The sequence below is a fragment of the Elephas maximus genome, chromosome 15 (genome assembly GCF_024166365.1).
Source record: "Elephas maximus indicus isolate mEleMax1 chromosome 15, mEleMax1 primary haplotype, whole genome shotgun sequence".
Lineage (NCBI taxonomy): Eukaryota > Metazoa > Chordata > Mammalia > Proboscidea > Elephantidae > Elephas > Elephas maximus.
Window position 1 is genome coordinate 78,602,364 of NC_064833.1, and position 144,179 is coordinate 78,746,542.

Here is a 144,179-nt window from a genome sequence, read left to right on the forward strand (position 1 = left end):
ACCTCAGTGAAGGTGAGTGAAGAAGTGAGCAGAGGTACCTCTTTGGAGGCTCTGCAGAAGAGTTTTGGATCTGCAAAATCGGGGCTCCCTGGTGCATAGGGTTGCCATGTTCTGACAAATGAAGCTAATGGTGAGGCTATTCCAGGAGCCTTTTATCCTCCGAAGAGGTAGCCAAAGACTTTTCAACACCAAAGTATTCCTTCAACTTCCTTACCATAGCGTCTTTCTTATTCTTCCCAACATTCTACGAAATAGAGACTTGTCTTTGTTAATAAGCCTCTTTTATTACACAGATAATCCAAAAGGCATCTCAAACTTACTATGTGCAAAAGAGAGCTCTTGATTTTCTACCCTTCCTCAAACCTGCTCCTCCCTGGCTTCTTCATCTTAGTAAATGACATACCCAGTTACTTCAGATGTCTTCTTGATTCCTCTTTCCGTCTCACTTCTGTTAATCCATCTGCAAGTCCTATCAGCTCTGTCTTCAAAATATTTCCTAAGTCTGATCCTACTCCATCTTTACCACTATCATTTTGGACCAAATCACCATCATTTCTCTTTCGGTCTACTTCAGTAGACTTCATACTGGTCTCTATTTCTATTCGTGACTACCTCCAACCCATCCATAGCCTATCCTGCATAGAGCTACAGAGCCACCAAAGTGAGCTATTAGAATGTAAATCAAATCACATCACTTCACTGCTCAAATCCACACAAAGTTTTCTATCACACTCAATAAAATCCAGAGTCCTTGCAATGGCCCACAGAGCCCTATATGATCTACCTACCACCTTGTTGTTGTTGCTGTTGAGTTGGCTCTGACCCATGGTGACCTTATGTATAAAAGAGCAAAACTTTGCCCAGTCCAGCGCCATCTTCACAGTTGTTTGTATGTTTGAGCCATGGTTGCAACTATAGTGTCAGTCTACTTCACGGAGTCTTTCCCTCATTTTTGTTGACCCTCTACTTTACCAAGCATGATGTCATTTTCTAGCAGCTGGACTTTGCTGATGACTTGTCCAAAGTACACAAGCCAAGGTCTCACCATCTTCACTTCTAAGGAGCATTCTGGCTGTATTTCCTCCAAAATAGATTTGTTTGGTCTTCTGATACTCTGCAGTATATTTTTTGCTATTCCTTGCCAACACCACAGTTCAAATGTCAATTCTTATTCAGTCTTAGTTTTTCATTGTCCAGCTTTCACATGCATATGAGGTGATTTAAAAGGCATTGGATTGGGTCAGAGGCACCTTAGTCTTCAAAGGATATCTTTTTTTTTTTCTCCAAACACTTTAAAGGGGTCTTTTGCAGTAGATTTTTCCAATGCAGTATGTCTTTTGATTTCTTCCCTGCTGTTTCTATGGGCATTGATTGTTGATTCAAGTAGAATGACATCATTAACAACTTCATTTTTTTCTCCGTTTAATTCGTTTTCTTCTTTTTTCTTTCCACTCATTCCTATCCAACCACTCTGGCCTTCTTATTGTTCCTTCAGTGTAGCTTATTTTTAACTCATGGATCTTGTATATTATGAAGCAATCAGAGTTTCTGTCTTTTAACTGATTCCTAAGAAGTTTAAAGCTAAGTTTATGGTCTATCTCTAGTAGGATGGTAACAATGCATTTTTTATTACCAATCTAACTTCTGACCCAGCCCTATTTTCCTTTTCTCTTACCTTTATTCATTAAAAATTAAGACATAACTTTTACTGTCTTATTGTAAAATCAATATACATATTTATGACAGGAAAATCAGAAAATACAATCAAAAAGTAAAGCAATAGTCTTACCACATTGCTGTCCACACTGATTATGCAATGATTCCCATTACTTCCATTATAAAGTTTAAAGCTTTAATGTGAATTAAAACTCCTGGTTTCTGCTTACCTCCAGCTTCTTCTTTCAATCTTTTTCCTCTTCACTTGGCTATCTTCTGTTCAATCTTCAGGTTTCAGGGAAAGCTTTAGGAGTCTTTCCCAGATATCTTGTCTGTGAGCCCTCTGTTCTCAATGGATCTTAGCACTGTATAATAAGGTAATGTTTTTCCCTTATCTGAGGGGAAGGAAAGTGTCTTTCTTACTCTTCATTATACCCACAGCTTTAGCTTAGTATCTGGCCCTTAGAAAGCTCCTAATGAATACTGATGAATAAATGAATGAATGAGAATCTCTTGCCAGGGAGTGTCATTAACAGTATCTGTTCAATGTTTACTTTGTACAACAAATATATTATCAGAGGTGGGAAGGTGGTAGGTGTGAATCATAACACACATTTAACATGTACACTTTAGCAGGTAATATTGTTGAAATCCTTTCCTTGGAGTACACCCAATAGGACTCAAGAGTACCAAAGCCCTTCCTTCTATAGGGGATCTCTGCAGATGTCTTCCTTTTAGTGTTACTTGTGGGAACTATTGCATTTGAGTGCTTTAATGTGGTAGAATCAAGCAAAAAGTTGGAGAACCAGAATGTGACCTTTGTCATCATTCTAATTTTATTGACTTGCAGGATTCATTTTATTGATTCACAAAATCGATGGTTCTTTCTTTGTGTCCATAAGCTGGGTAGCAAGTCCTGTGAGCATGCAGTAGATTTGTGACTATCTTTGCAGGCTCAGTCCCTCACAGGATGGCAGAGATTTGGCTCAAAAGTAATCTATTTTGTGAATTAATAAAATAGCTTTCATTTTGCCCTACTATCTTTATGGAGCAGGTAAATCTTTGCTGTAGGCAGAAGTGACAGCAACACTACTATTTACAGACCCATAGCAATGTGCAAAAGTGGCAAATGCAGATACTTCCAGTAAATAGTTCCTTCCAGACTTCCTGGTCTTTCATGTAATGGTCCAACTTATTTCTCAGTCTCTCTTCACGTGCAGAGAACTTTTTTTTTAATGAAAATAAATAAGGGCAGATTGAATATTTAGTCATGTATTGTACAGAGTATTGGATTTGGAGGCCAATACAATGAAACTGCTTTTAAATTATTGTCATTTTTTTTCAGCTGGACTTCCTATGGACACTTCTTATATCCCCACACAGGTAGTAGATTTGCTTTCTTTATCTTCACCATAAATAAAAACAAAAATCCAAACCCATTGCTGTCAAGTTGATTCGGACTCATAATGACCCTATAGGACAGAGTAGAACTGCCCCGTAGGGTTTCCAAGGAAAGACTGGTGGATTTGAACTGCTGACTTTTTAGTTAGCAGCCCTATCTCTTAACCGCTGTGCCACCAGGGCTCCTCACCATAAATAAAAAGGTACCACTTATTGAGCGCTTACCAAGTGCTGTTTAATCTTGAACTTTCAAAACAATGCAGCAGTTGGGTGTTTTTACTCCCAATTTATTGAGTAAATGAAGGTGCAGCAACAGTAAGTAGATCAAAAAGCTGAAATTCTATCAGATTGACCCCAAAGTCCTTGATCCTACCAAGACAAGGGCTGGGAAGTCATGGAGATGCCAATGTAGGATCTAAAGCATTTTTTTCTAACATGTAAATTTGTGCCATAAGTGCATGAGTGAGGCTATTGTGAAGACAGGAGAAAGTTCTTTGGGAGGTGAAGGCAGGGCTGTGAAGAAAGGATAAGGTGGGGCAGAATTACACAATGCTCCTTGACTTTTAGAGGTGAAAAAAGTTTTTAAGAAAAATAAAAACAGGATATAAAAGGGAAGAATTAAGAGTGGGCCACAGAGTCCTTGAGTCTTGGAATTGTTTAAGGAGACAGGAGAAGGCAGGCAGCAAAAGGAGAGTATCTTAGAGGACAGATCCTAAAAGTAGACTTGGGAAGGAGACACTGCTGAAGCAGCCAAAAGAAATAAGGCAGAGGGACAATAGGGTGCACAGGATGTTTTAATGGGGGATGATGGTCCAGGTCAGGGAGAACACATGCAAATCACTATTCTTGGGAAGAAGAGATCAAGGGCAGCGCTTAACAGGCAGTTATAGATTCTGCTCCATAACCAGAAGCAAGAAGACATTTTCTTCTGTAAGAAAAAGGGAATGGAGACTGACTATAACGGGAAGAATAAAGGCAATAAATACTGAAGCTTGATCTAGGGTGGCTTAGCAGAAGTAAGGTGGACTAGGCAAAGGCCAGGGGTTTATCGACAGGCTTTCCAACCTAAGGGCAGTGACAGCATTTAGTCTCTTGGAAGGTGGCTGACCAAATGGCAGACTTCAAGATGAATTAGCTACAATCCTTGTCTTTTTCTCAAGATCACATTGTGGGAGGATATGAGAAAGGGAGAGGAAGAGACAGATGTGTAAGCAGATTTCTTGCACACAGTACAGTGAGTTATATAATATGTACATATACAGAGACAGCTCTTTGGAAGTGGAGAAGCAGTTGCAACCAACTGTTTGAATAGAAACCTACAGAAACCATTATGTAAAATCTTAAATGTTTCTAGTAACATGAACAAAGTGCTATATATTAGCACGGTTGTGGAAGAATTAATTTTTCATTGTGGCTTTAAGGAAAATGTCATTGAAGAGGGGACATTTGAGAGACCTTGAAGGATGAGAATTTCTCCAGGTAGAAAATGATAAAAATCGCTGCCAAGAACAAGCTGTCCTTTCACAGAAGAGTTCTAGGAATAGAACTATAACCTACTCAATTAACCAGGATAAGACACTCCAACTGTAGACTAAACTATATCCTTCCCTTTCAGTTATCATTAAAACTATCCAATGTAAACGGTTGTCCAGCTCCTGTGACAGTTAAGCTTATAATGATGGGTTTCTTTGTTGTGGAAGCGTGTTGTGTTGTGTCTATGCTAACAGATAAAGCGTAGCAGAAAACTCTTGGAGCTCTAAGTGTTGGTGAGAATTCTGTGTGTCTCTTGTAGATGAGAGGGTCAAACTTGATGTGTGTGTGTGAATGTGTGTCTGTCTAAGGTGGGGAGTGAATATGGGAGGCAGAGTCAGAGCAACTCCAGGACCCTGGATAGAGGCCGTGACTCCTTCTCCTCCCCTTTCGGCTTCTTTGCTTCCTTCTGTCTGGGTCTCTCTAGGAAGACTGTGGGAGCAGTGGTGGCTCAGTGGTAGAATTCATGCCTTCCACGTAGGAGAGGTAGGTTCAATCCCAGGCAAATGTATCTCGTGTGCAGCCACCGCCTGTCTATCTGTGGAGGCTTGCATGTTGCTATTGATGCTAAATTGGTTTCAGCAGATCTTCTAGGCCAAGATGGACTAAGAAGGAAGGCCTGGTGATCTTGTTCCAAAATACAGGCAATGAAAACCCCATGGATCACAATAGTCAGATCTGCAAACAATTATAGAGATGACACAGAACCAGGCAGTAGTTTTGTTCTGTTGTGCATGGGGTCACCTGATTCTGGGCCAAGTCAATGGCAGGTAACAACAGCAACAAGGAAGACTGTGCTGTCCTGGTATTTAGCTCATGACTTTTGCAGGGATCTGACTTCAGCCAGGTCCACCTCTCATCAACAAAAGACCTCATTGTATGTGAAGATATGCTGGATCCTATACAGAAAGAATTAAATGAGACAGTTTCTTCCAAAATGGAGGTTTATTATTCAAATAATTTTTTTTTTTTTCTGATCTAAAATATACTGTCGAACATGTCTAGGTGGTTTACCATTCCTTTTCAACAGCTGGGCCAATTTGGTGGGCAAACTCAGACACAGTATGTACCCAAAACTATAGACATATCAATATGTGCTAGGCTGATATATTAATTCCAATAGTGATGATTCAGAAGTACATATTGCATATATACCATATGGTCCTTAAGTATTTATGAAACTTAAAATTTTAAAAATAACTCTTTAAGGTAAAAGTTAAAAATCAGTTATTGTAATTTTTCACAAACTAAGTTTTACGCATTTAATTTTTTAATTTATAGATTACTCTATTACTGAAAGGTACTTAAGATAAAAATCAATTCTTACTGGTTACCTACTCTGTGAAAAATATTATGGTGGACACTATGAACACATTAAAAGACACCCAGAATTTGTCAGATTCTTAACTTGTTTTTCCTACTTCCTATTTTACCACCCATTGATTGCTAATTTTTTATTATAGAATAAGAACTGAAGGGGATAATAGGTAAATCTCAAATCAGCCCATTCTTTATCTTTTCTAAATGAGGTGATATATAGGGAAAATCAGAGCTTGGGAGGAGATTGTAGATCAGGAATTATAAATAAGGTGTCTTGTGGTTGTTAGTTGTCATCAGGTTGGCTCTGACTCGTGGCAGCCTTATGTATATTTAACAAAATGACACGTTGTCTGGTCCTGCGTCACATTTATGATCACTGGTACGTTTGAGCCCATTGTTGCGGCAATTATGTCCGTCCATCTTATTGAAGGTTTACCTTGTTTTCGTTGGTTGCCTATTTTACCATACATGATTGATATTTCCTTATGACGTGTCCAAAGTAAGTGAGCCAAAATCTCGCCATCCACTCGTCTGCTGGTTTGTCATACTATGGTGGCTTGCCTGTTGCTGTGATGCTGGCAGCTATGCCACTGGTATTTCAAACATCAGCAGGGTCACCTATGGTGGACAGGTTTCAGCAGAGCTTCCAGACTAAGACAGACTAGGAAGAAAGTTCTGCTTCCAAAAATTAGCCAATGAAAACCTTAAGGATCACGAAAGAAAGTGTATTAGAATAGGGAAAACAAGACTTTTTTTTTTTTTTTAAATTTAGCACGCCCTCAAAATTTGACATGCTAGAGTGATATGGCACAGTTTAGTCTAAAAGCCCTGGACTAGTAACCCAGAAACCTGGCTTCTGTGGCTCTGACACTAATTAATTAGACCTTAGCTTGCTAATTTAGAAAATGAGAGTCTGATTAATTTACTCTTAAATTGATGTTATAAAGTTCTAGCCCTTTACACACTTACAATGAAGATTATAGGCCACTGAGAACTAGAGTTGTATCTGTTTGATCACCATTGTATACCTTGTTCCTAGTGCAGTTCCTGGCGTATGTGTTCAAGGAATGTATTTATTGAAAGAATGAAGGAGTAAGATGACACAAAAGGGTTATTGAAGCTGCCTTTATTGTGCTCTGAGAGCCTGGTACAATTACATTATGGATCTGAGAAGTCATGAAAGACCCTGTACATTTTCTTGAGTGGACCCATCTCTATCCCCTTGCCTTAATCAAAAACTGATTTTCTCCTGACACCATTGTATCCCTTTTCTAGGGGATGTTGCCTCTACCTGTCTTGCTTACTTATTGGAATAGAAAGTGATGTTGTATTGAAACATGCCTTGCCACATGATTTTTATACAAATAACCCATTGCCATATTTTGAATACCTTTTATCCATTTTCATATCTTCTTTTTATCTTCAGTGTGATTTATCAACCAATTTCTATGACACACTTTAACCCATCTTGATAATTTTAGCATTTGGCTTGTAGTTTACCTTTGTACTTTAATGACTGTGAACGTCCTTATAAATTTAGACTTCATTTTGGATACTTTTTTTTTTTTTCCCTAAATTTCCCCATTCTCCAGCTTCACTTTACCAGTATGATTAATCCTTGGGATCTCATCCTCACCTAAAATGGTTTATCTCTAACATCTTATGATCAGTAATAATAATTATGACTATTATCACTAGTATTATTTACAGTGTTTTCTCATTAATCTCTATCAGTTCCATCTTCAATATTGACTCATATCAAAGAACCTGATATTTACTTTCTGTATTGAAACTTCCTTTTTCTTAAGACCATCAATCTACTTTTGAATTCTCTTGAACTCTTAGCTACTCTTAAAACCTAGACATTCTAAGGGTGCTAAAACCTTGCATCTTTTGATCTTGGGGTGGATCAGGTGTGCCAATCCCAGGTCTTAATGCAGCCCGGCCATCTGCGTTCTCAGGTCTTGTCCTGCCATTTGTAAAACCAGTCGCCATGGAGTCAACTGGGATCCATAGGGTTTTCAGTGGCTGATCCTTCAGAAGTAGATTGCCAGACCTTTCTTCCCAAGTCCGTCTGAGAAGACTAGAACCTCCAACATTTTGATTAGCAGCTAAGCACAGTAACCATTCGTGCAACTCAGGAACTGCTGCCAGTTCTAGAAGGTTATAAAAGCATACTAATTGGGTCTTATGGAAATTTATGTAATCTGTCTTCAAACAGACCTTTTCTGTTCTCTGTGACTTTACATCACATTTGGGTTTAGCAGTTCTAATCCATGTATCTACTCTTTATGTTCTCAGTTTCAATTTCACTTCTTTTTACTCTTAACAGATAAGCTTTCTGGATTTACTGAGAACATTGAAGACAGCTGTGGCAATCATTCAGTCAACTTCTTTCTCTTCAGTTCAGACAATCTCTTTCACCTCCACGCATCATCACTCTCACTGGCTTCCCTTTTTCCCATGGTAACTGCTGTACCTTGTACTTGACCTTATTGCCACCTGACTCCTCAGGAAAATGTCTACTTTTGGAACATTTAAATTCCCAGACATACCATTTATCTCTTGTGTGACTTTTGAGTAGCTTATTTAACTTCACAGCTCAGTTTTCTCATCTGTGAAATAGGAAAACAACACCCATCTCATTGGATTGCTGGAGAATCAAATGAGATAATGGATATGTGTGGTTCCAACTGCTTCTTTGTGGTGATATAGCCTCAGTGACTTGAGCAAAATTGTTACATTTCCTCTCCCAAATTGTTAACCTTTGCTCTAACGGGGACCAGAATCACAGCAGGCAGCATATGCTAATTGCAGAATGTGTGAACATATTTGTGACGAAAAAAAAGAAAAACTCAGGCTAGAACTGGAGATAGGTTGCTACCCCAAGGGAATTTCTTCCCTAGAACTGTGGAGCCTCGATTGTTAAGAAAAATGACAGTAGTCAATTTTGAAAATAAAAGTAAGAGCCAACTTGGGTATTAACATGACTTTTAAGAGCTCAGCTGTTTTACCTGCAAAATAATGGGGTTCGACGGGCTGATCTGATCTCTAAGATCCCGTGCAGCTTCAGGAATCTATAGGGTTATGGCGTGACTCTGAGCTGCTCTTTGTGTGAAATTCATAGACTGAGACACTGTGTCTCCTGAAATATGAGGCAGCAGCTCAGGGATGGTACTATTTCATCAGAGAAAGAAGAATTTCGTGTTGCAAATGATTGTACTATTAGTTTTTGAGAGAAAACCCAATGATCTGCCTAGTGTACAAGGCGCAGTATTGAGTGTTTCCTAGCAGATGGATAGCTGGCAGGCTTAAAACGAGTATTGATGTGTTTATGTGGAGATAAGGATACACGTTAGCTTTTCTCAGAATTTCATTTTCAATTACTCTTGAACTAGTTTGAAAATTCATCGTCTTCACGCCAAATATATTTTAGTGCGCCACGTATGCTGAGTAGCAGACCCTGACATCTCAACAGGGCTCCTGTAAGTATCCTCAGGCAAAAATTAAATGGAACCAGGAGTGCAGATTTCTCTTACTGCTCTGGTAGTCAGGAAGCAGGAATTGTTGCCAATTAGGCGATTCCCCTATCAGTGTCTTTGCATTTTTGCTTTGCTTCTTTTTCCACCCTTCTTCCCTCCCTCTTGCCCTTCCTCCCTTTCTCCCTTCTGTTTGTCTTTCTTTTAGGTAAAATTCATTGCCTTTTAGAAAAGAATGTGCAAATACATGAATACAGGTCTCTCTAGGACAGGCTGCTCTCGTTTGTTAAAAATGGAGAACATCATAGAGACCTAGAGCTGGGGGAAGGGGAGAACGGGGAGTTTTTTAGGTTTTGGGTCTTGACACTGTGCTTATGGCGCTTCTCTAACTTTGGACCACCCCACAACTATTCACAGATGACCTTTCCAGATGAGAAAATTCCATCACCTTTCTTGGTCTCTCTTCCAATATTGACCAGCTTTCGCTGTCAGAAATGCTGCAGTATTGAACCTGCTGCTAAATTGTCTTTAATGCTGGCAGCAGCAAATGTGGTGACAAGTTAGGAAAAAAAAGAGACTAGGAGCTATTGAGACATGGCCTTAGAAAGGTGTGCTGTTTCTAAATGTGATGCTTTATAGGATGGCTGTAGGTGTATGTGGCCTAGGGTTGGACTGATCCTCTTGAAATGTAATAAGCCTCTAATTCTCAGCTAGTTTAAATCCTGTCTTGGTCCCATATGTGGCCACAGCTGTGAGGTCCTCAGTCTGGTTATTTTAAATAAAACAAACTGCTGGTCTAAAGATAGATAACTTATTTAATAATGTTAGTAAAATGTGTGAGGCATGTTTTTACAAAATGAAATTTTACTTATTTCGTAGAATTTTGGGGATTGTCGAATTGGAAAGGGAAACTTGGTCCTTTATAAAATGCTTGAGTCCCCTTCATAACATCCAAGTGGCCATGCACCCGCTGTCTGAATATCCCTTGGGGATAGACTACACTTATGAAGACACTCCCATCTTTAGAGCACTCACGGTATTGAACGGTTCTGCCTTGCATGAGACAGTTCAGGGATAAGCAGCCAATCTTCTTTCGTCTAGGATTTATAGCTGGCTTATAGTAACTACACCCCCTCCACCTTAATGAAACAAACAAAAAATACCCAAACCCTTTGCCATCAAGTCAGTTCCCACTCACAGCGACCCTATAGAACAGAATAGAACTGCCCCGTAGGGTTTCCTAGACTGTAGTCTTTTATGGACGCAGACTGCCACATCTTTTTCCCACAGAGCTGCTGGTGGGTTCAAACCACTGATAGTCCGGTTAGCAGCCGAGCTCAGTTAACTACTCCATTGAAACAAAGCAAGGAAAAAATCAACTCGAAAGTAACTTACAAAGCTAAATATATGAGGAACTGCTGAATTTATTTAATTATTTAGGTTTTGGTAGTAATGCAAGGAGGTAATTCGTTAAAACAGGTACACACAAAAAATAGGCAACTTTATGTTTTCCGTTGGGAATTACAACCTTTTATTGACTGAACTATCGGTGACATCAACTGCTACTTTTTTCTGATAAGACTTGGGACGTGCCCTTTGTTTTGTATTTTGTCAAAAACATGACCTTAAAAAAGTATTTACTTATTTTCATTTCGTAAAGGCAAAATCTTTGCTATGAAATTACTTCACAGCACCAGTGCAAAAGGAAAACATCCTATTAGCTAAAAACAAGAGGCAGCTCAACTAAAAATAGAATCTGTTAGAATACCGTGTTTTAATGCTGCAAAACTATTTCTTTTAATTTGCTGTTGACATTAAAAAGCAAGCAAGTACAGAGGAAGAAAGAGCATTAGAATAGATTGTGGGGGATTAGGGTCAGGTGAAGAGCATTAGAATAGATTGTGGGGAATTTGGGTTAGGTGCTCAGAGTGTTGGCCCTCAGAGGGTGTGGTGTAGGGAAACATCATGAGGTTTTGAATCATCCTAACTTTGCTTCTGACTATTCTCTGACCAAGGAGCCCTGGTGGCGCAATGGTTAAACACTTGACTGCTAATCAAAAGGTTGGTGGTTGGAACCCACCAGCCTTTCTGCAGGAGAAAAGACCTGGTGATCTGCTCCAGTAAAGAAACTCTGTGGGCAGTTCTACTCTATCCTATAGGGTCATTGTGAGTCAGAATCTACTCGATAGCATACAACAACCACAACATTCTCTGACCCTTGGTTTTTTCGTACATAAAATGGGTTGGTGATAACAGGGAATGCAGAAAGCTGTTGAAGGGATTATAAAAAATGTGTACAAAGTATTCAATGATCAATAAAGAACAGCCATTTTTATAACTCACATACCTAATCTCCAGGTTTATAATAAATCTCTAATTTGAGAAGGGTTTTAAGAGAGCTCCCAGAGCTGATGAGTAAATTGCTGCTTCATGAGTTTGGGAGGTGGGTAGAGTAGAAAGATCATGGGCCTTGGTATCCGAAAGGGTTGGTTTGGATTCTGAGTGTGCCTCTTGCCAGTAGAGTGACTTTAGGCAAGTTATTCTCTTGGAGCCTATGTTTTCTTATCGTAAGTACTGAAGGATAAAGCACGTGGCTATGGCAGATGCTTAATAAAGGCTAATTCTTTTTTTTTTTTTTTTAATTGCAGAGACTCCTGTAGAGTTGTGAGTGATCATAATCAGGGGACCCTGTTCAGTTACTTTCAGAAACTTTGGATTCCAGGCAATTCATGAAGCTACTGTAATATGCTAACAAGGTTTCTACTTCTTCTCAGTTACGGACTACTGTTGTTCTGTGTGGAAGGAGTTTGCAGTGGCTTGGGCAGGCATGAGGCATTGTCTCTCAGTTTTCACTGAATGCCTTATTACCAGTACCAGTTGCCATCCAGTCCATTCTAAGTCATGGTGACCCCATATGTGTCAGAGTAGACCTGTACTCCACAGAGTTTTCAATGGCTGATTTTTTAGAAGTAGGCTACCAGGCCTTTCTTCCAAGGCACCTTGAGGTAGACTCAAACTGCCAACCTTTCAGTTAACAGCTGAGCACATTGATGATTTGCACCAATGCCTTATACCCTGACACAAAGCACAGCCCCTTCTCAGCTCTGAAGACAGTGCAGTTGTTCAAGCTCTGTTTCTTCACTCCAATCTGTGGTTCTGTCAATGGTGTTTATACAAAATTCAGTGGTTTCTTTTTCTCTATCTTTCCTTTTTCTCAGAAAAGAAAATGATGGAAGATTCTCAAATACGGAGACTTACCTGCACTCCACCTACCATGGTCTGGTCCTTAGCTCTGCTACCGATAAGCTGTGTGACTTTGGGCCTGTCATGTATCTGATTTTAGGCTCAGTTTCCTTATCTTTAAAATGGGAATAATTACAATAGGTTGACATCTTTACAGAATTGTTTTCAGGGTCAAATGGGATGTTGAATTTGTGGTAAAGTAAAATGTACAAACTAAATGTGAAGTCGATTATCTTACCAGACCTGACTGGGTCACAGAGGACGGGACAGTTGGGCCCGCCTATTCGTCCATTTGATTGAGACAGCTTGAGGTGCAGCACTTCTCTGCCCCAGATTGTCCTCCGGGAGCTGAGCCTGGTGAACACTGAGTTGAGGTCATACCTGTGGTTAATCTTCCCGTGAGTTAGGTGGCTTCACAAAGCGACTAGTCCCCACTACAGGTTAATTACACGTTTAACCAGGCACAGGGAGGCTAGACAACATGGGTGACTCTGAACCAACATTGCCACTACATAAATAGTACAAAGTACATATCATTCTTAAGGATCCCCAACATAGATGAGGGGTAATTCATTTATAGTAATATCTAGTAATTACATTGCCATGCATGTTACAGACTGCTGTCTTATACATTATCTGCACCGATTCTCATGTAAAACCTCGTGAGATTCCTAAATCAAATATCATCATGACTCCCATTTTTCAGATTTGCTTCTAGTCAAATAGGTTTCCCATTATTGCCTTTTGTGGTGGAAGTGGGACTTCAGTCTAGGTATTCTGATTTCTGATCCAGTATTTTTTCCCACTCTCAGTGTCTAAAGGTGCTGTAAGTAATGAGCTCAAGCACTGGGAAAATAAAGCTTCAGTGTGTTCAAAGAATTTGAAAGTCAGCCAGAGACCATTTCTGTTTTACTATGCACGTAGATAAGCAGCCAGTGGTCCATGAAAAACTAACATTTTTTCACCAAGGGGGCCGGTAGGATCTGACTCCTTTTTTTAGATGTGATTCTTTTGATTTTGGGTGGTTAGGGAAAGAGAATGCTGAATGCTAAGGGGAGAATATGACCATGTTAAAAAAACAAAGTCCTGGGCACAGAAGTTGTGAGTTCTGAAATTTAAAGGCTCCCTGTCTAAGGTTGTGCGTAATCTTTTGAACAGATTTGTGTGCTGTCCTGGAAAGCCTGTCTTCATTTACTGAAGGCAACTGACTTTTACCAGTCACGACCGGACACAGTGCTGACTTCTTTTACCAGTCACGACCAGACACGGCGCTGACTGTTACCGGTCACGACCGGACACGGCGCTGACTTCTTTTACCGGTCACGACCGGACACGGCGCTGACTGTTACCGGTCACGACCGGACACGGCGCTGACTTCTTTTACCGGTCACGACCGGACACGGCGCTGACTTCTTTTACCGGTCACGACCGGACACGGCGCTGACTGTTACCGGTCACGACCGGACACGGTGCTGACTTTTCCAGTCACGACTGGACACAACGGATGCACTAATGTAAAGACATCTTTTGCCAAGACACTGGCTGTTTATCAATAGCGGAAAGATTTTGCTTGCCTTCCTGTAAACGGACATAGGGTTGGATTAGGATAAAGTCAAAACTCCTTAGCACAGCAAGTCTATTGTTGTTAGTTGCCACCCAGTCACCCTGACTCATGGTGACAACATACACAGGAGAAGGAAGTGCTGCCTGGTCCTGCACTATCCCCACAATTGATTGCGGATTGGACAGTTGTGATCCATATGGTTTTCACTGGCTGATTTTTGGAAGCAGATGACCAGGTCTTCTTTCCTAGTCCAGTTTAGTCTGGAAGCTCTGCTGAAGCCAGTTCAGCATCATAGCAACACACGAACTTGCAGTGACAGACCGGTGGTGGCTGTGCATAAGCCTATGGGCCTCAGTTTACCTTTTCAGCCTCCTCTTCCACCTTCCCTCCCCTGTTTGTACACCTTCTGCCAACCACAGCAGAATGCTTGCTGGTCTCCAGAGAAGTCAGTTTGGATGGTGAATTGTTTTTCCATTCTCCACCAACACCTTTTGATGATGATTTACTGCCTGTTGTCATTACCATTATTATTGAGATCTTATGTTAAAATATTTTTGCAAACTTTCTCCAAGAGTGGCATTGAGAGGGAAATTTTTTTCCCCCTAATCTCCCATTTTTGCCTCCAGATCATATTTTTTTCTGCTAAAATGGACATGTTATATCTACTTGAGGAACCATTGTTTGGAGTAATATCTTTTTGGTTTCATTAGCCAACGTTAGCTCTTTCCCTACCTCAGTATTATTCCTTTCATCCAAGGAAAGAATTTTCCATCATGCCAGACTCATAATTTAAGTAAAATCCAATATCTGTAGTTTACTTTTGTTTATGGTAAGATTTCCGATATTTTTTGAGTTTGGGCAATGAATAAACTAGTCCAAAGTGTATAAATAAAACACATTGCTGAGTCTATAGTGCATAATGTCAATACTCAAAACAACATTTATATTACATCAGTACATTTATGAATTATAAATGTATTTGACTAATTTATCAGTTGGAGAAGCATAAAATAACAAAAAGACAGCATCTTAGCATATGCAGTAAAATATATTATTGGACTAGAGATAGTTAAGGGTTTAAAAAAATGACAAGTAGTAAGTGCTAAGTTTAGAAAGGAAGATTAATAATATAGATATATGTTAAAAGTAACATTTTTTCTCTATTTTCTTATTTGTTTCCAGTAGGTAGCAGAGCCCTGCTGGACAAGATGGACAACTAGAGGGTAACCGAGCCACACCCTTTGCCATTGAGTTGATTCTGACTCATAGTGACCCTGTAGGACAGAGTAGAACTGCCGCATAGGGTTTCTAAGGAGTGGCTGGTGGATTTGAACTGTTGACCTTTTGGTTAGCAACCAAGCTCTTAACCACTGCATCACCAGGGCTCCTAACTAGAGGGTATGGGGGCTTAAAGGAGGGATGGGGGAGAGGTGTGAAGACCTCCTCTAAGGTTCATGCTTTCTTCATTTAGGATCATGTTCGTTGTAGGTTTTTCTCATAATCTTATCGGATTAAAGCTATCCTTTCTGTTCTTAATTTACTAAGGTTTTTTATTCTTATGTTATCTTGAATTTTATCAAATGCTTATTCTGCATTTATTTTTTTTTCCTTTAATCTGTGAATTGCATTTATAGATTTTCTAATATTCACTCATCATTGAGTTCCTGAGATTTACCCAGCTGGGTCAACATACTATTGTTTTGGTTTGCTAATATTTTAGTTAGGATTTTTAAATCTGTATTCATGAATAGATGGGACTATAACTTAAAAAAAAAAAGTTTGTTGTGGTAAAATGCATATAAGAAAAAATTTGTCATTTTAACCATTTTTAAATGTACAATTTAGTAACATTAATTAAGTCCACATTGTTGTACTATTTTCAGAAACTTTTCATCACCTGTTAAGCAAAAAGTCTTCATTCATCCCTCAGCCTGTAGTTCTTAAGATTCTTTTTCCGATTTTGGATCAAGATTTACTGATCTCATAGGATAAGCTGGAAACATTTCTTCTTTTTCTATTATCTAGATTTTTATATGAGGTTGGGACAATTTTTTCTCTGAAGCGTTAATAAGAGTTACCTATAAAACTATTTGGACCTGGTGTAAAACTTCCAACTTTACAGTCAATCCTACAGGTTATCTTTTTTTTTTGAACATTTTTCCCTGATTGTACATGTAATGTATCTTCATTGTGGAAAAATAAAGCATTACAAACCTCAAGAATCATCCCTAAATTACCCCTCAAAAAACAAAGACAAATAACTATTCTCACTTTTTTTTTTTTTACTTAAAACAGCAACAATTTATCAGTTCTTTGGATTCTGTGACTTGGCTGGGTAACATATCTGCTGGTCTTGAGCTTAGTTGCGTGACTGCAGCAGCTGGCAGTTGAGCTGGGGCCTGGGCCCGGCTTGGATGACTGAGACAGCATGGCCTCTCTTTCTTCACTGTCTTTCATCCTTCAGGAGGCTGGCCTAGCTTTGTTCACATGGTGGCTTCAGAGTTCCCAGCAGCAAGAGAGTGCAGCCCTAATGCACATGGACTTTCAAGTCTCTCCTTGTCACATTTGCTAAGTCACATGGCCACACCTGGAGTGAGTGTGGGATAGTATGATCTAGGGTATGGATAGAGAGAAATGAGTAAAATTAGGGGCCATTACTATGACTATCTAGGACCCCTGGTAGTGCTAACCGAAGGGTCGGTAGTTCAAGCCACCCGGCTGCTCCGAGGGAGAAAGATAGGCTTCTGTAAAGATTACAGCTTTGGAAACCCTATGGGGCAGTTCTACTCTGTCCTATAGGGTTGTTATGAGTTGGAATTGACTCAACCACAACAAATTTTTTTTTGGTATTGTGACTATCTAGAACAAGTTTGTTTAACTATCTTTGAATAGGAATATAAATATATTTTAAGAGCATTTACAACCAAAAAGTAGAATTAATCTAGATCACTGGTATGCACTAGCAGTATAATGCTAGCCACATAGGTAATTTTAAATTGTAATTTTAAAATATGTAATCTTAAATTTTCTAGTAGCCACATTAAAGAAAGGTAAAAAGGAATAAGTGAAATTAATTTTAATACAATGTTTCATTTAATTCAGTGTATCCCAAATAGTATCATATAATCAATACAAAAATTATTGAGAGATTTTACTTTCTTTTTTTGGACTAAGTCTTCAAAATCTACTATGTATTTTATACTCACAGCACATTTTAGTTTGGACTAGCCACATTTCAAGTGCTCAGTAGCTTCATGTGGATTAAAACACAAAAACAAAAACCCATTGCCCATCGAGCTGATTCCTACTCATAGTGACCCTATAGGCCAGTTGCCAGTGTATTGGACAGCACACATCCAGATGGGTTCCTGTTAACAAATGGGTTAGGAGCGAGAAGTGGGACTGGAAGACTGAGACTGACAATCTGTATTCAGAATAGTCACCTCTCCCACCCCCAACCAGGCACACACACCTGGCAGCAGATGGTGGGAGGTGGGGCAGGGAGCGACTGTAAGAAATGGAATGAATTCTCTAAGATGAAGAAAGGCATCTAGCGTGGGTCTTCAGCATTCTGGACCATAGCAAAACGTCTAACTCCCATTCAGTCAAAACCTGCCACTCAGCATACAACTTCCAATCAGCCTTTTTAATAGCCTAACTCTTAAACAGAACCCTGGTGGCGCAGTGCTTAAGCCTTTGGCTGCTAACCAAAAAGGTGGGCAGTTGAAATCCACCAGCTGCTGCTTGGAAACTGGATGGGGCAGTTCTACTCTGTCCTCTAGGGTCCTTATGTGTCGGAATCGACACGGCGGCAACGTGTTTGCTCTTAAAAATCAAAGGACAACTGAGATATTTGAGGAAAGCCTGCAGCAAGAATAGCATTCAACAAGATACAGAGGAATCGGTAAAAAACAAGGATACTTCAGGGAATGAAAGAGAACTAAATGAATAGCTGAGGAAAACATTTTCTGTTAGTAATCTCAGACTGATTTGAGAAAAAAAGGGCATTCATTAAAAAAAGAAAACACATTGTTATGAAAAAGGAACAGAGAGGTTTTAAAAAAATGAAATGTGATTGCCAAAATATGAAAAAATTCAACGCAAGGTTTAGAAGGTAAATTCCAAAATACCATGTTGTTCTTATAAAGCGACGATACTAGAGTTGCTCTTTATACGTGTTTAATGAGAAAGGCTTAATTGCCCTATTTAAACTTAGAAATGTAAGCTACTAGACAAGATGACTATATAACTCATGGTCCAAACGAGGACATTTTTGAGAGTGAAATTGGGTACTATTAATAGTTTTCTGAGACCATGCGAGCAAATGGAACTGTAGAGAAGCTCCATATAGTGAGAGAGTCAGAAGTGGAATTTGGAGGAAATGGGTGATCACCCAAGAGAAAACACCAAAGCCAACCAGTAACCATGGAAGAAAAGAAAGTTTTCAAAGAACTTGTCATCATGACAAACAACAGAACCAACCAACCAACAGGCCCATATAGTTTCATGAATTTTCAGTGTTTTAATTCTGTTGCTATTTTTATTGTTTCAAAGCACAGAGAAAGAAGACCTCCTAGTTCTCTTAGTTCTATAATCATAACACTGCTGCGTTGTAAGAACGCACATAAAACATACAAGCCAATTTCATTTACGAAAATAGGTATAAACATAGCAAATGTCATTTTAGCAAATATAATTTGCACTGGGTCGTAAAGGACGAGTGAGATATTATGAGTCAGAGAAGGTAAGAAAGGGCATTGTAGGCAGAGACAGAGGGAGCAAAGGCCCAGAGATGGCTAAGTGAAAGCTGAGAAGCAGAAATGGGGAAGGTTGTGGCATGCTCTCCACCATGACCAAGACCGAATTATAACAGACTCTCACATTTTACTGAAAAGCAGAAATGGGGAGTCAGATCCACCAGCGTCCTCAATTGCCAATTTCTCAGTAAGGCCTGTCATTGTTGTTAGTTATCGAGTTGATTCTGACTCACAGAAACCCCATGTTTTCAGAGGCAACCCATAGGGTTTTCAAGGCTATGACCTTTTGGAAGCAGATCTCCAGGCCTGCTTTTCAAGGCACCTCTGTGTGAGTTCAGACTACCAACCTTTTGGCTAGTGGTCAAGCACTTAACCATTCGCACCACCCAGGGACTCCATAGTAAGGCCTACCCTACAGTTTATAATCACAACCGCCTCTCCCCCGTATTGTGTTCCTTCTTACACTGCTTTATTTTTGTCCATAGCATTTATTATATTTTAACATACTATTAAAAAAAATTTTTTTTTTTATAGTTTGCATATTATGTTTCTTATTTGTCTTCTCACAATAGAATGTGAGCTCCCAGAGGTTAGAGATTCTTGTCTTTTAATCTATCTTGTTCACTGTTGTTTTCCTAGCACCTAGAACAGTTCCTGACACAAAAAAGGCACATGTATTTGTTTAATAAATGCATGTTTTTTTGGGGGAGGGTACAGAACTCTTTCTCTAATTTTACATAATAGAGTACTTGCCTTTTTTGGCTCAACACTGTTTTTAAAACATTTTCCTGAATCATTAATATTTCTCTCTTAGGGAGATTGTACATACTGCGATTATGTACCTTGAATGTCTTTACACATTAGCATATACACCCCTGTTTGAAATATTTGCAAAATTTTTCAACCTATGGCTATATCGAAGTGTGAGTTGGCTGGACTAAGATATTTGTGTCTTTCTCTCACAATCTAATTTTCTGGCTTATTAAAAAGCTAAAGAGCCTGAAAACTGCTTTTATGCAGTGGTTAAGAGCTCAGCTACTAACCCAGAAGTTGGCAGTTCGAATCCACCAGCCACTCCTGGGAAAACCTATGGGGCAGTTCTACTCTGCCCTATACGGTCGCTAAGTTGGAATCGACTCCAAGGCAACAGTTTTGCCTCAGCAACTTCGGTCCTCTACCCGTGGAACTTCTACTTCCCGGGACAGCAAGCAGCATCGCTGTTGTTTTTGCTTTTTACTTTCTGAGAGATGAAGTTCCTTCTTGTGTATAAATGGAAAGATGCTGCTGATGGTGAGGATACGAGGCAGACGGTTCCGTGGCAGCCGTGCAATGGAGGTCTACCTGCACCATTGTCCTGTGTAGAAGCCAAGGCCAGGCAGTGGCCATATGATGGAGATGTCCTATGCTTTGTCATGGTGGCCCAGCACGGTTTAATCAGCATCCGTGTTTCTCCCAGTTAGCATGATTCTGTGACTTGCTCTAGCAATATTAGGTAGCCTGGTGTAGAAACAGAAAATGATGGAGTGGAATGTCTTGTCCTGCACAGTATCATCCTCTCCAGTGAGGACCATTTTCTCCCAAAGAAAGAAACTTTCCTTCTTTTGTTTGAACTGCTGTGGTTTTGTCATTTACCAACGCATCAACAGTCTTTTTTTTTTTTCCACCTTGGTACAAACCATAATGAGGTACAGTAATTGATCACATATCCTTTTTGCAAGTAATTCCTTGGTATAAAAATTTCATTAAAATAAATTCACTAATGATACTTTAAGTGTTAATGGCTGCCTAGTACATGGAACATTGCCTCTTCGCTCTTTACATTACCGTTGTCTTCTCAGAGAGCCTTTCCATATGCGTGGCTGTAGTGTTGCAATATATCATTTTTTTTTTTCTTCATCCTTCAGGAGACTGACATTGAACAACGTAGGTGTTTTAGACAACATTATATTATACATTCTGTGTTGCTTAACAAGGGTTTAGAACTTTGGAGTTATCAAATGATTATCTGTTCAGTTTTGGGTCTCGTATTTAGCTACAGTGGTCATAATCTCTTTCTTATTATCCAACCAAAGATCTTAGGTGCATTCATCATCTTTTTCTTCTCAGGAGGCCAAAGATGGTATTATTATGAGCTGTGTAATTTTCTAAGCAAGAGTCGATGGTAGTACTTTTCTCCATGACTGCAAAGATTTAGCACATTATCTGGTTGAAGCCACGTTATCAGCCATGCTGTGTAAACATCCAGCTAAGAGAGAAGGATTGCTCTATTAAAATACATACGTTTCCAAAGAGAAGGTGAAGATGCATAGCTAAAAAAAGAGAAGACATTACAAAGAATGTTATGCTTGGAAATACAGAAAGGGACAGAATATGTGTTAATTTAAAGGTTTGTTAGATCACAAGACTTCCAGTTACCCAGTTATACATGCATTCCAAACAACATATCAGTGCAGATTAAATTATGCATGTAAAAGTGTACTTGTATATACAGAGGCATATGGAGCACGGAAACTGCTGTACTGGGTAGAGCCGTGTTCACCAGACATGTTTCTGGCAGCAGCATTTAGCATTGTCGTAGTCATCTAGTGCTGCTATAACAGAAATACCACAAGTGGATGGCTTTAACAAAGAGAAATTTATTCTCTCACAGCCTAGTAGGCTATAAATCTGAATTTAGGGTGCTAGCTCCAGGGCAAGGCTTTCTGTCTCTGTCGGCTCTGGAGGAAGGTCCTTCTTATTAATCTTCTCCTGAACTAGGAGATTCTCTGCACAGGAACCTAGGGTCCAAAGGATGCACTCTGCTCCCAGTGTTGCTTTCTTGGTGATATAAAGTCCCCAACTCTGCTCCCTTCCCTTTCCTTTTATCTCTTGTAAGATAAAAGGTGGTGCAGGCCACAGCCCAGGGAATTTCCCTTTACTTTTTTTTTTTTTTTTGAATCAGGGATGTGACCTTAATAAGGGTGTTACAATCGCATCCTAATCCTCTTTAACATAAAATTACAATAACAAAATGGGGGACAACCATACAATACTGGGGATCATGGCCTAACCAAGCTGACACATATTTTCGGAGGACAAAATTGAATCTATGACAAACATTAAAGGATGTTTCGTAGGAAGATATGTCTAGTCTCAACCTCTGAGATTCAAAATTCCTCCAGTGTTTTCTTGTTTTTCCTTTTTGTTGTTGTTAGGTGCCTTTGAGTTAGTTCTGACCTAGTGACCCTATGTACAACAGAACCTGGTCCTGCACCATCCTCACAATCATTGCTATGTTTGAGGCCATCATTGCCACCACGATGTCACTCTATCTCCTTGAGGGTCTTCCTCTCTTTCAGTGACCCTCTACTTTTCCTCAATCCGATATATAATTATCTATTACCTTATCAATGATCTTCTTGAACTTATTGATACTTGATTTTTTATCCAAATAGGTAACACATTACAAATATTTACTACTTAGCAGTAATAGCTTTATGACTTAAAACTATCTCTTTAGAATTTCCCCATGGGTAACCCCTTGTTCTAGTGTTCTGGCAAATGAGTTTGTTCCCATTTCATTTAATTCTCCCTAATTAACCCCTTGTTCTAGTGTTCTGGCAAATGAGTTTGTTCCCATTTCATTTAATTCTCCCTAATTAAAAAACATTTAAAAGTATATCTCAATTAATATTTTCTCCATGATCACATCATTCTAGTTATTATCTCCAGAAAAAAGAGCTCCGACATCCACATGTTAAAAATTTTGCCATAATTTAAACCTTTCTTTCTGAAATTTGGACAGTATTCTAAGGAGGAGTATGAAGCCAACTAAATGATGTATGTTTAGGAATTCCAATAAAGTTTGCTTCTCTCTAGTACATTGCCAGTTAACTGGCTGACGTCTGAGATTTCACTCCCTTAACTAATTTGTTTGGCCACTGTTAAAATTTGACTACTCAGGGAAGGACATTATAGAATAGAGAGGTTAAGATCAAAGAAAACAAACTTCCTCCAAGTATGCGTATGTGTGTAGAAGAACTAGAAATTTATAAAGTGATTTCCATTTGTGGATGCTCAGTAGCAGGAGACAATGGTTTATTACATCCAGACCCTGGAAATGTTGGCTTTCACAGCATGTTAGCCCAGTGCTCAGCAAACAGACTACAGTGACTCCAAATTCCCTTCTTAAATTGTAATTGATTGCTTGGTACAGTGGCTGACTTTGGAATATTTTCCCTAAGATGATATCATTCTGGGAGTCATTGTATCATAATGCAAAGAATAAGAATATAAACAGGAAGGAAAGTACATCTGAGTTCAAATTTCAAGCCAGCCAGTAAGATCTGTATGATGTGAGCAAGTGTATTCTCTTTTGAGCCCCCGCTTACTCATCTGCAAAACAGGGAGAAATAAATTCACAGGACTGTTTTGATTACTGAGACAATAAGAGTAAAGGATGAGATCAGTGCTTTGTATATCGTAGGCCCTTACCACATGAGCTCAAATGAAATGTATCTGCCACTTGCTTGTGATTTCAGGATCTTCTTATAATTTATCCTCAGGGGCTAATTCACCACTAGGAAACTTGATTTTTCTAAGCCAATACAATGACTTTCCTATACACTCTTTTCTTCAGGTCATTTGGAGTCATGGAACAATAAAGCTTGAAAAACCTTGGAAAACACCTGTTCCCAAAGCTTCATAATGCACACGAAAAAACTGAGGTCAAAGGTGCAGTATGACTAGTGGAGGAACCTACTCAGTGTTGCCTCCTTCCATATAGTAAGATCAAACATAACCCTGCTCTTACAGCAATGCAGAAAAAGCATGGTAATGCAGCGGATACAAAAGGCACAGATTTTTTTATTTTTTCCAATCTTACCCTTGCCAAGAAGTCAAATTTCCCTTTTAGTTCTTGTCCATATGGCATAAGTTGTGTAGAATTGCAATAATAGTACAGATACAGTTCTGAATCATGCTTTTTTACCCCTCATCATATGCCAATCATTTTATCCATATAGGTATGTTGTTATTAGGTGTTGTTGAGTTGGCCCTGACCCATAGCGACCCTATGCAAAACAAAATGAAACACCGCCGGGTCCTATGCCATCCGCACAATAGTTGGTATTCTTGAGCACTTTGTTGGAGCCACTGTGTCAGTCCAACTCAACGAGGGTCTTGATCTTTTTCACTGACCCCCTACTTTCCCAAGCATGATGTCTTTCTTCAGGGACTGGTCCCTCCTGATAACATGTTCAAAGTATGTTAGACGAAGTGTCGCCATTCTTACTGTTAATGAACATTCTGGCTGTACTTCTTCCAAGACAGATCTGTTTGTTTTCCTGGCAGTCCATGGAATGTTCAATATTCTTTGCCAACACCATAATTCAAAGGCATCAATTCTTCTTCAGTCTTCCTTTTTCATTGTCCAGCTTTCACATGCATATGAGGCAATTGCAAACACCATGGCTTGGGTCAGGCGCATCTTAGTCCTTAAAGTGGCACCTTTGCTTTTTAACACTTTAAAGAGGTCTTTTGCAGCAAATTTGCCCAGTGCAGTGCATTATTTTATTTCTTGACTGGTGCTTCCATGGGTGTTGATTGTGGATCCAAATAAAATGAAATCCTTGACAACTTCAATATGATGCTGCTTACTGGTCCAGTTGTGAGGATTTTTATTTTCTTTATGTTGAGGTGTAATCCATACTGAAGGCTAAGGTCTTTGATCTTCATCAGTATGTGCTTCAAGTCCTCTTCGCTTTCAGCAAGAAAGGTTGTGTCATGTGCATATCACAGGTTGTTAATAAGTCTTCCTCCAATCCTGATGCCACATTCTTCTTCATATAGTCCAGCTTCTCAGATTATTTGCTCAGCATACAGAGTGAGTAAGTATGGTGAACGATACAACACTGACACAAACCTTTCTTAACTTTAAACCATACAGACTGCCTCTTGGTCTAAGTACAGGTTCCTCATGAGCACAGTTAAGTGTTCTGGAATTCCCATTCTTCATATTGTTGTATGTAATTTGTTATGATTCGCACAATTAAATGCCTTTGTATAGTCAGTAAAACAAAGGTAAACATCTTTCTGGTATTCTCTACTTTCAGCCATGATCCATTTGACATCAGCAATGATATCCTTTGTTGCATGTCCTCTTATGAATCTGGCTTGAATTTCTGGCAGTTCTCTGTTGATATACTGCTGCAACTGCTTTTGAATGAGCTTCACCCTTGGTGGCTCCATGGTTAAGAGCTTGGCTGCTAACCAAAAGGTCAGCAGCAGTTCAAATCTACCAGCAGCTCCTTGGAAACTGTCCTACAGGGTCGCTATTAGTCAAAATCAAGTCAATAAGAACAGGTTTGATTTTTTGGTTTCCAGCACAATTTTACTTGTGTATGATATTATTGATATTGTTCGATGATTTCCTCATTCTGTTGCATCACCTTTCTTTGGAATGGGTACAAATATAGAACTCTTCTAGTCAGTTGGCTGGTAGCTGTCTTCCAAATTTCTTGGAATAGATGAGTGAGTACTTCCAGTGTTGCATCCATTTGTTGAAATATCTCAGTTGGTATTCTGTCGATTCCTGGAGCCTTGTTTTTCACCAATGACTTCAGTGCACCTTGGACTTCTTCCTTCGGTACCATCAGCTCTTGATTATATGCTCCCTCTTGAAATGACTGAAAGTTGACCGATTCTTCTTGGTACAGTGACTGTGTATATTTCTTCCATCTTCTTTTGATGCTTCCTGCATCATTTAATATTTTCCCGATAGAATCCTTCACTATTGCAACTTGATGCTTGAATTTTTTCTGCAGTTCTTTCAGCTTGAGAAATGCCAAGTGTGTTCTTCCCTTTTGATTTTATATCTCCAGTTCCTTGCACATTTCATTATAATACTTTACTTTGTCTTCTTGAGCTGCCCTCTGAAATCTTCTGTTCAGCTCCTTTACTTAATCATTTCTTCCTTTCACTTTAGCTGCTCTACTTTCAAGAGCAAGTTTTGGAGTCTCTTCTAATGTCCATTTTTGGTCTCTTCTTTATTTCCTTTTTTCCAATGACCTCTTGCTTTCTGCACGTAAGATGACCTAGATGTCATTCCATGGCTTGTCTGGTCTTCATGAGTGTTCAGTGTGTCAAATCTATCCTTGAGATGGTCTCTAAATTCAGGTGGAATATATTCAAGGTTGTACTTTGGTTCTCAGGGACTTCTAATTTTTCAACTTCAACTTGAACTTGCATATGAGCAATTGGTGGTCAGTTCTACAGTCAGCCCTGACCTTGTTCTGACTGATGATGTTGCGCTGTTTCCACAGATGTAGTCTATTTGATTCCTGCATATTCCATCTGACAAGATGCATGCACATAGTTACTATTTATGTTATTGAAAAAAGGTATTTTTGTAATGAAGAAGTCATTAGTTTTGCAAAATTCTATCATGTGATCTCTGGCATCATTTCTATCATCAAGGCCATATTTTCCAATACCAATTCTTCTTGTTTGTTTCCAACTTTTGCATTCCAATCACCAGTAAGTATCAATGCATCTTGATTGCATGTTTGATCAATTTCAGACTCAGAAGTTGGTAAAAATCTTCAATTTCTTCATCTTTGACCTTAGTGGTTGGTGTGTAAATTTGAATAATAGTTGTATTAACTGGTCTTCCTTGTAGGCATATGGATATTATCCTATCACTAACAGTGTTGTACTTCAGGATAGATCTTGAAATGCCCTTTTTGACAATGAATGCAACACCATTCCTCTTCAATTTGTCATTCCGAGCATCATAGACCTTATGATTGTCTGATTCAAAATGGCCAATTCCAGTCTATTTCAGCTCACTAATGCCTAGAATATCAATGTTTATGTGTTCCATTTCATTTTTGATGACTTCAAATCTTCCTAGATTCATACTTTGTACATTCCATGTCCAATTATTAATGGTTGTTTACAGCTGTTTCTTCTTGTTTTGAGTCATGCCACATTGGCGAATGAAGGTCCTGAAAGCTCTACTCCATCCACATCACTGAACTAAGGTCTACTCTACTCTGAGGAGGTAGCTCTTCCTCAGTCATATTTTGAGTGCTTTCCAACATGAGGGACTTATCTTTTGGCACTATGTCAGACAATATTCTGGTGCTATTCATAAGGTTTTCACTGGTCAATTCTTTCAGAAATAGAGTGACAGGTCCTTCTTCCTAGTCTGTCTTAGCCTGGAATCTTTGTTGAAACCAGTGCACCAAAGGTGACCCTGTTGGTACTTGAAATACCTGTGGCAAAGCTTCCAGCATCACAGCAACACGCAAGCCACCACAGTGTGACAAACTGACAGATTGTTATATAGTCTTTTAAATTGTAATTTTAATAGCTACATAATACTTAGTTGAATGGAAGTATATATGGAAACATTTTGCTACAGTTGGAAATTGTAGTTGTTATACTGTAATGAGCATCAATGCAAATAACCTTTCTTACTTCCTTATAGTACATTATGAATGCTGGAATTTCTAGGCCAGAGAATACAGACATTTAATGGATCTCAATATGTATTACCAAATCACTTCCCCAGAGTATTTTGCTAATTTACAATACCACCAAAGAAAGTACTGTGGCCACACCAGTACTGAGTATTTTTTGTTAAATATTGTTTGCTAATTTAATAGGTGTGAACTTGTATCTTATTGTTTTAACTTGCATTACTTGATTATTAGCATGGTTGAACATTTCTCTGGATGTTTATTTACATATCATGTTTCTTTGTGTATGAATTGACTGTTCCCAGTCTTTGCCCATTTATCTATTAGGATTTTAAAACAATAATTTTCTAACAAATGTTGCCTACAATAGTTTAAACTATCTTAAAAATTTCTGTTTTAAAAGATATTTTACATGTATAACTCACTAGTAAGTTTTAAGACTATCACAGTCATCTGGTAGTTTTGTCAAATCAACTCGTATAAAATGAAATACTAGAGAATCCCTTCACATGTAAAAAATGTGTGTACGCATGAGGTAAAACTACCTTTCATACTGGAGACCTCAGCATTCTATTTCCACGTTATAAAAAATAATGATTTAATAGAAGGAATTACCCTTCTTAGATTTTATAAAGCATTTAAAAAGTGATTTTTGAAATGAATATTTAAGTGATACAGTATTATTTCTAAATTTATATCATTTATATATTCAAGGGACAGAGTATTATTTATGGCATATTATAGTTAACTTTTTGTAAAAACGAAGACTTATATATCCCCTTTTGCTTGAATTCCCAACTTTCATAATTATTATTATTTTTTTTCTGGATGAATCCTTTTTATTCTGATATTGTAGATGGTAAATCATGAGGGGTAGCGTAGAAAAATCAAGCTTGATATTTTTTAAAGGATTCAACATAAAAATACATGAAAAAGATGTTAACGTTGAGTTTCTAAGTGCTTTTAGACATGTACGATTAAAAAAAAAAAAAAACCCACTGGCTTGGAAGGTATTGTGACTGATCATCTAGTCTAATTCATCTATCTTTTCTATCACATCCTCCAACAATAGTTTTTGAGCCTATTGGTTGCACATTATAATGACAGGAAATGTGCTACCTTCAGAAGCAGCCCAACTTTTGGGCAACTCTGAATGTCAGAAAATTCTTTTCTATATTGAGCTAAAATCTGTTTCTTGTATCTTAGTCATTAGTCTTGGTTCTTCTCTTTAGAGGTTTATGGAACAATTTTAATCTCTCTTCCATATGACAGGATCTCAAATATTTGAAGCCAGTCAGTGAACAAATAACAATAATGCAAAGCACAAAAGAAATGACATATTGTGGCACAGAGATAGTGTTTCCTGAGGGGCTTCAAAATGGGTAGAGATCAATTCTGTTTAGGGAATCAAGAGGATGTGATAATTAACATGGGCTGAGATGAATGGTTAAAATCTTAGCAGAGGGTTTTAGAGAGGTAAGTTTTCCAAGTGGTGTGGGCTGCAGAAGCAAAGATACAGACAAATGTGAGCACAGATATGTCCAGGAAGCAGTGTTGTTTGGCTGGTGCAATGGGATAAATATGAACACTTAGGAAAGTTAAGGAGGTATAATGAAAACCTTTGCATGCAAGGAGAGATGCATTGCCAGTTTTAGAAGTGGGAGGTGCCATGTTTGAATCAGCGCTTTGGGAAGGCTAATTGACAGCAGGACTGTCTTAGTTGTCTAGTGCTGCTATAACAGAAATACCGCAACTGAATGGCTTTAACAAACAGAAATTTATTCTCTCACAGTTTAAGAGATTAGAAGTCCAAATTCCAGCAGAGGGCTCTCTCTCGGTCAGCTCTGGGGGAAGGTCCTTGTCATCATCTTCCCCCAGTCTGGGAGCTTCTCAGCGCGGGGACCCCAAGTCCAAAGGGTGCACTCTGTTCCTGGCTCTTCTTACTTGGAGATAATGAAGGCCCCCTCCTCTCTGCTCTATTCTCTTTTATGTGTCAAAAGAGATTGACTCAAGATGCAATGTAATCCTGTAAACTGAGTCCTGCCTCATTAATATATATAAAAAAATAACTGCCTCTAATTCTGCCTTTTTAACATCATAGAGGTTAGGATTTACAACATATAAGATAATCGCATCAGATCACAAAATGGCAGACAATCACACAATACTGGGAATGATGGCCTAGCCACGCTGACACAATTTTGGGGGGGCACAATTCAATTCATAACATTTTACCCTTTGGCCAACAAAATTCATGTCCTTGCCACATGTAAAACACATTCACCCTATCGTATCATCCCAAAAGGCTTAAATCAACTCCAAGTCCAAATTCTATCCTGGGGCAAAATTCCTTTTCATCTGTGAAATCTAGAAAACAAGTTATCTGCTTCCAAAGTACGACAGTGGAACAGGCACAAGATAGACATTTCCATTACAAATGGGAGAGATTGGAGGAAAAGAAGGGATAACAGTCACCCAGGAAGTCAGCAGAATTCATTACATTAGCTCTCAAGGCTTGACAATAATCCTCAGTCCTCTGACACCATTTAGACAATGGCCCTGCCCTCCAGATTCTGGATGTTGCCCACACTCTCTGGATTCCATGTGGAAGCCCTTCGGCCCTGGGGTTCGGCTCCATCTTCCAGGCCCACTGGGACAGCAACTCTGCTTCCTCAGATTTGGGCAGTCTAAGCCCGAATCTGTCTGAGTGGCAATCATACCCCTCGGCCCTGGCAGGCCTTGTTCTTCTGCCCTTAGGTATGGCAGCCATGCCCCCTCAGCTTTGGGCAGTGGATCTAGCGTCATCCCCCTGGCACTCATTAACGGGAGCCCCACACTCTGAAACTGAGTTGGTGAAGATCTGACTTTTTAACATAACTTGAGTTCTGCCTTATTAACATACCCAAACCCAGTGCCATTGAGTCGATTCCGACTCATGCCTTATTAACATAACTGCCTCTAATCCTACCTCAATAACATCATACCAAACCGAAAAGCCCGTAGCGATCCTAAAGGACAAAGTAGAACTACCCCTTAGTGTTTCCAAGAAGCACCTGGTGAATTCGAACTGCTGACCTTTTGGTTAGCAGCCATAGCTCTTAACCACTATACCACCAGGGTTTCCTATTAACATCACAGAGATTAGGATTTATATAACACATAGGATAATCACATCAGATCACAAAATGGTAGACAACCACACAATAATACTAGGAATCATGGCCTAGCCAAGTTGACTCACATTTTTGGAGGACACAATTCAATCCACAACAAGGACTATTAGGACTGAATGAAATGTGGAGAAATGGGAGGTCAGGAGATTAACTACTATCCTCTTACAAAAGTGTAGTTACGGGGCAGGGGTGTGGTGAAACTAGAACCCTTGTCCATTGCAGGTGGAGATGTAAAATGGTGCAGCAGCCATGGAAAACAGTTCGGCGATTTCTCAAACAGTTAAACATAGAACTACCATATGACCTAGCAATTCCACTCCTAGGTATACACCCAAAGGAACTAAAAACTCAAACAGACACTTGAATACTAATATTCATAGCAGCATTATCCACAATAGCCCAAACATGGAAGCATCCCAAATGTTCGCCAGTGAATGAATGGAGGAACTAAATGTGGTATACCCTCACCAAAAAAAAAAAAAAGAAAGAAAAAAAACCTGTTGCCACCAAGTCAATTCTGACTCATAGTGACCCTGTAGGACAGAGTAAAACTGCTCCATGGGATTTCCAAGGAGAAGCTTGTGAATTCGAACTGCCGACCTTTTGGTTAGCAGCCAAGCTCTCTACCACTTTGCCACCAGGGCTCTGAAATGTAGGAATATCCCAAATGTTTGTCAATGAATCAATGAATGGCCTGAATGCGGTGTACCTATACAATGGAATATTATTCAGCTGTAAAAAGGAATGAAGTACCGATACAAGCTACGGTATGGATGAACCTCAAAAACATTATTCTGAATGAAAGAAACCAGGCATAAAAGGCCACATATTGTATAATCTCATTTATTTGGAATATCTCGAATAGATAAATCCATAAAGACAGAATGAAAATAGTGATTGCCAAATGTTGGGAGAAGGGGGCAATGGGGACTGACTGCTTCATGGGCACAGAGTTTCTTCTGGGTTGATGAAGATGTTTTGGAACTAGGAAGAGGCGGTGGTAGCACAACGCTGGGAATGTACTAAATACCACTGAATCGTACAATTCAAAATGGTTACTTTTATGTTATGTGAATTTCATCTCAGTAAAAAAAAGGGAAAAAAGAAAGAAAAGCCAATCAGGGGACTATGAGGGCCTGAGTAAGTGACATAATTTGGAATGAAAAGAAGGAGAAGGATGTAGGGTTGAATGTACAGTAAAACCTGAGAAAGTCAGAACCTGTGTTACATGGTAACCTATCAGAGAATGAAAACTCAAGTATTTTCCACTGATAGAGAGTGACAGAAAAGTGATAAGACTGCATACTGTCAAAGGCGGAACATGTTCGAGACTCAGAAAACGAAGCAGTCCTGTTTTGTTCCAGCTCTCACAGATCTCACTATATATAATTTTGAAACAGATTTAATGGCGGGGGTGGGGGAGAAAATGAAATGGGATGGAAGGGATAAAAAAATGATTACGAAATTTCACCTTGAAGCTCTGGGAGAATGGTGGTGTCAGAAACAGAAATATACATAGGAGTAATTCATTATAGGAGAAAGACAATGAGTTGCTCTTGAATCAGTAACACAGGATTTGTAGGGCTATTGCCGATAGGCATTTGGAAATGTGACTATCGATCTCTGTTTGATTCTCCAGAAGGGGTGGAATCAGATGTCTGGATACACAGGAGTCCACCAGACACCTCAGTCAAGCAGTCAAGACTAGGAGCCCAGAAGAAACCAGTTGAGATAGAAGAGCTGGGGGTAAGTGTCTTGCAGAGTCAGCAGGTACAGGAGATGTCTAAGAGGCAAACAAACAAACAATCCAAGCAGGTCTACAAAGTCAGGAAGTAATGAAGAGATTTAGGCAGGCAAGAAAAGAGTCTGGGTTTGTGCCTCAGTTTTCGTAGCTATAGAAGAACATGCCTACCTCAGGGGGTTGTGATAATTAACAGAAAAATTATGTAAAATGTTAGCATAGTACCTGAAAGATAATAAACATTTTCATAAACACTTACTAATGCTAATATTATATGATGCTATCAGTTTAAAGATAAACTCATACTTTTTTAAAACTACATAAAGGTTTTTAGGTATCATTCAAAGTACCTTCAACAGTCACTTTCATCATTAAAATAGCTGCCCTCCAAAATCAGAATACTGTGTACAGCAAAGAACATTTGATCAGGGATAAGGCCATTAGGCTCCTAGTGCCAGATGCTTCTAGCCAACTTTGTGCCCTTAGTAAAGTTCCTTATTTTTCCTTGGCATTTTTATCTTCCTATTAAAGGGGGAGGCCTTCATTGTACCTAGAACATCTTTTAGTTATGAATATAGATTCTGTGAGATATAGATTTGGAAGACTGAGCTTTTTTAGGATACCACTTGTCTTTGTAGCTTTAGGCAAGTTACTAAACTCTCTTCTCTTCAGAGTTCTTGTCTTTTAATTGAAGTGATTGGACTTGAAAGACCTTTCTAGTGCTAGCATTATAGGATTCTGCGGTTCCCAAAGGACTTGCCTTTTTAAGCTAGTCTCCATGAGTAAGGCCAGGTTATACCACTGTCTCAGCTGCCCAATAGACGGCATTCAAGGAACTGGACATTATTTAGCTCATCAAACCTTTTAAACTGAAACGCAAGAGACCAAAACAATGAACTTTGAACTTGATAGGTTTGGACTGATGAGTACTTTTATGAAAGACAGTAAGGTTCCTAATAGGCTTAAAAAACCAACATTTCTTTGAATTACATGATATTTAAAGGACACAGTATTAATATAATGAGATTTTCCCAAAACTAACCTACTTATTGGCAAATAGGGAGTGACTGAGGAAGTGGAAAAATATGATCATTTACAGGTCATCATCGTCACAGCTACATGAGTTAATGTTTACTAAGAAACCCCAGATTCCAGGGCACTGTGCCATATCTCAGGAATAGATATAGACTTCTGCTTCTTGAAATCACAAATTAACATAATGCTTTTTGCTTTACATTACATTGCATCACAACTTTGCTTAATATACCCTAAAAGATAAATATTGAAAAGTCAGTCAAGATTGCCAAGTGTCTTTCAAGGTGAGTAAACAATAGAATCAAATGTTTTAAGGAAAATGAATTTAAGAGGAAAGGGATTAACATTTATGGAGGACTTTTTACTATGGCAAGACACTTAAGAAATATAAAACTATTTTTAAATAAGTAATACTCATATAGAATAAAAAATCCAGAAGGCAACTAACAATGTACAATGTAAAGTAAGCCTCCTTCTCACTTCTTTCTCCATCTCTGTCCCCTCAGAGGCAACCACTGTGTTATACTGTTAAGGTGTAATAAACAGAACAATAGCTTACATTTATAAATCACTTCCTGTGTGCCTGTCAAGATATTACATTTTTAAATATTTTAACTCATTTAATGCTCACGACATCCATAGATATTATTGTTATTAATTAATATTAATAACTAGTAATATTAGTGCCATTTTACAAATGAGGAAATTGAGGTACAGAGAGGTTAAGTGACTTCCCCAAGAGTCTGATTTACCTAGTGTTGCTGTAACAAAAATATACCACAAGTGGGTAGATTTAAGGAACGAAATTTATTGTCTTACAGTTTTGGAGGACAGAAGTCCAAATCAAGGGATTGGATCTAAGGCAGGTCCTTCCCTATTGTTAGCACCTGGAGTTCTTTTGGCTTTCCTTGGCGTTCTTTGGTGACTTTTTCCCCCATGTCTGTCTCTGTGTCTATTCTGCTGTTTTTATAACTCAGAAGTGATCAAGTTTAGAACCCATCCTACTCTGGTATGACCTCCAAAGAGGGCCATATTTACAGATATATGATTTGAACACATGTATTTTGGGGGCACAATGCAATCCATAACACTAAGTAACAGCTCCTAAGTGGTGAACTGGGATTTGAACTGGAATAGGCAGGTTCCACTGTACACTGAATGTGCACATTAAAGATCTGCCATTAAAAAAAAAAAGCTGGATTGTTTTTAATTGCATGGATATACCATAATTTTTAACCTAATCCCCTAATGATAAACATTTAGATTGCTAGCGATGTTTTACTATTCCAAGAAGTGCTTCAAGGCACACATCTGCCACATGTGTCAGGATTTATATATGCCATCAGCGATGTTCTGCACAAATGTGTGAGAGGGATGTTATTATTCTCTTTTTAAAATCGAGGCACAGAAGGATTAAGTGATTTGTCCAAGGTTTCAAGTGGTAGCACTAATATCCAAAATCAGCTATTTTGACAGAAAGCAGAATTTTTTTTTTTCCACGGGGATACAAACTGACACTCGTCATAATACTGTAATAGAAATTGCAATATTAGAGGAGTAGAAATCAGTCTTGGCAACTCACTGAACTCTGATGTGCCAACCTGGTTGACCTGGGAAATGGAGCAACCATGAACAGAAACAGGAAGCACAGGAGGAAGAGCAGATATGAACAGATGTCCAATGCTGATCAGCTCCAAGTTGTCCAATACAACCGCTCCCTAGCTTTCGTACCTTTTTGCCTTCACGGGTGGAGTGAAGGGAAGCCCTTGAACTCCCATAATCTGGAAGAAAGAAAAAGCTAGAGCTTGGGTTCTCTGTATAAGACAGCTCCTGCCCTGGCTTCTAAACCTCTACCGTCAGGAGGGAAGAAGGGGCTAGATATATACTTGGTTCTGCCAAGAGTCTTCCCCCTCTCCTACTCCTCCCCCCCCATTCTGTCTCACTACCACCCACCACCTTGAGAGGATCAGGGCAAGATTCATTATGACCTTCAATCCTGTTTAAGTTGGACATTCTAGGAAGAATAGGACTCCATGGTCACCCCCAACCCATGGATTCTCATTTTTCTGTGTGTCTTTGTAGATCCTCTTTTCTGTCCGCATCTATCCATCCCAATTTCTGAGACTCTTCTGCTGGAACCCACAGTTAGTTATTATCAACCTCTTTCCTTTGCCTTCTTGTTTGACCAAACCTGGCACTCTCTAAGAACACTGCTTCTTTTGAGCCTTCTCAATTTTTGGTCATTTTTCTCCCATAGCCTTTTAGCAACAGACCTGGAGGTAAGGAGGGCATCCTTCTTGCTTCTCAGTGCCACTTCCTGCTCATTATCCTTCCCTATTTCTTAAACCTCCCTGCTTTTAAATTTCATGTCATTAAACCACCATCACTCCTTCTTGCTGCTGTATTCTGCAAACCCTCAAATAATTTTTCCTCAATCATTGAAGAACTTAGCTCCTGGCTTACTGTTCCCAATCCTACTTCTGTCATAGTTCTTAGTGATATCAATATCTTTGTAATGCTCCTTCCAAATGCCCTGGTTTTTGAGTTCTTTAAACTTTTTTCCAATGATTTTGTCCTCCACCCTATCTCAGTCTCTTGCTCTCATGGCTGTATTCTATTCTTTGTAATTACCAGCATCTGGAACTGCTCCATAATCTCAATTTCAAGCATTCTACTCTCCAACACCTAGCGCTCATCTTTTCAGTTGTTCCCTCTAGTATCTAACTCCAACAACTTATTGGCTCTTTCAGAATTTACAATCCATTGATCCTTCTATCCCCTTTTCACAGTGACTCCCTCCATTGACATCTTCACCTTCTTATACATTGTAACCTCAAAGATCATTCACTACCATCACTCCCTTGCATGTACCCTCAACTCCCTTGCTCCTCTTATTTTCTATTTTTGCCTGGCAAAACCTCAACCCCTGTTATATTCAAATATCCATGTATCCCATGTCTTTCTGCAAAACCGAATGGGCCAAAGAAAAATATACACTTTAAATTCACGTTCACAATGTCAAACGTTATCCTAGTCCTACTGTTCAGCAGTCTTGCCACAAGCCTCTAGTCCATTCTCCCTCCTCTATTCCTAGGGGACAATTTTATTTCCTTCCCTTTATTTTCAAACTTCCAAGACATCCTTTTCTATTCTCACTCTATTCTCACTCTTAGCTGAGAAAACAGAAGCAAACTGAATATTCACAGACTTCCACCACCCATCTCCCATCCACCATCACTTGCGCTGATATACTCAGCCTCCCAGCTTATTGCTATAAATGAACTATCTGTGCTCCAAACTAAAGCCAACCCTTGCACCCGTGTGCTAGAGTCCATCTGCTTTCCTTACTCAGGTCTTTGTTCCAATGCCAACTCTCTGAGTCCCTTCCTGATAGCCCTTTTTAAAATTTCATCCTCTGACCCCAACTTTCTCCATGGCTGCATTCCTTATCCCCCTTCCATGATTCAGTTTTCCTCCATACCACTTACCACCATCTCATATAGTACACATTGTGTTTTTTATTGTCCTTATCATTAATACTCCATCTGCAATGAAAGCTCCACAAGGGCAGGGATTTTTTTTTTTTCTCTTTTATTCACTGTTATTTCCTCAGTACACAGATGAGTTCCTGGAACAGTAACTTCTCAATAAATGTTGAATGGGACAATGAATGAATGAGTGAGTTCAGTTTTGGGCAGTGAGTTAGGTGTACCAGTGGGATATGGTGATTTCCAGCAGTCAGTTAAAAGGGGATATTATACTAAACATATAGATTTAGGGTTTATTTATAGAAAATTGGGTAGAAGTCACAAAAATGACTAAGGATGGAAGGAAAACAGATTAGAGAGAGGTGACACATTTGAGGATAATGCTTAGATCAAAGTATGACAATGTCTGTTTAAAATAATAACTCTGTTCCCATAATGGCACTGTACTTACCTGGTTGTGGATTTTTATTTTATTTTATTAAGTGCGACTGGTATATGAATGGAAACCCTGGTGGTGTAGTGGTTAAGTCCTATGGCTGCTAACCAAGAGGTCAGTAGTTCGAATCCAGCAGGAGCTCCTTGGAAACTCTATGGGGCAGTTTTACTCTGTCCCATAGGGTCGCTATGAGTCGGAATTGACTTGATGGCAGCGGGTATGGTATGTGAATACAATTTGCTAAGTCTGGAAGCATGTGGATTACTTTTGGACATCGAATAACAGAAATGAAATAAAATTACACAGCAGAAAGGTACAGCCACTTCAGCTGGCAAAGGTAGAAAAAGTTAATGCTGAGGCTCCACAAAGCTAATCATCTTCAGAGCCTGAAAGGTCATTTTTGGCGATGCTGTTTGCAGTGAAGTGGTCATTTGAAATTTGGCCTCCTAAATTTTTGGATTTTATTATGTGAAATTCTATAAATAAACCAAACATTTAATTACCGAAGACATTATAACATATTTATGTATGCATAGCTATGTATGTGTGTGTTTATATATGAAAATAAATATATATACCTATCTATCTTTCAATAAGAATTTATCTCAGAGCCACTGAATGTACACATTGGGGCACAAAGCTGATTGGATTTGGCTAGCACTTCTCAGTTCTGTTGGCAGTACTGACCTGGCCATTTTAGAAATATTTTGGTGAAAGATCTCCACCAAACCATTGTGTTTTGCTGCCTATTAGATTGCTCATTTTAAAAGGCCACTTACCTCGCACTATGTTTACAGCTAACCTGGGCTATCACTTGACCCCGTTGCAAGTTGTCTGGTGATTGATTGGTGGGGTGGTGGGGTGGTGGTAACGCCATGTGTCTATCTAAGGGGTTCCATAATAACCATTTAGGTGACAATTTCAAGTGAACCCACCATGATTGGCACCACACCAGTTAGTCTTTGCCTGTCAGCCCTGGTGGCACAGGGGTTAAGAGCTCAGCTGCAAACCAAAAGCTCGGCAATTTGAAACCACGAGCTGCTGCTTGGAAACCCCTTGGGGAAGTTCTACTCTGTCCTGTAGGTTTGCCATGAGTTGGAATCGACTCGACAGCAATGGGTTTGGTTTTGGTTTTTGTCTTTACCTTTGCATTCTTAGGTTAGGCAAAGATTTAGGGTGAGAAACATCATCTTCTAGTTACTTAATTCTAGTTGCCCTCAATATTAACTGAGCTTATTTGGAGAGCACTTCATGAGAGAGCAAGGTCTGGCTAACTGCCCTTGCCTGAACCGTTTCATTGCTTTGATTCAATTTAAAGCTTTAGCTCATACTAGGATGAGGAAGAAGATCCTTAGAGTTCTTAAAGCTCTGTGCTGCCCCATGAGAATTCCGGGATGCAATCATAATTTAAGATTCTGAATATTTACTTCAGATGCTTATGCAGAAAAGCAAAGAAAATATTTGGTTTTCTAAAACGCATCGTATGTACAAGTTGGCCCTCCATATCTGTGGGTTCAGCATCTTCAGATTCAGCAGACTGAAAATATTTGGGAAAAAAAAAGTTCTAAAAAACAAAGCTTGACTTTGCTGCTCGCTGAGCACTACACTGAATCCATGTGAATGAAGTGATGTGCCGGCATACCCTGCTGTAGCCACTTGCTAGTCACAGATTCCCAGTCTCTCTCCAGCACTTGTTGTCTGAGCATTGTTCACCTCACATCTGGTTCGTTGGCTGCTTGTGTCATATGCACCCTTTGTTCTGCTATTTACATAGCATTACATTGTATTAGGTATTATAAGTAATTTAGAGATGATTTAAAATATATGGGAGGATGTGCATAGGTTATATGCAAAATACTCTGCCATTTTGTATAAGAAACATGAGGATTTTGGTGTATGCAGGGGTCCTGGAACCAATTCCCTGTGGACACTGAGGAATAACTGTATTTATTTGTAATATGCATATAAATCTCAATTTTAGACTTTTATGTGAAAGAAAAGAATAGTAATGATAAATATGATAAACTAGAAATGCTATCTAATCTGTTATTATTTATTCCCCCCCTTCCCCAGCAAAACAGAGAGCAGAAATTCACTATGTAAAACAGACCAGATTGGAATCTAAAGTGATGAAAAGCTGTACCAACTATAGAAACCATAGTTTCTTGGTGACTTATCCCAATAAACGAAGCAGTATTTATTTATTCAGTACTAAACAAAACCTGTTTGCTTTTTGATGTTGGAAAACTTAAGTGTTAGAATGTTTTATGAAAATTGGTGGTATTAGTACTTACATGTTTTGAGCTGATACCACAATCACAACTAAGTTAGATAAATTTCCTTTTCATGTAATGCTTTCAGACTTTAGTATTACATATAAATAACTTGAGGATCTTGTTAAATTTCAGATTCTGATTTGTAGGTCTGGACAAGGGCCCTAGATTCTTCATTTCTAATAAACTCATGGGTGGTAGAGACACATGGGCCATTTTGAGTAGTAAGGATTTAGGGGACAACCAACGTGATCTTACTTAGGTTATGCATTTTTATTATTTTCTTATTAAATCAAATTGTTTCAATATAGCTAATACTATATTCCTTTGGAAAAAAATAATGTAGCTTATTGCAACAAAAATATTGTCATCTGCAATGCCTTATTATTAAGTATACTTTTTCAGTTATATAACATGCTTCATCCTTTGTACATGAGTTCCAACACAGAGCAATAAATAATGTAAAGTAAGATTGCCATCTCTGCCAGTTGATCTCATCAATGTTTCAGAGGAAAACAAGTCTAATTTTTTCAGTTAAAAACATAAGTGGCATTGTTTTTCTGGTTGAGTCTGTCAAAAACCTGCTATAACACTTGAGGGGGTAGATTTATTAAGTTTTTACGTGTTAAATCTCCTTGATGGAATATCAGTGGGAAATGATTAATTAGGGAAAAAATAAAAAGGAATCAATGTTGTAGATATGCATATGCAAAGTTGTGTTTGAAAGTGCTGCAGTTGAGCAGAAATATTACTTCTTGACATTTTTTATCTGATATAAAATTAAACACTATTTTTAGTTATTAAAATGTCACAGTACTTGTTTGTATCATGCTTAAGAGCAGTGTCTAATCTTGGTGGCAACCTTATTAGATTTTGTTTTCTCTGTGCATGACACACTGAAGACCCAAATTAGAGCTTTCTTAGAGGATTTACTCATTCACAGTAAATAGCAAACCAGTGGTACAAGTTGACATGAAGAAAAGCCTGATGCTGTAAATGCCTGGATATCTAAGGGGCAAATTTGAGCTTACTTTGTAGAAAGGGATATCCTATGGGTGTACAGTAAAGCACTCTAAACTTTCAAATTTATCAGCTCCTGTCAACTCGATGGCACTGGGTTTTTTTGGGGGTCATGGATTTAATTATGTCCCCCCTCCCCAAAATACATGTCAACTTGGTTAGACCATGATTCCCAGTATTGTGTGGTTGTCTTCCATTTTGTGATTGTAATTTTATGTTAAAGAGGACTAGGGTGGAATTGTAACATCCCTGATCCAATGTAAAGTGAGATTCCCTGGGGTGTGGCCTGCACTGTCTTTTATCTTACAAGAGATAAAAGGAAAGGGAAGCTAGCAGAAAGGGGGGACTTCATACCACCAAGAAAGCAGTGCCGGGAGCAGAGTGTGTCTTTTGGACCTGGGATTCCTGCATGGAGAAGCTCCTAGCTCAGGGGAAGATTGATGACTAGGACCTTCCTCCAGAGCCAACAGAGAGAGGAAGCTTTCCCATGGAGCTGACACCCTGAATTTGGACTTCTAGCCTATTGGACTATGAGAAAATAAATTTCTCTTTGTTAAAGTCACCCACTTGTGGTATTTCTGTTATAGCAGCACTAGATAACTAAGACAACTCCACATACCTTTTATCTTCTCCTGAGATTGATTTTGGCCTGATGCAAGGTGTATTGTGCTACCAGACATTGTTGACTAGAGCAAGAAGGTAGAGAAATGTTACTGCAGCAGAGAACACTTGCTGGGAGCAGGGATGAAAATCACTGTATGGAATAAGTATATATGTAGTCAGCAAGGAAAGAGGCGAGCAGTGTCAGAGTCAAAAGGTTATACACAAACAAGCTGCTCTGGAAACATGGAGGAGGGAAGCCTAAGACAAACACTAGTGATGTATTCATTTAGAATTATTATGCATTGAAACTCTAAATACTAGTGTCCTCCAGCTCAATCATTCTTAGATTCCATAGTAACTTCTCAGAGATATCACAGATGATGTGGTCATGGGCTTATTAGTACTCAGGCTAATAGCGAGTGAAGAAATATGTAAGTGTGTTGTTTCATTTCAATGTGCAGGTGCTCTTCAGATATTCTCCCCTTGAGTTCTTTAAAACGGTCAGTCTAGTGTTTGTCTCCTTTTGTTGCTGTATTTTTTCTTTTACTGATTTTTGTTGCATCCCAAACATTGACATTTGCTTTGTCTCACAAACATGATTTGCTTTTGGACATGATTTTAGGTTGATGGAAGCTGAGGTTGTCTAACATGCAGAGATTGTTTCCTTTCAGGGAATACTTTATATAGCTGATTTCAGCGCTTCTTCATCTCTTCCCATCTCCTAGTTACCTTCAGCTCTTCACACTAACATCTATATGATTTCTCAGGCACCTTTGTAATTTAAACCCTTCTGAGTAGATTTATTGGGCTTGAGTTTAAGAAAAACAGTCCTTCACTCCTTTATATCATGATTATTCTATTACATTGGGAGAAGGGGAAATGGTAATGGGGGGAATGGGACTGATGTTTATTGACTACCCATTTTATTTTGGTAACTCCAAATATCATTTGTTCTTCATAACAACTCTTCAGATAATGAAAAAAGAAAAAAAAAGAAATCAACAGACTTGCCCCAAATCTCCCAGCCAGTAAGAGAGTAACCAAGATTTGAGTCTGAGTTTCTCTGGCTCCCTAACTTGCAAAATTTCGAATTAATCCACTGTGTAACAACATACCAGAATTTATCTTAATAGCATAATAGTTCTTCAATGCAATCACTCAGTTCATAGTATCTTATAGGATGTCAGGGGAAAAAGCATTGTGGTTATGGTAGAAACAGGGTTAATCAAAAAACCAAATATACACTGATTACATTTGTACACCCACCTATAACCTCTGTAACATCTAACAGGTACATGTTTTTCTTTTGAAAGGATTATGTGTTTTAAATCTTTGGCTAAACAAACACATAAGTACCTATATCTCTTAGGATGGTTATGAATAAGAAAAATAGCAACTACAGTTATGTGTTAGATAGGATGTTAATCCTGATGACAAATTTGTATGTAAAATGTATTATAACTTGGTTAAAAGTATAAAGGTAGAGCTAGAATTCAAGCCCCAGTTTCTCTCATTCCAAAATTCATTTTTCTAACCAGACATGAAAAAAATGCATGCATTTTTACTATGTACAGAGAAGATGTAAAGAATTTTATCAACTCATTTGAGTTTGTGCACATTCACAGGAATTAGTGAAAATTGAAGTTGAACTTATTCCTAGTGGCAGGTTCAATCCCAGTTTCCGTTTAGGCTCCAAGTCTGCAAATATGCATGTTTGAGTTGGGAGAAGGGGAGAAAGAACATTGGATTCAAACGGACTGAGACGTCAGCTCTTATGTAATTAATATCCAGGTTCTCAAGGTGTCCTGGAAGGCCCTTTTTTGCTTTCAAAGCCACTCTGAAGGTGGAGATTTAGAGCCAGGTTTCCTAAATCCTTATTTTACACCTCTTGTGACTCTATGTATCAACTTTCATCGTAACACGTGTCTGACAGGAACTCGGCTCATAAAGATTTGTGTTGATTCTGTGGCCTGTCTTCATATAGACTTTTAAAGTAGATTATTTGTCTTAGGAGAGGTGTGAACTTTCACTGGCTATTCAGTGCTACAAAATTGGGATGTAATACTTTTAGCTATTTTAAATCTATCTCTAGATACCTTTCAACTCATCTAAGGAACCTAAAATAAACAGCATAGGTATTTATTTGTAAAAATAACTTGTTGGACAGAGGAGGCCAAGAAGTTCAAGTGGAAACCATACCCTAGGCAGAGCAAGTCAAATGATAATTTTGCCAGTATTATTCTAGTATGATTTTGGAGCTCATCTTAAATGCAGCAGAGCACTACAGTTAATGTTTTTAGCTGTTATTGTATACCTTTGAGTCAACTCCAACTCATAGAGACACTGTATGACTGGGTAGACCTGCTCCATCAGGTTTCCTACGTTGTGATCTTTATGCAGCACATTGCCAGGTCTTTTCTCCCTTGTAGAGACTGGTGGATTTGAACCACACTTTTCCTTAGCACTTTTCTAGTGCTTAACCATTTCACCACCAGATTGCCTTATGTTTTTAGTAGTTTACTATTATATTTTAGAAATTATTATCTCTAGTATTTAAAGAAAAATGACCCAAGTATTGTTCTAGTCTTTTAAAAATAACTATTTTAAAAATCATGAACATAATGTGAGAAGGAACAAAATGAACGTTAAGACCATAACCCAGAGATAGCCACTATCAGTGTCTATTGTATTTCTCTTTTTTTCCTACCACATAAATGTGCACTGTAGTTGCTTCACTCTTAATTTTATCACATATACGGAAATAATTTTTTTTTTTCCTCAGAACAAATGTCTCTAGAAATCAGTGGGAAAATTGTATTTGTTTTAATGAAAATTTTTCTGGAAGACATTTATGACGTTGAGTAAGGAATGTTTTTATGTGTTTTTTAAAAAATTCTGTAATATATGAGCTAACCTGGGGATACATCTTCTTGATTCTGTCCCCTTCTGTCTCTCCGTTGAAGCTTCTTTAGTCCAACTACCATTATCTCTTGCCTGAAGTACTGAAATAATTTTCTAGCTTCATTCTTCCTCTGTCTTCTTTCTTTCAGTCTTGTCCCTTTAGAATTCGTTTTTTTTCCCATAGCTGCCAGAGTGATCGTTAAAAACTGAAATAAAATTATGCTACTTCTCTTCTTTAAATTCCCTAATTCACACTCAGAATTACATCTGAATTCCTTACCTTGCTCTGCAAAACTACGTAATCTGGTCCCTCTCTTCCTCTCTGACCACACTTTGTACTACTCTCTCCTTTATTCAATTCCCCACAGCCATTCATATTTCCTACTTCTTCTTGTGTCTATTTTTATAATTTGTGTCACTCGAGGAATCTACCCATTTTTTATAAATTGTCAAATTTATTGGCATAAAATTGTAATTTTGTAGTTTTGTAATCTTTTCTGATTTCTTTTTTAATGAATCTGCTCATTATATCTAAGTTGTTGAGTTTATTAGCATAATATTCATAATGTTCTCTTTCTATTCTTCTAATGCTTGTAGGATCTGTAGTAATGTCTCTATTTTCATTTCCAACATTGATAATTTGTGTTTTCTATTTATTTCTCTTGACCAGTCCAATTAGAGACTTAGCAATTTTTTTCAAAGAACCATCTTTTAATTTTATAGATTATCTCTATTATGCTTTTGTTTTCTAGTTCATTGATTCTCATTACTGTTATTATTTCCTTCCTCTTAACACTTTAGTTTTAATCTTCTCTTTGCTTTCTAACTTTCTAAGGTAGAAGTTTAAACCTTTTTTCTTTTCTAACATAAGTATTTAAACCTATGTATTCCCCTTTAAGTAATGCTTTATCTTCACCCCACAGGTTGTCACATATTGTGCTTTCACTATCGATTATTTTAGTTCAAACTACTGTTAATATTTTCCTTTTGATTTCTTCTTTGACCCGTGGGTTATTTGTATGTTATTTAGTTTTCAAATATTTGGAGATTGTCCAGATGTCTTTCCAATATTGATTTCTATTTTAGTTCTGTTTAGTCAAATAATTTACTCTGTATGATTTTAATATTTTAAACTTTATTGAGATCTTTTTATGGCCCAGCATGTAGCCTGTCTTGGTGAACGTCCTTTATTCACGTAAAAGGAATGTGTATTCTGTAGGTGTTGGGTGTAGTGTGCTATAAGTGCAAATTAGGTTAAGTTGGCTGATGTTGTTGTTGTTGTTAGGTGCCATTAAGTCTGTTCTGACTCATAGCAACCCTGTGTACAACAGGAAGAAATGCTGCCTGGTCCTGTGCCGTCCTCACTGTCATTACTATGTTTGAGTCCATTGTTGCAGCCACTGTATCAATCCATCTCATTGAGGGTCTCCTCTGCTTTCCCGAGCATGATGTCCTTCTCTAGGGACTGGTCCCACCTCATAACATGTCCAAACTGAGACATTATCTTGCCATCCTTGCTTCTAAAGAGGATTCTGGCTGTACTTCTTCCAAAACAGATTTGTTTGGTTTTCTGGAGTCCATAGTATATTCAGTATTCTTCACCAACACCATAATTTAAATGAGTCAATTCTTCTTTGGTGTTCAAGCACTTTAAGCTGTTACTGATGAAGATCAAAGACTCCAGCCTTCAGTATGGATTACAGTTTAACATAAAGAAAATAAAAATCCTCACAACTGGACCAATAAGCAATATCATGATAAATGGAGAAAATATCGACGTTGTCAAGAATTTCATTTTACTTGGACCCACAATCAACACCCGTGGAAGCAGCAATCAGGAAATCAAAGGACATATTGCACTGGGAAAATTTGCAAAAAAAGCCTCTTTAAAGTATTGAAAAGCAAAGATGTCACTTTGAGGACTAAGGTGTGCCTGACCTAAGCCATGGTAAAGTTGGTTGATTGTGTTCTTCAGATCGTTTTTATACTTACTTTCTGAATACTGGTTTTATCAATAATTGAGAGGGGAGTATTGAAATCTCCATCTGTAATTGTGGATATGACTCTCGGTTCTGCTAATTTTTTGTTCTGTTATACATGTATTTTGAATTTCATGTATTTTGAAGCTTTGTTATTAGCTATCTGTGCATATAGGATTGGTATGTATTTTTTATGAGTTGACTTTTTTACCCTTACGAAATTTTCTTCTTTATTTCTGGTAACATCCCTTTCCTGAAGTCCACTTTGGTATTAATACAAGTACTCTAGCTTTCTGATAATTAGTGTTTGCATGGCATATTATTTTCCAACCTTTAAGTCCATCTGTATCTCTATAATTTAAAGTGGTTTTTTTGTAGCCAAACTATAGTTGGGTCTTCTTTATCCAGTCTGACAATGTGCCTTCTAATTGAAGCCTTAGACAATTTAAATTTAATGAATTTATTGATATAGCTAGGTTTAAGTTTATCGTCTTGCTATTTATTTTCTATTTGTTTCATCTACTCTTTGTTTCCTTTTTTCTTCCTTTCTTGCATACTTTTGAATTAATTACTAATTTTTGGTATCCCATTTTATCTCTAAAAAGCAGAAACCAAACCTGTTGCCGTCAAGTTGCTTGTTACTCATAGCAACCCTATAGGGCAGAATAGAACTAGCCCATAGATAGGGTTTCCAAGGCTGTAATCTTTAGGGAAGCAGATTGCCACATCTTCCTCCTGCAGAGTGGCTGGAGGGTTTGAACTGCTGACCTTTTGGTTAGCAGACTGGTGCTTTACCTGCTGTGCCATCAGGGCTCCTCCATTTTATCTCTATTCTTGGTTTAATAGCTATACCACTTTTTTCATTTAGTGGTTGCTCTACGGGTTACAATATGTATCTAACTTATCACAGTCAACATCCATCACATATTATACCTCTTAATGTATAATATGAAAACCTTACATCAGTGTATTTCCATTTACCCCTCTTAACTTTACATATGTGTTTTATGTATATATTTTATGTGTGACTTATGTATATATTTTACTTCTATGTGTATTATAAATCCTACAATATGTTGTTATTATTTTTGCTTTATATGTTCAACCATCTTTGAAAGTAATGAAAAAGTGAGAAAAGCTTACTTTTTATACCTCCACATATTACACTTTCTTGCACTCTTTAATCATTTCCACAGATGCCAGTTTCCCTCTGGTATTTTCCTTCAATCCAAATAGTTTTCTTTATCATTTCTTGCAGTGCGGTTATGCTAGTACCAGATTCTCACAGCCTTTGTTTGTTTGAAAATGTTTCTATTTTACTTCCATTTTTAAAAGGTATTTTGGCTGGATATAGAATTCTAGCTTGAGATTTTTCTTTCAGCACATTAAAGGTGTTATTCTATTGTATTTTTATTTGCATTTTTTTTTTTTTCTAGGAATTGGCGGTTATTCTCGTGCCTGTTTCCCCCTCTGTGCAATGTCTACTCTTTCTCCGGCTGCCTTTAAGATTTTGTCTTCATTACTGAATGCTTACTCCTTTGGATTTCTTTATGTTTTCCTGCTTGAGTGTTGATGAAATAGCTGTGAGTTTTCATAAAAATTGGGCAAAAAAATTTAGTCAAATTTTTCAAATATTTTTTCTGCTCTTCTCTGTGTGACACTTCAATTACACATATGTTAGACCACCTGATCTTGGCATACAGGTCACTGAGGGTTCCTTATTTATTTCTCAGTCTTTTATTGCTCTCTGTTTCAGGTGGGATAACTTCTAATGTTATGTTCTCAAATTCACTAATATTTTTTTCTGCAGTATCTAATCTGCCCATCTACTGAATTTTTCAATTCAGATATTGTGTTTTTCAGTTCTGGAAGTATCCTTTTTAAAAATAATTTCCATTTCTATCCTCATTATGGTCATATATTTCTTTAAGATTTTAAGCATATTTATAATTGCTTTTTAAAAATTCTTGATTGATAACTATCATTCTTTTCATCTGTGGGCCTACTCTTGACTGATTTTTTTTCTGGCTATGCATTACAATTTGATGGCTCTTCAAAAATTGAGTGTCTAAATTTTGTTATTTTTATTTGACGATTGTCTTGTTTTGACAGGCAGTTAGCTTACTTGAAATGCCCTTGCTCTAGGACAGTTTTAACCCTATTTCTAATCCATGACTCTTCTGTGAATGCCCCCGCTATCCAACAAGCTATTTCTACTTGGTTTGTGGAACCTCAAATGTCTCCCGGCCTTGTATGAGATCTGGGGATTGTTTAGCTCCCTGCATGTTTCTCTTTGCTTGGCCTTATGGAGTTTTACTCTGTATATATGCAGTTTTGTATTCAAACGAGGATATCAGGAGACTCTTATTCAGATTCTGTAGCTCTATTTTTACATACCTCCCTCCTCTCTGAGACTCTTTTCTGCCAATTCCAGCTACCTCAGCCTCCTTGTGCTCAGCTGGTGTTCCTCCTTCCTGGAAACATGGTCTATAACCTTCAGCAGAAAGCAGAGGGAATAGTAGGTGTCACCTCATTTTGTTTCCCTTCTCTTAGAGATCATAGTCTTGCACTGTCTGTTGTCCAATATCTGAAAATAATTTTTCATCTATTGTCCAGTTTTATGCTTTTTGTATACTTTGTCCAGTTTTCTGGAGACCCTTGGCTAACATGCATGGCTGCTAACCTGAGAGGTTGGAAGTTCGAGTCTACCCAAAGGTGCCTGGGAAGAAAGGCCTGATGATCTGAAAAAGCAGCCATTGATAGCTCCATGCTGCACAGTTCTACCGTGACACACATGGAGTTGCTATGAGTTGAAATTGATTTGATGGCAACTGGTATATATGGTCTAATTTTTTAGTTGTTGGTGGGAGGGCAAGTAACATTGCTGAAAGTAAAAATCAATAGAAGAGTTTTTGTTCAGCCATTCTGGCCTTTTTCAGTTCTTAAAAATAAATAAATAAATAAAAAGTTGGTATTTGCCTTAAAGCCTTTGCAATTGTTTTCAATACTTTGAACAGTCTTCTGCTGACCATATAAAAGCTGTATGCTTTCTTTCATAGAACCTATCACAATCTGTAATTATCTTTATTTTTCTACATGTATAATACCTTCCTCACCCTGCCATATAAGGTCCACGAGGTGAGGAAACATGTAGATTTTACTCTCATATTCCTAGCCTCTTGAATGGTACATGGCCCATAGGAGAGAACTAGTAAATATTTGCTGAATGAAAGCATGAATAAAATGAGTGTCAGGTTATATGCTCCTGAATTGCAAGGTAGAGGAGTGCTAAGCAGTAATACTAGAGGCCTATCTAATAGAGTCTCTTATGGTTTATGTGTTCCTGTAGAATCTTTTTCATGCATAGTAAAGAGAATTGAGTCTATTATGTTCACAGGGAAAACTGTGACTTTAGATATTTAGGTACGTTTGATCTTTACTTCTCCATATGTAGGCTAAGCATGGGGTCCAGACTAAGCGTAGTAATACCCTTATTGGTAGAATTATATGTACGGTCTGTGGCAGTTCACTTGAAATACAGATGCTTAGGTATTTTCTTGGAGCTCCTGAGTGGCGCAAATGGTTAACATACTTGGCTGCTAACCGAAAGGTTGGAAGTTCGAGACCACCCACAGATGCCTTGTAAGAAAGGTTTAGTGCTATATTTCTGAAAAATCAGCCGTCGAAAACCCTTTGGAGCACACTTTTATTCTGACACACGTGGGCTCACCATGAATCGACTCTACAGCAGCTGGTAAGGGAAATGGTAAAGACAAATATTTTCTCAACAGTAACCTGTTTTGGTAAAATATATCAGGTATGTTGAAGAAGGTCATATTTCGTATAATAATCTATATTAACGCTGCCTACTGGTTTTAACTTTGGTTTACAATTAACGGTTGGCTTGCTTTAATATGAAATAACTGTATTCATGTTACCTGATTTTAATTCTGAAGTAGATTGAGAAATAGCTGACCTAAATAGTCACGCTATGCTTCTCAGTTTTACATTCTCTTAGGCACATTGTTTTTATTCATCATCCTCTTCACTAAAATGTAGACCTGTGTTCTTCTTCTACTTTTTTTTTTCAAAGAAATATACCTGTCCAAGATCTCGAGTTTTGATGTACTTAAAATTATTGGCCTCCAGGATGGGGATCTAATTATTTTCCTAGTTGAGGACTGGTATTTGGGAACATAGAGGGCTTTGTGACACGGTTCGGGCTCACAGTTAGCTATAGCAGCCCTTGTAGGATCTGTAGCATAGCTGCCTCTTCTTCTTCTTCTTTTTTTTAATGTTTTCCTGATTCTTGTTATGAGGCTATATTTAGGACTATTCTTGTTCTTTTGCATATCAGCTGTTGGTAGCTTTTAGTATTTCATTTAGAATAATGAGTACATTTCGATATGACCTAAAAGAACATATTTACTTAAGTTTTTAAAATTATGCCTTATGATGATAGAATCACTTTTATACATAAAAATTCTGTGCTATAAAATGTCATCTGTGCTATACGCTGTCATGATTCAGTATAGAATTGCAAACTAAAACACAACTTGGATTTACACAATCAGGTAAATCAACGATTTGATAGTAGAGTATATACAGTTTTTAAAGATATTTTTAAGAATATCTGAAGAGCATGACTTCTCTGGGAAATAAAACTCTTGTGTAAATATTGTACTTATTTATTTATTAAAAATAAAGCCTTTGTAATGTGGTTAGAAGTAAGTCCTTATTTATTCAATATACTTTGCTGATAATCTTCCAGATGTGAAAGGGAAGGATCGGTTCTACCTTTTCAACATTTCCTGAACAATATTATACACGGCCTCTTCTATGAATACTGCCGAATTGGCAATGGGTGCTACTCCTAGCTTTTCCGTGGAAGTGGGAGTGACTTCCACGGTCATATACAATAGTGGCCCGGGAATAACTTATTTCTAGGACTCTAATTTACTTGGTCAAATTTAGTTGTCGTTATTCTTGAGGAGACTTTCCCTCAAGCCCACTTTCCCAGAGTCCTAAGGATCTCTGACTATAAGTTGGAAGTCTCATCTTCACAAGTAAGTGGGGTCTGGAATTAATTTTGCTGCCTTCAATATGGTGTTTACCATGTCAGACTTCTTGTTTATTAAAGGGACCATGGGTCCCTGTCAATCTTCTCCCCCAGCGTGAGTTTGTTAGTGGATTAAGATTTAGTTCTGTTGTTGAGTTATTCTTCCCTTGCAGATTGTTTGGGCTAGCTCCCCCTTTTTCTTGCCAAAAAAGAAGAAAAGTAATTCTTTTTCTTCTTTTGGGGAGAAACATAAAATTTGTAAAATTGAAGGGAAAGGATATAATGCAATAGGAATATACACCCCAAAAACTGCTGCTAACGCAGTATATCCAATCACCCCTTTCAGGTATTCCCTCTTCTTTCTGAGTAGCTCTCTTCTATAATATTTGTTGAATAAATGAGTGGATTTGTGAATAAATCAGCCAGGTTAAAATATATTTAAAATTCTTACAGAAATGGCAATTTTTTTTAGAGTCAAAATCTAAAACTCAGAAGAATTAAATATTTAAATCTGTTACCTCATTATTATGCTTACTAGTAAATATTTAACAAATAATGAAAACTTTTTTTCTTGTGATTAATGCCAGGTACCCAAAACGAACAATTACTGAGTGTTTCACTTTCTGCTCAGTTGTCATTGTGATAGGAGTAGAAACTGTCCCTGGTGAGAGACACATATGTATTTACCTCACTAAAACTATGGCATTTATCATTTAATTCTGTGATTTTTAAAATGGCAAAGGTCAGTGTGTTGTTAATACATTGTGAATAGTTTACTTCGATTTTATGCTTTTTAATTTCAGAAAGTTTGGGTAGAAATTTGCTGATAATAAAGCAATTATTCAGAAGCCCCACCATACTGCCTGACCTTCTTGTAAGATGTCATACTTCAGACACCCACTTTATTCCAAGTTTCAAATTGTCATTTGCTTTGTGTACTTTATTTCTTTTTATCCATGAGTTCAAGATGCTTTTCTAAGAGGGAAACGTGTATCAATAAGTTCTCCAGCTATGCTAAAATTATCAGTGAACATCTTGTCAGACTGTGATGTGTGAATCTGTTTTGTATGCCTCTCTCCCAGGCCAGGTTTGCTGATGGAGGGAAACACTTTCTGTCTTCCCAGCCTGAATCCCACCCTACGTGGAACACATTAATATAATTCAGAAGACTTTGGGAGCAGGCATCATTTGAATTTGTTTTCTAGCTTTCTTATTTGTCCATGTTGCCTTAAACATTACAACAATGGACTCTACTATTTGCTCTTAATGATCACTGGATGCTTCCAGAGACTCTTTATTTGTTTTATTTCAGGCAGAATTACACCCTAGTTCTAAGAACCCTGAGTTAGTAGTGTTGCCTTCGTCATTATGTTCTTTAATGTCCTTTGATCCAGGTCCAGTATGTATCAGCTAACCCAGCTGCAGCTACCCCAGAATAATCTATTCATTCACTAATGCCAACTATGAAAGAGAAAATAAACTAGGTTGGTGTAAATGTAGGATTCTAGTGTGACCACTAACACTAAGTTGCTAATGCGGCTCTCTCATTAGCTATTACTTTCAATTAGGTGTTCTCAAACAATTAGCTTTTGAGCTACATAATCTTATTTATAGCATATACCTTCCCTTATGAGAGAAGAAATTACTTCTGGGAAAGCTGAGTCTCAAACTTTTAATTTAGATACTAAATTCAGATACATTACCTCAGTTGGGCTTTCTTCTTGTGGAATTATTGAGCTCAATTCTCACACAGAGGGATGGGCGGTGAAGATCTGCTCTATGAAGAAAGCATTAGAAGTTTTCGTATTTTCAAAGTACTCTCAGGAAAAAAAAAAAAAAACCCTCACCACATATTAATATTACTTAAGGCCTTATAATTTGTGCTGTTGTTAGTAACTGTCAAGCGGTCTCCAACTCATGGCAGCCTCGTCTAAAACAGAACAAAATGTCACCCGGCCCTGCACCATCTTCGTGACTATTATGTTTGAGTCCATTGTTGCGGCTATTGTGTATTCGTCAACAGTTACGAGCTGCTGCTAAGTCAGTTCTGACTCATGGCAATCCCATGTGTGTCGGGGCAGAACTGTGCTCCATAGGGTTTTCAATGGTAGATTTTCTGTCTTTTCTTCTTAGGAACCTCTGTGTGGGCTCAAACCTCCAACCTTTTGGTTAGCAGCCAAGTACATTAACCATTTGTACCAGCCAGGAATCCTGTGTATTTGTAGGCACCTATTTGTAGGCACCTGTATGAGTCGAAATCAACTCGACGGCACTGGGTTTGGTGTTATTATTACATATGGAAACCCTGGTGGCGTAGTGGTTAAGTGCTACAGCTGTTAACCAAGAGTTTGGCAGTTCAAATCTGCCAGGCGCTCCTTGGAAACTCTATGGGGCAGTTCTGCTCTGTCCTATAGGCTGGCTATGAGTCGAAATTGACTCGACGGCAGTAGGTTTGCTTTATTATTATTATTATTATTACATACGAGTCAGAATCAACTCGATGGCAATGGGTTTGGTTTTTTTATTATTACCTACAGTTTTGTCAAAAGTGTCTTTTGCTGTTTCTTGGTTTTGTTGCCTTTAATATCCTTGATTTGACTTGATTTTTCTTTACCATGAAAACTGAGGTCCTAGAGTCACTTTAAATGTTGGTCCCAATAAAATTTTCAAAGTCTACAATGACATTTACTGTATCTGTAACCATGTCATTCTTTCCAGGATGCTGTATAAAATTCTCCCAAATAAGGCATGGTCTTTGCCTGCACAAAGCTTACTATTTAGTCATACGATAACTTTAAATTTATATTCATCATTCTTTCAAGACATCTATATTGAGTACCTAATATTTTCTCCACCACTCTACTGTCAGTTTGTCTTACTGTAGTGGCTTTTGTGTTGCTGTGATGCTGTAAGTTACACCATTGGTATTTCAAATACCAGTGGAGTAGCTTGTGGTGGTCAGGTTTCAGCAGAAAGTCCAGATTAAGACAGACTAAGAAGAAGGAAGGAACTAGTGATTTATTTCTTAAAAATTGGCCAGTGAAACCTTACCAGTAGCTGATACAGTGCTGAAAGATGAATCCAAATGAAAACAAAAAGCCGCTGCAAGCATCTATTAATAGTTGGAATGTGGAATATGCACAGTATGAATCCAGGAAAATTAGAAATCATCAAAAATGAAATGGAATGCATAAGCATCGATATCCTAGGCATTAGGACTGGTATTTGGCAATTTGAGTTGGACAATCACATGGTCTACTGTGCTGAAAACAACAGTTGAAGTGGAATGGCATCGCATTCATTGTGAAAAAGAACATTCCAATATCTATCCTGAAGTACAATGCTGTCAGTGATAGAGTAATATCCATTTTTTTTTTACAAGGAAGACCAGTTAATATGGCTAGTATTCAAATTTACCCACAACCACTAATGCCAAAGATGAAAAAATTGAAGCTTTTTACAAGCTTCTGCAGTCTGAAATTGATCAAACATGCAATCAAGATGCACTGGTAATTACTGGTGATTGGAATGCAAAAGCTGGGAACAAAGAAGGATCAGTAATTGGAAAACATGGCCTTGGTGATGGAAATGACTCCAGAGATCTATGACAGAGTTTTGCAAAACCAATGACCAATTCATTGGAAATACCTTTTTTCAAGAACATAAGTAGTGACTCACCAGATGGAATACACAAGAATCAAATCAAGCAGATCTGTGGAAAGAGACAATGGAAAAATTCAATATCATCAGTCAGAAAAAGGCCAGGGGACAACTGTGGAACAGACCATCAGTTGCCCATTTGCGAGTTCAAGTCGAAGCTGAAGAAAATTTAAGAGGGTCCACAAGAGCTGAAGTATGACCCTGAGTATATCCCACCTTAAATTAGAGACCATCTATAAAATATATTTGATGCATTGAACACTAATGACCGAAGACCAGAGTTGTGGGATGACATCAAGGACATCATACATAAAGAAAGCAAAACGACATTAAAAAGACAGGAAAGAGAGAAAAGATGAAAATGAATGTCAGAAGAACTTCTGAAACTTGCTGTTGAGTATAGAGTAACTAAAATGAATGGAAGAATGATGACATAAGAGAACTGAACAGATGAAGTCAAAGGATGGCTCAAGAAGATGAAGTAAAGTATTATAATAACATATGCACAAACCCAGAGTTAGAAAACCAAATAGGAAAAACACACTCAGCATTTCTCCAGCTCAAAGAACTGAAGGAAAAATTGAAGCCTCAAGTTGCAATACTGAAGGATTCTATCAGCAAAATATTGAATGAGACAGGAAGCATCAAAAGAAGATGGATGAAATGCACAGTCACTGTACCAAAAACAATTGGTCGACGTCAACCATTTCAGGAGGCTGCATATGATCACGAACCAGTGGTATTGAAGGAAGAAGTCCAAGCCATCAGTGAAAAACAAGGCTCCAGGAATTGACAGAATACCAGTGGAGATGTTTTAACACATGGATACAGTTCTAGAAGCGCTCAGTCATTTATACCAAGAATTTTGGAAAACAGCTACCTGGCCAACTGTCATGGATTGAATTGTGTCCCCCCAAAATATCTGTCAGCTTGGGTAGGTCTTGATTCCCTTGTATTATTGTATGATTGTCTACCATTTTATCTTCTGATGCTATTTCCTGTTGTGTTGTAAATCCTATCACTATGATGTAATAAGATGGATTAGTGGCACTTACATTGATGAGGGCTACAAGATTAGATAGTGTCTTAAGCTAATCTCTTCTGAGATATAAAAGAGACAAGAGAGCAGAGAGATGTGGGGACTTCATATCACCAAGAAAGCAGTGGTGGGAGCAGAGCATGTCCTTTGGACCTGAGCTACCTGTGCTGAGATGCTCCCAGACCAAAGGAAGGCTGAAGCATCACAAGCACCTTCCTCCAGAGCTGACAGAGAAAGCCTTCCCCTGGAGCCAGCACCTAGAATTTGGACATCTAGCTGACTGGACTGTGAGAGAATAAACTTCTCTTTGTTAAAGCCATTCACTTGTGGTATTTCTGCTATAGCAGCACTAGATGACTAAGACACCTACTGACTGGAAGAGATCCATATTTGTGCCTATTCCAAAGAAAGATGATCCAATAGAATACAGGTATTATTGGACAATATCATTAATATCACATGCAAGTAAAATTTTACTGAAGATAAATTCACAAATGTTTGCAACATTACACTGAGAGAGAACTGCCAGAAATTCAATCCAGATTCAGAAGAGGATGTGGAAAGTGGGATATCATTGCTGATGTCAAATTGGATCTTGGTTGGAAGCAGAGAATACAAGAAAGATATTTTTCTGTGTTGTATTGGCTATGCAAAGGCATTCAACTGTGTGGATCATAACAAATTATGGACAATATTTCAAAGAATGGTAATTCCAGAACACTTAATTGTGCTCATGGGGAACCTGTACATACACCAAGAGATAGTCGTTCGAGCAGAACAAAGAGATAAGGCATGGTTTAAAGTAATGGGTACTTTAGGGTTGTATTCTTTCACTATACTTATTCAATCTGTATGCTGAGCAAATAACCTGAGAAGCTGGACTATATGAAGAAGAACGAGTCATCAGGATTAGTGGGAGGCCATTAATAACCTGCGATACGCAGATGACACAACCTTGCTTGCTGAAAGTGAAGAGGACTTAAAGCACTTACCGATGATGATCAAAGACTACAGCCTTCAGCATGAATTACTACCTCAACATAAAGAAAACAAAAATCCTCCCTCACAACTGGGCCAATAAGCAAAATCATGATAAACGGAGAAAATATGGAAGTTGTCAAGGATTTCATTTTATATGAATTCACAATCAACGCCCATGGAAGCAGCAATCAAGAAATTGAATGACCCATTGGTATATCTGCTGCAAAAGACCTCTTTAAAGTGTTGAAAAGATGTCACTTTGAGGACTAAGGTGTGCCTGTCCCAAACCACAGTGTTTTCAGCCACCTTATATGCATATGAAAGCTGCACAATGAGTAAGGAAGATCAGAGAAGGACTGTTGCCTTTGAATTATGGTGTTGGCAAAGAATATTGAATATACGATGGACTGCCAGAAGAATGAACAAGTCTGTCTTGGTAGAAGTACAGCCCAGTGTTCCTTGGAAGAGAGGATGGAGAGACATTGTCTCACACACTTTGGACATCTTATCAGGAAGGAGCAGTCCCTCGAGAAGGACATCAGACTTGGTACGTTAGAGGGTCTTGCCTCTGGCTTCTACTCTGCTTTTGTTTACTAACTTTTTTTTTTTTTTTGCTGTTAATCTAAATATTGTCATCTTTCATATCATTAAACTCTAATTAGTTACAGAATCTAAATAATCCAGGGGTTTGACTCTCTCACTTTTAAAGGTTTAGAAGATAACTGATGAGAAAAGTAGCCAGTTTTTGTCTAATGACTGCTAAAGGCATCACAAATAATTGTGGAAAAAAGTTTCAAATAACTATGTTTCTCACCTGTCTATTGGCAAGTAGCTTGTCACCAGATGGGATACCCTAAATAAATACTCTTGATTTACCATCTCAAAAGAAATTTTTTGTTATTCACTAAAATATGTGGATATAAAGGAGAACAATAAGGAAAAGGAAATCCTTATTTCATAGAGAAAGGTTAAAAAATAATACAATGTATTACCAAATATTGGATTTTGGAAAGGACTCTAGAGAAAGTACTATTTTAAGTTTTGGGGTTTTGGGTTTTTTAAAGTCTCCATAGTGGCTAAAGGCGTGTAGGTGGACCAGCTAGTAACATTTTGATGTCATTGGTGGGAAAATGGAAACCCTGGTGGCATAGTGATTAAGAGCTATGGCTGCTAACTAGAAGGTCGGCAGTTCAAATCTACCAGGTGCTCCTTGGAAACCCTATTGGGGCAGTTCTACTCTGTCCTTTAGGGTCACTATGAATCAGAATCAACTCGATGGCATGGGGTTTTGGTGGGAAAATATGGTGGATTTATTTATATTTTGTAACTGTTTAGGGAAGGAGCGCTGGTGGCTGAGTGGTTAAAGTGATCGAAGACTAACTGAAATGTTGGTGGTTTGAAACCACCAATGGTTCCACAGAAGAAAGATGTGGCGGTTTGCGTCTGGGCGGTTTACAGCTTCGGAAACCCTATGGGATCACTACGAGTTGGAATCGACTGGAAGGCAGTGGATGGGTGGGTGCTTAACTATTTAGGTAGGAGTGAGAAATATTAGATAAAAAACAGAGGAGAAGCCAGGGGCAGGGCATAGGTAATCCACTCAGCTCTGCGTGCTCCTTCAATGGAGTAGTCGTGACTTGGTTGAACACTTGGCCTCACAAAAGCCCACTCAGCCCTCAGTAGTTACAGATCAAGCCTCCCTTAGGAGTCAGGGGATGGTTCTTTATTTATGTACAAAGATATATTAAACTCTACAATTTAATTTTGCTAGAGCACTTAGTAGAGGTTGCTCTGTCTCCCACACTCAAACCAGAGAAATACAAGTGGGTGTCAATATTCACTTACTTTTCTTTTTGCAATTTTCACTTATGTTTTTTATACTTCAGCTAAAACTCCTCCAGTTTTGAGAGTCTAGCCATTTGATTATAACAAACATTTCCCTCTTTTGATTGCTATCAGCTCTAATCTTCCTGACTCATTTTACTTTTGGGGGAAATCTTCCTTGATCTTCATGGCTGGAATACTTCTTGTTATGTACTATTGGAGCACGGATCCTGTGTATCCCTAATTATTACACTTTTTACACTGCATTTTCTGGGGGTCAGTAATCCATGCCCATAGGGGGCAGGCAGGTAACATAAATGTATGAAGCTGCTGGGTATATTGAAAATGAGATTGAATTGCTTGTAGGCAACAAAGCTTAATTTATGCTTATAACAGCCAGACACGTTAACCTCTGGTTTTAGGGTATTAAACTCTATGAGGAGCAGGAACACTTCCATCTGGTTTACTGTTTTGTCTCTACCAACAAGTACCTGTAGAAGGAATTCCATAAGAATGGTGAAATGATTGAATATGTGAATTATTGCGATCTGATTTTTTTTTTCAGATAGCTCCACGAAAGTGCTCTCTTTTAGGCCATCAGTGATCCCCGAATTGCAAAACCCAAGACTGTATATTCAGTCCTTATGGCTTGGTCTTTTTTGATGAAAAAAAAAAGTATTTTACATTATTGACTATGTTTCGATTATTGGCAAGTTTGTTTTTTTTTTTTTTAGTCTTGACTATGCGATACTATTTTCTTCAGTTTTCTTTCTGTCTCTCTGACTGATCCTGTTACGTCTCCGATTTCTACCTGCCTCTTATGTGCTGTCATAACCGACGATGATGTCTTCCTCCCTCTCTTTTAGCCCTCTCTTGGGCTTACTTCAATTTCCACAGCTTTAAATGCTCTCTATTTACTAACTACACTTAAATTTTGTGTCCTCCTGAATACTAAGACAGAAAAAAATCTAAAATCCTCAAAAGAAAAATTGCCTTCTATGGATATCTGTGGATATCTGGGTATTCCACAGATATACTCGTATTTATATCTTATATTTTCCCCCAAGACCTCATTCTGCCACCAAACTCCTTCTGTATTCCCTTCAGTACCCACCAGTCCATATATTTATGGGGTCCTAATATTAAAAAAAAATATATATATTTTTTTAATAAATAATTGCCACCACCAATCTCTCAGTTTTTTGTACTGTGATGGCTTGTGTGCTGCTGTGATGCTGAAAGACATGCCACCAGTATCTCAAACACCAGCAAGTTCGTCTATGGTGGGCAGGTTTCAGTGGAGCTTCCAGAATAAGACTAGGAAGAAAGGCGTGGTGATCTATATCCAAAAATTAGCCAATGAAATCCTTATGGATCACAACACAATATTGTCCAATATAGTGCTAGAAAATGAACTCCCTAGGTTGGATGGCACTATACAAGAGCTGCAACAACAGATTCAGATATATCAATGATCTATCAGGATGGGACAGGACCAAGTAGTGTTTCATTCTGTTAGACCTTGGTCACCATGAGTCAGAGCTGACTTAATGGCAACTAACAACAAATAATTTGGTATTGGGCTAAGTATTACGAATAAAGAGTGACCAAAAGAGACACAATGTTTTGACAAAGGCAGATATTGAGTAAATAGTAATGAAAAAAAAAAAATATGATTCAGTTGTGGTAAAGACTATGATGCTCAAGTAAAGGGTGACTTGAGAAGGTACAATGGGGTCATATAATCCAATCTGGAGGCCAGAGAATGTCATCTTGAATAAGTAACATTTTAACATTTGGACAGAGATGGTGGATGTGAAGGGGCAGGGAGAAAGTGTTCCAAGCAAGGATAAGGTTAGTAGGTGTGAAGACCCTGGGCTGGAAAGCAACAGGGTTCATTTTAAGGACAGGAACATCATGGATGAGGAGGCTGAGGATAGTGCCAAACTTTTTATAGGTTGTGCTCAGGAAATTTGGCATTATTCTAATAGCAAAGCAAGTCATTAAGTAATTTTCTGTAGCAGTGTGACAAAATTTCGTAGGGGAGTGAATACATTTTTTGTTAAAAAATTGGCACCATAATCTACCCAGTCTCCCAAACCAGCAGAGTGGCAACCCTCCAAAAGTCCTCCTTGTTTTGAGCTCCCACATCTGCCATATCACCCAGCTTGCATTTCTCCAAGTAGTCATGTCCCTTTTCTTCCCAGTGTCTTTGCACAAGTTTTGCTCCCATCATTTCTCTGCTTTGGTAATTCATACCCATCCTTTGTGCTTCTAAACATCACCTCCAGGAAGTCTCCCATGGCTTTCCGTCTCTCTTTGTTCCCCTGTCCATTTCCAAATGGCATAGTTGACATTCCCGCAACAGTCTGTATGTACCTTCATCCTAGGATTAGATTGAAATCGTAGCTTTAGTTTTTTCTGTTTATCTATTCTGCAAGTTTTTGGAGGCCAAGGATCTCTTCCATTTATATTTCTAGAGACTAGCAGAGTACAATAGGAAAAAATCAAAATCAGTTGCCGTTGAGTTGATTCCAATTTATGGAGACTACTCTGCCACACATGAAAAAAAAAATTTTTTTTTTTTTCATGTGTGTCAGAGTAGAACTGTGATCCAGAGTGTTTTCAATGGCTGGGTTTTTGAAAGTAGATCACCAGACCTTTCTTCCAAGGTGCCTCTGGGTGGACTCGAATCTCCAGTCTTTTAGTTAGCGGCTGAGAATGTTAACCATTTGCACTACCCAGGGACTCTGTACAATAGGAGATGCCTAATAAATAGGCGTTGAGTAAATGAAGGTATCAGTAAGCAAGAAATCTATTATTTTGGGTAGCACTGGATGGCTATTTTCTAATAAGAATTATCTATGTATATTAGGGACAACACAGTTTATGGAAAAATCATGAACAGCGTAATGAGAAATAGCGGGGTTTATACTAGGACTTCTGTCATTCTCTAACCATGTTATTTATGGCAAGTTAGTTTACTTATCTAGGCTTCAGTTTCTATATTTGCAAAAAGGACATAGTTTTGTGGGTTAAATAAGATAGCTGTGAATCAAGGTAGTGCCTGACTTATTGTAGGCTTTCAATAAATGGTAATTCTTTCCATCTCTTCCCTTTTCTCCTCTTTAACCACATTCTCACACTGCCTTTCTTTCCTCATTCTTAAATTTAACTAATCAAGATAACCAGACCTCAGAGTTTACGGCAATCGATGTTCTTTTGAGGGCGATCTTATAAGGTGAGAGCAGACTACAGATCTCTGATACTAGAGTCTAGCAGGAACCCAAACTCTTGGGGGATGAGAGTGCAGACAGGGAAGCTGGGACTTCACCATTCTCTCTGCATATCATAATTTGCCTTGGGTATCATAGAAAAGTCATATGCACTAAAATATTCATTGCAATTTACTTTTTTTGTTATGTTATTCTGTGATTTTTTCAGTAGGTCAAGATGTTTGTGTTTAGTGGAGTCCAACATATCATTTGCTGCAAAATTCTTTGATAACTGAGTGATATGTAACACCATATAACTGATAAAAGATAATATGTCAAAGATTTTAGCTTTTGGTATGTATATATATATAATCGCTATATCTCTGTATACATGCATACACACATATTGAAATGAAATTGTTTTAAATAGCAACTTTTACCATCAATGAGTCACTACCTGTTATTTTAGGACGTGTTTGTGATTTTTTACTACTGGCAAATACAGAAAATAATTAAAGCACTAAGTAATCATTAGAAAGAATTAAACAGGTTTATAAATTGAAAAGGTCAGATTTTTAATTTGTTTTTTGAACTGTGGACCACACACAGAACGTTTTTATACCTCAGACTCTATTCTCAAGAAATAAATCACACTAACTTCTCCTAAATTTACTGGTGATATGCTCATTTAAAAAAGTTTTAGTTGGCATTTTGTGTTAAAATGAGTTATCTAACTACTGGGGATTGGGTAGTGACCTGCTCAAATTACACTTTACACTCATTACAGCCTAGAAGGGGCAGACACTGAAGCAGGTCTTGTCAGAAGTGAAATAGTTGCAACTTGAGAGTGTGTCCATTTTGATGGAGAGACGCAGCACCTAAAGAGCAAGGGGAGAAGCAAATGATTTTTCAATAAGTGGTTGATGCTGGGGTTGCATGAGAGGAAGCAGAGAAGTGTAATGAGGAGTGACTTATGCAGATGTGGGCAGGCATTAGAGAAGTCTGTCTGCAGGTGGCTGATGCGAATGAGACACAGATCTGGGGTGGTGGCAGAGAGTATATTGGCAAGAGCAAATATGGTCCCAGTATGAAGTAGTGGGCAATTGAAAATACCATGGCTTGGATCAGGTGCACCTTAGTCCTCTAAGTGATATCTTTGCTTTTTAACACTTTAAAGAATTCTTTTGCAGCAGATTTGCCCAGTGCAGTATGTCATATGCATGCGAAAGTTGGACAACGAATTAGGAAGGCACAAGAAGAATTGGAGTGTTGGGAAAGAATATTGACTATACCACAGACAGCCAGAAGAATGAATAAATATGTTTTGGAAAAAGTACAACCAGAATGCTCCCTAGAAGCAAGGATGGTGAGACTTCATCTCATGTACTTTGGACATGTTGTCAGGAGGGACCAGTCCCTGGAAAAGGACATTATGCTTGGCAAAGTAGGGGATCAGTAAAAAATAACAAGACCCTTAATGAGGTAGATTGACACAGTGGCTGCAACAATGGGCTCAAGCATAGCAACAATTGTGAGGATGGCACAGGGCCGGGCAACTTTTTGTTCCGTTACAAATAGGGTTGCTATGAGTTGGAACCAACTTGAAGGCACCTAACAATAACAGCAACGAAGAAATAGGCACATTTGCCAAGATAAGGACTCAGTTATGAAGACATAAAACAAAGCCTTAGTTAGACCTTCAAGGTATGAATCAGACAGAGCTCCAGTAACATAAACATCAGAACTGGGCCCCAGGGACCTGGTTAGAGAAGCAACAAAAATAACTTCCAGTTGAAGAAGAAGGTCTAGTTTGGTCTCAGAATCTAGAGACATGCTGATGGACTAGCTGTTGAGGTAAGAGAAGAGCTCCGAGGCCTGGTACGTAAGAGAGAACATAGGTTTCTAAGTGATTCTGAAAGACTTATAGAATGGGCCGCAGCAGCAATAGCCCCCTGACTTGGGGAGGAGTGGGGCGTAATTGATGTCATGCTGATTTTTACTCTGATTCACACACTCAAAGCAGGGTGTATTGAAAATGTCCCTCTTGCGAAGTTTGCATAGGTGTTGAGAGTTTCCCTGGGCAGGTTTCAAAATTCAGTGTCTGTTCTAGAGGATACTCCTGTGCCAGACAGCCTAGGCAATGGTGATAATTTTACCTGGAGTGAAGAAATTTTACACTTAGAGTTGGTAGATAATGCAAAGAACAGGAGTAGCTTAAGGAAAGATTTCAAATGAGTGAAGAGGCTAAAGTCAAGGACAGCATCATAGATTGGTAAAGAAATGCCCATGTTGTCTGTGAAAATTTGGAAAGCTATAAAACAGGAATTAAGGAGCTGTTGAGTCTGGAAAAAAAAAAAAGTGGTAGGGAAATTATTACCAAGTTGGGACTGAGTGACAGTAAAATCTTAAACTGCTGTTAAGATTCTAAGGGAGTTTGAGGCTTTACAAAGAAAGGTATTGCTTGAGGACTGGGGGTCAGGTAACCAGCCAGCTGACTTGGAAGTGAAACCTAGGTGAATGGCCTGTTAAATGCTTGGCTATTGTGTCAAATTCATGCAAGTTAACATGGATATCTTTATAAATATCTGCTTTCGTAAATAACTTTCTGACCTGCAATTAAAATAAATAAATAATTCCCTGAATGAGAATAAAGTTGTTGCGTATCATCTCTGGTTGATTTAAGCTTGGGTGCTATTTGTCAACGTCTTATCAATGTATTTCAGCAATGCATTTATAATACGTTGTTGTTAACTGCCATCGAGAGTCTGTAGCTCATGGCAACCTCATGTATAACAGAAAGAAATGTTGCCAGGCCCTGTGTCATCTTCATGGTTATTGGTACGCATGAGCCCATTGTTGTGCATAATATGACAATCCATCTCATTGAGGGTTTCCTTATATTTCATTGGTCCTCTACTTTGCCAAACATGATGTCCTTTTCTAGGTCCTTTTCTAGTAATTGGTCTTTTTGATGACTTATCCAAAATAAGTGAGTTAAAGCACTGCCACCTTCGCTTCTAAGGAGCATTCTGGTTATATTTCTTCTAAGGCTGATTTGTTTATTCTTTTGACACTCCACAGTTGTCTTAGTTTCCTGTGGCTGCTGTAACAGGAATGCCATAAGTGGGTGGCTTTAAAGCATAGAAATTTGTTTTCTTGCAGTTGAGGAGGCTAAAACTCCAAATTCAAGGCATCAGCTTTAGCGGAAGACTCTCTCTCTGTAGGCTCTGGGGGAAGATCCTTGTCTTTCAGATTCTGTAGCCTTGGTGTTCTTTGGTTCCTTAGCAATCTTCACATGGCATCTATCCTCCTCCTGTTTGTGCTTCCTTGTCTCTGTGTCTATGCTGCTCCTTTTAACTCAGAAGTAAATAGGTTTACGACACATCCTACACTTATATGACTCCATTAATATAACAAAGATTCTATTTTCAAACAGGACTACATCCACAGGCATATGGGTTAGGATTCCAACACATATTTGGGGGCCGGGGCACAATTAAATCTATATCAATGGTATATTTAGTATTCTTTGCCAACACCACAGTTTGAATGCATCAATTCTTCTGTCTTCCTTTTTCATTACCCAACTTTTGCATACAACATATGTAAATGTCACTTTAATAACTAAGGTGCGTCTGACCCAATCCATGGTCTTTCCAGTCACCTCATAGGCATGTCAAAGTTTGAAATGTAATGGTTTTCTAATCTGGAAATGCAAAATACATATTTGTTGTATAATATATGAAAATGTACCCTAGACTTCTTATGCTATATGGATCTGTGGGTCAATGAGATCAATTTCATCCCTTCATATATTAAGGCATTCCTTCATCAAACTTTTATCTGCAATTGCTACTATACTTGTTGCTGTTGTTGTTAGGTGACGTTGAGTTGGTTCCAATTCACAGAAGCCCTGTGTACAACAGAAGGAAACACTACCCGGTCCTACACAATCGTTGTTATGCTTGAGCCCATTGTTGCAGCCACTGTGTCAATCCATCTTGTTGAGGGTCTTCCTCTTTTCCACTGACCCTCCACTTTACCAAGCATGATGTCTTTCTCCAGGTGCTGGTTCCTCCTGATAACATGTCCAAAGAGTGTGAGATGAAGTCTAGTCAACCTTGTTTCTAAGGAGCATCCTGGCTGTACTTCTTCCAAGACAGATTTGTTCATTCTTTTGGCAGTCCATGGCATATACCATACTAGGTGCTGGTTATGGAGAAATAAAGGATAAAATATATGCTTTCCAGTAGATTATGTCTACTGAGAGGTTAGAGAAATAAACAGCTAAATATAATTAGAGTTATGATAGAGTTAAACACAGAATGCCATGAAAGCCTTTAAGAGGCCATCTAATACAGACTGGAGAATGTAGGAGTAGTACGAAGAATTCTTCCTTCCAGTTCAATAACTGCATATCAGAAGGAAAACACCTTTGTTTTGAGATCTGAAGAACAAAATAATTAGCTAAGAGAAGAACATTCCAGAGAGGGTAACATGGACAAAGTTATGTAGACTTACTATAGCAAGCTGTTCTTGATGAATTAAAAAAAAAAAAAAAAGATCAGTGTAGAATATAGTGTATAAATATTGGAGATTTGGAAAAGAGAGAAGGTGCAGAGAAAAGTTAGAGAGCTACACAGTAGTTAGGTCACGAAAGACCCTTTTAGGGAATGATAAAAACTTTATTCCAAAGTCAATGATAGTCTGAAATGATTGAAAAGTGTTAACATGAAAATAATATTTTCAGATTTGTTTTTTAAAGGTATTATTATGACAGTAGTGTGCAGCATGGTTTAGAGGGAGATGATCCTGGGTGCAAGATATATTGCAATCCATTCCAGAAGGTATGAGGTTTTGAATTAAGGCAATGACAATGGAAATGAAGAGGAAGAAGTAGATTCAGAAACTATTATGGAGATAGACTTGATAAGACTTGGTAAACAATTGGATATAGAGGGTAAGTGCAGGGGAAGCAAAAGCAGTTTTCACCCCCCACTGACTGTATAACCCTTACACTGAAATTGTACTGAAATAATGTACCCAGGGGAAGCAGTCCTCCTCCTCTAGTGCTTTACTTGTGAGTTCTCCTGGAGCCTTAGTAGTAAAATACATGATTAGCAATATAATTGCATGCTGGCAAAATCTAACCTTAGATCCCATGAGAAAAGGTAATGTTCTTCCTTTGATGCCATCAAAGCTGACCACAAGACCATCACACACCCTGAGCCCAGATCGTGTTACGGGGAACCTCCCTCTTCCTCTTCTTCCACTTTTCCTATGCATGTAGACCCTTCCTGTTTGAGGTATTTTGTGCCTTTGTCCCTTTGTTCCCTTCACCTGTGATGTATCACAGGGCTATGCATGTGTAGAAGTGATTTCCCCGTCCACTTGCTCAGGGTTGAGCACCACCCCCATGATCGTTGTTATGCTTGAGCCTGTTGTTGCAGCCAATGTGTCCACCCATCTCGTTGAGGGTCTTCCTCTTTTTTGCTGACCCTCTGCTTTACCAAGCATGATGTCCTTCTCCAGGGACTGATCCCTCCTGATTACATGTCCAAAGTAGGCGAGATGAAGTCTCGCCATCTTTGCTTCAAAGGAGCATTCTGGTTGTACTTCTACTAAGACAGATCTATTCGTTCTTTTGATAGCCTATGGTTTATTCAATATTCTTTGCCAACACCATAATTCAAAGGCATCAGTTCTTCTTCTGCCTTCCTTATTCATTGTCCAGGTTTTGCATGGATCTGAGGCAATTGAAAGCACCATGGCTTGGGTCAGGTGCACCTTAGTCCTTAAAGTGACATCTTTGCTTTTTAACACTTTAAAGAGGTCTTTTGCAGCAGATTTGCCCAATACACGTCGTTTGATTTCCTGACTGCTGCTTCCATGGGTGTTGATTGTGGATCCAAGTAAAATGAAATCCTTGACAACTTCAATCTTTTCTCCATTTATCACGATGTTGCTTATTTGTCCAGTTGTGAGGATTTTTTTCTTTATGTTGATATGTAATCCACACTGAAGGCTGTAGTCTTTGATCTTCATCAGTAAGTGCTTCAAGTCCTCTTCATGTTCAGCAAGAAAAGTTGTGTCATGTGCATATCTCAGGTTGTTTATGAATCTTCCTCCAATCCTGGTGCTCCTTTCTTCTTCATATAGTCCAGTTTCTCAGATTACTTGCTCAGCATACATATTGAATAGGTATGGTGAAATGATACAACCTTGATGCACAACTTTCTTGACTTTAAACCATGCAGTATCCCCTTGTTCTGTTCAAACGACTGCTTCTTGATGTATATATAAGTTCTTCAAGGGCTCATCTTCCAGCACTATATCAGACAATGTTCCACTGCTATTCATAAGGCTAATTTTTTTCAGAAGTAAACTGCCAGACCCTTCTTCCTAGTATGTCTTAGTCTGGAAGCTCAGCTGAAACCTGTTCACCATGAGTGACCCTCTTGGTATTTGAATACCGTTGGCATAGCTTTCAGCATCACAGCATCACAACATCACAGCAAGCCCCCCTCAGTAGGACTAACTCACAGATGCATGGGAGGGGGTCACAATTACTAGGTAAGTGATAAAGCTTATGAAAACACCACTGGTAAATATCAATTGTTTTCTGAGAGCTACTGCTGTGCATGAAGTTACTTTCATTTTTGGTTCATCACAGTAAATAAGAGGGATGAGGGAGGGAGCTTGGTTGAAAAGTGGTTTCCTTTACTGAGAAAGTAAATTAAGCAAACAGTGTCGAGGGGATAGATAATGAAGTTTAGTTTTGAACATTTTGAGTAAAGCGTAGGTATGATATCCAAGGAGAAATGTTCAGTAGGAAGTTAGACATATGGCTTGATGCTTGGGAGAAAGGATGGGGTAGAGATTCAAATTTGGTAGTAGGTGAGAAAGGGTGAAGTAATTCAGGAAGAGTCTGTAGGATTGGAAGGAAAGACAACTAAAGACAGAACTCTGGAGAATGGCATCATTTTAAAAAAAGAGCTAGACTTGAAAAGGTGCAGCCAAGAGAAAGGACCCAGGAGAGGGGGAAATGGTAAAGAAGCAAGGTAAGAGAGGATGACTGGAAATTTAGGACCCTAAAAGAGCTGCAAGAAGCACTGGTGGTGCAGTGGTTAAGGATTCAACTGCTAACCAAAAGGTTGGCGGTTCGAACCAACAATTAGTGGGAGGAAGATACAGCAGCCTGCTTCTGTAAAGATTACAGCCTTGGAAACCCAATGGGGCAGTTCTACTCTGTCCTATAGAGCTGCTATTAGTCAGAATCGACCTGATGGCAACGGGTTAGGCTTGGTTAATGGAGATGAGGAAATTGGGATTTAAGGGGAGGGAATGAAGAAATTAAAAATGGTAATGGATTTAGATAAATTATAGAGTGTGGAGACAGGAAGTTAACAAATTACGAATACGGCTTGAGAGATGTTGTCCGCTGAAAGAGGTGGTGGAAGGAGGTTGTGAGGTATGAAATTTGAAGAGATTGTTGAAGATTTAGCATAGCTTATTATTGTGGGCTTCTGATTCTGGTTAAAATGGTGTAATAGGGACTGGAATTATCCTCCTGCTTTAAACAATTAAAATCCTAGGCAAAATAGAATAAATATAGTTTTCAAATACTGGACATCAGGGCAACGCACAACAGTGATCCCTTCCTTGAAAGAGGGGGCAAATGAAGTGAGCCCTATCATTGCCCCAGCTTGCTGCCTGGGAAGTTTTCAGTCACAATTCAGGGAGTGGGAATGTGAGTGGAGTTTAGCAAAGTCCTTGAATTGAGGAGACTATGCTGGGACTTCGGGGAGACCAAAATAGAATTTGCAGAGTACCAGGGAAGAGAGAATTTCATACGCACATACCCACAAACACAGAGATAGCAGGGTGGAGGAAGAGAGAGCAAGCTCAGGGTATCTGCAGAATCCCTTTAATTCTTCAGCTGATCATAGCATGCATGTGAGGGAACTATCCTAGACTGGGGAAGGAACTTCCTAACAGGAACAGATGGAACAATTACTGGAACTCACTCATTATTAGTCACATTATCTGTTCCCACTAGTCTTAATGGAAAAACTTGTAATTTATGTGGAGTACTCAAAAGGGTATTGCTATTGTAGTAGGACAAAAATGCCCAAGTCAAAGACTTCTCTAATCTTGACTATAAAATCAAGCTTTGAAAGAAATGAACTGTTTCCAAGTATCTTAATGATGACCCAATAATATTTCTAGGAATGCAAAAATATCCAGTGCCCAAGAATACTTATAGGAATACAAAATGTTGACAACCAAACAAGGTAAAATTCATTATGTCCGGCATCCAATAAAAAATTACCATGCATGTAAAGAGGCAGTACTGCATGACGCATAATAAAGAGAAAAATCAGCTATTAAAAACAGACCCAGAAATGACATAGATGAGAGAATTACCAGCAAAAAAAAAAATTTAAAACATCTGTAACTATATTTTATATGTTCAAGAAGTTAGAGAAAAGATTGATCATGTTAAGTGGAGACATGGAAGATATAAAAAAGACTCAAATCAGAATACTAGACATGGAAATATGTCTGAAATGAAAACCACACCAGATAGTATTAACAGTAGGTTAACAAACTTGAAGACAAAACAAAATAAACCAAAATGTATATACAGAGAAAAATGACTAGGGAAAAAAGAAAACCGCAAAACTAGAAGAGTATATAGTGAGCAGTGGAACCATGTAGAGCTCCCTAATGTATATGAAATTGGAATTCCTGAAGTGACAGTCAGAAAAATATCTGAAGAAATAATAGGTAAAATTTTCCAAAATTCAAAGAAGATTCTTATCCCAAAGACCCAAGAAGGTCAACGAACCTCAAACACAAGACACTTGAAGAAAACTTCACCAAGGCACATCAGAATAAAATTGCTTAAAACCAGTAGTACAGAAAAATCTTTAAGGGCTCAGAGAAAAAGACATATGGCTAGTCAGTGGAGTAGCATCTTTAAAGTACTGAAAGGGGGGAAAAAAACTCACTGAAAATATCTTTGAGATATAAAAACAAAACAAAACCTGTTTAAGACATACAAAAACTGAAAAAATTAATCACCAGCAGATCTGCCTGTCAAGAAATGTTAATGGTCCTTCAGTTTGAAGAAACTGGATTTATACAAAGGAATGAAGAGCACCAGAATTGGTAAATATGTGGGTTAACATGAAAGACTTTTCTTCTTTACAAAAATAACTGATTGTGTAAAGCAAATGTCATTATAAAGTAGCGTGGGATTTATAACGTAGGTAGAAGTAAAAAACATGAAACAATACCACAATAGTTGTGAGAACAAAAATGCAAGTACATTACTGTAAGCTTTTATGTTATTTGTAAAGTTGTATAATTGTGTATTAATTTAAGGTCTACTATAACGAGTTTTTTTAATTATGAGTTAAGGATGTATATTATAAAGCAAACATGATAGCTAAAAAATAAGGAAGAGTTATACCTTAATAAGCCAACAATGAGAATTACATGTAATCAGAAAAAATATTCCATTATTCCAAAAGTAGGTAGAAAAGAAGAAAAAGTGAACAAATATATAGATAGAAACATATAGCAAGATAGTAGATATAAACCCAACCGTGTCAATAGTCATATTAAATGTAAATGGTTTAATACTCCCATTAAAAGGTAGAGATTCTTAGATTGGAAAAAAAGCAAGACTCAATTATGTGCTGCCTACAAGAAACCCACTTTAAATATAAAGAAACAAGTAGGTTAAAAGTAAAAGGATAAAAAAAGATATCCTGTGTTAACATGGATCATAAGAAAGCTGGTGGGAATTTAAAATGATGCATCCACTTTGGAAATGAGTTGGCAGGTTCTTAAAAAGTTAAATATACCCTTACCATATGATCCAGACATTCCACTCCTAGGTACTTACCCAAGAGAAATGAAAACATATGTCTATACAAAGACTTGTACATGAATATTCATAGCAGTTATATTTGCAATACCCTAAAACTTGAAACAATCCAAACATCAATCATCAGGTTAATGGATAAATAAATTGTGCTTGAGCCATGAACTGAAATATTATTCAGAAATAAAAAGTAATGTGCTACTGACACACAGAACAACATGAATGAATGTTATAATAATTATGCTGAGTTAAAGAAATCAGATACAAAAGTGTATAGACTGTGTGATACTCTCTATATAAAATTCTAGAAAATGTAAATTCATGTATAATGACAGAAAATCAGATCAACGGTTATCTAGGAATAGAGAGGAACAGGAAGGAGAGATTACCAATGGTCACAAGGAAACTTTTGGGGATGCTAAATGTTCTTGATTGTATTGATAGCTTCACAGGTGTGATGTGACCCCAGATCAAAACTTATGGAATTATACATTTTAAATATTACAGTTTATTACATGTTGATTGTATCTATTAAAAATAGCTATGATGGCAAATGGTAAAGAAGCTGATTAAACAGATGGAAGAGTTGAAACCCCAACTGAGGTTGAAGACTGAAAATTTACGGTCGCACAAATTCGAACAACTAACTGCATGATTTTCTTCATCAGTGTCACAAGTTGAGGTATGTTGTTGTTGTTAGGTGCTGTCGAGTTGGTTCCAACTCATAGCGACCCTGTGCAAAACAGAACGAAACACTGCCTCGTCCTGAGCCATTCTTACAATTGTTGTAATGCTTGAGTTCATTCTTGCAGCCACTGTGTCAATCCATCTTGTTGAGGGTCTTCCTCTTTTCCGCTGACCCTGTACTCTGCCAAGCATAATGTCCTTCTCCAGGGACTGATCCCTCCTGACAACATGTCCAAAGTATGTGAGATGCAGCCTCGCCATCCTTGCCTCTAAGGAGCATTCTGGCTGTACCTCTTCTAAGACAGATTTGTTCGTTCTTTTGGCAGTCCATGGTATATTCAATATTCTTTGCCAACACCACAATTCAAAGGCGTCATTTTTGTCCAGCTTTCACATGCATGTGATGCGATTGAAAATACCATGGCTTGAGTCAGGCACACCTAAGTCTTCAAGGTGACATCTTTGCTCTTCAACACTTTAAAGAGGTCCTTTGCAGCAGATTTGCCCAATGCAATGCGTCTTTTGATTTCTTGACTGCTGCTTCCATGGCTGCTGATTGTGGATCAAGTTAAATGAAATCCTTGACAACTTCAATCTTTTCTCCATTTATCATGATGTTGTTCATTGGTCCAGTTGTGAGGATTTTTGTTTTCTTTATGTTGAGGTGCAATCCATACTGAAGGCTGTGGTCTTTGATCTTCATTAGTAAGTGCTTCAAGTCCTCTTCACTTTCAGCAAGCGAGATTGTGTCATCTGCATAACGCAGGTTATTAATGAGTCTTCCTCCAATTTTGATGCCCCATTCTTCTTCATATAGTCCAGCTTCTCTATTACTTGCTCAGCATACAGATTGAATAGGTATGGTGAAAGAATACAGCCCTGACGCACACCTTTCCTGACTTTAAACCAGTCAGTATCCCCTTGTTCTGTCCAAACAGCCTCTTCTTGATCTGTGTAAAGGTTCCTCATGAGCACAGTTAAGCGTTCTGGAATTCCCATTCTTTGCAATGTTATCCATAATTTGTTATGATCCACACAGTCGAATGCCTTTGCATAGTCAATGAAACACAGGTAAACATCCTTCTGGTATTCTCTGCTTTCAGCCAGGATCCATCTGATATCAACAGTGATATCCCTGGTTCCACGTCCTCTTTTGAAACCAGCCTGAATTTCTGGCAGTTTCCCCGGATATACTGCTGCAGCCGTTTTTGAATGATCTTTAGCAAAATTTTGCTTGCGTGTGATATTAATCACATTCTATAATTTCCACGTTGGGTTGGATCACCTTTCTTGGGAATAGGCATAAATACGGATCTCTTCCAGTCAGTTGGCCAGGAAGCTGTCTTCCATATTTCTTGGCATAGATGAGTGAGCACCTCCAGCGCTGCATCTGTTCGTTGAAACATCTCAGTTGATATTCCACCAGTTCCTGGAGCCTTGTTTTTCACCAATGCCTTCAGAGCAGCTTGGACTTCTTCCTTCAGTACCATCGGTTCTTGATCATATGCCACCTCTTGAAATGGATGAACATCGACTAATCCTTTTAGTATAACGGTGGCATAGCTTCTAACATCACAGCAGCACGCAAGCCCCTACAGTGCGACGAACCCACAGACATGTGGGGGTTAAGTTGAGGTATAGGAACAGAGAATGTGAACTCTTCAAGGGACAGGGTTAGTTACTAAGGACTCATGTCACTGTCAAAATAGGAGCACCTACTAATGGGTGGAAGGATTCTGATGTCTCTGGATGAAGCCAGTTTCATGAGGTGTATTCACTAACGCACAAGGACCGAAGAAGTAACTCACTAAGTGTTACTGTGAAAGAATTAATGCACTACAAGTATCATGTTCCCCACTGGTGCTTAGGCATTGGAGGGACTCTGACTTTATGTATTTTCAACTGTGCTGATAACACGCCGTATTTAATAAATGTTTTTCAGTATAATACTTGCTCTGCCAACTCATTTCATGTCTCGCTTGAACTATTTAATAAACTGGTTGTACAAAAATAAAAATAAAAACCAAATCCACTATCATGGAGTTGATTCCAACGCATGGCAACCCCATAGAGTTTCCTAGGCTGTAATTCTCTAAGGAAGCTGACTGCCTCGTCTTTCTCTAGAGGAGCTGCCAATGATTTTGAACCGCCCACCTTTTGATTAGCAGTCAATCGCTTTAACCACTTCACCACCAGGGCTCCTAAACTGGTCACAGATGAGCTTAAAAGTGGGAATAACAATGGACAGAGAATTGTATAGAAGTACTTTTCTTGACCTACAAAATTAGAACATAGCTTTCAAATAAAGATTGCAAAGAACAAAAACCAAAAAACCTCCCACTGAGTTGTTCTTGGTTCTGCTGTTTGCAGTGTTCATGTGTACAGCACCTTGCAATCCTAGTATCTGGTGTTCTGCAAGGGTGGATCTGCTATGAGCTTGGTCTCTCCCGGCAACGCTAAGATCGACTATAACTCAAAAATACCATATGGCTGACTATAATCAAACAATAAAGTAACAGAGAAAGATTAATCCTGGTTTTTTAATATGATGTTAAAGTTTTGCAAAACTCAGGTTAAGCTCAGGCAATTGATCAAAATATATCATAGATATATAAAAATGCATATTGTGATATTTGAATTATGGGTCTAGATTTGTCTGTGTTTTTACTGTGGTAAGAATCTTCACAATATGATCTCAACTCATCCTTGTAATGTGAACACGTCTTTGTGCATAACTAAAAAGAAGTAACTTTAAATTTTTGGTGCATTTAGAATCACGATGAAAACTTTCTTTGATTCCATTAAGCAGACACAGCCCGGCTCTCTTTGCCTTCTTCATACTTCAGCCATGGGACTCTTGGACTTACTGAAATTATTAGTTTACCTTTGCCCTCTCTGTCAGCTCTCCAAGAGCTGGAACAGTATTTTTCATCTTTGTGTTCCCAGCAACAAGTATAATGCATTTGTTCAGTTACTAAATAAATAAAACTGGAATCATGGAATTCAGTAATAGTGTTCTCAATGTCTTCAGTATTAACTAGGTATCGTTAGTGGTAAGTCTAACAACTATTCTAAAGATGCAATTTTCTTTGCATAAGAGTCCAAATTTTAGTTTATTCATGTTGAACAGTGCTCAACCCATTGTTCCCTGGGTTGATTCCGACTCAGAGTGATGCTATAGGACAGAGTAGAACTGCCCCATAGGGTTTCCAAAGCTGTAATCTTTACGGAAGCAGACTGCCACATCTTTCTCCCATGGAGTGGCTGGTGAGTTCGAACTGCCAACCTTTCAGTTAGCAGCCAAGCACTTAACAACTGTGCCTCTAGGGCTTCTTGTTCCTAAATAAATACAATTCAGTTTTACACAATCGTAGTGATAACATTTATTCAGGTGAGGTGTCCCAGAAGGTAATTTTGTTTTTTTCCTTCCTCCAAAATAAATGCTCTCACAAGTTTAAAGTTGTTTCCAGTTGAATAGAGACTGTGACATTAGGTTTGTCTCGGCACTAGCCACTCCCACTCTCCTCAACACCTCTTAAAGCTCAGGTGTTGTGTGTCTGCTTCAGCTGAGACATCACTGTCCTTCACTTTAAGCATTTTCTTGCCAAAGAAATTTCTTTCTCGGTTTTTCTTCCTTTACATTCATTTAGCAAATAACCTTCCTGAATTAATTTAAGCATCTGCCTTTTCCGTGTCTGCCCCTAAGATGCTTAAAAATAAATTGGGTAGATTAACACACAGATTTGTGGTCTCCAGCTTCACCTATGCCTTTCATATTGTCTGGCACACCCATGTTTCCCAGGCAATTTTACTCCCATTCTTTACAAATGCTATTTCAAGCTTCACCAAATCTTTTAAAATTTCTAACCCAAGCAACCCCATTTTCTTTTTTTTCCTGCCCTCCCTCACCTTAGCAGATGGTCCCTGGTGCCTGTTCCACAGAAAAAATGGAAACCATCAGACAGAAATATCCTCAGCTTTCACTTTCCCCTTCTGTTATTATATAAAGGCATTCCCCTTTCCCTAGACTACTGCTTGTATCCTTTCTTGCCTAACTGGGAGGATCTTTGTACTACTGGTCTGTGTTGGAACTGGGTGCCAACAGTTAATAAGCTTGGTTGCTAACTGAAAGTTTGGAGGTTTGAGGCCACCTACAGATGCCTCAAAAGAAAGACCTGGCAATCTACTTCCAAAAATCAGCCATTGAAAAGCCCATGGAGCACAGGTCTGTTCTGACATGCAGTCACCATGAGTCAGAATCAAGTCAACAGCAGCTGGTTTTGTACTACTGACCATCTACCTCTTCAATCTTTCTTCTCTACTGGCTCCTTCGTATCAGCATTTAAATAGGTTCAGATTTATATTAAAAAATTCTCACATCTCTTGTTGGCTTATGCTCTCTGTCTCATAACTACACATCTTTTAAGTTTTATGTACTACTGTTATTTTTATGTCTTCATCTGCCTTTCACTCCTCAATCTGCTGAAATGTTTTCCAGCGTAACTCTGTCACTAAAATTGCTTCCAGGGAAGTCAGTGATGCCCTCTCTATAGAAAAATTCTGTGGGTACTTTTCAAGATTTATCTTGTTGATCTTACAATGACATTTGGAATTTTTAATTGCTTCTTTATCCTTTTCTTCAACATTTTTCTCTGGCTCCTCTGACAATTCTCAGTCCTGGTTTTTCTCTGATCACATTGGATTCTTCATCTCAGGCTGGTTTTGCAGCCTCCCCTTTCTCTGCTTTTCCCTCAAGTATGGTATTCCTTGGGCTTATTTTCTGGTCAGTCACATGCTCCCTGGATGACCTCACTAATTCTTTGGCTTTGAAATGCCATCTATTTGCTTATAACTCTCAAATCTATATCCCAGATTTCTTTTCTGAGCTTCGCCTGTCTTCTGGAGATGACCACTTGAGTTTTCCACCCAAACATAAAGCTGTACATGTTCCCGAAGAAGCTGTTATTTTTCCTTCCTATGGGTTCCTTTTCCTGTGCTTTCTAGCAGTGAATGGCAGCACCCAGTTGCCCAGCCCTGTGTATCTTCCTGGACTCCTTCTCTCTATTCCAACCTACATGTTCAGTTGATCACTCAGTGCTGTGTACATTGCCTCCGAACATCCCTCAAATCACTCAAGTTCTCTCTGCCCATGATCACTTCCTGCTTCAATGATCACTATCTCTCACTTGGATCACTGATCAACCCAAGTGGATTCTCCACCTTTAGACTGCTTGACTCTAATCCCATCTCTGCACTGCAGCCAGAATGATCTTTCTCAAAGATCTAAGCATGTAACACTCCCACATAAAACTCTTTAGTGACTCCACATTGCCTTCAGAATAAAGTACAAGCTCCTTAACATGGCTTGCAAGTCCATTATGATTTTCCCCCTGCATATCACCCCATCTTTTATTGATCTAAACCCTCTCTCTAGGCTCTGACCTTCCAGCACTACTTCCAAGTCCTTCGTGTGTCAGGCTGTCTCTCATTTCTGGAAGTTCTTGCATGCTGTTTCCTCTCCCTGGAATATTCTTACCAATTCCTCAACCTGAGCTCTCAGTTTTCACTTTAGACATCATCTTACAAAAAGTCTTTTTGCATAATTTGAGCAAGGTTTAGGTGCCGCTCCCAAGTGCTTCCATATACTTTCACCTACTGTAGCATCTCTCAGAGCTTATGTGTATTTCCCTTGTACCGCCAGTTTTGTAAGTGCTAACCCATTTCTATTTTACACATGTATTTCTAGCAACTTGAATACATTGGTGCTAAATGAAATTAATGAATTAGTGAAAGAAGGTATGTTTGTGTGAATATATGTAATACATTTCTCTTTTTCCATTGTGTTGTTTGGTTTCATTCATTCCTTTATCTTGAAATTTGTATGTCAACAAGGGTCTCTTATCTCCTGAAGATCTGTGTAAGATGGGCTTAAACCCATATTTCCATGTTTCTGAAAATTCAAAGCTTATCTGGAAATTTCTTAGTATTTATGGCAGGCTATTGCTCACATGATCCTTGGCTCTTGTGACAATTGTCACTTTTCTGCATCAAATCAATCCAGATATGAAACTCAGCTCCTCTCACAATTTTCAAAGAGCCATACACAAAATAAATATGAGTGTGGGATATGTTTTCTGAAAGAAGGGTCAGGAGGGCACAGGTGGGAAATGATGAGGGGTTTCATATTCCAGCAGTGTAAACAGCTTCAGATTGAACCTCCCACCACCAGGGGTCAGTTTATTTCAGTGATTCCTCTTTCACCATCTTTATGTACTCCTCTCCTATATTCTTTCTTTCTCAATCTCTCTTACATAAAAGCAGATTTTTCCTGTCTTGTGAAAAACAACTTAGCTACTTTCTGATGTTTCTCCTTGGCTCTTTCTTTTTTTTTCAAATTGTATTTGACTTTATTGGATTTAATTCATTAACATAATTAAAAAAATTTATTGTGTTTTAGGCGAAAGTTTACAGACAAAAGTATTTTCCCATTCAACAAAATGCATACAAATCGTTCCTTTTGTTTGGTTTTCCTACCCCTTTCTGTCTCCTCGTCTTTATTTTTGGGCAAATGTTACCTTCTTGGTCTCATATAATTGTTTGTTCTATGGAGCACGTTCTTTTCAGGTTCTGCCTTGGTTCTCACTGTCTAATCCATGCCTGCAAGTCTCACTTTTTACCACGAATAGTTTAAGATGTTTTGTCAATCAAAGGCAGTCCCTTTCTTAAGAGGATAATGCCCTTTTCATCCATCTCACTGTGATTTTTGGGATGATGTTATTCCTTCATTCAACAAATATTTATTGCGGTATATATTGTGCTAAGCAATTTGCTAGGTGCTATGAACACACAAGTTTTGAAGATGGGGTCCTTTATCCTGAAGATCTTCATCTGATGGGAGATAGACCACACCATGAAAAGATCTGGTACAGTGTTGAGAGAGCACAGTGAAGGCAGTGGCCAACGCCAATCTAGTATTGTAGGCTGATGCCAGATGCAAGGCATTTAAGCAGTGACTGGGCTACAGAAAGGAGATAGTACATTTATACTTCCTTCTCAAAAGTTTTGGTTATAAAAGGCAGCAGATCGCTGGGATGGTTCTTGAATGACAAGTGGACTTGGAGGGATATCATTTTGTATCCAGCTCAGAGGTTTGCTGGGGAAGCAGGTGGATAATGGAGGGCACTGGGCTTTGGTAAATTTTTTCTGAGACTGGCCATTTGGAAAGGGTAGCATGTGGTACAGTGGAAATTCTAGTATTCCAGATATGTGAGTTCTAAACCTAGCTCCCTCATTAACTAGCGGGTAACCTTGAGCTAGCCATATAACATCCATGACTCTATATCTTTGCTTTTAAAATGAAGGAAAAAGCACCTACAGTGTTTTCAAGTTACTGCGAAAATAATGTATGTGTATGTTGTTTAAAAAATATGAAAGGAATTCATGGGTGTAAATTATTCCTCAATATCTACTGAATTAAATAAAAACTGAATGTTCAGAAATTAAAAGCTGTAGAGTTCATGAGCCCAAAGTTCCAAGCCTTAAAAAACTTTATGAATATGGGTACAGTGATTCACGAAATAGATGAATAAATGCAAAATCTTTACAGTCAGCTTCATTTTGTTTTATATTTGCATGTACTTGGCAACATTTCTGAATCGATAATGTAACGGAAAGATGAGCCACAGTAAACCAGATTCTGTTTTTTTCCAACTTTAGCAAATTGAAGAGGATGAGTTCAGGATTCTTAATGATTGTGATGCCAAATTTTTGTCCATTCAATGAAATGGTGCATGTGCCAAGAGAGACTCTGCCTTTGCCAGTGTGGTTTAGTAAGAAAAGAATGCTTTCGAACCGCGAGTCAATTCAAAAAACAGCAAACTACCATATCTGAAGGCTACACACAAAAATCAAACCAAGATCTATAGAAAGGATCCTAAGCTATTAGGCTGGCTTTGCACTAAAATGTTTCAGGAAAAATTGCCAGAGGTACAACTTTAGGTTAAAACAGAAAAGGGTGCAAGGATTAAAAAAAAAAAAAAAAAAAAAATGGGGAAAAAGGGTACTATGCTATATAATTTTCAAAAGAAACATTTTGTAAAAGTGCGTTGGGCTTCAAGATTATTTGATAATAAGGTTCTTTTCTCAAATATAGAATGATTATTTGATCATTTAACATTTTGTATAATGAAAAAAAGAGCAACGGACGATGAAGAAGTTAACACATTTTCCCTCATCATCATTTTAAAATTCAAAACTTCTCACAAAAATTTTTTTAATGAGCAAAATCATAGGAAGAATTTAAATATTTCTATTTTTTAAAATTAAATGTTTTATATAGATCTTGTTATATTTATAAAGATAATTTGGGAAATATGGTTGTTTAAAACTTTTTTTTTTTTGGCTGTGTCTTACTTGACACTTATTTACTTCATTTAAAGAGACAAAGAATATGATGAAGAGGGATATCCCTGGTATGAAAATAAATGAATACAATCAACAATAAACTTGATCCAGTCCTTTTCTCAGTATTAGACTTAAAAATAGAATATGAGACTTAATTCAAGATGACCCAAGAAGTCTAAGTAAAAGCAGTTCTTTGGCTGCCACCTGCAAGACAAACATTTAGTAGAATTTCAAAATTATTACAAAGATATTGCAGGAACATTAAGTTTTATCTCTTCAGAATTTGATAAAGTGTTTGGCTGACTAATTTTATGCAATAATATGATTATTAGGTAAAGCTTCCATTTGACCAAAATGAGACCTGATTTTTTTCTTGTTTTGGTCATGTTGAACAATAACTAATAATATGTGAGAGCAACTTCATATTACAGTTACAGAAATTAAGTTTTTATGAAAGTGACTTTGGACATTTGATCTATCGATCCAACTAAAACTGACTTATTTATACAAGTTTCTCTCTTCTTAAAGAATATTCTTTGAGATAGCAAATGTTTTACCATTAAATATTTAACTTTTAGAAAAGAAGAGAATATGTTCAATAGGAATTATACAACTTTTTTTTTAATAGGAATAAGTATTCTCATATCAGCACAGTATCCTCAAGAGAGTATGAAAGGAAAGATGTCTTAAAAATTATGGTGATTTAATTTTATTTTGCCCTAGAATGACATTCTCTTGAGTATTTGTGAAAATGAAGATGAATATGCAGGGATACATTCGGTTGATTTTGTGCCAGATGGCCAGTTGCAGAGGCTGAACTAAGCTGAACTGATTGATTCGTTTTTTGCCATATTGCGTGCTGGCGCTTCACACAAGTACTAACATATTCGGTAGGCTTGCTTATTCCCCCCACTTTTTAAAACTTTCTTCGGATGACCTCTGCTTTAAAATAGCTTTTTTTTTTTTTTTTTTTTTTAAATTTTCTATAAGTTAAGTCAAATGGTCAGTTCTGCCAAAATTTTTCTTAAACAACTTTAATAAAAAAAATAATTTACACTTTCTGTGTACTATTTTACTATTTCTGATTTCTGTATATTATTCATATTGAGTGAGAAACATTTAAAGTAAATAAAAGTGATTGCCTGTTCAAATTTTGAAGAAAAATCTGTAGCAAGTAGAAATTATGATTTGAAAATTAGTAAATTCACATAACTTTAAAGGAAAATAGAATACATATTCCCACCTTCATGGTGCTTAGCTGCTACCAGGGAGAAGACAAATGGCATGTCTACTTTGATACTGGCGTCAGAAGTACTTACATACACATGGACAGAACTAACTAGCAATCTACAGACAAGCTAAGTGACTAAGAAGTGAAAATATAAAGGGCCAGAGTCCAGAGTAGGCTGTTAGAATGACAATACCTTCATTAATGGTCTCCTGGGATATTTTGACAATTCCTTATTCATTGTGGTTCTTCTGCGTTTTGCTCATCAGTTATCTATTTTCTTGAAGGGAGACACAGAGAAATGTGAATTACCCAAAAGCTAGGAGTGCAAGAGTAGTACATAGCAAATGAGCACCTATTCTCTTTACTTTTTGGGGTTTCTTCATATAGGCCACTTGCATGGTCTGGCATGTGCAGGTTTTGAATATAAGTGGTTATACAGTGACTGATAATTCAAGAACCAAAGAGTGGCAAATCAGTTACCAAAACCTTGAAGAAGAGAGAAAATCACTAGACAACTATTGGCCAGGGGTGAGGGATTACTGGCAATGGATATGTCATTCATAGGCATTGGTGTCAAATATGCAGACCATGGACCACTGTACAATATGATGAGTGTTGAAATAATTGTACATTTATAGTAAGTCCCTTAATTTTTTCTATGAATAAGATGTTTTTGGTTCTAACCCCAAACTCTTGGGGGTAAAAATAAATAAATAAAATGAGAAAGCAAAAGAACTACCACTATAACCCTAACAAATCACTATTGTAAATATTCTAATTACAATTAAGAACTTTGGATCCTTTTTTAGCAGGAAATTTCACAATAATCGGAGAGAAATATAACCTGAAAAACAGTTTTCGGAGGAAAAACAAATTATCTCTAGGCATGAGATATCAAGTTTTGAATTTTTAGTTATTCACCCTCTGGAGAAATTTTAGAGAAAATCATAGGAAAAATGAAGGGGATTATCTCAAGGTGCATAAAGCGAAATTATAATCTATTTTAGTTCTCGTTTATGTGTTTATCGAGATTGTGTAATATCTTCTGTGAAAGATGGGTGGATGAAAAATTTAATAAGGAAACAGATTTTATTGTGAAAAGAGGACTAAAAATGGCACTACCTAGAAATGAAATTGACCTTTATTATTTGAGTTGAGAGAGAAAAAGTTGTCAAATTATCCTGAGTTTTTTTTTCATCTCCTAGAACTTGAGAGTGGCTGGCTGTAGAAATTCCCACTCTGCTAAAGATTCCCATGGCATCCTTGTTACCTCTAGGGAGTTGGATAGCCAAACAGGGCAATCAGCACTGCAGACTCTAGGATTGAAAAGGATTAAGCGGGTGAACCTGCAGTACTTTATTGACCTGGGTCCCCACATTAACCTGATCTGATCCTGTAATTACTATGAATAGAATAGGGCTTACAGTTCTCCTTAATAACACCCCATGCTTTTTTATTCTTTAAAGAGATTTTCTATTCATGTTCTTTACTCCTTTTCAGATTTACAGATTTGTAACAAGAAAGAATGTGTGTGGCTTTACTGACACACCAGGAGAGAAAGATACCTAATGTTTGTGGGCTGTAAATTACATAGTTCAACACATCCACCTATTTTTAAACCTAACTTACTTTTAAAATTTTGTCTCATATTTCCAATTATCCAAATCTTCCCTTCTCTTAGGAGTAGTGAAAGTTGAAATATAAACACTGACTAAATATGAAGGGAGATTTACCTGTAAACTTTAGGAATTTTTAAAATACCAAAATTTCATAGCTTTCTTCTGGTTTTAACTTTTAGAGTGCACCCAGTTAAAACGATATTAAAACCATTGGTAATTTTACACTAGTCAGAGTGATATATAGTCAGAAAGATCATGTATATGAGTGATTCACAATGCTATAATTAATAATCAGTATTTTCTCTCAGTTTAGAAAAACAGCTGCAGCTAGCTGATAATGTATGAGAATAAAGTAAACCCAGACTATTAATAATTATGATTTGGGGTAATCAAAAATAGTGATATTTTCATTTTACTTTAAAAATGGATTAAAGTCTAAAAGTAGCTGACTGAGTTAAGAATTAGGAGGTAAATAGAGGTCAATGTTAGGAATTGACAGTTTAGGTTATCGTGAAGTCTTTTAAAATACTATGAAGTAAGATTTCTATTTCTTGGTGAATAGCTTTAAATTTTCATTGGAATTGTGCAAAAATTCAAGAGCACGCTTCATCATTGAGAAGTGATAGCGTGCTGGTGAGTGAAGTAATTGAGTGAGTGAAATAAATGAGGGTGAGAGAGAATAAACAGAGCGCCTCTATGTGACTTGATCAGAGAAGGAATTAACACATTAAAGAAATAGCTGTACAAATATTACATTCGGCACCTCAAGTAAAAATACATTGCAGAAGAGTTGTACGAATACTGTATTTGTCAATATAATTATCTTTTTAAAGTAACAGCAGGGCTCATTCTTCTCCCGGAGAATAAATAAAATAAGCCCATTAAGAGAGTAAGTTTTGTCTGTTAAATTTTTTGAGTAAATATTTAAAAATTAAGTGTGTTCAAGAGAAAATGGGAACTACAAAATACTGTTAATACTTTGACAGTTATGGAATTTTGGATGGATGATATAATTTCCTTTCTTTTTAAAGTTTCTGTTTAGAGAAATTAATACAAGTGGAAGATAGCATTTCATATCAGAACTTTGTTTTAAGGTCTTTTATCATAATTTTCTCATCCTCCCAAATCGAGGGATTATTATAAGTCAATTTGATTAGTCTGTCAAAAGCCTCTTTCTTTGTTGCTTTTTTTTCTAAGTGTATGAATGTGCTTTTAAGAAGTAAGAATGTGAAATCAGTCAGGTTAGCAGTTGGTCAAATAAATTCAGTATGTCAGTACTTGTTATGAAAGCTATATTGGCTTAGAGTTGTCATATGCAAAAACCTATTTAATGGTGGAATTCTTTGATGCTATTTTGGTATTTGAGGTTTTTACAGCAAGGTAATATTGATAATTTAATGACATCATGAAAATATTTCAGGCTGTTAAAATCAAGTTAGCAATTAGTGACATTAAAGAAGTAATGGTATGTATTTTTATACTTTGCAATAGCGTGTAACTGGTAAGAGATCCATGGTGAAGCTCCATCTTTTTCATAGCTATTTTTATCATAAGAATGAAAAGCATTTGGAAACAGTAGGGTAGTTTTCATCTGTAGGATTAAAAAGGATCTGAATAGAAAATGAATTCAATATCATCTTCTTTCTGGGTACTAAACATAGAAAAACATATAGCGGTTGATTTATTATAAGTGGGTTGAATTTTCTCTCCTGGTGGGCTTTTCAAATCTTTAGTTGCTGTTCTTATCCTTGCTGTGTGACTATCACTTTTTGTTAAAAGGAATGTCCCATGAAAGCCCACAGAAGTAGCCTGGAATCTGTTATCCTCTATCCAGGAAAATCTTGATGGGTTTGGGTCAGTATCACACCTCTGTTCGGTTGCCTTAATTTACACCAGGCTCTGTAATAAGGAAATTGTTCACGAATGAGAGTGGGCTTTGTAGCCTTTAGAACTAGAGAGGATTTCACCTGGAAAACACAAAGGGACCAAAATGACAGTCATAGAAAATCCTACTATTAAAAAAGGCCCTTAAGATTTTGTTGAAATTTATGGTTATGATAGATGGTAATGTATACATTTTCCCCTTCCATCTTGGAAAAACTAAGTTTATGGAGAGCATAGAGAAGAAAAAGCATTTTAAAAGATCCTTCCCAAGAACTTAAGGCTGTTCGATTTTTGAAATTTATTAAATCATTTGAATTATCTCTGGTCCAAACCTATTTGTCTTATTAAGAAAGAAGGTAGTATTTGATTAGGGCCTTTAAGTTGAGCATCAGAATAAACAAGTAATATATTTTTAAATACAATTACTATTGTGCTTGAATGTCATAAATGTAGGTCTGTAAATAATAAATTGTATTTTCTGTAATCATTTACAGAGTCAATTACAATAATGTCTGATTGGAATGTAGACTATGAGTCCTAATAAGCTTAACTCAGATCTAAGAGGTGGTACTGACTGTAGGCAGAGATTTTGCAATTTCATTTTAGAAAAAAAGTGCAGCTTTCAAATGCTTGCTTCGTTACCGCTTAAATAAATAAATATTTGTTTTGATTTAGTAATCTAATATGTAGTTCTCTGTATTTTGCCATAAAATACAGAATCTTTGTGCCATTGTAATGTCATTTTATTATAAATTGACTTACAGTTCTCCATTAAGAATCATACTAATATTATTTAATTTATAAAATTGCACTCTCAATAGTTACTTTAGCAGAGCTGACATTAAGGATTGTAAGAACGGGCGAGCAGCTGAGCAATTTTCTTTCCAAATATAAACTAAAGCAGTGAGATTCACAGATTTAGATTCAGAAAGCTATGCCTCGTAGGTGATTTAATTTTTGGTTTTAAAAAAAAAATCCTTAAAGAAGATATGCATTTTTGGATTTTTTTTTTCTACGTAAGACTACTTTATATTTTTATTTTATTATGTATTTGTATTTTAGAGTTGGCTGTATGAGAATTATGAGGAAGTAGCTAGATGCCTACAATTTTCTTTTTTTGTTTTAAATCGTCATGATTCCCCCGCCCCCTTTTTTTTTTTTTAAAGGAAACATACTTACACAGGATTGCACAGGGTAAGATGTACTCGGTGCTGTTTTTATTTATATCAAACATAGGTCTGTTGGGAAAAGGGAAACATTTGAAACATTTAAAAATATTTACACTTCTTTGGGAGAAAATCTTATGGTTTTCTTTTTAAAAGAAAAATATTAAGCCAGAATGAGAGGCAAAATGCAAACTACCTGGGTATGCTGAATGATGCAGGTAAAACTAAAAAATGAATTAAAAAAATGAGGATACACAGCAACAAAAATAAAATAGCTGAATTCAAGAAAGCCCTCTTAAACATCAGTCACTGATTGCGGCTCCGTGCGGCTCCGCGACCCATGCAGAAGTAATGGTAGACTTTGCCATGTTCTAGGTTAAGTTCCCTCTTTTGGTCTGATAAGCATGTTGGGAAACACATGAGTAGTACCCATCCTCTTGGAAAAATTCTTGGATGTAGAGACATAGCACGGCATGCGTTCTCCAGCTTTCCATTGTATATTTCCTTCATGGGTCATCAAATGCAACTATACCGGCTTTCTGGAAAACAAAGCCCATGGTCATGTAGCTTTCCGTGAGGTCAATTATATTCCTTATATTATTGTGGAACTTTTGCTACACCAAATCTTCCCGTTGATGTGTATGTAATTGTATGTGAGTGTTTCTAAATTAGTTATAGATTTCCAAGAAGGAGGACCTCTACCTAAAAAACGGTATAGTAGATGCATATTCACATACTTATTTAAGCGAATCTAAACTCTTACATGTAGCATACCCCAAACCAAAACCATCGCCGTTGAGTGGATTCCGACTCATAGTAGGCGTAAAGTAGAATACAAAGAGTTACAACTTAGCGAACACCTACTCTGTGTTGTGTATTTTTCATACATGTAATCCTAAATGGTGGCGTTCTGATGGTGCAGTGGTTAAGAGCTCGCCTGCTAACTAAGAAGTTGGCAGTTCATATTCACCATCTGCTCGGTGGAAACCCTATGGGGCAGTTCTACTGTGTCCTATAGGGTTCCTGTAAGTCGGAGTTGACTCGATGGCAACGGGTCGTTGTTGTTGTATCATTCTCATTTTATGATGGAAATAAAGGTTCAGAGAAGTTAAATATTTGAGTGGCCACCCAACTACTGTGAGTAGAGCTAAGAGCTGGGGTTTACATCGATTCACCTGAGTCTACTCTGCCCCTTTATCTTAGCGTGTCTGTCATGATTTAATGTTTACAAAGCATTCCGACATGAAGGATTCCTAGTGTATGAGTTCAAATAAAACATAAAAATTTCTAAAATGGTTAAAAAGCAAATGAATTTGATAGCATTTGGAGCAGCTTCACAATTGACAGGTTGACAGGAGATTATTTTACGTTTTATAGAAAGACTATAAAAAAGCTAAAAAATCCACATACTTTACCCAATATAAGTGGCCTGCTGGACGTAAGTGTTTCGCTTGCAGCATCCTGTTTACAAATAAGAACCAGACTCTACATAGTGTGTAAGTAAATGAGATTAGAAAAGAGGCAGTAAGGGTTCGTTCTTGATTTTTTTATCTAAAAGAAAAACAAAAGACAACACTACCTTTGCACATGTAAATTGTTAGGTGGATTGAAAATGCCAGATACTGGATGTTGTTCACTTTTTCTGAAGTTTCTTTCTTTGCTATCAGATACTTTCCCCTCCATTTTTTTTTCTAATCCATAAGTGTTTTCCTAATGTTTTTAAATCGTAGAATTATTTAAAAATTTTAAATGCGAACAATTATGTTCCATTTTCTGGTTTTTAAGCTCTCCGAAATAAAATGGAGAATTTATTTTTATTTTATGTTTTGCAAATAATTTTCATTTTTTACTACATGCTCCAAAGATACAGTGCTGATATAATGCATATAATATATATTTAATCCTATTTGGGGAAAAATTCATTGTGTGAGCCTTAGAAAACAAAGCTGCTATGAAACTCCTCAGAAATTCACATTCTTTTTTCCAATCTGACCATTCTATCAGCTGTCAGGAGGTGGGTAGGTTGCAGGAAGGAAATTCAATCACATAGTGTTCAGACATCCCAAATTTTCATTAGAAGTCCCGCAAATAAAATGGCTGTGGCATCCAGGTCCAAAGTATACTAACCTGAATTGTTGTAAATGAATTGTAAGGTTTCATACTTTTGGTGACAGTGGCAAATGGCTGTGCTTTCCCAGCAATTCATTCAAATTAGTAATGGAAAAATGAACACAACAGAGATAGAAGCTTGGTACAGTCCTTTATCAGAAGGTCATCTTTTGCGGACGGACATAGCATTACCTTTGTCAAGCTCTTGCCAAGAATGTTTCATCTAAATCTAACTGTTTTTTAAAAAAATTGAAGAAATATAAATTGTGGGGCATTTAATCAGCTGGCGTGGGCTCTTTAAAAATTTCAATGCATGGAAAATACTGAGGAACTGTTCTAGATTGAAGGCAGATAAAGAGTCATGCAACTAAATGCAATATGCAATCAATAATCCATCCCTCATCCACTCAAAAAGTAAGTTACAAAGAACATTATCAAAAGAACTAGAGAAATTTTAAATATAGACCTTATACTAGATGATATGATTGTATCAATGTTGAATTTATTGGGTGTGATAATGGCACTGAAGTTTGTGTAGCACAATGCCCTTGCTCTTTGAAGGTACATGCTGAAGGCAAAGTGTCATGATATTTGTAGTTTAAATTTAAATGGCTCAGCGTGGGAACGTAAGTTTTAGATTGAAACATGATACTACTAATATTCATTCAAATTAGCAAAGAGAGAAAGCAAATGTGGCAAAAAAAAAATGTTAACAATGTTAAGGTGAAGGATGTGGGGTGTTTGTGGAACTATTTCAAATTTTCTATAGTTTTTAAATTTTTCAAAAGAAGTTGGAAAAAAATAACTTATTGTTTGATTTTAGAAAATAATGAAAGAATGATTTAGTTGAAATATACTCAAGGTCCACAGCTAATTTGTATTATTCAGAACAAATAAAACCTCCTCTTTCTCAGTCCTGGGGTTTAGTACTGAAATTATCCAAATGATTGCTTCATAGATTCATGTCACTTTTACAGAACATAGCATTGATGGAACTTTCATCAGAAAACCATTTGAAGTGCATTTTGTATCTCCAACTATACAAGCATCCTTCTACTCGACTAATTGGGACGTATTCTACTGTTGTAGAAGTCAAATACTCCAACCCTTTGATTAGTGTAGCTATGGCAATTTTAAATCCTAATCTTTCTTTAAAATAATGCAAATTAAAATTTTAGTTGCTAAAATAAAGTTCATTTATTATACAAATCAAAATGTAATATCTTCTAGAATAAATAAAAAATATATTGAGAAATGACCAATATTCAAAATAATTCAATATGATTTTACATTTCTTATAATCGGAAAGACCTGGTTTGAAATCCTGACTGGAAAGTTTGTTTTTTTTGAGTGTGAGTTCTCTGCCCTATATTTCGGTAAAATGCAAGCTGTAATGAACAGGCCATCAGTACCGGTCTGCAGAATGGCAAAGGATGCCCCTGTTGTATGGACCAGGTTGGGGATTTGTTTTGTGGTGATCACTGTTTCTGATTTGAAGATCGCATGACGTGGAACTATTAAAGTAAAGGCCAAAGAATTCAATTTCTTAATGTCGCTTTTCTTGGACAGGCTTTAAAAATAGGTCACTTAATGTTATCTGGATTTATGTATTACAGCAACACCCGCTATGCTTAAGGGTCTATCAGCGTTTTCATTTTCAGAGTTTTTAGACTCTATCTTGATTCTCTAAACCTAAATAAGCTCCATCCAAATGGTAGTGAACGAGGTCTGTGGGAGGATGCATATTTTTACAGTAGACTGCAATTAAAAACGTGGATGTTTGTTTTAATCTATGCTAAGAGGTAAAAATGAAAACATGGGATTAACAGAATCATCATAACGTTGGATAACTCAGCATTTGGTTCTGTAAAAAAAGGTCTATGAATTGTGCAATTAGATGTCTACTTAGAGATCCATTAAAATGGTAATTGTCAGTTTCTGAAATTTCTGCATGCTATATTTTAATCATGAACGTATTAATGTGCTGCCTTTTAGTTATTGTTAAGTTTCACCTTTTAAATATGTCTAAGTAAGGTTTTTTAGAATGGACAATTATACTTTATTATCATGTGCTATTCTGCTAATATAAAGATAATGCTACTAATATTGCATACATATATGTATATATACAGATTTTATATACTACCATTTCATTCCAGAAATACATTCTCCGATGTATCTGGATATAAGCTTCTAAGTGACAAATAATAAGAAAACAGAAATCATTGTTTTCTACATAAATATTAAAATTGGATAGCGGTCCTTAAAAATTGATACCACCTATGTCTATCTTTCGATGGCAGTGGGTTTTATGTCTATCTTAGAGTTTTATGAAAGGCTATTAAAAGAATATTATTGTCAACTTCATTTTCTGTAAGAGACATATGTAGATACACTTCATAACACAACTCCTTTTTAAGCAATTTGTATAAGTGCAGAGGTATATTTGAAAAATCTATCAATTTTTAGATTGATTATTTACAAAAAAACACAAAGCAACCCCCCCCCCCAAAACTCAAAAGCTAAAAATAAAAAGGTGGACATTCTACTCTGTAGAGCAAAAATGCTGTGCTGCTACTAGGATCTAATTAAATACAATAAAAACTGCTTACTTGATTGCCTGCTGGTGAATATTATGTCATATAAATTAGAAAGCAAATAGTCACATTGCCCTTAGGTAAAATACTAATTTTGAATGATAATTCTTATCTTTCTAAAAGAAACATTTCATCTCCAAATAAGAAATCGAAATATTAGAATAAGAGTGCTAGATGATTATTATTTTGGTGATGCTGAACCTATATTTGCAAAAGTATGGTGGACTAATGCTAAATTACAAATGATTTCTAAGTTAATAATATTGTGCTTGCACATTGGAGACCCTGTCTTTCATGGAATAAATTTATCAGATTTTTTTTTTTTTTTTTTGGTATTCAAGGATTCTTGCAATACCCAGGCTCACCAGGGTTAGATTAAAAATTAGTTTGAAAGAAGTATCAGCGCTGATTTTTCTAGCAGCTCTGTTCTTGAGTTTTCTTTTTAAGGACTTTGATATTGAGATCACATCCTGCAATATTAAGGCTTGATGGGATGAGTTAAGGACAGAGGCTTAAGATGGCTTAACTGGCATTTCTGCTTACATTTTAAAGACTCAGATCAGTGTCATCTGAGGCATCTTTGTGGTCTATCCTGACACAACTGAAAATACTAGAAATACAAATGGAACTTTGGGGCACAAGCCATGCTTTACATGTTTGGTTAATTTATATTTTGGCTAAGTTGCTTGTTTCATACAAAAATTTCTATTGGAATTGATTTTTTTTTCCTGTTGACATTAAATGAGAAGGCAAAAAAAAAAAAAAAAATTTTTTTTCCAGAAATCCAATGGTTTTCTACGTAAATGGGTTCAGACTTAATTTTAATGGAAGTGCAGCATAGTCAATAGAGGCAAATTAAAACCATATAATTTTGTAATCTTAGTTTAGCTATAATTGCAGCAATAAAACAGTGGAAAGAATAATTGTGGAACATATGTTTGTGAGTGACATTATCTAGGTGACTTCCCCTTTACGGCAGCGTGCTGTCCTCTTTGCTTCCCCCTCCCTATGTATTGGAATGACAAACCTGCAAGCCTGGAGTTAACGCTGATTGCAGCAGCTGCTTACACATGGGGTCTCCATGGCAACTGCGAAGGTTGCCATGCAACCATATTCTTTTAGGGACAGTGAAAATGCCCAGAGGCTTACTAAAAATACAGGGGGAAAAATCTGAAATTTTCTTACTACTTTTAGTGGTTAGAGAAAACTATGATACGAGTTGAAAGCACGGGTCAAACAAATAAAAAACCAGCCCTGACCTTTCAAAAATTGCTTGCTGTTGCCTGAAATCTCAAGCTTTATTCACAGAGATGACTTTTGATCGATTGTAAAATTGGTGGCTTATGCTAGGCAGCCCTCGCAGACGGGAAGATTCGGTGTGGTGCTGTCGGTGTTCCTGGGGTTGAAGGTCAGCAGAAAGTCATCAATGCAGTATTGATCGGTGGGGCTGCAAAGCGCTCAGGTTTGCACCTTCTCACTGCTTAGGGTTGCGTACCAAACCTTCAGTAAGTAGACTCCTGCAGTCTCCGAGCGAGCTTTGGAAGATTCCATCAGCAAAAGTGACATCACTTCGGGCAGCTCAGCTGTTTCTGCGGCTTTCTATAAATAGCTAGATTTAAAAAAAAAAAAAAAACAAACTGAAGACTACTTGCAGAGAATTTAGCCAACCAATATGCTTATCTGAATCACTCGAGATAGGCCGGGGTTCTAATTTTTAAAATCTTCAGTTATTCTCTGTATTTTTCAACATAAACCGGTACTTTAATAGCAGGATATTTTTTTGGTAAACATATAAAATATATTTACGTATACATGCCTTTATTAAGGCATGGCCCTTTTAGGGGTGACCCATATAAAAACATGGATACTGGCCAGCATCTGATCATACGTGCTTAAATACATATAGATTTCTTGGTATCATCCATGTATTATTTTAAAAACGAAATTTAGTGAACAAATAAAATGTATCAGACAGACGACTATTACCAAATTATAACATTGTAAGTTTTATAAAAATCAGCTGAGATCATAATGGAGCTTACTACTTGAAAAGGATTAATGAAGAATTTATATCTTATATGCATTTTCTTTAATCGTATTTCACATGTAATCAGACATATTCTAACCCTAACACTTTTAATGCAATTTTATTAAAGACAGTTACGTGGCTATACTTTGAAATGAATAAATTTCTCTACAAATGCTCTAAAATTGCAAATTATTTGTGTTAGACTAATAGTAGTGTTGCAATGTTTTGTGACTGAGGCATATCTCAGTTTTCCATAGATTTTGTACCAGTAAAGATGATAACAAGTCACTTGCGTCCTAGTAATAGAGAATTTTATTACTTCAAATAGGCAAGGCAGACTTCCTTGAAATCTCTTATAGCCTGTGTCTACAGTTACGGTTAGCTCATTTATTCAGTCTAGTTAGAGGATCAAATGGATGCTTTGCTTCTACGACTTCAATTATCCAGACCAACCTAAGATGTGCAGGTACGTGTGTACCTGGAAAACAGAATAAACTTTCATCAGTTTGAAGCTTTCTTAAGAACGATAAAGAACACCCATCTAGTAGGAAAATCTCCATCCCCCTACCAGCTCACTTCTTACTGCTCTTTCAATTTCCTTGTTTTCCTTTGTTGCCAGCAATTCATGTTCTGAAAATGCCCATATTCCCTCCTTTTGAAAAGTCAGTCTGTGGTGGACAATATGAATTTTATCCAAATCTACCTTTTTCTTAAATAATGAACACAGATAGACTTTTCATCTGCTTTCTCTGTTTGGTATGCTTCTGCAATGGACAATTCATAAAGACTATAGCAAACGTTGATGTCAAATTCAGTCAGTGGCTGAATGGAAAGCTACACTTATTTTTTAATAGAAATATACTTTATCACTTGAGCAGATAACACCCGAAACAGACATAAAAGTCATCTGTAGTATAATGACCTGAGATGAAAGTTATATTTTGAAAAATCATTATAAAATTGAACACGTAAAAATTTAATGACCATTAGATTTGATAGCGAGTTATTTGAACACAGTTAATATTTTTGAAATTTTTGAAGTATTTGAATTCACATTATTAAAAAAAAGAAAATGTGTGTATATAAACTATGCAATAAAAGGTATAAACAATCCATAGATCAAGGTTGTAGGTTTATACTTCACAATGTTTCTATTTCTTAAGTTGCTTACCTTATGATACAAAGGAAAACATTTAAATTACTGTTGTTACATCACTATTCTCTCCAATTCTGTTATTTTAAAAGCTTCAGAGCATAGTGTGCTAGTTTTGTGATTATTTTCTTTCTAACAGCCATTTGCTGTATATTCAAGCCAGACATCTATATTTTATTTTACTCTGCTTTGGTCTTAAATTTGAATCTTTTTCAGGGAGCAGCTTTGGATTTGCATTCTATGACCTGTTAACAAATTTAAACTAAGAATATAAAAGGGGGAGTATTTTCATTTGATTTGATAGGCAAGCCTCTTTCTGAGTGTGTGCAGATGCTCAAAATTTATTTTAATTACATTTTTTTCAAAGAGCTACCCTAAAAAGTAAGAAAGTTTTCTTACAGGTTTCATTTGAAATAGTGAACAGAATAAGAATTATAGAAGTGGTTATAGCTTTACTTAGTTCATCTCAAATAAACCCTTACGTATCCATCTATGCTCAAATATAATACCAAGGCCAAAGTTACCCTTAATTTTTGAGCATCTGTTCTAGGTGCTCTCCGATTTTTCAAATGCAAGCATTTAATAGCTTGGAAAGAGAAATTATTAGCAACAAAAAGATAGCTGTTTATTAAGATATAATGACAGGCATTTAAAAATAATTATGAAATCCTATTTTAGGTCAGCATGTCTCAGAGCATTATCAACACTTAAAAAATCAAACTGGAAAAAAAACCTCCTGAAGCTTTTTTTTTTTTTTTTTTTTATGACAGTGAACCATTAAATCTCATGAGTAATGTAGAAAAAAAAAAAAAAGCTGGATTGTGCATAGATTGCTCTTTACCCAGGATGCACTTCTGTCTGCAAGATTCTGAATAGAGACACACCTGCTAGCTAGCTGATAACGCTCTGGGGTCATTTCATTGAAGAAACTGTCAGCCAGGAGGTACTTAAAATAAAGCCACAGACAAAATCATGACCCGCACTGTGGAGACTGAAAAGGTGTAAAAGCAGAAAGGAAATGTAGATAAATGCACATTCCTTTGTACCATAACAAAACTTTTACATGTAAATTCAACTGAATAGGAAAGAATGGGGAAGAATGTTTCCCTCTACAGTAGAAACAAATTAGATTGTTCAGCTGCACATTTGGCTCTCAGCCAAAGGAGTCGTGTGCCATGCTTGTTTGCCTACCAGTGCTGCTTAGATTGGCAAATGCCCATGCAGTTTGAAGAGGGCAGGCGAATGACTGGATGCCTGCCAGAAAGTGTGTGGGACGGATGCCACTGCTGGACTCCATAGCCTGGTAGGAATGAGGAGTACAAAGGCATTCAATAATCTGAATGTCCCTTTGCTTCAAGAGAGTGGTGCCAGGCAGCATTTAATGAGAGATTGCTTTGTTACAAAGTCCTCAACATCAAGTGGGCTGGTGAGCTCATTAACCTGACTGCAGCAAATAAAAAAGGCACACTCAGAAGACTCCCATGATAGCCTACTCAATGGTGTAAGAGCCCTTTTGCTTCCTTTATGGTGATCCATTAGCAAGCAGCAGTGTAAACACCATAAAGCAAGCCAGGTTTCTGATTGTTCAACTAAAGTCTGTTTCCCCTTGGGGATTATTCCACCAGTTGATGTAGGATTTTTCCTCTTAAGGTTTCTATCTACTATATAATGACCTTCTTTGCAATGAAGGATTTTGGGGGTTGCTCTTAAGGGCATAGCTCCAGTTAATGAAACATGAGCAGTTCAGGTGTCTGACAGAAGGTAATGATGTAGGACATACAGAGAAACAAACTACAAAGGGGAGTGATCCCAGGGGGAAATCTCGCCGTGCACTTCTGAAGCCCAAAATGGTGAACACGTTACATTACTTTTCTATGTTCCCTTTATTTTTAGCTTTCATGGGGCTGTACGTTTATTCCAGAGGTAGGCCACCCTGGCAGTTAGGAGATAGTTCACCGAGCATCTGTCTTGAGTGCTGCTCTGGCTCTCTGGGGATTGCATTACTTTGCCAAGGTGCTCCAGCAAGGATTCATTTCTTCTCCATTTGAAGCATATTTGATGGTTTTGTTGTGCAAAATTCAACTTAGAGCATCTAAACAAAATGCTATGGAATAAAAAAAATAAAAATTTTTCCTGTCAGAAGAGAAAGGCAAAGAGAAAGAGAAGACCAAAAGAAAACATAAGCCATTTCAACATTGCGTCTTTAGAAATCTAAAGGCCATCTGTTGCTTTGTTCTGAGTCCAGTTTCTAATCTGGGGAAGTCAGATCAGGGGACGTGCATGACTGTGGGGATTGGCTTGGGGAATGGGAAGTAAAAAGCCTGTTACTTTCAGGTCACCAGTTCAAATCCAGGGCTTGTCACCAATGAGTGTCAGTCATTGTCTTTTGATTGATATTTGGTGGTCAAGATAAAATAAGTTAATTCTGTTGGTACTATTTTTAGTTGGCTTATGTCTTTAGTAACCAAAATTGCTACCTACCCTTGCAACGTAGTCTGGACATAGAAACAATTATTTTTATTTCTTCCATTATTCCTTCGGGAAACGGATGAAGTATAACTGTGATGGAATCATGTGTCAGACTATTCTGGCACATTTTAAATTTTTAAAAAATAGAATATATCAAGTTGGCTTGTGCATATTTCCAAGTGAAACGTAATGGTACATCTAGGGAACTGAATGTAAAATGAAGAAATACTGAAAATGCCTTATATTTTAAAAACATTGAATCAATTCATCTAATCATACAAAACAAAAGGAATTGTGTACCTCAGTTTCCTAATTGATATAATGGATTTTTTTAAAAAAGATTATCTTCACATATGAATGCTAAAAAGTTAGTTTGTGCCTGAGATAGATTGATAGAGAGATCAATCAAGTTAAAACGATTGCTGAATTTATTTTTGACTGGTTGCGTGTTTAAGATAAAATGGGAAGCATATGTGAGAAAAGTACCCTTGATTGACATGTAGATGGGGATCACATCTTTCAAAGTACGGTTAGAGCACTAAAAAAAAACAAAACAAAACAAAAAAAAAAAACATTAGAATATCAAAAAAGGTTTAGTAAGCGTTTAGAGATTTTTTTTCTGGATGGTGATCTTTTGGATGGGAGCCTACATTATTTATTTATCCTTGTTCATCTTTGTTTTCCTCACTGTACTTCTCATAGTGCCTTATGAAAATACATTTAAAATTGTCTTTAATTTATTTCATAGACATTTCTAAGCAAGGAGATAGAAATGCATAGTGGAAAAAGCAATGGTTTTGCGGTTAGGCAATCTTGGGCAGCAATTCCAGCTTCTCACCTCATGAGCTGTGCATCTGGGGCCTCAGGTTCCTCACATATAAAATAGACAAGAACACCTGCTCCTAGGGGATTAAAGGACTCAACACCTGAAAAATAACTTGGACATTGCTGGCATATAGTAGGTGGTACCACGGCTGTTATTTCAGGAACATTGTGATTTTAAGCTCCTGTTCATTCCTCCATCCTGTTTTTACTAAATATCTGCTATCTGAGGCTCATTTTGTTAAGCCATGCCCAGTGAGCTCTGTATGATAGCTTATATTTCCTGCTGCTCTCAACAGTGGTAGTAGAGAATCTTTTAGAATTATTAAAAAAAACTGAACTATACCCTACTTCCTGCAAAAGCTAACCATAAGATTCGATGCAGTCTGCTTATTGATCAACCTTCCTTTGGCAACTGTAAATAGCTGAAAATCTAAGAAAAAGGAAAATCTTTTAAGCTCCACAGTATGCCCTATATAAGGAGCTCGACATCAATATTCTTCTTATGTTAAAAGCAGTTCAGAAATTACATTGGCTCATTTGGTATCATGAACTGCAAAAGTAGGCCAAAGGCGAATACTCCTGTAGGCGGCAGTACAAAGTTGTGAGAAGGTCCAGGACTTGGAAGCCAGAGAGACCTGGGTTCAAATCAGCCCAGTCCTTGACTAGCTGTGTGTGACTTCAGCCAGGTTTATTACCTCCTTCAAGGAACAGTTTTTTTTTGTCTGGGAAATGGGAATGTTTTCTTTGAAAAGTTAGGGTAAGGATGCCTGAAATAGCAATATATGATGCAAGGTGCACACAAGCCGTTTTGTAAATACCTGTTGACTGCCACCTTACTAGAGCGGGTGAGGAAGCTGAAACCTGGAGGACTCAGAGGAGCCAAAAGTGTGCAACAAAGTGGTGGTGGAGATTGTGGTTCTGTCGATAGCCGAGTATGTCAGAGGGCAGTCGACTGGGGTAGTGTGGAGTGGGGAAGAGAAGCAGTTGCTTCTTCTTGACCTTAAACTAAGGCAAGAGTAAACCAGGTCTCGTGTGGTGTAACCTCAGTATGGCCAATCAGGGCCTACAGAACAAGAATACAACTCTGTCATGACATGAAATGATCCCCTGTAGGAAACTGTCTTCTCTTGGTTAGGCTGCTGCCTTCCTTAATCTCTTTCCTGGTCTCCTTTAATCCACTCTTGACCCTTTTAAGTCGCTTCTCCACATTAAAGCTGGAAAGTTTTTTTTTTTTTTTCCAAAGCCATATCCCTGCCTTAAGACTCTTTCCCTTGACCTCCTTATCCTAATTCTCCTGGGCTAGCCCAGACTCTTCGGAGATATCAATAGGCAAAAACAAACAGACAAAAAACAGCTGCCAAGGAGTCAGCTCTGACTCATGGTGATTCCATGTATGTCAGAGTAGAACTGTGCTCCGTCAAGTTTTCAGTAACTTCTAAAAAAAGTAGATCACCAGCCCTTTCTTTCAACGGGCCCCTGGGTGGACTCAAACCTCCATCCTTTCAGTGAGCACCCAGTGACTCAGGGACCACTCAGGGACTCCATCAAGAGGCAAGAGGGACATGAAAAGGAGAAAATGCCACAATTGGTAATAGTGTAAGCCAATTAACAAAAGCCACCAAGGAAAGGAACCCCACTGTCACTGTCCAGGGTTTCTTCCCTGTCCTGAGAATGAGCAGGCCAGGGTTTTGCTCAAAAAACCAAAGTTCTCAATATCTCAGGCTGTGTGAATGTCTCTATACTTATCGCTCAAATCACTCCCCATGTAATCTCACTCTATCTCCTCTTTGTATTCAAACGCCTTATATCTCTGTGTTCCACCTCATGTGAATCTCACAAGACCACATGTTACTCTGCCCCTAATTACCAGCTACTACATTTGCATATGTATTTTCTCATTATAATATTATTAGCTGAGGAGCAGATCTTGTAACAGAAGTAATCAGAAGTGACACTTGTGCGGTTTCTTTTCGCAGAGGCTTTTTCTCCATTTGGAGCTGTAGTTTCTGTAATCACAAGAATACAGAATCTTCCTCTTCTGACTTATCTTACTAACGTCTTCAGATGTCTGTGAACCAAAACATGTTCTCCTAAATGCGCTTAGTTCCTACAGTTTTACTAACAATACGTAAAAATATTTCCAAGCATAAAAAAGTATGGTTGTATCATTACACAGAACCCATCCAAATATATCTAAGCCTAATTAAGTATCTCAATTCTTCAGGCTGCTGGAGTGTTATGTTATTTAATATACTTCTCTTCTAACAGCAATCTATATACATAAAGACATATGTAATACACCCATGAACTCTCTACATCCAGTTCTCCATACTCTGAGTGCTAGCACACCCTCTCAGCCAATAAGTGCTGGTGTGACAGCCTGCTACACTTTCTCTGCCAATGGGTGCCAGTGTACTATACTGCAAATACTCTCAGTTTTTCTTTTGCCGTTATTGTATGTTCCTGTGAATAATTCTGACTCATGATGGCTACGAAGAAATGCACTGAACTTGCCCTCCCCACCCCAAAACAAAGAAACACTATCTTACCAAAGAAAATTAAAATTTGCAAGTGGCTGAAGGAGCTTAATGAAACGCTAGAGGAAGCCGGATAAAGTTGGCCAGGCAGTTGGGGACTGGTGCTTTGATTTTACTAAGGGTGTCAAAAATGTCAGCATAGCAAAGGAGCACTGAGCAACATTATATGAACTGTAGCTGCCTATGGCTGGAGGTATGTCATGATTTCAGGGGATTTGAAGAGTGTGGAAGGGTGTGACTTTACCCCTCTATCTGGATGATGCTGGGTACACCCTGAGTTTGCAGAAATGTCTCAGCTATGCCTGATTCTGTTGACCTTCGTATTTCTAGAAATGCATCTCCTTATGTAAATGAAATACGCATGTATGCTTTAAATGCCAAATTCTTAGCCTAGTAGACTTTTCTGACCGAGAACAAAATCCTGCTTAAGATCAGTACTATCTGTTGCCTTCAGTGGCTTCCAATTGCTCTTATAATAGACTGGTCCGTTCAGAGTTTGTTCCCTGTGTATTTCTGATTTAGCTCTCAGTTTTCTCTCACATTCTGCCCCTTTAAATGTGCTATATCTTATCTTCAATCCAAAATGTTTTTTTTTTTCTTTCCTTACCTATCTGCTTGTTGCTGGTTTGGCTCAAACCACCACAGTTTGGGTTTGTTCCTTCCCTGATTGTCTGTTGTTGTTAGGTGCCATCGAGTTGGTTCTGACTCATAGTGACCCTATGTACAACAGAACGAAACACTGCCCAGTCCTGCACTGTCCTCACAATCGTTGTTATGCTTGAGCTCATTGTTCAGCCACTGTGTCAATCCATCTCATTGAGGGTCTTCCTCTTTTTCACTTACCCTCTACTTTACTTTGTCCCTGGAGAAGGACATCATGCTTGGCAAAATACAGGGTCAGCAGAAAAGAGGTGGCTGCAACAACGGGCTCAAGCATAACAATGATTGTGAGCATGGCTCAGGACCAGGCTGTGTTTTCTTCTATGGTACATAGGGTCGCCATGAGTTGGAATCGACTCAACGGTACCTAACAACAACAACTACTTTACCAAGCATGATGTCCTTTTCCAGGAACTGATCCCTACTGATAATATGTCTAAAGCATGTGAAATGTAGTCTCACCATTCTTGTTTATAAGGAGCATTCTGGCTGTACTTCCTCCAAGACAGATTTGTTCGTTCTTTTGGCTGTCAACAGTATAGACAATATTCTTCTCCAACACCATAATTCAAAGATGTCAATTCTTCTGTGGTCTTCCTTATTCATTGCCCAGCTTTCCCATGCGTATGAGGCAATTGAAAACACCATGGCTTGGGTCAAGTGCACCTTAGACTTCAAGGAGACATCTTTGCTTTTTAACCCTTTGGAGAGGCCTCTTGCAGCAGATTTGCCCAATACAATCCGTCGTTTGATTTCTTGGCTGCTGCTTCCATGGGTGTTGATTGTGGATCCAAGTGAAATGAAATCCTTGACAGTTTCAATCTTTTCTCTGTTTATCATGATGTTGTTTATTGATCCAGTTGTGAGGGTTTTTGTTTTCTTTATGTTGCGGTGTAATCAGTACTGAAAGCTGTGGTCTTTGATCTTTGTCAGAAAGTGCTTCAAGTCCTCTTCACTTTCAGCAAGCAAGGTTTTGCCATCTGTATATTGCAGGTTGTTAATGAGTCTTCCTCCAATACTGATGGATGCCCCATTCTTCTTCATATAGCCCAGCTTCTAAGATTATTTGCTGAACATACCGATTGAATAGGTTTGGTGAAAGGATACAGCCCTGTTCTAATTGTCCAGCGAAACTAAATTCTTTGGATCTTCACTCTAGTGTCCGTCCTCACAGAAGCGTTTCCTGAACCCATAAGGCCAGCTCAAATCTCCACGCACCTGCGCTGTTAACCTCTCCTTCGTTTGCTTGTCACAGTTTGCAGTCCCATTTATGGCTTTAAGTTATGCTATAATTTGCATGACAGTAGAAATTCTGTGAGTACCGTTATTCACCATATATCCCCGGCACCTAACAGGTTGTGCTTAGCATATTATAGTTCTTCAATTATTATTTGCTGAATGATTGAATGGACTCTTCCTCACTTTTGAGTTTCATTTTCCACCATCCTATCTTTTCCATGTGCTCCCTATTTTCCAGTTATTTTAATGTCAATATGATATTATCCAAACACATAATGTACTTTCACATTTAACTGCCTACGTTTATGATCTTCCTTGAGTTTGAAATGCATTTTAGGCTTATTGAAACTGTGCTCAGAGTTTAAATGCTTTGTTCTCAGATATTCATTTCTTAATCCCCCCCCCCACTAAAAATAAGCTGTTTCTTTCTCAGCACGTCTACAACATATTAATTATATATATTTTTAAAAACAGCTTTTTTTTTTTTTTAATGCTCTTATAGGGCTGAAATGATGCAATAGTTCTTTGTTACCTACCTGATTTTCCTAGCACCTAGCCAAGAGCCTTGAATACAGATTCTAGGCACTTCATAAATGGTTATTGGTTTTGAATTAAATCGATTTGTACTAAAAATATTATTCTGCAGATTCTCAGGAGCCTGGTCCTTCATAAGGACCCCTGGTGGTGCAGTAGTTAAGTGCTTGGCTGCTAACTGAAAGGTCTCTGGTTTCAACCTGCCAACTGTTCTTCAGGGGAAAGATGTGGCAGCCTGCTTTCATAAAGATCACAGCCTTGGACACCCTTTAGGGGCAATTCTACTCTGTCCTTTAGTGTTCCTATGAGTCAGAATCGACTTGATGGCAGTGTTTTTTTTTTTTTTTTGCAGGGGGTGGGATCCTTGATAGAGAAGAGTCAAGCATGCAAGACATTGCTGCCCTCTTCAGTGGGCAGTGTTGGCATAGAGGACCATGTGTAGGGAGCATGAAAGAAGGAAGAAGAGAGATGCTGCGTGGGGAGGGTACACTTTGGAGAGACAGAGATCTCTGAGCAGGCTTTTGTGGGAGACCAGGAGCTGGACTGGTGAAGCGACCCAGCGTGTTTTGCTTGACACAGCTCGATGCTTTGTGTAAACCCTGCTTTCCTCTTCAGGAAAATCTGCAATAAAGATGTAGATTATTTTTCAAGTTTCTGGATTTGAATTTGTGGGATTTGGGGGTTGTTGATGATGGGCAGATAGAGACCTCAGCACAGCTGGCTTTTTCTAGATTATATAATGTTAAAAGTTGAAAAGAAGGGGTAAAAGAAAGGTTAGGGAAGCATAGAAATCTTTTTTTGGGGGGGGAGCTAGGCTTCACTGGCACAAGGAGAAAAATAATTTTAACCTTTTTTGATACAGTTCATATTTTCCCTGACTTGCTTTTGTTATATTGCTACAACTGTCTCAAAATTACCCAGTCATTAAAAAACTTACCATAACGTTTGACACCATCACTGACGCGTTAAAGGTCATTTACGGTTTGTGTGAAATCACATTGTGTGAAATGACATATCAAGCCCCAATGGGCTAAAGAGAAAGTATACTGATTTGAGGTTAAGGAAATACATAGGACCATGGACATGATTTGAACTCTCACAGTTTAAGGTATTTTGTAATCTCTTAGAGAATAAGAGTGAAGGTGCTGATGTCAATTGAGTAGAGAATGAAAACAGAGGGACACTTTGTTTATTTGTATGTTTTAAGGTGTTTGCAGCTCAATCCTGCTGGAACGCAGAATCTCAGTGCTCTAGGGTTGAAAGGGCTAGAGGAAATTTAACTCCTGGCTGCACATCCGGATCCATCAAAGTCAATCCTATTGACAAAGATCTCCAGGAAAGAAAATATTACAACTTCTCGTAGTGACCTTAACAACTCTTACGGGGGAAAAAAAAATCTATGTATAACATGGGTTTTTTGTTATTCAACTATTTTATGCTGAATCTGAGAGATTACATAGTAGAAATTAGGAGACATGTTTACAATGATCTCTCCCACTGAGTTAGGCCTGGCAATGTTAGTATGTAGGAAATTACTCTTGATTTTCCTAAGGAAATTCCAACTGCAGAGACACAAGTCTCTCCCATCTTCTCTAGGACTTCAGAGGTCACTTCAGTTCAGCCCTGTCTCCCATAGTTACACTTGGGCAACTAAAATGGGACCAGAAGACAATGTCATATTTTCTGTTCATTGTAGCTACAGGTAGTCCATGACTTACAGTGGGTTACCTCTCCGATGACAGCCTCGTAAGTCAGTTCTGACTTAAGTTGAATACGTTTTTTTTCTTTAGTTTTCATGATTACCTTTTATTAACAGTATCTTTATAAATCCAGTCTTCGAACATCTGCAAATGAGCATGTGAGAATGATAACATCATCAGCAAATTACATGCTGTGGCGTTGTATATAGTACATATTCCTATCGATAAGATGTAAGAAAACAAAACAGCTGGTCGTACCTGCAGTTCACATTCTAGGTGGGAATACAGAAGAAAACAAGCAGACAAACTTCCCATTCTCTTGAAGCTGGCTTTCAAAAGGGGCCCTTACTTGCCTTGTCTTTGGGGAAACTGAAAAATGTATAAGATGCCATTTCTCACCCTTTGGAACTTTCACTCTAGCAGAAAGGGGAAGAAAAAGAGGAACAGTTGCCATCGAGTCAATTCTGTATCAGAGTAGAACTGTGTTTCATAGGGTTTACAGTGGCTGATTTTTTTGGAAGTAGATTGCCAGGCCTTTCTTCTGAGGTGCCTCTGGGTGGACGGAAATCTCCAACCTTTCAGTTGGCAGCCTGGTGTGTTAACCATTTGCACCACCCGGGAACAGCAGAAAGGGGAAAAAAAAAAAGAAGTAGAACATAAAATCAATGTTTATTGAACAGTGTACCAGGTACGCTGCAATGCACTGTCACAAAATAATCTCATTTAATCCTTCTCCATTTTTGTAGTAGAGGAAGATGAGAGTCAGTGAAATTAAGTAACCCCTAATATAACACAGGTAGGTGGAGTCAGGGGTAGAATGAGATTTTTGGACCCAAAGGCCCTAACTTTTTTTTTTAACTGAAATTATGTACACATAGTAATGAAAGGCAGCATTGTAATAGCTGGCCCATAGGAGTTGTACTATAGCAATGCCTCTCAAAAGTTAATATGCATAGGAATAAATCCTGGGATTCTGCACTTCTAACAAGTTCCAAGGTGCTGCTGATGCTGCTGGTCCTGGGACCAGAGTTTGAGTAGCAAGGAGCTAGAGGAATGCACATGTGGGAGAAACACTTTAGGCCTGGGGAGTGCCTTGTAAAATAGATGATGTTTAGAGGAATTCTTGAATGATAGGGGATTCCCTGGGTGGTGGACACCATTAATGGGCTTGGCTGCGAGCTGTGATTTTGGAGGTTTGAGTCTACCCAGAGACTTCTTGGAAGAAAGGCCTGGTGATCTACTTCTGAAAAATCTGCCTTTGTAAACTCTATGGAGCACAGTTCTACTCTGACACACATGGGGTCACCATGAATTGGGTCTCCATGAGTTGGAGTGGATTTGACGGTGACTGGTTTTGAACGATAGGAAGTATTTCACAAGGTAGAGGTGAAGGATAGGAGGCGGAGCAAAAGCCTCAGGTGGCAGAAAGAGCATGAGTTGGGGCATGGAGTTTGAAGAAATAAATGCAGTGGAATTGTTAAGAAGCCGATGATAGTAAGAACATAGATAATATGCAGGGGCGTGCTGGGCAATTAACCAACAGAATGTAGGTGTTGAACACATTATGGGTGCCTCCATGTGAGGCTAAAGATTATGAAATTAAGTCCAAAGGCCAAGAGAGTCTATCGGAGGCTTTTGAGTGTTGTGGAGATGTAATCAAGGCTTTGCTTTAAGAGATTAAATCTGGCAGTGTTGGCTAGGAGGCAGGGAAAAAGTGACAGTTAAGAATATTTTGCAATGGTTTAGGTATGAGATGATAAATATTGAATTTCAATGTTAGCATAGGAAGAAAAATACAAAAAAAATGTAAATATTAACAGTACTTTGCAATCACTTAATTTGATAGGTGAGAGTATAGAGTCAACAATGAACCTGAAATCTGCCTTCTAGGTTACTGGAAGAATGGTGCTGCCATTGATAAACTTAGGAGACAGAAGAATGGGTTGGTTAGAGAAGAAAATAAGATGCCCACTGTATCATCTAGTGCCCAAATCCACTGCCTCTCTTTACTGTATCTGTTTTTATAGGGACTGTCTTTGGTGCCCCTCCCTAGTAGCTAAATTGTTGAATTTATTCCAGAATGAAGATTACATTTAGTGATAGAGTGAAGATAGTAATATGATGTTTGCGCTAAATAGGAAAAGACATGAAACTAAAGGAAGTGGTAGAGGTTGTGGGGGGTGAAAGATGAGGAAAAATACAGACTCTAAGATAACTTTATGTCTTAGTGCGTTGTAAGCAGATGAAGTGATGATGAGTGACTGAGAAAATGGGACGAAATGGCTGGGATCAGAATGTAGGACACTGGACTAGAATATTTCAGAGAGGAAGAGACAGAATGATAACAGAGTCCAAGTTATCACAGAAGTGTGAGGCTGAAGAGGGATGGAAGGGAAGGTAATCTGAGTAGAGGAGCTCAAGAAATTGTGATAACCAAAATCGTGTGGTACTGGTATAATGATATTGATAAATGGAATATAATAGAGAGCACAGGAATAAATCTGTAAATCTATGGTTAACTGATTTTAAACAAGGGTGCTAACTCCATTCACTGAGGAAAGAAGAGTTTCTTTAATAAATGGTGCTGGGACAACTGATTTCCATATGCAAAAGAATGACACCGGATCCGTATTTCATACCATGTACAAAAATTAACTCAAAATAGATTAACGACCTAAATATAAGCACTAAAACCATAAAACATTTGTTACAAAAATTAACTCAAAATGGATTAACGACCTAAATATAAGCACTAAATCCATAAAACATAGGAGAAAAGATGAGTGAAAAGTTTGGAGGTGAGTATGTGAAGGAATTTTAGGGCTAGAGTGTTGATTGTGTCATCTACAAGGATGCTGAAGCTGACCAGGGTAATGACAAGAATTAGAGCAGAGAGAACCCAACCAAAGGTAATTCAGCTAGTGAGTAGCAGAACATCGTACAAAGTTCCTGCTCTTTGTTTGGTAATAAAATCACTTTTGTGATATACGGAGGAAGAGAAAAACTGTAACTTATGAAAATAGAGGGATATGGTAGCAAAATAAACAAGTCCTTCTGTGGATGGAATCTAGTCATTGGAATGATTTGGGCTATTGGTCAATCCTATTATTCTAAAGATACAGTTAGGTTTTCTAGAGTGGGGGTTGGCAATCTTTTTCTACAAAGGTCAGGTAGTAAATAAATTGCTTTGTGAATCATACGGTTGGTCTCAATTGCTCAACTCTGCTGTTGTAGCATGAAAGCAGCCATAGACAATATAGTAATGAATGAGCATGACTGTGTTCCAATAAAACTTTATTTATTTACAAAAACAGACAGCAGGCAGTATTTGACCTGTCGGCTGTGTTTTGCCCTTGGTCTAGAAATTCTTCCCTCCAAAGGATGGGATTTCTAAGGTAATGTTGGAATGGCGAGCCTCAACCTGAACAATGATTCCTGCATTCATTATCTTAGTAATTCCACCAAGACCATAGATGATGTTCTTTCACTTCTTCGCATGTTTATTGCCCCTTCCTCCCCACCAACCCCAGTTCAGGGCTTGTGTTTTGAGGTTGATTTTTCCATTTACCTTTCTTCTTTTGTTTCTGATCTCTATAAGATTTTGAAATAATTTTAAATGATAATATTGTCCTTCAAAATATTAGACATTATGTCCAAGTTGGTGCTACGAATTTAATGAGCATTTTTTTAATTATCTGGTCCTCTGGCTAGAGAACTGTGGAAATATAGGAAATTGAAAGTTTTCTGAAATATATTAGAAAAAGGTTTCTTGTTCCAAAAAGAGGATTTATCATCTCATATAAAAGCATGAGGTAGGAATGAGTATGGAAATTTGAATTGTTTTCATAAAAAATCCTCCCCTGATAGATTTAATGCAGGCTTCTTCACAACAAAGGATCATGTTAATGTGACAGGGCATCATATACTTAAATACAGCTATTCTCTGTAAAATGTATTTGTGAGGCCCCCCCAAAAAAAAAAAATTTTTTTTTTTTTTTTTAAGCAGTGGCTTTAATCTGTAAGTCTCAGATTCCTCATTGTAAATTTAAGGGAATAGACTAAATTAGAAAAATTTTTAAACTTTTTATTTGGTAATAGTTTTGTTTTTTTTTTTTAAACTAAAGTCTAATTTGTTGCTTCAATATATAAAAAGAATAAAAGCAAAGCATGGCTTGTCAAAGAAGGAAAGGAGCTTACTCAGAACCTCCAGGGTCCAGCCTCCCTGTCGCCTCCCTCAAAGATCTTCAGGTACTGCCTTGTAACACAGAATAAAACTCGCTGGACTAGAATACCTCCAAAGTCCTTTCCAAATTTAGATTTCTAAACATCAGGTGTGGTTCATCATCTTGGCGCCTACAAATGGGAGGTGCTGAATATGTGTTGAACTACTGAATTGAAATGAATTAAGCTAGCACCACTTAGAATCTCCAGTTCTTTTCCTAATTAGCTTTAGTAAGAACCAAAAAAAAAAAAAGTAGCCATGGAGTGGACTCCAACTCTTGACAACCTCATGTGTGTCAGAGTAGAACTGTCCTCCATAGGGTTTTCAATGGCTGATTTTTTGGAAGTAGATTGCAAGGCTTTTCTTCCAAGTTGCCTCTGGGTAGACTCAAATGTCCAACATTTTGGTTAGCAGCCAAGCATGTTAACCATTTACGCCACCCAGGGACTTCTTTATGAGAATGGGAGTGGAATATTCTTTACTTGCTTGTTCACCTGGTTTCCTAGCAGTTTGCGAGACTGAAAACTCAGTTCCTGGTTTGGTTTTATTTACGTGATGGTAGAGGGGTACGTGTTTGATTGCCAGATGATGAATGATTTAATGTTTACTTGGCCTTCTTTTACACACCAATATTTGGTAGTAATACTTAACAAAAATAAGCAAATGTAAATATTAACAAAGAAAGGAATACAGTAAAGGGTTAGCAGATTTAAAGAAAATTGGTCCACAGTTTAATGAAATAAGACAGACAATGGATCACTACATAAATAATTTCAATTTATTTTCTTTAATAATGTTTCCTCAAAAATTAAATTGACTAAGATATTTTAGGAATTATATAAGATTTCCGGATATAAAATTTGTGCCTTTTCCTAGGCTCAATAAGATTTTAATAGGTTAAAAAAATTTTTTTTTTTAAATTGTGCTTTAGGTGAAGGTTTACAGAGCAAATTAGTTTCTCATTAAACATTCAATACAAATATTGTTTTGTGATGTTGGTTGCCAACCCCATGATATGTCAACACTCCCCTTTTCCACCTTGGGTTCCCCATTTCCATTTTCCAGCTTTCCTGTCCCCTTCTGCCTTCTCATCCTTGCCCCTGGGCTGGTGTGCCCATTTAGTCTCATATACATGGTTGAGCTACATGTATTATTGTTTGTTTTATGGTCCTGTCTGTTCTTTGACTAAATGGTGAACCTCAAGAGTGACTTCAGCACTGAGTTAATAGGGTGTCCGGGGGCCATACTCTTGGGGTTTCTCCAGTCTCTGGGAGACTACTATTTTTTTTTTTTTTTTTTTGAGTTTGAATTTTGTTCTACATTTTTTCCAGCTCTGCCTGGGACCCTGTATTACGACCCTTGTAAGAGCAGTCAGTGGTGGTAGCCAGGCACCATCTATCACACTGGACTCAATTTGGTGGAGGCTGTGGTAGTTGTGTTCCATTAGTTCCTTGGACTAATCTTTCCCTCGTGTCTTTGGTTTTCTTCATTCTCCCTTGCTCCGGATGGGGTGGGACCAGTGGAGTATCTTAGATGGCCACTCACAAGCTTTTAAGACCCAAGAGGCTACTCACCAAAGTAGTAAGTAGAACATTTTCTTTATAAACTATGCTTTCCCAATTGAGCTACATGCCCCCTGAGACTATGGTCCTCAGTCCTCAGCCCGGTAACTCAGCTCCTCAGGGCTTGGATGTGTCTATGAAGCATCTATTACTTTGCCTTGGTCAAGTTGTGCTGGCTTCCCCAGTATTGTGTACTGTCTTATCCTTTGCCAAAGTTACCACTTACCTCTTTTTAAGTTGGTGTTTTTCCCTCTCCATACCTCCCCTCCCTCATAACTGTGTGTAAACCTTTTCATGAGTTTTTATAAAAGTGGTCTCATACAGTATTTGTCCTTCTATGATTGACTTATTTTGCTCAGCATGATGCCCTCCAGACTCACCCATGTTGTGAGATGTTTAGAAGATTCTTCACTGCTCTTTATCATTGAGTAGAATTCCAGTGTATGTATGTGCTATAGTTTGTTTATCCATTCATCTGTTGATGGGCACTTAGGTTGTTTCCATCTTTTTGCTGTTGTGAATAATGCTGCAATGAATATGGGTGTGCATATATCTATTCATGTGGTGGCTCTTATTTCTCTAGGATATATTCCTATGAGTGGGATTTCTGGATTGTATGGTATTTCTATTTCTGGATTTTAAAGGAAGCAACATATCATTTTCCAAAATGAATAGGTTAAAGTTTTAGTAATTTAGAATAACTAAAGCCCACATCTACTATATACGAATGGAAATTTATAAGTGGCATTCTGCCTTTGGGGCAATAAGAAGCATATCTCTGGGGAAAATAAGAGTTTTCCACTTTATTTTAAAATTACACCTGCTGAAATGATGTATTTATAAATTTCTTACAGAGGTAAAAAAAGGAGTAAGAATTAAAAAAAAAAATGAAACGTATATGTGTCTTTCTCTACTCCTCCCCCTATAAAAAGAAATGGATAATCATAAAGAATTGTTTAGCTTTGGTAACTGAGAATAGGAAAAACATGGGCAATTAAATTTAACAAGTAATTACTGAAACTCATTTTAAGGCAAGTAATTTTAAATGCATCCTCCACGGAAATCCAGAGCTACTAACCAGTTGCCGATCTAACTGGGTTTAATTTCCATTATTTGGCTTGCATACCCTCTGAAATGGTGCCCAAATAAAAACAAGATAGTCATAAGAAAGCCTGTGAAGGAGAAGTGGAAAAATGGACGAGTTCCTACTGAAGAAATGACTCTTCGGGCTCGAAAGGAAGTTGGCTGAGATGGACTTTCTCTCTCCCAGTAATTAATTTGACTGGACAGTCCCTAAATGAACTTTGGTTGAATTATTTCCCTTGATGTTCCCAACGGGTATAACCCTTTCTAGGTCTTGTCTCTCAGAAGGAAATGTCGTGTATTAGATCTGGAGTTAAAACTGCGGGAATCTGGACCCTTCTGATTGTTGAATCTATTTCCAAGCATCCATTTTTGTTAGGGTTGGTTGTGATGGGTTGTGTCATGGAGGAATTCAGCAATCACAATGATTATTGTCTAAGATTGATGAGCATATTGCTGACAATGACTAAAAAAAGTCTTCCTTTGACAGTAGTCACACAGACAGTATTTTTAGAACATTAGAAATAGTTCCAAAGTTATAGCATTGTTAATAATATATACTTATTTTAATGAAAACTTATATTTGAAATTAATGCCCATAGTATGTCACATCCACTTGTGTGTTGTTTCTACTTAGTCTTCAGGGGTTAGGAATATTGGGCACAAACTAATGGCTGGGTTTATTTTATAGCCTTGAGTTGATAATCCTGACCCTAAAGATCTTGCATTTAAAAATTCATTTTTCTTTTTTTGGTTTAATATCCGTGCATAAACCAGTTGCTGTCAAGTCCGCTCTGACTCATGGAGACCCCATGTGTGTCAGAGTAGAACTGTGCTCCATAGGATTGTCAGTGGCTGATTTTTCAGAAGTAAATCACCAGGCCTTTATTCTGAGGTGCCTTTAGGTGAACTCAAATATCCAACCTTTTGATTAACAGCTGAGCATGTTTATTTGCACCACATATCAGTAGTACTATATACTGCTGAAGGCTGGAATGAGGAATTCTTTAAGAAATTGAAAAAGAGGAAATACTAATTTGCCTTTGAAAGTGCCTGCCAGATCTTCCACAGAGCCTCCCTCTAGCCCAGCAAAGGGCTGACTTAAAAAGAAAATTTTATTTAAATTTTTACAATAGCTTATACAGGATCTTCTACCTATTGGAGACCGTTGGATACTCCTCTGAACTTAGGTGCATTCTGGGACCAATGAGCCCAGAAAACAAACACACCCTCGGCAGGGAATGAGTTACACACTGGATCACAGGAGCACCACATTTTACAAAAGAGGAGAGATTAATGTGGGTGCATATTAGCTTTACTGTAATCTCTTCCTTTTTCTACATTTCCTGGTTTTCAATACTGTGGTCACTTCTATTTGCTCTCTACCTCTGAGTTCTATTAAGGTGATGACGATTAATGATGGAAGGACATCTACTGATTTATCATTTTCTTAATAAGATAGGAAGGAGGACATTTCAGTCTTGCTGAGATTATAGAAATTGGTGGGAAAAACCTGACATATAGCAAGAGTGTCCTGCAACTTAAGTATTCACAGATCTGATCACCTCTACGTTGTTGTGACCAAAATGGTCAGCCATGAGTATGGTTAGGTGACGGAGAAGTAGCCTTAGAAATACAGGAGCACTAGAAAAACTATGAAGTATGTGATGTAAACCTTAATTATTAAATTAAGTTGTATTTTCACTGTTACAATGAGAATTATGTTCTTGACTGAGTTTTTTCCATGGTGGCATAGCAGTTAAGAGCTACGGCTGCTAACAAAAAGGCCAGCAGTTCAAATCTACCAGATGCTCCTTGGAAACCCTATGGGGCAGTGCTACTCTGCCCTATAGGGTCATTATAAGTCAGAAATGACTCGCCGGCAATGGCTTTGGGTTTTTGAATTCTTAAGAGTGAAAATGTGCCTGACACATAGCAAGTGCTTTGCAAATATTGGCTGAATTGTGTCCTTTCAATCTGTAGCTCTGTTCCAAGTATAAGTGCAAAATGTATGTTTACTTATTGCTGGCAGTTGGAGGCGGAGAGGCTATAGTCATAAGACCCCTCCAAGGACTTGTTTCCCAGGCAGAGGAGGGAGGGATGAGGGGCCCTATGAGATTACTACCACCAATGTTTCATTGTACACTCCATTTCTATCTTTGCTCAGGTGGTTTTTTTTAGGGGCTGAAATGAGCTTTGTTATCGGTTTTTCTGTAGATAGAAAAACAAAACCACGATTGCTTCTGGATTGGCGCTTGCCTGACCCTTGTTACGTTATAGCTCTGGCCTCAGTGCTGATGACCAATTTATAGATGTGACCAATTATCTAACACCAAAGCCTGTGGCATACTTTTGTTGAAATGACATGATAAAGATATAAAATTTAAACATCTTAAACAAGTCTTATAATATCTTCACTCTTACATGTTTCTCAAAATATAATCAACACAGTAGTTTTGAAATACTTGAGATCATAAATTTACTTTTTGAACTAGGGACTTATCATTGTTTTGAATATTAATTAATTACCTTGGTAAACGCAGAATTCTCAGTTGCTTATCTTTTAAAGAACTTTATATCTACATCTTAAGATGGCATAAAAAACCAAAACCAAATCCGCTGTCATCCAGTCAATTCTGACTCATAGTGACCCTATAGAACAGAATAGAACTGCCCCATATAGTTTTCAAGGAGCGCCTGGTGGACTTGAACTGCTGACCTTTTTTCAACAGCCCTACCTCTTAACCACTATGCCACGAGGATTTCCTAAGATAGCATAGCATTCAATATATAGTGGGAGTCTAGGAAGCAGGCACTCTGTTAGGAGCTGGGCCTACAAAGTCTAATAAAGCATGTTCCTTGGTCTGAGGAGATTTCAGTCTACGAGAGGAGGCAGGACGTTGCTGTGCGTGGAATACTATGGTAAAAGTATACCCAGAGTTCTATGGATGCACATAAGAAGGTCAATAAAGCATTGGGAGGGAGCACACAAGAGGACTTCTCAAGTGAGTATGTGTTGGTTAGGTAAAGAACAGAACAAAGGACAAATGGAAACGTGAAAGAGTATGGCACCCTTGAGCAAAGATATGCAAGCAATGAGCCTAGAAAGATCAGTGAGAAATAGTCTATTTTGGACCTAATGCAATAAGCTAAGGCATTGTATGTATCCTGAACAATATGGGAAGCTCCTAATGGATTTTAAGAAAGTGGCATGGTCAGATTTGTAGCTTTGAAAAATTACTTTGAAACGTTGTAAAAGAAAGGTTATGGGGGAGCGGGACAGAGATGGCAGTCAGAGTTAAAAAAAAAAAAGAGACCAATTAGATGAACCGTGTTCAGGATCGGAAGGAGACAATGGGAGTGGAATTGTTGGAAAAGGGGCACAGAAAATAGAGTTATGAGACGTTCATTTCTGGAGTGTAAAGATGTTTGGAATTGTGGGGGGCACTGGTTAAAGAGAGGAGCTTGTGATAAATCCAAGTTTTCTGGTTTAGGTGGCTGGGTGGATCAGGAGATGGGGAATATGGGAGAGAAGATGACAACTGAGATTTTGATATATTAAATTTGACATTACTGTGAAATATCAGGATGGATCCATCCAGTAGGCGGTTGAACTTCATCTTAGTTATCCAGTGCTGCTATAACAGAAATAACACAAGTGGGTGGCTTTAACAAACATAAATTGATTTTCTCATAGATGAGGAGGCTAGAAGTCCAAATTCAGGGTCTTGGGTCTACGAGAAGGCTTTCACTCTCTGTTGGCTCTGGAGGAAAGTCCTTGTCTCTTTGAGCTTCTGCTCCTAGGCGATCTTCATGTGACTTGGCCTCTCTCTTCCCCCTCTCTGCCTCTTTGTTCAGTCTTTTTAATATCTCAGAGAAGTAAGGAATTAAAGAAATAAATGTCCATGGGATTTGACAAAATTGGTTAATCACTAGTTACCTTAGAGGAACCATTTCGGTGTGGCAGTAGGCATTGAATCAGGATCTTAGCGGGGTATGTGGTGAATAAGAGTGAGGAAGTAAATACACTCCGTATAAACTTACTGATAGTATGTTATGAGTGCCATTGTTGTTGTTAGCTGCCATTGAGTTAGCCTCCAAATCATGGTGACCCCAAGTGTTACAGAGTAGAACTCAGCTCCACAGGATTTTCTTGGCTATAATCTTCATGGAAGCACATTACCAAGATTTTTTTTTTCGGCAGAGCTGCGGCATGAGTTTGAACTGCCAAACCTTATGTTAGCAGCAGATTGCAAACCACTCGTGCCACCCATGCTCCTTATGAGTGCCATTAACACCATATAAAGAAAGAGTTATGGAAGTTCAGAGAACGGATTAATAAATCGAATTTCTAACTAGAAGAGCAAGAAAATTTCAAAGAGAAAAAAGTATTTAATTTGAGCCTTGAAATAGATGAGTATGATTTTGAAAGAAAGGTGAAATGGAGGGAATATTACAAGCGGAAGGAATGACATTACCATTAGTGTGATGCTCTCCCGTGGTGATGGTTAGAACCATGGTACCAAACCAAAACCAATCCCGTTGCCTTTGAGTGGATTCTGACTAGTAGCGACCCTACAGGACAGAGCAGAACTAGGGTTTCCAAGGAGCAGCTGGTGGATTCAAGCTGCCAACATTTTGGTTTGCAGCTGTAGCTCTTAACCACTGTACCACCATTGTAATGACATTGAAAAAAATAAGATGAGTTCAAGAAGCATTTCAGAAGGATAGTCTTGGGGATTCACTATATCTGGAGGGATAAATCAAAGCTGAATGAGAAGTTTTGCGACTGGAAGAATGGATATACGTAAAAAAAATACCATTAAGAAAAACATGAACATCAAAGGGAGGCTCTGACTTTCTGGAGAGAATTCATTCTTTGAGCTATTATGTCACATAGAATTTCATTGAGGGCCTGAAAAATTTAAGTACTCATGGGGCATCTGGGTTAAAATCTCTCCAAAGCAGTAGAACTTAGGGGAGAAATTTGCCTAGTTAATAGTTGAAGTCACCAAGAGCTTGAAGAGCTGGAAGTCTTGTGGGTTTTACATACTAGAATTTAAGATTTCAAGGGTTGTGGGTGCTGACAAGTTCCATTGTAGGGTCCTGGAAGTCAGTGGCTGAAGTGGAGTAAGGAATTTAAATTGAAGAAGGCTAGGTGTTTGGGTAATCCACATGGACTCTAAAATTGGCCAGGAAGAAAGCTGAAGAAAAAGGCTGAGCGAATTATTATGGAGCCTTCATGGCACAGTGGTTAAGAGCTACAGAAAATTCTGACTGTTCTTTCCCAGAGCTACTGCTCACCCTTGAAGTCCTATGGAACATGGGAAAGAGGAAAAAAGCAACCCTCACTTAAGAATGTCACAGGGGGAGCAAGACTGAAAGTCCGTGTGGACTAGCCAACCCCCTGGGACAGCTGGAGGAGAGCATTCTGTAAGAAGCTCATGGTTGGAGGTAGAGGGGAGATTCCACAGGATGGAGGCTCCAGTGAAATAGTTGGCAAAAAGGGCAGTAGTGGGAGGATAAATTGGGGAGGAGAAATACGGTACTGAGAGTGAATAATTGGTGGAGGGGGTGTGAGTGGAGGGTATACATTTTGAGGGCTTTTTCAGACATGAGAGTGCATTTGAGCTCATTCTGTCCAGATAGCTTTGGTGCTAGATCCTTAGCAAATGTATTTTGTACTTTTCAAATGATAAAAAAAAAAGAGTTTTTTTTTTATCATGATACAACCTTTGAAAAGGTGTGCATATTGAAATTTTCTTTAAGAGTTTCAATTACGTGTAATGCCTTTGTAGAATCTGTGACCAAATGGTGGATTCAGAGTTCTTATTTATAATTTAAGAAATTTAGATGTGCTCTTTTTTTTTTTTTTCCTTTCCCTGTTGCTGCTGAGTCAAGTTTGACTAATGGTGACCCCACGTGTGTCTGAGTAGAACTGTGCTCCACAGGGCTTTCAATAGCTGATTTCTAAAGTTGCTTGCCAGGCTTTTCCTCTGAGGTGCCTCTGTGTGGACTTGAGACTCCCACCTTCCGGTTAGCAGCTGAGCATGTAAACTGTCACCCCAGGACTACAAATGTAAGAGACATGAAATTCTACTATAATGCAGATGCTTAAATATTTACTTTTCCATTTTTACTTAAAGATAAACAATTAGAAAGGTCAAGTCAGTTGACTGGCTGTTCTGAAAAATTTATATGAAAATATATCGCCTTCTAAGGCAGGTTTATATAATTCATTGAGATAGTAGTACATAATTTTAATTTTGTTTTCCTCTTAGTTTATCACCAATATTTCTTTATCAAGCTTACTCTGTTTTTCATCCCATCTCCTGGGTCTCTTTTGTAGAATAGTTACAACCACAAGTTGGGTTTACAAAACTTCACTGGTTTTAAAGGTCAACATGTAAATGAACTAATTAGGTCAATGCAAATCACAATAGCACTTTCTCTTGGAAACCTCACACCTTTTAAATTCTTTCTGAATTAAATAATGAGCCATATTGTTAACAGAGATCTAGAATAACATTAAAAAAAAGATATTAAATACTTAAGATTCCTAGGTAAATAGAAAACTAATTTGCAGATATTTTACAATGATAAAATAATGCATAAAATTAGAAGTATAAGATTTGCACAGTATAATATTTACAAAATGGAAATGTAACCTTAGCGCTAAGAAGAACAGGAAATTATAAAATGGAATTGAAAGGAATCAAGCAAATGGAACCAGCTCTCGATTTGTCTAAAATTAATTTCTCTTTCAGCCTTCTAAGAAACTGTTCATTAATACAACCAGTGAGCAAACAACAAACTAGTCTAAACCAACCTCAAACAAAACAAAATAAAATTTGGTATCATCTTAAGTATCTTGATTATTTAGAAATGTCGGGCTTATTGCATTAATTACTTTTGCTAGTAATAATTTTGCATGCCGTAAAGCAGACCACACCTGAACGATACACGGGCTTAAGGACAGCTTGCGTAAAAATCAACTCTTTGGTCCTTTTGGCTACAGTTCAGGTCATTGTTAGACTCGGGGTCAGGAATTACTAAATTACCTAAGGACTTAGAATATTTCCAAGGATGGATATCAAATTTAACTAGTAGCAACTCATAGGAAGATTAAGAATCAATTTTAATTAAATATTAAATTCTGCAAAATAGTTTTTTTTTTTTTCTTTTTTTAATAGCAAGGAGATGATTGGAGTAACTCATATGATCCTACTTAATTTCTATTTCTGGTCTAATGTATAAGCTATTGAGCAAATCCATGTTCCCAGGCCTGTGTCAGAACTAGAAGCAGGAAACCCCCTTTCTTCCCATTCACTGCGTGGAACATTCCAAAGACACCAGATGCCTCAGTTCTGAAAATAATAAATACTTAAATTTTTTATTTTGATATGCAAATGAATTGATCCCTAAAACATAATAAAACTGCCATAATATACTTCATATCTACCAATAGATGAGTTCTCTGTAGAAGTTTCATTTCTCTTAAAAACCTTAAGTATTTTTATTTTTAAAACAGAGTGGAATTTAAAAAAGAATAACAAATGAGGGAGCAACTTATAATATATTAATTCATGCACCAGCAGCTGCCTCTTTTACTATTAGAGTGTGCTTATGTTCTCAGTTTGGGTGAGAGAGCTCTTGTGAGCACACTCCTTTTGCAAAGGAGACAGCTGCTGCCGCATGTATTAATACATATCGAATGGCTCCAGAGTAAACAAAATGCTATAAATTGCTTGAGGCCCTCTGCTGATGTCATGCAGCCTGAGACTGCAGGAGAGCGGATGAGTTTTCTTCCTTCTGTGTGACATCATTGCAGTCCCAGAGATGAGGGCTGGATTTCATCACCTTGCCTCCTCGTGTTGTTTTTGCTTACTGGCGTCAAAAGGCTATGCTATTCCTGTTCTTTTTAGCTGATTTACAGAAAGGCTGTAACCACCTTAGTTAAAGAAGCTCAGTTTTTGTATTTTAACCGCCCCCCCCCCTTTTTTTTTTCTTTATTGATATATTCCCTGGTCCTTGATAGGTGCTGGTACTAATAGAATTCCCAGTGCCCTGTCAGAGCTGGTTTATCATCTAAGAAACTGTGAGTCAGAAGGGAGGGAGAAAAGGAGGGGGGGCGGGTGGGAAAAAGGAAGCGGTCAGTGCAGTAACTGATACACCTTGGGAAGTCTTTAATTTAGCAAGACTCTTCTGTGTAAGGCTACAGAACGCAGGCTTCTGGATTCAGTCACTCTTGCCCTGTAATGATGTTTTTATCACCTCACTGGTGTGTTTCTGAAAGTACAACCTAAAGCATATTGGTTTCTTAAACATATCGATGACTTCCATTTATGTTATATCCTGTATGAGTATACTATTTTTGATCATTATGCAAAATAAAACCTATAAAAACCCATACAAAAATCAATGGCCCTGGGTTTATACAAAATTATTCATACATGTATATACATAGACATATATATAATATATATAACAGATAATTCAAGAACTTGGGAGAGAAGATTTCCCATTTATACCTTTATATTAAGACCAAGTATGTTAAACCTGAAAAGGACAAATAAAGATTTCTCAGATATTTTCCATTTTTATTCTATATTTTGCTAGAGTAACACCTCTTTTTGCAGTCCCTTTCATATTGGAATTTTCTAGGGCTATTAATAAAATAAGTGAATTTATCATTCTGTAAAAGTGAACACATATATTTTTTCATATTAGGGTGTTTGTAGCACTAGATAAAGAGGGCTGTTATGGTCTGACCTCCTTCATTTAATCAGGATTGGGAGTTTAATTGGCTTAGAGGAAATTTTATATCCTGGTAACCTCAGACAGTCTAGCTTCACTAAAGTTTATGGTTCAAGGAGAAACCATCATTAAAAACAAAAAAGAGTATCTTATTTGAAATAATTTCTAGAACTTTCTACTATCCAAAGGCTCATCTTTCTCTCTCTTTCCTCCCTTCCTTCCTTCCTTCCTTCCTTTCGTCCTTCCTTCCTCCCTCCCTCCCTTCTTCCTCTGTCTCTCTCTGTCTCCCTCACTCTTCTTTCTGTTTTTGTCTCTCTCCCTCCCTCTCTTTCTTTCTAAGAGCAATGAATAAATTAGGAACCATATCTTTTTTCTAGGAGATTAATTCCAAAGACACCCTAAAAGAAAGTCAAAGGGCATGTATAAGACATTGTGATGCAGATATGAGAATCTATATCTCAGGAAGGTGTGAGACTCCTCAGCTAGAGGTGGGTACAGGCCTATCCCCTTAATAGCCAGGGGAAAGGAACAAACCCTTACCTTAATTTCCTCTTGGAAATACTGTAAAGAAGCTCCCTTGAAATTGCAAACTTCTTTGAACTCTCCTAAATTGCAAATGTCTTGAAGATTTTAGTGTATTATTATTAAAATGTTGTGAAAGACCATTTTAAATGCTATCTTAATGATATATAGGGACATATTTTCTGATTCATAAAGTCAAGGCCAAATAACAAAAGGAGTCATTTCTGATACTCAGGATAAGACCTGTTTCTAACTGGGAATAAGCTTTAGAAATATTTTACCCAAACCCCTTACTTTGTATGAGGAAACTGAGGCCCATAAAGGTGAAATAATTTGCTCCAGAATCAAGCTACTCTTGTTGAATATTCTCTTTAATCGTAGCTTTGGAAAACAAAAAGAGCATAGCAAGCTTTGCGTAGTGTTATTTAAAGTAAGAAACGCCACCGGTCAGTGTGCTGGTTGTTTTTTGCTTTTTCATTGCAAGACAACCCTTGAAAAGGGATTTATGTCTGTATTGAGAGATCTTGCAAAAATAAATAAGCAGCCCTAACCCTAAAAGAAGAATGCACATTATTACAAAGATATATTTTATAAGTTCTAATTTCTTAGCAAAATATTACCTAGTATACAATTCCATAGAAGAACTTGCCTTTTCTAATATGAAAGTGACCCAAAAACTTTGTCCTTAAGAAGCTTTCATAATGATTTGTATTAGAAAATAGAACATTTCTATTTTGAAATGAATCTTCCTAAATTGCCTTCCTTTTCCTTTTGGATAAATTATTGAATTAATTTAGAAGGTTTTCTAAGAAGAAAAGTATTTTGTTTCTTATCAACAACTCCCCTTTATCCATCATTTTTATTTTCTAAGCTCCGTATTACACATTTGGAAATTTTCAGAGGAGGTGGAATGGAAGAAGGGACCCTTTGGGAGTAACCTATAGAAGGTTGTCAGAATTGTCAGTTAGCCGGTGGTAATCTGGGTACATAAACCTCGGAACGTTTAAGTTTCCTAAAGAGGTAGAAACAGCATTTCTGGCTCCTGCGGTGTTTCCGGTGGAGTGGAAAAGTGCTGTCTCACCGAGGAGACGGGGGTTTTAAAAGAGGATTACAAAGGATTCAAGAGAGTGGACATGTGGGGTTGGGAATGTCACCCTGCATGGGGAAGGGGCACGTATCAACAAAGGGGAACAGAGAACCTGGAAGCTGCCCCTCTCCATTTCATGACAAGTCTCCCCAGCTGTTCCCTAAAGTCTCTCTCAGAGGGCCGTTGCCAAAGAGACTGCTTTGCTCCTTTCCAAGGACTCCAGGCACCGAGTGACTAGCGCCCCTGAAAGGGGATGACATTTGGAATAAGGAACACTGGGCAAGAAATATCATGTGCTTTAGGATTTAGGCGGCCTCACAAAGATGTTTGGGAGATTAAAAGGAAATGATAGCTAAGTGAAATACCCTTGAAGACTCTGAACTTTTGGGAAATTATCTGATTAAAAAAAAAAATTCTTTTTATGCATAGCACACTTTTATAGGAAATATAAAGATAGTATATTTGAAAATACTCCATTTGAGAATGGAACATTTCCCCTGATATCCCATTTAGCTTGTCATTCAGTAGCAATGTCAATTTGTTAGTAGCTAGCCACCAAGCATACCTAAAATTACTATATTTAGTAAATTCTAGAGAAAAGCAATTGGTGAATATGTCTGGCGGGGGGGAGGGGGAGGAGAAAAGCTTTCTCCTCCCCCATAAAAGGACTTGTAAGGATGATAAAGTTAATTTACTGAGGGAGGATATATCTAGATGTATATAGATAGATATAAATATCTATCTATCACCTATCCATGTATGTATTATATCTGGGAAAAAGGACAACCAGAATGCTCCTTAGAAGCAAGGATGGCAAGACAATATCTCACATAGTTCAGACATGTTATCAGGAGGGATCAGTCCCTGGAGAAGGATATCATGCTTGGTAAAGTATAGGGTCAGCGAAACAGAGGAAGTCCCTCAATAAGATGGATTGATACAGTGGCTGCAACAATAGGACTAAGCATAACAACGGCAGTGAGGATGGTGCAAGAGCAGGCATTGTTTTATTCTGTTATATATAGAGTTGCTATGAGTTGGTATTGACTTGATGGCACCTAACAATATGAATGATGAATGTGTTTTATGTATATATATATATGCCACTCTTCTGGGACCACCCACACATTAGCACTCCTTTTGTCCTGCGATTATTATTGATTCGATTTCTACAGAAACCAATATTATAAATTTCTGAGCCCCTCAGGAATAAAATATTTACCATTATTTTTTACACCTTATGTTTAAAATTACTTCTATTACAGGTATTACACTTCAAAATTTATATTTCTAGGTCTGATATAAACATTTTCAAGAACAATTGCTTTATTAATCAAAGAGTAATACATATATCCTACTACTGGTTAAGATTTTTATTTTCTTCTGGGTAATTTAACTGTATTAAATATGTCATTGTTTTAATTTGGATTAGAGAAACAAAGCAGCTTACTCCAAATGAGAAATTAATTATAATACCCTAGAACAGAAAGTCCTTAACTATGTCATTTTTTTTTTTTAAAGTCAAGTTTTTAAATGCTGACCATACGTATTACTTAGGTCATTTTAATCTGCATTTTTATGCTTTGTATTTCTCCGTATGGTTATTAGAGATATTTATGGAATCCCATACAGAGAAGATTCTCTGTATTGCAGAGTGAAAATTTGAAGGTCCAAATCCTTCATTTGGTGATTTTTATTTCGTAGTTGGGAAAAGTGCAGCACCCAAAGTTGAGTGAGTTCATCCAAAACATTCAATTACTGAACTCGATACAGGAGGCCAGAATTCAGTAATCTTAGCAGAATTCAGTAATCTATCCTTGACAGTCCTCAGGGAATTCTTTTCCTTGCCCCAGGAAGAATTAGTTACATACCCTTATTGAAGTCACCCAACTGTGACCTAGGGTTGGTTTCTATTCTGGAGAACTGTGGGTGGATGTAGAAATTTACCCTATTTGTTCCCAAAGAGCCTTAGGAGTGGATTTGTTGAAAAGCAGCAAATGCTGGTATCACAGAAATGGCAGCAGATGGAGTCATAGAAAAACCTTGAGATATACTGTCTGGCATAGCTGGGTTGGGTAGAATCCACTTTTACCTCTTGTGTCATTGAAGGCAAGCTTCCTCTTGTTTTTCCACAAAACCAGGGTGGCCATGCCTAACTCATGTCATCAAAAGTATATGATCCACCAGAGGCTTATCTGATATGTTTCTTTCCTTCCCTAGTGAACTTCTCAGGGTCAATCCTTAGCAGTGTATACAAGGAGACTTTTCTGACCCCAAAGAACATTTTTTACCCAAAACCCAGGTTGAACACCATGCTCCGGCTTCATGTTAACCTTGCTACCAAATAGCAATCTCATAGTTAAAAATAGTATCCTAAGCTCCCTTTCTGATTGGGCAACTTCAAGGGTAACTGCTCGTAGTAACCCTCAAATAACACAGACCAAACCCCAACCAGCACATTGAACATCAGCTTGGTGACACGAAGGGCGGATGGTGAAATCATGGGAGAATTTTGAAGAGTTTTGCATGGGCTACTCTGTTCAATTGTGCATGTTATTATTTCAAATATATGTAAATACTGATGTGATTAATAAAATATAATTAACTTGAAAGTGTTACCAAATTTTATATCATTTTGTCTTTGTTTCATCTCAGCAGGTACTAAAAGGACAATACTGTCTTGTGGCGGGTGAGCCGCAACACTGTTATGGTTTGGTTGTAAGTAATTTCTTTCATTGAAAAAATTGGGAGCAGCTGGTACAACATGGAGTGGTTTGGTCTAAAATTTAAGAGATGCTGTCTTGAATCCTGACCTTGCAACTTATAAACAACACAACTCCATCAACTTTCCTTTCTTTCTGTGCTTTGTTTTCCACATTATAGGGAATAGAAGAAAAGCTCAATATTTGTACACTTACATTATATAAGAATATATTGTAATCTTTAAGTAAATTAACAAAATGGTCTTACCCAAATGTAGAGACAAGCTTTATTTGAGACTGAAAAATCAAACAAGTTAAATATTGAAAAAAAAATTACTTATGCATTACTTTTTAACATTTAAAAGACATTTTTATTGAGCAGTTGGCTTTCAGGGCTAAATTCTTTCTCTAAGAAAATTTTAGTATTTCAAACATAATTACAAAATAATAATTTCATTGTAAAATGGTTTTTAGTACCTAAATCAAGCTTTCTTCTAGCCTTGATGTTTTCTGTATTGACCAGAGCATCCATGGATGGGCAAAATAGTCAGTGGGTTGTATCTTCATGTAAATATCACTTGTTTACATATGTATATATACAATAGACATGGGTTTCTCATTTTTCTACTTAAAAGTCTTCAAGGTTATGTGTAAAGCTTACAGTCTGACAATTATTTTATAAAATTCACAATGCTGGGGCAGTAAGTATTGAATTTTGAGAAAGTAATTACCCTTTTGGTATTCAGATACTGATTTCTTAGACATCTCGAGTGCTCCCAGCATTTTACTTAGGTTAACTCAATTAGAACTCACAACAGTCCACTTGAGGTAGGTACCGTTATTATCTCCAGTTTACAGATGAGAAAACTTTGGCACAGAGAGGCCAATAACTTAGCCAAGGGCAGGCAGGTCCAAAGTGGTGCAACCACTAACAGTCTAGTTGTGAAACTAGACTGTCCATAGTAACAGTCCATGTTATTAACTGCTATATACTGTTTACTGAATACTCATAATTGGCAGATACTGAAGCCTCTTGATGCATTAGTGATAAAAGCTGCCATTCTTAAAGACATCCCCAAGGTAACCTAGTTTATAAATGGAAGAGCTGAGAGTCTAATTTCTGTCTAATTCCAATTAATCATCTGTGTGTGTGTTATTTTTTTTTTAGAAATATCACTCACATACCACACAATTCATCTTTTTCATAAGTATGCAATTCTGTGGTTTTTAGGGTGTTCACAGAGTTGTGCAGCTATCGTAATTAATTTTAGAACACTTTTATCACCCCAAAAGGAACTCTGTACCCATGATAAGTCACTCCTGATTTTTCCCTTTTCCCAGTCCTTGGCAACCACTACTCTACTTTCTGTCTGTATGGATTTGCCTACTGTGTACATTTCATGTATTAGAATCATGCAATATGTGTTTTTTTTTTTGGTGACTGGTTAGCATAAGGTTTTCAAAGTTCACTCATGCTGTAACATACATTAGCACTTCATTCCTTTTTATTGTCAAATAATATTCTGCTGTATGAATACGGGGTTGATAGGAGTCGAAATGGACTGAACGGCAATGGGTGGTGTGTGGGTGATATGGATATACCAATTTTTGTATGTCCATTCATCTGTAAGTGGACATTCAGGTTGTCTCCACTTTTTAGCTATCATGAATAATGATGCTATGAAGATTTATGTACAAGTGTTTGTATAGGCATATGTTTTCATTTATCTTGGGTAAGAATGGTGTGATCATATGGTAACTCTATGTTTACCTTTTCGGGAAACTGTCAAACTCTTTTCCAAAGCAACATCACCATTTTATATCCCCACCAGCAATATGCAAGGGTTCCAATTTCTCCACATCCTTGCCAACACTTGTCATTATCAGTCTTTTTGATAATGGCCAGACCAGGCGGTGTGAAGTGTATCTCATTGGAGTTCTGATTTGCATTTTCTAATAATGATGTTGAGCATCTTTCCATGTGCTTATTGGCCATTTGTGTATTTTCTTTTGAGAAATGTCTATTCAAATCTTTTTGTTATATTTTAATTGAGTTATTTATCTTTTTATGGTTGAGCTGTGAGTGTTTTTTTTCTGTTGTTGTTAATATACTTTGGATACAAGTCCCTTATAAGATACGCAGTTTGTAAATACTTTCCCCTTTCTGTGGGCTGTCTTTTCATTTTCTTTATTGTGTCCTTTGATGCACAAAAGTTTTTAATTTGATGATGACCAATTTATCTGTTTTTTTCTTTTCTTGCTTGTACTTTTACTGTTATATCTAACAAACGATTGCCTATCTCAAGGTTATAAAGATTTAATTCTGTGTTTTCTTCTAAGAATTTTACAGTTTTTGTTCTTATACTTAAAGCCTTTTTTAAAAGTCAGTTTTAAGTTTTTTTATTTTTTAAATTTTTGATGGACGCACAACTCTTTTAAGTCACTTCCAGTCTCAATAATCAAGAGTTAGGATGTTCTTAACAACTATTTTGACCCTTATTAGTATTACAGTGCCCTTTTAAGTTATCTTAATGCAGTCTTGCATGGAGCTTTAAATTTTTGTGATGTGGTATTAATCCATCCAATTTCCTTCTCTAGAGTGTAAGAAGAACAAAACCAATTGGAGCATGGCCTAAACTTTTGGTTGCCTTATAACCATCTCCCGTTGTAAAGTCTTCTTGGTTCTGCAGCTCCGTTTACTTTTAAGCTTTGCGTGGGATAAACATGAACAGATTTTCCCCTGATGCCTGGTGCTAGCCATAGGCATGCCACTCGATACCTGGCATATTGGACATCTTGGAGGCCTCCTGGTGAACGTTAGAAAAACTGCCACTATGAATGCAGGCCGATAGAAAAGTTAACAAATCAGAACGCTAATTATTTTTTCATGTTTAAATTAAATATTTTTGAATATATCATTGTTGTTAGGTACTGTTGAGTCAGCTCCCACTTGTAGCAACCTTATTCATGACAGAAAGAAACGTTGCCCAGTTCTGCACCATCCTTATAATTGTTGCAATGTTTGAGCTCATTGTTGTAGCCACTGTGTCAATCCATCTCATTGAGGGTCTCCCTCTTTTCCACTGACCCTCTACTTTACCAAGCTGATGTCTTTCTCCAGGGACTGGTCTTTCCTGATGATGTGTCCAAAGTAAGTGAGACAAAGTCTTGTCGTTCTTGCTTCTAGAAGCATTGTGGCTGTACTTCCTCCAGGACAGATTTGTTCGTTCTTTTGGCAGTCCATGGTATATTCAATATTCTTCACCAAGACCCAGTTCGAATGTGTCAATTCTTCAGTCTTAAATATGTCTTTAGAGACGTATTTATTAATCATTAGCTGTATGAAAGTGTGAATGTTTCAAAAGGTGTTTTTTTGAAAGGTGTCAGAATGACCTTGCTGATTATCTTTTCATTCTTAACCTTAATTTTTCATTGTCAATCTTTTAAAATTCTATATGTCTTGGACTGTATTTTGAGATGTTATTCATTGTTGTGGAGTTGACTTCAATTAATAGTGACCTCATGTGCAGAGTAGAACTGCTCCATAGGGTTTCTAAGGCTGTGTCTTTTGGAAGCAGATTGCCAGGCCTGTCTCCTGAGGTGCCTCTGGGTGTATTTGGACCATCAGCCTTTGGGTTAATAGTCAAGTGCTTTAATATGTGTGTGCCTAGGGACTTCTTATTTTGAGATACATAGGCTTTTTTTTGGCTGTATCTTCAGTTGAATTATAGACTGGCAAAGTGGCAGAGGAACTGAGTTGGGTACTTTGAAGACGGGTTCTGATTGACTGGTTGCCCTTGGCACCCAAATTTTCCATCTGTAAAATGGTGATAATAATTCCTTCTTCTAGTTAGGATGACATTATATGGGAAATAGCTAAATAAAAATGGCTTTATTTCTAATGATAGTTCCAAAGAATGGCTTTCTTTTTTAAGTAAATCTTCAAGCCGTAATATTATTCCCTTTTGTCCCCCACACTAATAGTTTTGAAATTCTTAGTATAAAGCATTATATATTTTTATAGTTTTAAAATGGTGTTAATTTTGCTTAGAAGTGAATGTTCTAGTCTGGATCTCTAAAGTATAATACATTTAGGATCCAGAAATGATAATAAATTTAGATTTTTTAAAAAATTAAGAAAAATCTCAAAATACGACCAAAAAATGGACTTAATTTTAAGTTCTTTCTCAAGGAGTATTGTGAATACTTATTTCTTAATATTTGGTTTAGTTCTGTTTGAAGTACTTTTTAAATAAGAACCATTTACTTTTTAAAAGTGATCATTCTATAGAATAACATAAATGAATTCCAGGGAATTATTCTCATTAGGCCCCATACAACATTCATAATTTACATTAAAAAATACATGTATAAAAAAGAGTTTTAAAATATTAGGCCTGAAAGTCAATGATTCTTCTTAATTTCTATAATTATTTCAGAAATTCTTCATAATAATGACTTTCTTCAGTGAAATATAAAAATAATAATGTACGTAAAATCAAATCAAGTAGTTTTTCTCCTCATCATCATTGCAGAATAAAGATTTCTATTTTTTTTAATCCGTCTAAAGTCAGAAAATTCAAATGAGGTACATACAACTTGGTTGCCTCATAATTTGCAATGGAAAGCAGGATTATCTCAGTATATTTTTAACCAGGGTAGTAGCAGACGTATGAATTCTAGTCTAGAAACCTGCTGTATGTTCCACTATATTCAGCCCGGAATGTATAAAAATAAACCTTTTTTTAGTGCACACACACACCCACAATGGTAATTGCAATGTACATAAAGCCTGTCAAAGCTCCAATTTCCAATATTCTAATGAATATCAAAAGAGTCCAGTATTTCTGACTTTGACAAATTGCAGATGAGGTTTTATTCATTAAGAGGGGCTGCTAATGTTTATTTAAATGCAATTTACTGTTGCATTATTGATTAGCTACTGCAAAATTATCTTACAAGGAGCACGTGTGGCAAGAAGATTTCAGGTTGAGAGCGGATTTATCTAGGGAAGGCCTGTAGGCTTGATTTAGGCCCCAGGACATGAGAGTTTTAATTTATCTGGAAAGAAAGGCCTGGTAGAAGGTTTGCTTTGTTTGCATTTAGACAGCAGATGAAAGGGGTTTTGATGTTGAGCTGGGAGAAAATGGCTGCCACTCTTGTTATTCACACAGAGAATTCAGCAAAAGGAAAAAAAAATCTATTACTCGGGCAAGATAAAACAAGCCTTTTCTTACCCTGAAATCATTTTTCGAATCGAATATGTGGCTCTTGTTATCTTCCAAACAAGAAATAAATTTTTTAAAAAGTGGTCTGTTATCTAAAATCTTAAAAAAAAATCGTATAACATTTATTATTAAAGCTTCACTTTCTCTTGTGGTTCTATATACTTTGGTGGGTTGTTGTGCCTAAAGTATCTTAAAATGGGAATGCAATTTAATACAAGAGCTAATTCTAGACTTAAATATTTTAATAAACAACGAACAAGCAAATCTTTCATATGCTTTTTTTAAAAAGGGGTGGAAGAGCCAGTATTTAGGCAGAAGGCCTATTATACACACTTGTTGTTGTTTCAGGTACTGTTAAGTTGCTTCTGACTCATAGTGACCCTGTGTACAACAGAACAAAACACTGCCTTGTCCTATACCATCCTCACAATTATTGTCATGTTTGAACCCATTGTTACGACCACTGTGTCAATCCATCTCGTCCAGGATCTTCCTCTTTGTCGCTGACCCTCTACCTTACCAAGCATGATATCCTTCTCCAGGGGTTGGTCCCTCCTGATAACACACCAATAATGCATTGATTCTGAGAGGTAGACACATTTGCCCTAAAAAGTAAGGCTTCTTCATGCTGATTTATTTTAATCACTATGAATATATTAATGGGTAAGACAAAGCCACAAGCATTGCTCTAGTAATCCTTTGAATAGCAGCATATTTCTATGCATATATACAAAAAGATCACAATTGTATCAAAAAGTGAGTTACATTAAAGAAAGTGAGCACTGTGAAAGTTCGTGAAGTTTGTAGAGAAAAAAATATTTATCTTGTATTTTGTATGGCATGTATATTGAGAAAACAACATAAAAGTCTTTTGATTTCTTGCCAAGCCAACTAATGGTTGTGGTGCTCCCAGTAAGTAGTGGGATTTCATGTATTCAACCTCCTCTATACCGAGGGTGAAGTGCAAGTTTATAAAGATAATTTTGGGGCTCACGATGTTTTTTTTAAAATCGTTTTAATGAGAAATACCTACCATAAGAGATGATTTTGAAAATGCGGAGCTCCTATATGTTGGAGGCCAGTTATCAGCGTGGTACTCCTAAAGATCTCAAGGTAATTATTTTGAATATATGTCAACCAACCATAAAAAATTTACGAAAGTCTCAACTAATCAGTAAAATGTATGCATTGGATTTTTATATGTAATAATATGGTACCTAAATCTGGACCCTGAATTGTTATCATTCATAAGACATTTCAGTTGCCTTATTAGTCTACAAAATCCATTTCATAGGCAGCATTCGGCATTGAAAAAGAAGTGGAAAAAAAAAAAGCCTCTGTGTGATTTGGGGCCACCAATGAGAGTGACAGCAACAAGAATTGTGGTTTCCTTTGGGGTTTATGCCACTGGAGGCACAATGGCGATAACTGAGTATCCGTTCTGACAACCTGAAGGTGAATGACTTACCCCATGTTTTGGGTCTGCCACAAAAGGAAACCACCATGCGTTTATTTACAGAAGTCTGAAGTAAATAGTTGCTATTTTTTAACTTTTCCTTATAGGAAAGCAACACTAATGATTCCATAATTGTTTTGTTTTTTTCCTATGCAGTTCTTAGTTTTGATTTCCCTTATGGTTAATTTTTTTCCTCTGTTCTTTTTCAAGGAGCCTTCTTGCTATTTTTCCTCTGCACCTTCAATTCTTGGCAAACGACATAACACTTCAGAAGAACGCTCCACTCAGAGTAAGAGCAATTAAAAAGTAAAGCAAGCTAGATGTTGTGTGGTCCCCTCCCAGACACTCTAGTATGTTACTCCATTAAAAGTATTTAAAAATTACTTGAAGCTTAATAAAAAAAAAAAAAAAAAAAAAAAAAAAAAAGTATTTAAAAATTGTGATTTGTCTTTCCAAGATGAAACTTGGTACAGACTTGGCTTGCTGCTACTGGGAACAAGGGATCAAGCAAGATCATTCTAAAAGAAAGATTTATTTAAGATGCTGATCATGAAATACGATGTGTTAAATTACGCTAGTTTTATTTTAAAAGGGGAAATGTGCTGGCTCTGACTATGCTATCTGGATTAATAGTTACTTTTTAAAAATTCTCTGGGATTTTGTGTACCTAAGTGCTCTGAGTAAAAAAAAAAAAAAAAAAGGAGAAGCTCCAAAGCAAGAATTAAAGAAGAAAATTGGGCAACTGTAAGAAGCATTAGGAGTCTCTGAGAGGCGCAGGTGGTTAAGAACTCAGCTTCTAACCAAAAGGTTGGTGGATGAAGTCTACCCAGAGGTACCTTGGAAGAAAGGCCTGGCAATCTACATCCAAAAGACCACAGTCAGTGAAACTTTATGGATCAAAGTTTTATCCTGCCGTAAAAGAGGTCACCAAGAGTCAAAATCGACCTGATGGAAACCAGTTTTTAAGAAGCATTAATTAATGTGTTTATATCTTAAAATAAATAAAAGGAGGACAAATAAGAACTAGCAAGTGAACATATTGAGAAATAAAACCTATTTGTTCATTCATTCAACACATATCTACTACTGAATACCTACCAAGGGTCAAGACTATTCTATATGCAGGGTCTCTGCAATAATAAGCCTCCAATTCTAGGAGAGGAGATGATGAAGGCATCTCAAGTCCTGGGCAGGAATAGATGATTTTTATAAATCTCTTTCGATTCTGAAATACCTATAATTTTCCGCCCTTGTTTTCTCTGGGGTTATATGCTAAGAACCGAGCTATATTTGCCAAATTTTACCATTAATTTTTACTCGCATCTCGTATCTTTTAGCTTAAGGGTTTTCACATTCTTAGAACTTGGAGAACCATTTTGCAGTATTTTTTACTGCCAATAATCCAAGATCAGGATGGACACTAAACATTAAACAAATTTACATTAAATGTGTTCACTCTGAGCTTTCTTTTAAAAAAAAAAAAAAAGAAGCAGCTTCTGAATCCAATGTCTATAATGGGAAAGTTACTTTTATTGTAAAAGGGTAATGGGAATATTGAATAGAAAGAAATGGTCACCGTTTCTAGGCCAAATAGAATTTTTATAGACCATATGATTTTGGAAATTGAAAAATGGAAGAAATGGACCATGAATTTCTTTTTTAATTCTATTCCACATTCCTTGATTTGAGTTAATGGCTCCTATTTTTTCTCTTTTGAAATTGAACATGGCGATATTTTAGCACAAAGTCTAATACACAATAAAAGCTCTAAAGACAATGTACAGAACTTATTTCCATGAGGAATTATTCAAATATGTCTAGTTTCTGAACATTTTTTATAAAAAAGTTTGGAAGGGTACCCAGAGAGGTGAAAACATTTGGATTTCATGGGATACTATCACTGCAAATAATGTATTCTTTCTATTATGTGAGGTTCCATTAATGTGGTCACTGTGTAGTTTGTATCATACAGAACAATTCAAATCAACTTTCTTATAATTCTCCATTGAAGTGTCTCTTTTTGGTTTCTACAGTCAGGTCTGGAGCAAAGGTACAAATGGAAGCCTACATACCATCTTACTGAATATTTGGAGTTGAAAACTAAAGCTAAAAAACTCTTATACATTATTTTCAATCTTAATTTGTGAACATAGATACCTTCATAAGAACCTGAAAGGCAAGGTTTAAATTTAAAATTCCCAGACTCCCTCAAAGTCTGCAATGCAACACGGACAGGTGGAAGGCCGCTATGTGACCCTTAGTCTCCTTGGCCTGCCCCTTTTTGTTCTCACTGCCTCTCACATGCACATGTGTGTACACCCTAGCCTGAACTTCCAAACTCAGGAAGATTTCAAAGGGTGGCTCGAGAAGACTATGTGAAGTATTACAATGAAATGCGCAAAGACCTGGAGTTAGAAAACCAAAAGGGAAGCACGTGCTCGTCATTTCTCAAGCTAAAAAAACTGAGGAAAAAATTCAAGCCTCATGTTTCAATATTGAAGGATTCTATGGGGAAAATGGAAACCCTGGTGGCGTAGTGGTTCAGTGTTACAGCTGCTAACCAAAAGGTCAGCAGTTCAAATCCACCAGGTGTTCCTTGGAAAATCTACAGGCAGTTCTAATCTGTCCTATAGAGTCACTATGAGTCGGAATCGACTCAACGGCACTGGGTTTGGTTTTTTTCGTTTGATGGGGAAAATATTAAAAGGCACAGGAAGCATCAAAAGAAGATGGAAGGAATACACAGAGCCACTGTAACAAAAAGAATTGGTTGACCTTCAGCCATTTCAGGAGGTAGCATATGATCAAGAATTAATGGTACCAAAGGAAGAAGTCCAAGCTGCATTGAAGGCATTGGTGAAAAACAAAGCTCCAGGAATTGATGGAATACCAACTGAGATGTTGCAACAAATGGATGCAATGCTGGAAGTGCTCACTCATCTATGCCAAGAAATTTGGAGGAGAGCTGCTTGGCCAATCAACTGGAAGAGGTCCATATTTGTGCCCATTCCAAAGAAGGGTGATCCAACAGAGTGCAGAAATTATCCAACAATATCGTTAATATCACATACAAGTAAAGTTTTGCTGAGGATAATTCAAAAGCTGTAGCAACAGTACACCAACAGGGAACTGCCAGAAATTCCAGCTGGATTCAGAAGAGGACATGAAACAAGGGGTATCTTGCTGATGGATCCTGGCTGAAAGCAGAGAATACCAGAAAGATGCTCACCTGTGTTTTATTGACTATGCAAAGGCATTCAACTTTATGGATCATAACAAATTATTGATAATATTGCAAAGAATGGGAATTTCAGAACAGTTAATTGTGCTTATGAGGAACCAGTACATGGACCAAGAGGCGGTCATCAGACAGAACGGGGATACTGCGTGGTTTAAAATCAGGAGAGGTATGCTTCAGAGTTGAATTCTTTCACCATGCTTATTCAATCTGTGTGCTGAGCAAATAATCTGAGAAGCTGGATTGTATGAAGAAGAATGGGCATCGGGATTGGAGAAAGACTCACTGACAACCTGTGATATGCAGATGACTCAACTTTGTTTGCTGAAAGTGAAGAGCACCTTAAGCATATACTGAAGAAGATCAAAGACCACAGTATGGATCACACCTCAACATAAAGAAAACAAAAATCCTCATAACTGGGCCAATAAGCAACATCATGATAAATGGAGAAAATATTGAAGTTGTCAAGGATTTCATTTTACTTGTATCCACAATTAATGCCCATGGAAGCAGAAGTCAGAAAATCAAACGGTGCAGTGCATTGGGCAAATCTGCTGCAAAAGACCTCTTTAAAGTTTTAAAAAGCGAAGACGTCACTTTGAGGACTAAGAAGCGCCTGGCCCAAGCCATGGTGTTTTCAATAGCCTCATATGCATGCAAAAGCTGAACAATGAATAAGGGAGACCAAAGAAGAATTGAAGCCTTTGAGTTATGGTGTTAGTGAATACTGAATATACCATGGGCTGCAAGATGAGTGAAAAATCTGTCTCTGAAGAAGTACAGCCAGAATGCTCCTTAGAAGCAAGGATGGTGAGTCTTTGTCTCACATACTTTGGACATGTTATCAGGATGGACCAGTCCCTGGAGAAGGACATCATGCTTGGTAAAGTAGAGGGTCAGGGAAAAAGAGGAGGACTATGAATGAGATAGATCGACATAGTGAATGCAAAAATGCGCTCAAGCATAACAACAACTGTGAGGATGACACAGGACCAGGCAGTGTTTCCTCCTGTTGTATATAGGGGTGCTATCAGTTGGAACTGACTTGATGGCACCTAACAATAACAGCCTAAACTTCCAAACTCTGTCTGTGCCTACCCTCCTGGCTCCCTCAAACGCCACTCCTAGATCACTCCTCAGGCCTAGAAGTGCACATAAGCATGGTGACACAGTTCAGCTCGAATGGATAGTTGGGGGCACATATCAGCATGGGCTGTGGAAGCAGGCTTGGGTTGTTGTGGAGTGTCATTGCCCTGAGCATGATGTAGGGGTTGAGCATAGTCTCTAGTTTGTCATATCCCTTTGGTCCCACAGACCCAGCAGCCTGTGAAGGAGGGCCAGAAAAGAGGCTTCTAGAGCCTTACCCAGCTTGAAGGCTGTTGCTGCGCAGCATCATTTTCAGACTCCTCATTTTCCTACTCCTGAATATCATTATTTTCCAATTTTTAGTTATTTGATATTATAATTAATGTTGCAACGAGCATTACTGAACATGTGTCCTGGTGCTCATGTGCAAGAGTTTCTCTAGGACTTTTACCTAATAATGGAATGCTGAATCTCAAGCTACAAGCACCTTTGACTTTAACTTATAATGCAAAATTGTTTTCCAAACTGGATCTTCCAATTTATACTCCTACCAGCAGTGATCCCATTGCAGTATAGCCTTGTAAATACTTGTTCTTGTCTGACTTTGATGTTGCCAAACTGACGGATGTGAAATAGAATCCTGGTATGATGGTTTAATTTCTATTTCCCTAATTGGTAATGAGATCAAGTATTGTCTTATATGTGTATTGGTCATTGTGATTTTCTCTTCTGGGGAGTCCCTGTTCACGAATTTTGCCCATTTTTTTCTTAGGTTATTTGTATTTTTCTTACAGAGTTATAAGGGTTATTTCAGGGTTAGCATATACATGTTGTGCACATACATATTTAGTGTGTATTATACAAGACTGCACATCTAAAGACACAGCATTCATGGTCCATCCATGTCACTAAATCATATGCTAGTGTACAGGAAGGGTGCGTTGGTTTCTTAGGTCTGCCCTAAGAAATTACCACAAAGTCAGTGGCTTCAAACAATAGAAATTTATTATCCCACAGTTCTGGAGGCTAGAAGTCAGAATTCAGCCTGTCATGATCTCTCTGAAGGCTCTAGGGAAGATCCTTCCTTGATTCTTCCAGCTTCTGGTAGCCCCAAGCATTCCTTGGCTAGTAGATGCATCACTCCAACCTCTGTCTCTGTCCTCACATGGCCTTCTTCCCTCTGTGTTTGTCTGGCTAGGGTTCTCTCCTCTTCTTATAAGGACACCAAGCATATTGGACCACTTATGACCAGAGTATGACCTCATGTTAACTTAACTAATTACATCTGTGAAGAATCCTATTTACAAATAAGCTTGCATTCAGAGGTAATAAGGATTAAAACTACAACATATCTTTTTGAGAATCACAATTCAATCCATGACAGAGAGCCTAGTCGATCTACTGCTAAAATAGCCAGTGAAAATTGTATGGATGAAATGGTTCAATTCACAACCAGTCATGGGGCTGGTGCGTTGGGTTGCCATGAGACAAGGATGGCTCAACAACAGCTAATGTGAGCTAAATAAAGGTCCATTAAAAATAAATAAATAAATAAAAATATAGAAAATAACATTGAATTTATAAATCAATTGAGAAAGAATTTTTAGATTATATAGTCTTTGAAACAATTAACATTATCTATATAACTCATTGCAGTTGAGTTGATTCCAACTCATAGCAACCCTATAAGACAGAGTAGAACTGCCCCATAGGTTTCCAAGGAGCAACTTGTGGATTTGAATTGCTTTCAGTTTGGTTAGAAGGAGTAGCTCTTAACCATTGTGCATATATATTTAAATCATCTTTTATGTTTATCAAAAGCATATTTTTTAAATTCTCTGAAAATTTATTGTACAGCTTTTGTTGCATTTATTTCTTTATATTGCATATCTTTTCATATTATTGTAGTTAATACACTTTAAATTTACATTTCTTACTGTATATTTCTGACATACAGAAATATGATTGATTTTTTTTTTTTAAATCTGAGAAACCTGGTGATCCTTCCTATTAATGACAGTCGATTATTGTTAACTTAGCCAGGTGGTTACTCCAGTTGCAGCTGTTGTTCCAGAAGTGGTTTCATTGCTTGAGCAAACTCATACATCTCCTGGTACCTGGTATGTGCCTAATGATCTGATCAATGCCTTTTTCTCAATTCTGATTTCTAAGGAACACCAGAAGTAGTTTGCCTTCAGCTGGCAAGAGCAGCAGTACACCTTTACAGCCCTACCTCCTAGGTATATCACCTGTCCAGCCCAATGTCATAATTTAGTTCACAGGGACCTTGATTGCCTTTCTCTTCCACAGGATGTCACATTCATCCATTACATTGATGACATTATACTATTTAGACCCAGTAAGAAAGAAGCGTCAATGACTCTGAACTTACTGGACAAAGCATTTTGCTAGAGGGTGGGAATTTAATCCCACAAAAACCCAGGCGCCTTCCACCTCAGGGAAATTTCTAGGGGTTATGTCGTGTGGGGCATGTTGAGATATTCCTTCTAAAATGAAGGAAAATTTATTGCATCTGGCATTTCCCACAACAGAAAAGGAGGCACAACACCTGATGAGCCTCTTTGGATTTTGGAGGCAACATATCCCTCATTTGGGTGTGTACTCTGGTCTCTGTATTAAGTGACACAAAAAGCAGTGAGTTTTGAGTGGGGCCTAGAACAAGAGAAGGCTCCACATCAGGTTCAGGCTGCCATGCAAGCCGCTCTGCCTCTTGGGCCATATGAACCAGCTGATCCAATGGTGTTTGAAGTTGTCAGTGGCAGACAGAGATGCTGTTTGGAGGCTTTGGCAGGCCCCTATTGGTGAATCACAGCGCAGACCCTTCGGATTTGGAGCAAGGCCCTGACATCTGCAGATAACTATTTTCTTTTTGAGAAACAGCTTTTGGCTTGTTACTGGGCCTTAGTGGAGACTGAATGCTAAATCATGGGCCACCAAGTCATCATGAGGCCTGGGCTGCCCGTCATGAACTGGGCACTGACTGACCAACAGAACCTTAAAGTTGAACATGCACAGCAGTATTCCATCATTAAATGGAAATGTTATATATGAGATTAGGCCCAAGCAGGACCTGAAGGCACAAGTAAGTTACATAAGGAAGTGGCCCAAATATCCATGGTCTCTACCTCTGTAACATTACTTGGCCTCTCCCAGTCTGCACCTATGACCTCATGGGGACTTCCTTATGATCAGTTGACTGAGCAAGAGAAAACTTTTGCCTGCTTTACAGATTGCTCTGCTCGAAATGTAGGCACCACTTGAAAGTGGACAGCAGCAGCACTACAGCCCCTTTCTGGGACCTCCCTGAAGGACAATGGCGAAGGGAAATCCTCCCAATGGGCAGAACTTTGAGCAGTGCACCTGGCTGTTTGCTTTACCTGGAAGGAGAAATGGCCAGATGTGCAATTATATACTGATTCATGGGCTGTAGCCAATGGTTTGGCATGATTGTTAGGGTCTTAGAAGGAACATGATTGGAAAACTGGAGACAAGGAGGTTTGGGGAAGAGGTATGTGGATAGATCTCTCTGAATGGGCCAAAAAAGTGAAGATATTTGTGTCTTATATGAATGCTCACCAAATGGTGACCTCAACTGAGGGAAATTTCAACAATCAGGTGGGTAGGATGACATGTTCTGTGGAACCAGTCATTCCCTTTCCCCAGCCACTCCTGTCATTGTCCAATGGGCTCATAAACAAAGCAACCATGGTGGCAGGGATGGAGGTTATGCATGTGCTCAGCAACATGGACTTCCACTCACCAAGGCTGACTTGGCTGTAGTCACTCTTGAGTGCTCAATCTGCCAGCAGAGAGACCAGCCCCGAGGCCCCTACAGGGCACAATATCTCTAGGTGATTGGCCAGAAACCTGGTGGCAGGTTAATTACATTAAACCCTCATGGAAAGGGAAGCATTTCCTTCTTACTGGAATAAATACTTACTCTGGGTACTGATTTGCCTTCCCTGCATGCAATGTTTCAGCCAAAACTACCATTCTCATCGAATGCCTTATCCATCATCATAGTATCCCACACAGCATCACTTCAGATCAAGGGACTCACTTCACAGCAAATGAAGTATGGCAATGGGTCCATGACCATGGAACTCACTGGTCTTACCATGTCCCCCATGGTCCTGAAGGAGCTGCTTGATAGAACAGTGGAATGGCCTTAAGACACAATTACTATGCCAGCTAGGTGGCAATACCTTGCAGGGTTGGGGCAATGTTCTCCAGGAGGCTGTATATGCTTTAAACCAGCATCCAGTATATTGTGTGTTTCTTCCATAGCCAGGATTCATGGGTCCAGGAATTAAGGGGTGGAAATGGGAGTGGCAGCACTCACTGTTACCTTTAGTGGCCCACTTGCAAAATTTTCCTTCTGTCCCCATGACCCTATGCTCTGTGGGTCTAGAGGTCTTAATTCCAAAGGGAAGTATGGTCCCACCAGGAGACACAACACTGATTGCATTGAACAGAAGGTTAAGAATGCCACCCGGGCACTTTGGGCTCCTCATGCCTCTGGATCAACAGGCAAAGAAAGAAGTTATTGTATTGGCAGTGTGTGATTGATCCTACTACCATGGGGAAATCAGACTCGTATTGCAACTTTTCAGTTAGCAGCTGAGCACATTAACCATTTGTATCACCTGAGACTGTCTTTGTATAAATACGAGGTTTTTTTGTTTTTTTTTTTTAATGTGTACTGTTGGGTTTCATTGGGCTTTATAAGTCTGTAACTTGGTGTCTTTCTGCCATTATCCTGTAAAATGTTAACTCTGCTTCGTATATCTCATCATTTCTCTGTGGTACATTCCAGATAGTATTTCCTGCACTATCTTCTAATAAATATTTCCCTCTTTGCCTGTGTTTATTCTACTATTATACATGTCTATTGAATTTCTAATTTAAGCTAATAAACTTTTCAGATTTTGCTCTTTTTATGTCTGATAACTGCAAAATCTGAAGTATTTATTCTTATAACTTTGCTGTCTTTTTTGTTTGTTTTTTGTCTCCTTTGCTGGGTCTTTCCTTTGGTGCCAAGTTTCTCTGCATATTTTTGATTATGATGATTTTTTTTTAAACTGAATCGCTCATATTCCTTAAGACTTTATCTGTGAGAATTCTTTGATACCTGGATTGAGGGTTAATTACTTTAAAGAAAGTTTGTTTTTTCTTTTCATAGATATTGGGGGATGTTATCAATCCAGCATTGCTTTTAACTCAATTCTTGGCTAGAGTGTTTTATTGTGATTGTTTTAACCACTTAATTAATGAGAATTATGGTTGTAGACCTGAGATGGCTGGCTTGTTTTTAAAAATTCTTAGGGGAAGAATTTTCCCCTACATGTAGAGCCAAGTTTCAAGACATGTGAGTTCCTGGTGGGTTGGAGTGGAAAGATATATCTAGATTACCTTTATCTTGAGACTATAAACTTTGAAGACCAACTATATGAAAGAAATGGGGCAACTCTATTAGATTCTGCTTCTTGGGCAGGTCCTGTGCTTTGTTTTCCTGTCCCACATGTTCTGTGAAGCCTGGAAACCAAAGTTCAAATTAATTAGATTTTGCAAAACTGGATTATGCTCTGGATTCCTGCCTTCCCTTCATTTTTCATTTATGATTATTCCTTATCTTCTTACTATCTCACCAATGCATTAAACAAGTTTTAAAAATATATGTGTCAGACTGGGTGCTCTAGAGAAGCAAAAACGGTGAAGTGTATATACATATATAAAGAGAGAAAGAGAGACTTATATCAAGGAAATGGATCACATGGTTGTAGAGGGTGGTTAATTTCAAGTCAGTGGGTCAGGTGTCAGCCTGACTCTTGTAGCTGCAGGGGCTGATGAACCCAAGATCTGCAGGCTAGATGGCAGATCGCTGGCTCATGGGCTGCAGAGCAGAATGAATCCTGAGATCAGCAGGTAAGCTGCTAGCCAAAGTCCCAAGAGCCAGAGGTCAGATGACAATGATACGGATGCATGATCCGGAGTGAAACATTGTTGGAACATCCATTTGTATACTGGAGGCAGGCCACATCCCCAAGGAAATTCCCTTTCAACTGATTGGCTACTTGTAGCAGATCTCACCATGGAGGTAATTACATTATATCATACCTCATCACAGAAGTGATTACATCATTGCATAACATTACATAACAGCCAAACTACGTCATAACTGTCAAACCACTATGGCCCTGCCAAGCTGACACACAACCTTAACCATCCCAGGCCGTGACTCTCTATTCTGGTGATTTGAGTTAGACTGCGAGTCAATTGACCTAGAATTCTTCTGCCTGTACAGATCAAGTAAATATGTAGAATTGCCATCTATTTCACTCCTAGGGACACTATCACTAAGTAGCCAATATCATAAGTTCACATGAGTCAGACTATTTTGATTATTGTTTTGACTCCGCTGTCCATTATAACCATGCCCACATTGCCTTCATCGACCAAGTGCTGGCACTTGGCTCCTACCAGCAAATCAGCCCCGTTGTAGTTAGGTGTCTTAGTTCACTTAGGGCAGTTCCCACTGTTAAATCTGACTTACACAAAATAACAATCACAGCAGTCTTCAAGGATGCTGGGGCTCACTTCACAAATTTATTCCTCACTGTTGTGGTAAAAGATGTGTTTTCTGGACACTCTGTTTGTGGGTCTGTGGGTCTAACCTCATAAATCCACTCTAACATACCACTTTCCCTCAGACTTTGGATACTTTCTTCCATAGTATACTAAGGCAGGTCTGGTACTTCAACTTGATTTAGTGTAGGCCACAGAGTAATCCATGCTTCAGTGACTTAATCAACTAAACTCTTAGATCTCTTCCTAACTTCTCAAGCTGAAATGTTGAATGAAGAATCTGTTCTTAGTGGGCCCATATCACTAAACGCAGACTGATCCACCTTTATGTCCTTGCGTCTTTATCCCACACCCTTAATAGACATTCCCAGATATTCTCCCAGGTTTCTGTTTATACATATTAGAAAAGTCAGGCAGTTCTTTTGGAGTGTAGCATACCTTCTCCTGGGTCACACTTTGTACTACACCTTTTGGGGCTTGCTGGCACTTAAGTCTAGTTATAGGTCTAGAAGCAAAAATGGTTGGTGGGGATGTGTTTTGAGCACATTCAGCAATGTCTTGTTCTGTGAATTGAATTGTATCTTCCAAAAATGTGTGTCAACTTGGGTAGGCCATGATTCCCAGTATTGTGTGGGCGTTGACCATTTTGTGATCTGATGTGATTATCCTATGTTGTAAATCCTAATCTCTATGATGCTAATGAGGGGGAATTAGAGACAGTTATGTTAATGAAGCAGGACTCAATCTACAGGATTATGTTGTATCTTGAGTCAATCTGTTTGAAATATAGAAGAGACAAGTGAGCATAGAGGAGAGGAACTTCATACCACAAAGAAGGAAGTGCCAGGAGCAGAGAGTGTCCTTTAGACCCAGGGTTGTTGCACTGTTAATCTCCTAGTCAAGGAGAAGATTGATAACAAGGACCTTCCCCAGAACTGACAGTTCCCTGGAGCTGGCACCCTGAATTTAGACTTCTAGCCTCCTGAACTTTGAGAGAATAAATTTCTGTTTGTTAAAGTCATCCACTTGTGTTATTTCTGTTATGGTATAAATAAATAAATATATATATATTTTTTTTATGCTAAAAAATCACTAGATAATTAAGACATCTTGTATGACATCTGCCTCAAGTGATGCCCCAGAAATAACTCAGATGCCTCTCCAGGGGTGATTCAGATGCAGCCCCAAGTGATATCCCAGACAAAGGCTCTTTAAACACAGCTGGTTTTATCTCATGAGATAGGGGTGGAGGGGCTAATGGTTTTGTTGGCAGGGGTGATTCAACAGAACTTAGAGGCTCAGTGTCCCCAGATTCCTAATTATCTGCCTCTATGTCCCTTTTTTTTTTTATGTCCCTATCCCAAGTTTTATCACCCCTTTTATTCCCAATTAATGCCTTCACTTTAGCTTCAGACACAATTCGAGATTGGAAGTTCAACTGGCATTGTAATTCAGCCACTCTTACCATAAGACTCTGGATTTGGTTTTCGGCAACATCAGCTCTGTTACTACAAGAAATAAGACTTTCAGGACACAAGTTGCAAATTTGAGGTCATTTATGTGGCACTTGTGCTTTGACTCTGAAGCCCTGAGCTCATTTCTTTCTTTAACAACTTTGTCTAGCGAAAGTAGGACCAACCAACCAGCTTCCTTATACATCTCATTTTGACAGAATTGTAGAAAAGTGTCAAACATGTGATCACCCAGAGCCTCACATCTCACCAATACTTGATCTATCGGTGGTAATATTTTGTGTATTTGTATTGCCATTTCACGCCATGGATTAACAGTGCTGTCTTTACTACTGGAAGCAGAGTCATCAACATCTTTAAGACTAACCAGACTTGAAAACCAATTTAAAAAAATCCTTAAAATTTTGTTTCTCTATAACCACTCTCAGTACCAAATATCTTAAGCTGAATTCTCTAGAGAAGTAAAACCAGTGAAGCATATACGTACACACACACACACACACACACACACACATATAAAGAGAGAGAGAGAGAGGCTTAGCAGTTGTATAGGCTGTTAAGTCCCAAGTCCGTGTGTCA